General features: G+C 38.4%; 1 protein-coding gene and 1 long non-coding RNA gene across 2 annotated transcripts; one reads left to right on the top strand and one right to left on the bottom strand.

The window, feature by feature from the left end:
* Window positions 1-47,992: 47,992 nt before the first annotated feature.
* Pth2r (parathyroid hormone 2 receptor) lies at window positions 47,993-140,016 on the bottom strand. The gene is made up of 13 exons (XM_063237386.1): window positions 139,873-140,016; window positions 126,788-126,890; window positions 113,132-113,242; window positions 112,914-113,029; window positions 97,082-97,179; window positions 93,427-93,616; window positions 91,945-92,098; window positions 83,081-83,141; window positions 77,175-77,238; window positions 60,269-60,363; window positions 52,972-53,110; window positions 51,605-51,646; window positions 47,993-48,849 (listed from the first exon to the last, which is right to left on the bottom strand). The coding sequence occupies exons 1-13, from the start codon at window positions 139,945-139,947 to the stop codon at window positions 48,460-48,462; spliced, it is 1,638 nt and encodes a 545-aa protein (XP_063093456.1). The 5' UTR covers window positions 139,948-140,016; the 3' UTR covers window positions 47,993-48,459.
* LOC134473305 (uncharacterized) lies at window positions 53,037-54,918 on the top strand. The gene is made up of 3 exons (XR_010043511.1): window positions 53,037-53,173; window positions 54,028-54,147; window positions 54,757-54,918. It is a non-coding gene; the product is annotated as an uncharacterized LOC134473305 (long non-coding RNA).
* Window positions 140,017-144,179: the final 4,163 nt, after the last annotated feature.

The raw sequence follows: 144,179 nt of genomic DNA, 5'->3' as shown, positions 1-144,179 counted from the left end.
CTCCCTGTGGTCTACCAATGCCAGTCTGCATGAGAGATGATTTTTCTATTTTTAATTGCGTTTTGGTCTCAAATTTTTCATATAAAATGCATTTGTACGTAAGTGAATGGTGAAGGGAAGTAATCCACTGAATTTTAATACTCTATCAAATACAGCATGACAGGAAAGAAGACGTTGAAGTTATGATAGTATGAAAGAGGAAGTTGTTTAAAAGAGAAGGGAGCGTCTACCTGTGAAACAAAATAAATCTAAAATTCACGTAAGCTGCTTCCCAATTCTGGGGGAAAAATAGATTTTGAATGCTCTGTCTGGACTATGGAAAGGAAGATCTAGTTAACTCTGAATAAATAATTGATTGGAATTCACTTTTATTTATGCAGAAATTCTCTCTTATACTTTTCATTATTGTACTCAAAAATAAAACTTACTGTTACAAACATTCCACAAACCAGATGTAACAATGACTCCTCTGAAACACTGTACAACCCAGGCAGCTTCACAGTTGGTTCTCAAAGAACATTACACCTTGTATCGGGCTGCAGGAGGAAGGGACAGGAATGTTCTTATTAACTGATGTACAGCTACAAGCACTTTCCTAGGGTTTACAAAACATTTGCAAGTGCATATCACTCTTCTGTCTGAAAGCATAAGAGATTCCTTAAATATTGTGCAATTTTAAAAAGCCTCTATGTAGATAAAGAGTTCATGTACTGTAAAATATATGAATAAATATAGAATGTGGGCAGTGAATTGAACATTATTGTGTTAAATGCACAATTATTTCCTGACAAGTAAAAGCAGAGATTACTTATTTATAGCAAAAGATTTTTTTTAGATGATAGCAAAACTCCATCATTTAATATGAGGGCTTTTATTTCCAAACTGAAAGACACTGCACCTTGCAGAACCATGGAGGAAGAAAAAAATAACTGAATTCTTTCTTAATTCAAATAAAGAAAACTCACCATGGTGACTCAAAATTCCAAAATAGCACTTTAAACGAAACCAGAGTGCCTCTCAGTATTTTAATTATATTTCCAAGTCAAAAAGAATTTATTTTTCACACTTTCTAATCCAACACAAACTTATTGACCACAAATCTATGATTTCTTCCCTTAATTTCTTGCTATCCAAGTTGTTTCTTGAACCTTATTAAAAATAAAAAAAAATCTGCCTTCTGAGCATAGAGCAGAACATGTAAGTGACTGGCACAAGGTCTCCTCAATTAGTAGCAGAGGTGATAAATGAGTATAGATTTTCTGATTCCCTTCCTAGGATCTGGTATCCACCAATACTCTCCATCCTGACATTTCATGAAAAGTCAAGTCCATGTCAAAATAAAATTAACTTTCCAAATAACTCTGTAAACGTAGCATTTCTCCTTCGGTAAATCTATTAGATGTTTTCCTCAGGTGAGAAAGATTCAGAGATAGGTTATGATATTATCCAGATAAAAGGTCTATTAATGACTTTTGCACCCCCACTGGGCAGACAGAATTCTAAAATGATCCTTGTGCCTCCTTGCATATTTTCTTCTCTCTAGTGTAGGAAGAAAATGCAAGCATGGTATGCTCTATTGTGAGCCATGTAATTATGTCATGTTCTAAGGTATAGAGAAGAAAAATAATTGTGCTATGAACATGAGACCTTAAAATACAGACACTATCCCAGTAGCCTTCACATAATCACATGGACCCGCGAACAGTTTTCTCTGGTTGCAGAAAGACTGAAAGCATGAGAAGGATTCACTACATCATCCTTGACCTTAGAGATGTGGGTAGTGACGTGAAACCATCCAAAAGACCTGCGAATGGTCTCTGGGAGCTGAGAGCAACCCCAACCAACATTTAGTAAGCAAGCAGGAAACTTGTTCCAAAAACCACAAGAAACAAAATTCTGACAACAACCTAAATGAGTCTTCTCCAGATCCTCGAAGCAAGAATGAATCTTGGCTGACACCATGATCTCAGTCTTGTCCGAAACTAAGAAAATATGACTGAGCCCACCTGGATGCTGACTGATGGAATTGTGAGGTGGTGGATGTCATCTCAATATTTTTGTTACATGGTACAAAAGTGATTACTGTACTCACTCTTATTCGACATACTGAATTTTAGAATGTATTTTAGAATACATATTTCTGTGGAGATGTGATTCACATAGTTAATTGAGGAACTAAACTCAGAGAAAAAAAAGTACTCAGTGGAAGACAGCCCAGACCCTGCAGATCTTGAAGATTTGTACTTTGCCAATACTTTGTTCTAATTTTTGATAAACATGTTAATACATACGTCTATGGAATGCCTATTCCTAAGGAAGTACTTTAGACATGTTATTAATGATTATCAATACCCCTAATGCAAGTGTTCAATTACATATTTCAGAGCCTTTAAATTTATTTCATTGGCTCTAATATCTACCTATTTAGTCGGTGGCTCCATTCACACAAAGAAGCAGCTAGAGTCATTCACTCGATGATAATAATAACTCAAATTAGCTTTTAAGAGGCAGACTCTCAAATCTCATCATTATCTCATTGGAAAGCCACTATGGAAAATGATTTTTAGAGATCTGAGAGCCAATTCCATTATTTCCCTAAGCCCAGCTGCCACTTCCACTGGCTCGTGGCAAGAAGTTCATTTAAAATGACAAAGCTACATTTCCATTCATCCATTCATTTTCCAGGAAAGCTTTTCAATGGTTCATCAACCCACAAGCATAGTATTAACCATAATTCCACAATCTACCTTCCAGACCCCTCTTGATACCATAAAGATAAGCTTGCGTCATTTGTAAGACAATGGATACATCGTGAGACCATAATGTTAAATGAATAAGGAGACAGACAGTCTTAAAGGGGAAAGGAATCAAGAAATGGGGTAGGGAGGTAAAGAATGAAAGGGATGAAAATTAAATGCACATGTACCAGCTCCACACAAGGAATGCAAATATTAAGCATTGCAGACATTTATTGAAAAGTAAAAATTAAACCCAAAAGGTGTAATTACTATTATAAAAAAGAGAGGAAAAGAAAGTGCCCTAAAGAATATAACTGCGTGTATGTTTAAGTGTGTAAAATAGATGACCATATTATTAAGTTTTTGGTGGATCTTTTGAACAGAACTGTTTGCAGTTTCACTGTTTGAATGTCCACTTTGAATGCTTTAATTTTGTAACTTGAACAACTATTTCTAAGATGCAGTATGTAATTTATCAACTAGTGATTTCTTACTGTTTCTTTTTTTGAAATTCTGTATTATTACTACCCTTTTTTCTGGTTTTTTTCTCTTTAAATAAAATTTTTAAAAAATCAAAAAAATTTAAAAAGGATTAAGAAATGGGTGAAGGAGGTGAGGGAGGAAAGGAAAAGGGGATTTTAAAAAAAGGAATTAAGATGTATTTTGCACATGCATCGATTTCCCACAAGCAATGCAAGCACTGTGTACTACAAGTACTAATAAATTTAAAAAAAAACTATGAGCAGAATACTGAACGGGCACTTAATAACAAACTTATCAGAAATGATAAGCCAGGTAATGGAAGAGAAATTAGGAAGAGGTAATAAGCATAAATGTGTTTCGTATAGGCAAAAAGAAGCAAAAAAGACATTTTTAGACTTCATTAAAATCTAGGAAAGGTAGCCAGAAGGATGTGCTATTAGGAATATTACTTGTGATCCTAGATCTTTATAGAGAATACACTATCATGGTCATAGTTCACTCAACCTAACCTGAAAGGAATAATTATTCACCCTAATTTTTAAGGTAAAAATGACTTGCTCTTTCCTGAAGAAAATAATTTCTTGGAAGTACATAAAGCAATTGGTGATACCTATTTTTCCTCTGGCTTTCCCTCATTGATGTCAAAATATATTTAGACATTAAGTACACACTGGAGTTCCAGAAACACTCGTTATACAGAGAAGAGTGCTTGCAAAATAGCAACACGGGCTCCGTATCAAAAGTATCTTTCCAGAGACATTTTATCCCATTATGATCTTATTTCCATCAGTCTATATTTTTCAACAGCTCAGGAACTCCAAACAAGTTCCTGCATGTTGTAGGAGCAGGGATCTGTGACAATAAAATAAAATAGAGGCCTCCTTAGACCTTTCACCTAAGCCTGACTAGAAGGAATTAAAAATAAATTTTACAAAAGAGAGCATCCTGAGAAGCAAGTCAGAGACAGGGGTAGAAAAAATAAAAGAGAAAAGGAAAATAAAATAAAATAAAGGCATCACATGGTGTTGGAACTCACAACCTCAGAGACCAGAAAAATTGTTGACAGGCAGGACAGAAAACGCCAGGTACACAAACACTAAAATACAGGAGAAAGAAGGAGCTAACTTCAAGACAGTGTGTACTCACACCTCTGCACTGACATACACACATATACACATGTGTGTTCACTCTACAGTTGTGCTATTACTCACTGTAGGGTTATTGTGGATACACTGGGTACCCACACCCCAATCTAACTGTAAACAAACACCCCGTGCTGACTAGCGGCCCACTGCAGAGGCCTTCAAAGGTAGATTAGTGAGAAGCTACACACGGACCACCCAAGAAACGATGTTAGGCAGAGGTGCTCAGAAGCCAGTCTAGCTATGGCAAGTTCTGGGTGGAGGGGAAAGAGTCACTCACCACCCCCCATAAAACCAGCTGAACACCAACGATCCTGGTCCTTCATCTTTCCAGAACTCCTACCTTGTTCCTTCTTATCAAGGGAGCTGCCTCTCTTCCTTCTCTTCCTTCCTTTTCCTCTGTAAGAATAAAGTGTCTTCTTTTCCTTAAACTTTGTCTAATCTATCATCGAGTCTGAGTTTAGGAGCCCAGGAGGCTGCTCAGACAACACAGCAGTGGTGTTTGTCTCCCTGATACAACTCTGTCACCCTTGCTGCAGAGGCAATTAAGTTTTCTCAGGCTAAACAAAGGAAAATGTTCTGTTTACTCCTCACCCACGACTCCCACAGGCTGATTTCTCATCTGGACACCCTCTTTGCTCCTAGTTATGTTTGTTTTATTGCTCCCCAAAGCATGGAATTTTGTTTTAGGTGTTTTTCTTTTCTGCCAATGTCCTCTCTGTACCAGAGACTCAAAAACTCTGTTGTACAAGATGATGGTCTTTGTATCAAGTTCATCTCCTTTTTTTCCTACTTTCCTACCAGCACTGCAATGTTGAAATTTTCCAAGTCTCACATCTTGATCGCTTTGAATTCTCTCCATAGAACTTAGCACTGCTATAGGAAATAAGTTACACTTCAATTGGCAGGCCATAGTTTCATATGTGTTAAAACATGCTACGAAGAAGTACATGATATAGTTTTGCTATTGTTTGCTTTACATGTTACAAGTGATCATGAGAGAAGACAGAAAAACATCAAGCCATCAGCAGAGACGCTAGACATTCAGATCTTAGGGAAAAATATGCTATGAGTCTTCTTATGTTTTTTTCAAAGACTTTTATTTGCCTGTGTAGTCTGTACTCGGAGAACGTGGCAGTAACAGAACGTAGTTTGGGGTATCAGTGGCTTCTGGGGAATAGAAGAAAGAAGAATCTCCATCTCTCCTTTCCCATTAATCTTTCTGCCACATAAAGGTAAAGTAACTGTCAGGGCAATGAGTGATGAATTTACATTTGTTAGTTAGAAGTACAAAGGAGCCATGTAATCTGTTTGTTTATACTCGAACTCTAAAAAATATTCATACGCACTCTAGCAATCCCATTGCAGGAGATCTCCATTCTAAGGCTCACATGATAATATCTTAACAGGTCACCCAATTTATTTGGGGTCAGGCAACAGACAAAATGCAGGAGATACAATACCAAGTGAATTTCTAGACATACAACCCTACATCATAAGTGCTAGTTATAAAAAGATCTTGTTTTGTTATCTTGAAAGGAGTTAGAGCTTCAGAAAGTTAGTTTTCCCTAAATCATAAAGATAGTGACAGAGACTTGATTCTAATTCAAATCTGACTCATAGCAAAGCTTATAAACATTCTTCTAATACCAGATGTTGCAACCCTGAAGACACCGAATTTCTGACTCCTGGACAAATGTATTTGTTTTTTAAATGAGAAAAGTCTAAAAGCACCAAATGTAGTTCAAACAAAACTTACAAAAATAAATTTAAATGACTTGGAGAAATAACAAAAACATTATAGTTAACTAGGGATTTAGTTCAGTGGCACAAGTGCCTGCCGTGCAAGGTTGTAAATTCAATCCCCAGTACCAACAACAAAAAAGTGTATATATATATATATATATATATATATATATATATATTTAATTCAATCAAGATGATTACTTCAATAAATCATATTCACCTGGAAAAAATTGTAGAAGTCAGCGTCTTATAATTTAGCATTCATGTTGCTCAAGAAAGCATCTAAAATTGTCTGACATATGAAGAATCTGATCAATATCTCTGCTGGTGATTTCCACAAAACACTAAAAGAATAAACAATAGCAATTATTTATTCTGAAACCTGATTTAAAAATCTCACAAAAAGTAAGTGTGTAAGAATAGTATATAAACATAAATAGAATCAAAAATGCATAAGAATATATCAGGTCTTAAAATATATCTAAATTTTTTATAATAGTTTATACCTGCAGTGGAGAATTTGGTTAACTTACAAAAATTGTTCATTGTAATTATGAAATTAAAATAATAAAGGAAATACAACATTTAATCAACCTAGTGAGTACTGTAAAATCATATGGAAAAAACTCCACTGTCTTCATAATGGAAGTTGGCAGCTAATTTGGAATAGGATGGATTTTTTTCAACCATTTAAGAGCAAGTAAAAAATAAAACCTACAGATAACGTTTCAATCACTCCTGACATAATACAGCTTTTTATTGAAGACCAGGAACAAGACAAAGCTATCCATTCTTTTATGAATTAATTTAATAAACAAGAGCAACAAAGATTCCCAAGAAAAAATGGAAATGCCAGGCAAATGTCATGTTTTACATAGAAAATCTTTTGTTTTCTTTTTTTATTTTAAAGAGACTAAGATAAAGGAGGACATAATAAAGTAGATCAGAACAATTAAAGCAGCACAGTATTTCACCACAAGGCAAACGGATGTAACACTAGCTACCATAAAGTCTCTTTCCTAGACAGTTGAGCATACCTTCATACACAACAATATCAAACATAACAAAATAGTATAAAACCATTGAAGAGAATGAAAGGATTACAGAGCATTCAGAACCAAATAACAGAAAATAAACAATAGTTACTACAGATGATATCACTGTCCATAAAAAATTTGTTTGTACCACCACTCATAATAAAATCCAGTAAGATACTACATGATTGAACCAATGGAAACAGAAGAACAAAAGCATGGTAGGACTACAAAACAAAATGATATTAATTCAGCACTGGCTATTATAACATCTTGCTTTCTTCAAAATAGCTATTCATACCATCACAGGTAATAAAATCACACAGACCAGGCTAAACCCATTCCAACTAATGATTGCAATCATTATAAGGCTTCAAAGCAAGGTAATGGGGAATCATGATTACCATAAACTCTTATGTACTCTTATCATTTCTTACACTAAGGAGACTATATGGTATTTATACATATGAGTTTGATTTATTTCGCTTATGAGTATGGCCTCAAGTTGCATCCATTTACTTATAATATGTCAATGTGATTATTCTTTATAGCTGAGTAGTACCACACTGTATAAAAATACCACAATTTTTTTTTATCCATTCCTAAGTTGTTGGACACTTAGGTCGTTTCCAAGATCTGGCTATTACAAATTGTGCTGTTATAAACATGGGTGCACATAGATCACTGTGGTATGATGTTTTCAGTTTTTCTGGGAATATGCTTAGAAGTGAAATAGCTAGATCAAATGGGACTTCCAATCCTAGCTTTTCCAATCCCAATCTCCAGACTGACCTCCACATGATTGCACTGATCTACATTCCCACCAACAGCGCAAGAGAGTTCCTTTTACTCCACAGCCTCTCTAGCATTTGTTGTTGGTAGTTTCCTTGATCCTGGCCATTCTTTCGGGAGATGGAGTCTCAGTGTGTTTTAATTTGCATTTCTCTAATGAGTAATGATGATGAACATTTTTTCATGTATTTATTTGCCATTTGTATTTTGTCATCTGAGAAGTGTGTAATAATCTCAGATGCTCATTTTTGGATTGGGTCTTTGAATTTTGGGGTCTGATTTTTCTTAATTCTTTATATATTTTAGGCAGAAGTCCTTTGTCTGAGGGAGAGTTCACTAAGATTTTTTTCCCAGTTTGTGGGTTTACTTTTCACTATGCTGGAGATTTTTATTGACACACAGAAACTTTTTGATAAGAGGTGATCCCAGTTATTGATTCTGGGAAGTATTTCCCATGTGGTTTGATTCCTTTTCATGAATTCTCTACCTACCCCTATGTCTTCAAGATTTTTACCCAATTTGTCTTCCAACAGATTTAGTGTTTCTGTTTTAATATTCAGATCTTTGATCCATTTAGATTTTAATTTAATACATGGTGATAGGCATGGGTCTAGTTTTAGTTTTTGACATACGAGCGCCAGTTTTTCCAGCATCATTTATTAAAGACATTGTTGTTCTTCCTCTTTATCAAAGATAAGGTGGTTGAGTGTGTTTGTAGTTGTGGTTGTATCTTCTAATCTATTCCATTCATCTTCATATCTGTTTTTATTCCAGTATCATGTTGATTTTACTATAGTTGCTTTGTAGTAAAACTTCACGTCCGGGATTGTGATTCCTCCTGCCTTGCCTTTGCTGCTTAGAACTGTCTTTGCTATTATTCTAGGTCTATTCTGGTTCCAGACTTTTAGGAGTGATTTCTCTAGATCTACGAGATATGTTGATGGTATTTTCATTGGGATTGCACTGAATCTATATAACAGTTTTGGGAGAATGGCCATTTTTACAACATTTATTCTTCCTATCCATGAACAAAGGATGTCTTTCCATTTTCTGAGGTCTTCGTTTATTTCTTTTTCAGGGTATTATAATTTACGTTGAATAGATCTACTTCTGTGAGATTTATTCCTAAGTATTTCATTGTTTTTGGATGTTAGTGTGAAGGGTGTGGCTTCTCTTATGTCTCTCTCAGTGATTTTGTTGTTAGTGTATAGAAATGCTATTGATTTTTGAGTATTGATTTTGTGTCCAGCTATATTGCTGAATTTATTAGATCTAGTAGATTTCACTGGAGTTTGGGGGGTCTTCTACGTAGAGTATCATGTCATCAGCAAATAATGATATTTTAACTTCCTCTTTTCCTATCTTTACCCCTTTTATTTCTCTCTCTTGTCTAATTGCTCTGGCTAGTATTTCCAGTACTATGTTGAATAGGAGCAGTGATAAGGGGCATCCTTGTCTTGTGCCTGATTTTAAGGTAAAGATATTCAGTTTTTGGCCATTTAGTATGATGCAGGTTGTTGGTTTGTCATAGATGGCCTTTATCACACTGAGGTAAAGGCCATCTATTCTAATTTTCTGTAAGGTTCTTATCATGAATGAATGTTGGAATTTATCAAAAGCTTTTCCTGCATCTGTAGAAATGATGATGTGATTCTTACTTTTGGCTTTACTGATATGGTGGATTACATTTATTGATTTATGTATGTTGAACCATCCCTGCATGCCTGAGATGAATCCCACATGGTCGTGCTGTATAATCTTCTTGATGATTTGCTGCATCCTGTTTGCCAATATGTTATTGAGGATTTTTGCATCTGTGTTCATTAGAGAGTTTGGCCTGTAGTTCTCTTTTTTAGTTGGGTCTTTCTCAGGTTTTGGTACTAAAGTAATATTTGCTTCCAGGAATAACTTAGGAAGAATTGCTTCTCTTTCAATTTCATTGAATAGTTTGAGGATTGTCAGCATTAAGTCTTCTTTGTATTTCTTGTAGAATTCTGCAGTGAATCCATCTGGGCCTGGGCTCTTCTTTATAGGTAAGGACTTAATTACATTTTCAATTTCATTAACAGAAATTGGGTTATTCAGCAGTTTTACATCTTCTTTACCCAGGTTTGGTACTTCATATGCTTCTTAGAATCTGTCCATTTTTTCTGTGTTATCAAACCTATGAGAGTAGTGGTTTTTGAAATAGGTGTTGATGATTTTCGTATTTCCACAGAGTCTGTGATGACTTCACTATCCATTCCTTATTGCATGATTTGGAGCTTTTTTTTCCCCTTTTTTTACTAAAGTTGTTTAGGAGCTTATGAATTTTATTTATTCTTACAAAGAATGAACTCTTTGATTCATTGATTCTTTGGATTGTTTTCTTAGTCTCTATTGCATTAATTTCTGCTCTGATTTTTATAATTTCCTCCCTTCTTCTGGCTTTGGGCTTGACTTGCTCTTATTTTTCTAGATGTTTGAGGTATAGCGTCAGGTTAATTATTTGTATTCGTTCTGTTTTCCTGATGTGGGAACTCAGTGCAATAAATTTTCCTACGATGATTGCTTTCATTGCATCTCACAGATTCGGGTAAGTTGTGTTTGTATTTTCATTTCCTTGTAGATATTGTTTAACTTCTTCTTTAATTTCCCCTGTGATCTACTGATTGCTCAAGAGAGTATTGTTCAATTTCCATGTGTTTGTGAGGCTTTTGCAGTTGCTTTTACCATTAATTTCTAGTTTCATGGTGCCATGATCTGATAACATGCATGGGATAATTTCAATTCTTTTGCATTTATTTAAATATGTTCTGTGGGCTATTATATGCTCTATTTTAGAGAATGTCCCATGTACTGAGAAGAATGTATCTTCTGATGTTGTTGGATGGAACGTTCTGTATACGTCTTTCAAGTCTATTTGTTCACAAGTATGATTCAGTTCTGTTATTTCTTTGCTGATTTTCTGTCTGGTTGATCTGTCTGATGGTGTCAATGGTGTGTTAAGGTCTCTTGTTATAATTGTGTTATTGCTAATTTGGCTTTTCATTTCTATTAATAGTTGCTTTGTATAACTGGGGTTCTGGAATTTGGTGAATATATACTTAAGATTGTTATCTCTTCCTCTTGAAATTTTCCCCTAACCAGTATGTAGTGACCTTCTTTATCTGTTCTGATCATTCTTGGTTTGAAGTTCACATTGTCTGCTAACATAATAGCTATCCCCACTTTTTTTGTTTGTTTGCTTGTTCCTGTGCATGAAGTATTGTTTTCCATCCTTTTACTTTCACTCTGTGAGTATCCTTTAGGGTTAGATGGGTTTCTTGTAGACAGAATATGGTTGGATGGTGTTTCTTGATCCATTCTGCCAGTCTGTTTCTTTTAACTGGTGAATTGAGACCACTTATATTAATGATTTTAAGTTCTATATTGGTTTATTCTTGATATCTTATCTTTCTGCTGTTGAATCTTTATCTGTCCACTGTGTTTAACTGTCTGCCTTGCTTAATGGTTTTTTCCTATGTGTTTCTAAACTGTCTTTCAGTATTCTTTGCAGGGTTGTCTTGCTGATCGTGAAGTTCTTCACCTGTTCTTTGTCATGGAAGTATCTTATTTCTCCATCCATTCTGAAGGATAGTTTTCAGGGTACATCAGTCTACATTGGAAATCATTTTCCTTTAGGATCTGAAATACTTCACTCCATGTTCTTCTTCACTTCATTGTTTGTGTTGAGAAGTCTGCTGTAATTCTGATAGGTTTTCCTTTATAGGTGATCTGTCTTTTCTGACAGATTTAATATTCTGCTCTTATGTTGTATTTCTGGGATGGTGATTATTGTATGTCTGGGTGTAGTTTTAGTTTGGTAATGGCTATTTGGGGTTCTATATGTTTCACTAACCCATATGTCATTTGCCATTCACATGTGTGGGAAATTATCAGCTATTACTTCTGTAAATAGCCTCTTGATACCATTTGTGTTATCCCCTTCTTTTTCATTTATCCCTATCAATCTCATGTTGTTTTTCTTTGCATCATCTTGCAGCTGTTCAACTGTTATTTCCTGATTCCTTGTTATTTTTAAAAGATCTTTACTTTCCTGTTCACTAGCTATAATCTTGTCTTTGAGGTCTGAAATTCTATCTTCACTTTTGTTGAGGTGGTTTTGACAACTTTCAATGGAATTTTTTATTTTCTGTATATATCTCTGAATCTGTTTCATGTATTCTGTTTGTTTCTTATATTGTTCATCAGGGATTCTTTTTGTTTTGTTCCTCTAACTTTTTAACTGTCTGCTTTAGATGTGTTCAGCATCTCTTTCATTATTTTTATCATTTCTTCTTTTACCTCAGAGATTATTTCTAGTTTAAATTCCTCTAGAGCTTCCTGGAGTTGATTCTTTTTTCAGGTATTTCAGTGTATGGCATATATTTTCTTCCATGTACATGGCTCCTAAGCTTTCTTGGGATTGGCTGGAAGTTAGAGATTGCATTTTGGTCTCTCATTTTGTCATTTTCCTATATTTCTGTGTTTCAAGTGTTCTTCCAAGGCTTCCCCTGGGCCTGCTGGAAATTGTCTGATATGCCCTCAGCTCCTGGGACTGAATGGAGGTTTCTGAGCATGGTCCAGTCAGGCCCATAGGCCCTCCCCTGCCACCCCCAGAGTTCCAGGAAGTTCCATCTGACCACTGTGCATGATGGTCCAGAGCTCTACCTGGGCTAGGACCAATGTGCTGGAACTCACTTCACGTGCCCTCAACTCCCCTGACTGAAAAGGTCACTGAGTGTAATCTAGTCAGACTGCAAAACCTCCCAAGCCTAGTCTAGTGTGTCTAGAAGCTGGGCACATCCTTCACCAATGAGAGCAATGATATTAACTCTCCTGGGGCTCTGGATGGTGAACAGGAACTCACTTCCACCAGCAGCCCAGTTCCATCCTCTGGCAGCACAATTCCCTGGACTAAAAGAAGGTCACTGGGCGTGGCCCAGGCAGGCCTGAAACCTGCAGAGCCTAGTCTAGTGTGACTGGAAGTTGGGCATGTCCTTGACCACTGGGAGTGATGATCCAGAACACAGGTTATATATAGCTATTGTATGATTTAAATTTATACATTAACACTATATTTTGGAATTTACTACGTGAACCACTAAGATGATGACAGGGAAATGGGAAAATAAAATGGCATTGTTATGAAGTTCTGACATTGTCTATAAAACACATTAAACATTTCTTGGAAACATAGCATGATAAGTTAATGATATATATTTTATTATCATACCTACTAAAATATCACTCAATGATTAGAATCTACATTTCATAATGCACAGTTTAGCAATATGACTCAAGCAAAAAAAACACCAGTTAAGATTTAAGTCAGTCTTTGTTCTTGGAATTATATTACACCACATGAAAAAATCTAATTTCCTACTGAAAAGTTACTCTGTCAGGTTCCAACTGAATGCCTAAATATCTCATTTAATTTCCACAGTCCTACAATGAGAGGAATACTGATGTTTACATAGTTAATTCAGATCTCCATACTTAATTTCACCCTACATAACATTTTTTGAATTCTGTATAACAATTTTTTTGTCAAGAGAGAAAAATGAGTTAGCACAAATATGTTTCCTGTGCAAAAACATTCCATACTTGGTAACTTTCATTATCTACCTGATCGAGTACTGAGTAAAGTTTGTTTACTACTCTAAAACTTGTTTCTGAGTATATAACCCCAAATACACATAGACCTCTTCAGCCTGGAGGAAAATATAATCATATTAGTGACAAAAATATCCTGCTTCTTGCTCCCACTCGTTATTTCAAGCCCTCCAGCTCTTTCTGAAGTCTTTTTCAGTGTCTCTAGGGCACAGATTACATGTGCTCACGGATGTGACATTTGCCCCTTTATCCCTTCCCTGATGGGGATTTCCTGAATCATGTTTCCACCAGGGGATGCAACTATCTGGGTTGCCATGTGAGCCATCTCACATGGCCACTGGCCCTGGTACTGATGTCTAGAGCCCAGAAGCCATGCCAAAGACTCTGTCCTTCAATATCTCTATGGCTGTGCAGGCCCTGCATCCCCCAGGACTGCCCAGCTCTGCTGTGGAAGCTGGAAAGCTGTGTGTGTTCCTGTTGTCTTCAGGGCAAGGAGGGCCGCTTGGTCCAAGCCCTTGAGCACAGAATCTAGATCAAGTTACCCCACTCATACGGCAGTACACTTTGTCTAGATGTTTTTCTTCCACAGCTATTATTCATTATTCAGTGCCTGGGTCCTCAACCTGCCTGACATCAGAATTAACCTGGAGGGGCTGGGGATTTAGCTCAGCGGCATAAGCGCCTGCCTTGCAGGCAGGCAGTCGTGAGTTCGATCCCTGGTACCGATAAAAACGAAAAAAGAAAAAAAAAAAAAAAAAAAAGAATTAACCTGGAGTACATGGGAAAATAGCACCATTTCACATGAGCCTGGGAATTCTGATTCAATATTCACAGGTCCCAAGTGAGTCTAATGTGAAGCAGGATTCGAATAACCTCTCGGTTATCAAAACAACAGTCTGTCTTTATGAGATTTCAGTCTGTCCACCATGGGATTTCAGTAAAAGAACATGTAAACTTCACAGCTCAGAAACACAGGCTCTACTTTTCAATAGGAGCCATCACTTGATTAAAGTATCACATATATAGTAAAATATTCTGCTGAATATTAGGCAAAATACACCTGTCAGAGCAAACTGGTGTTCAGCAGCCCTTTACCAGCAATTCTGTGTATCACAGCATTGGTGTGCCATGAGCACAATAGATCCAGCTTCCTACAGGTGTGAGTGTGTCCTGGACAGAGCTCTGTATCACACACACACACACACACACACACACACACACACACACGCATGCCTGTTTACAACAATTTGATATGGGCAAATATGAGCCCATGAGCTGTCTGTGAGTATAAACAATTTAAATGCAATAAAGACAAATAAAAAATGGGAAGGAGTAATGTCTTTGGAGGAGGAGGCAATGTCTCACTGAAACTCATGTCCTTGTAAAAAAAATTTAAAAAGACACTTAAAATATCTGATCTGGCCCTACTGGTAAGACAATTTGGCTAGGTTATGAAATGTTCTGTGTTTTCACCTTTGCAGGACTCAATTTTCATAAATTTATAAAATAAATTTATAAAATAACTTTAATATAAACAAAATGCTTTCTTTTCCACGTTCCTATGTTAATAACAAAATTCACTCAGTGACCAATTAGTAAAATGAACATCTTGTACCATATTCTCCACTACATTTCAACTACTGAAATAGTGAAGTACACTACACTCTCTGTTCAAGACTGGCCGCTCTCTAGAAAAACTGCACAATTTGGAAAGTGGCTTGGTTCTTCCACACCAGCCTTACTTAAGAAGGCCAGATAACAGAATTTTGGGTTAGATTTAAAAGCGTACAGGGTAAGTTATGTCCCTTATTAGGGTAAACCTACAGAGGACTAGCACATCATCATTTATTAAAGAAAACACACAAAGAACTCCACTCAGAATCATCAGATAATTTAAAAAGTCAGAAATTTTCTTTTGTGTTAGTGTTGCATGATGGACATAGCAAGAGAAGGATACAGTAAGAGTGCCTGGTTTCTTTGCTCCACAAGAGACACCCAGAGAAGATTTTCTTAAATCGAATAATTCAAGCTGAGGGGAAAATGACGTGACACCAGTTCAACATTTGATGCCTTGATAAACTGGAACAGTAATGTGACACTGGAGTCAGAAAATTTGCTGTGATTAGTGATACTTGGTGGATTATTCCATCAATCTGAATTTGGTTCTGTGTTTAATTCGAGCAAAAACAGAAATCTTTTAGAATTGGAACTTTGATCATTATTAAACCTTTAGCATCTTATAGGAACAGCAAGAATCTTCAAATAGTTTGGATCATTCCTAAGATAAAGCCTGAATCCAATACAATTGGTTATAAAGTCAGCCAAGTTTCAACTAACTTCTGAAGGTCAAAGATACCCTCTGCTGCCCTCAAGTTCAAGATGTTACCTATAAAATGCAAAAGTGAGGTTGTGTGCTTGTGAGGTTGAACTCAGGAAGGAAGACAAAATGAGAAGTGCAAACACAAGACAAAATTCACTTACTTATATTTAAGACCAGAAGAGACCAAATGGGTCTTGCTGATTAAGAATGGAAAAGAGTTTGTAGGCAGAGTGTTCTGTTAGATAAATGTTTCTATAAAAGTTTTATATTGTATTGTATGTATATTACAATATTCAGAACAAAGAAATGGTCAAAGGAAATTTTAATGTTATGATTTTGCTTGTATTCACATAACTCTTACATGCAGGACTGTAAAGTGTAACAGGACATAAAACTATAGCACCATACAGTACAATCAGCAAAAATCACTGTACTGAACTGCAGAAGAAGCCATCATAAGGACACATGACTGCTCGTGTTCCTGCATCACAAACCCAAATGCAGCTCATCTGAGCAGTGGGTCAATGTGCTACCAGCACACCTTGGTCATAAATCCACAAGTCATTAAATGGGTAGTTTATTAAATGAGTAATATGTGTATTATATTACCTTGGAGCTCTCCAATTTTAGGCTAAAAGCAAGACTTGTGTCTTACTTTCTCACTGCTGGCACAAAACACCTGAAATCCACAAGCGAAAGGAGGAAAGATTTATTTTCACCTTACAGTGTGTAGATGTTTCAGTCCATCACTGACTGGCACCGAGGCAGAGCAGCAGGGCAGAGGGGCATAAAAGAAGAGAAACAGTCCATGGAAGGCCAGGCAGGAGGCAGGAAAGCAGTCAGTGGTAAGCCTGCCTCTCTTTCTCTCTTATCCCATCCAGGCTACATACCTAATGTTTGGTGTCACCCACACCCCGGATGGAGCTTCCTATTACCCATATTCAGAACATAGCTAACCAATCAGTGGGCTGATCCAGTCATCATATTCCTTTTAATCCATATTCACCAGCCTGGATCCAGCCTCTGACATGACCCGCCTATGAGAACATGAGGGTTTGATGAGACACCTAGACACAAACCATACCCAACTGTTTTCCTGAAATGACAAATATCATCTACAACTAAGAGTATCGGTGTGGTAGATGAAATGCCAGCATAATCAGGATCCATCACCCTTTCAGCTCTGTCTCTCAATGATCAAGTACTTTAATTGCAGAGAATTTACAGGGGAAAGTAAATCTTTCCAGGATGAGCCAAATTTAGCCATTTAAAATATTTTAAAAGGCAACTTTCAGACTTTATCCATCTGTGATAAAATGTGAAGATTTCAGAATTTTAAATTTTGTCAAAGATTGCTCCACTAATTAGTTGCTATATTACTTTTAAAATTTCACTGTTAGCCTTTAAGCTTTTAGAAGTATGTATTAAAAAAGAAAGTAATACCTTAGTTTTGCTTTCAGAAGACAATTATTTCATGCCACACTTTTCTCCAACTGTTCATTTCCAAAGAAAGTTTATTTCCAAAGAATGCTGTTATTTCTGAAAGCTTGAAAAATAGACAAATAGCATCATTTTGTGTCTATTTCAGTTTAGGATGGCATTTAATCTTGGTAATTGGTAGAAATTATTACTAATGAAGCTTTAGACATAAGAGAAGTTTAAGTAACCAATCATTAGCTTCTCTTATTGGTGATACCAGTTTTAAAATAATCTTTAATTTTTAGTTACGAATTGTGTATGTTTGTGTTCACCACAGATAGTCTGAATATTTTTCATATGACAAAAAATCTAGCAACTGCTTGAAATCTCAATATTTAGGTCAATAGTCTAACATTTCAACAAATATAGATGCTATTTCCTTTTAGTTATTTTGTCTCTATAAAATATATGTTTATACTGTGTGTTAAATTTTATATGGTAGGATTTAAATTAAGCAGGATAAAATAGATTATGTTACAGAAAAAAAAATCCCAGAAACCTATGACAATAAATCATAATTTCTCCGTCAAGCTAAATGTGTCATACAGGTCAAGAGTGTTCAGGATGCAGGATAAAGGAGGTGCCATCACCCTTGGTGGTGTCATATGAACGAACACATAAACACACAGTTGTCATTGCAGGGAAGGGAAGAATTGATGCTACAGCATATATTCAAGGTAGATCTCATTGTCTTATCCGATTGGAAAGATTTCAGAAACAGCCCTTTCTGACCAATCAGTTCTCTGGAGATTGACAATAGTCTAAATGGACTGATCCCTGTCTCAGTCTGGAAGTTGAAATCACACTTTTGCTTCTGGATGGCTGTCATGGCAGAGTCAGATAGCCTGGGAAGGGGATCAATATTAAGTAAGCAGCATTATATTTTGCCAAAGGCATTTTCTCATGTCACTGAATCATCCATAAATATTTGATTTTCAGTACTGGAGAATGTGTCATTGTCTGTGTTTAATTTGTTACATTCAAATTTATCATATAACATCTACCATTCCCACTTGTAATCACAAACAAAACAAGACAAGAACAAAACTGGCCAGGAACCACTCCACACCTCTTATGAATGAAAAATCAGTGGTTATATTTTGCTGAAAGTCCAGGTATTTTCTGCTGTAATGGTTGATACACTGTGTCAACTTCAGAAGTTAAAAGTTTCATGAAGCAACTCACTAGGTGGCCAGCATCCTCACTTTGTAAAACATCCTTAGCCTGTGCAAGAGGGGGGCAGGGAGATTTTGTGATTGCTACACCTGCCCTGGGAGTAGAAGAGAGCCTGCTTACAATATAAGGGAGGAAAGAGGATTGTTCTTCTTTCTTCCTGCTGTTGCTGCTTTTGATGTCTTCCACTGCCTTGAACCGTTGCCCCTGGGCCATGCCACCCTGCCTTGGAGCCAAGTGATGATGGACTGAAACCTCTACAAAGTGTGAGATAAATAAACCTTTCCTTCCTTAATTTTGAGTGCCAGGTATTTTGTCCCAGCAATGATAGGAAAGTAGCTAAGACATATACTAATGTAAGAATTGAGGTAAGGGTGGAGAAGGAAGAGTTTTCTCTTGATGGGAAACAAATTACACAAACTGAATATCATACCTATCTTACAGTTTCCTTGGGTCAGGATTTTGGGCATCCTAATCTGAGTTCCATGTCTCAGATTCTCACTAAACAGAATCAAGGCATCTCAAAGGATGGCTGTTCATTTGGGTGCTACCCCAAAAAGATCCACTTTCAGGCTTCCTTGGATAGCTGGCAGAATCCACATCTTTACAGCTATAGAACTGAGGTCTCTGACTTATTGCTAGATACAGGACAGAGACTAAGTCAGCCCCCAGAAGCTGTTAGCAGATTCTTGCCATGTGGCTTTCTCTGGAAGTCCTCAGAACCTGGCAGCTTTTTTCTTCAAAGCTAGAAAAGAAACTATCATGCCTGTCTGTGTTAGATGAAGTTTCTAGTAGCCAATTCATGATGTAACCTAAAGAGTAGCATCCTATTATCATGCCATGTTCTATTGTTAACAGCAAGGACATATATTGCTTATGCTCATGCAGATTTAATCACACATGTGGCCCACTGGGGGAGGCTCCTTAGGGTCTGCCATAAGCAGCAACAGATACTCTCTACCAGGAACATATGCCTTGCGCTCCCACAGAAACTACAGCTATGATAATGCTTTCCCAGGTGGAGAACATAATGCAGGCCACGTTTTCTCTAATATTGACTTATCTGATGTGATAGTTAACTGCCCTGTCAACTTGAGAAAGAGATACCCAATTGATTGAATTAGCATAGGTCTGGGTGTGACTGAAGAGATTTACCAAAGACAGAAGCCAAATCCTGTGTGTGGACTTGTCAATAGGTTTGGCACCTGAATGGAATAAAAATGGAAAAGAAGAAAAGTCTCACTTCTGTCTCTTTGGAGGAGCTCTTCACTAGCCTTGGATGTCAATCTCCTGGCTTCCAGTGCACTCTTCAGCTTTCCATCATGGATCATTTGGTCTTCCTGATATGGACCCTCAGAGAACTCTACAATGAGCTCCAGGTCTTCAATCTTTGACTGGATTCCTCAGATCTCCAGCACACAGACAGCCCTTTTGCATTCTTCCATACCTGACTCTGCCAATGGCCATTGTAACCTTACTTTGTAAATCTCTATATACTTACATATTTTATATTAAACTTGTTCCTCTATTGGGCACTGACTGGTACAGACTTTGGTACCAAGAGTTGCTCTAGGGAAACAGAATTGTAAAGGTGAAATTTTTAAACAGCTTTAGTAGTTCCTAAAGTTAGCTTTCTAATTTGATAAGACCTAAAGATGCCTTGGTCTCTCCTTCTGATAATGTGCAGAGCACTGATATTTTGTAATGTGAGTTGTTTAATGTGATATACACAGCGTAGAGGATAGATCCATTTGGTTATCCTAATTCACTACTGGTAACATGCAAGGAATCTAATGACTCCACATATGATACTTTTGAATACTTTTGGCAGAATGGAAAATAAACTGATGCATGCTTCTTGCTATTAGTATCTCTGGACAAGCTAGTAAAAGAAAACAATGTGCTTAAAGCATCATAAAACATCTAAATTCTTCTAAATGTGAAGGCAAATTACTACAGGGAAATATAAAGCTCAACGATTCAAATTTCCAGTTCCAGACACACATAAAAACCTGAAGCTTTCTGAGTGTGTACTGAAAGAGAATCTTCTCTCTCTCTCTCTTAGTTTCAGGGCTGATTTGAAGAAAAACAAATAAAAACCTTTCATAACTCAACCGGCCAGCATTCAGGGTGAGTTTAACACTTTAGTCTCAAAAGTTATCAGAAGGTAAGATAAAAAGAATAGCATCATTATTACCAAATGTAATAATGCTGACACTCCTCAGGTCCCACCCTACCTCCCATTTTTGCCTCTAGGCCCATAACCCAGCTCAAATCACAGAAGGTAAGGAGATAGTCAACTTAGCAATCAACATAATACAACGTGGGGAGCCCCGAACACAAGGAGAGAAATTCTATCATCCCAAGAAGAAACTAAGGTGATAAAAAATTAATCAAACATACAGTCCCAGCCAGCCAAGCCACTGTGCAGCCCTAAGCACCTCCAGGTTGCCGGCTAGGCAGGCCATTCTCACACTGCTGCACTCCAGCCACCACCTCCCTGTGGGCCCGCCAGAGGCTGGGGAAGCAGAGCAACTTGGTGCCCACCAGCTGCCCCTGTCCCCCCCGCTGCAGCCTCCACCACCTCCCCAATCCGGGTGGCGTCCTGGAGGGTGTGTTGTGACATCATGGGTGCGGGACCAGACCTGCTGGGACACATCACCACCTCCACCCTCGCTGCTCATGTAAGGACCTGAGCCCACAGCAATGAGCAGGCCCCCACCCCCAGAGCGCCCAGAGGTCCCCAGGCACATGAGTGTGTCTTCACTGCCACCAGACCCAAATGGCTGGAGTGCCATGGAGCCACCACTGCGAACAGAGCCAAGAGAATCTGCTTCTGAAAACACCCCTTCAGACAATAATCAAAAATACGGAACCAGAACTTTCTGATTTCTTGCTCGGCTAGCTTTGGGGAACTGGACCTGCCTGCCTGTGCCCTGAACTCTGGACTGGGTGGCCTGGGGTGAGTGTCCCTGCACCATCCAGAGCCCCTGGGAGGGAGTTTAAGATACCTCAGATCACAGAAAATTGGGGAGGGCAGCAAAGCCCCAGTCAGCATGCTTCAGAAAGACCCTAAGCATTATGGAGAGGGCCAGAGACCCCACACACACACACCTGTCTGAAAAAAAACAGAAACATGACAAGAGACAGGGAAAAAAAAAACCTCCAGCCACTGACCCTGGGAAAATAAGCCCAGGAGAGGTAAATACAGAAGAGAACCAGTGTAGTAATGATGCAATATTAGACACAGCATCAGCGGACATAAAGAAATACCTTCATGACCTCATAGATGAATTTAAAACTGTACTTCTGATCCAAGTGAGGTAAGATATACAAAGATTGATTAAAGAAATGATAAGCCCCTCCAAAGAGAACACTGATGGAAGAGTGGAGGAATGCAGAAAAGGAAGAGAAACCTTTGATGAAGAATGTAAACAAAATCTAGAATACATGAAACAGATCCAAAGAGATTACCAGGAAACTAAAAACTCCATTGAAGCTGGCAAAATGCCTTGACAGAAACTAAAGTTAGATTTTTGAAACTTGAAGAGAGATTTATGGTGTGTGATCATGAAAAAAAGATCTCTTAAAAATAACAAGGAACCAGGGAGAAACAATTCAAAGGCTAGAAGACGATAAGAGGATTTATGACTTAAGAATAAAAAAGGTGAACAAAGAAGCAGGAGTAACTACAAATGAACTACAAAGAATATTCACAGATATAATTAAGGAAAACTTCCCAAGCATAGAAAAAATAAATGATATCCAGATAAAAGAGGCACACAGAACTCCAGCCACCTACAAGCAAAACAGATCTACACCCAGACATAATCAAGATTCCAGAAATCCACCACAAGAACAGAATATTAAAAGCAGCCAGAGAACAACACACTTATCAACACAAACTCTCAAATAGAGGAGAGCCTGGGGGAAAATAGTCCAAACCCTGAAAGAAAATAACCTCCAACCAAGACTGATGTACCTGGAAAAACTCCCTTCAAAATTAATGGACAAACAAGATATTTCCAAGACAAGGAGGAACTGTGGGAGTTTATGGCCACCAACCCAACCCTACAAAAAATACTGAGAGAGAGAGGAAAAAAATACCAGGATTCCAGCAATAGTGACAGAGAGGCCTGACAGTGGAATGAAGGAGTAAAGTGGACAAATAATAGCAGAAGAATACAATAGCAGAAATGAGGCAGAGACAGTAAGCTATAATCTTTAATATAGATAGCCCTGATACAGTAACAAAAAAAGAAACACAGGCAGAGTAGATTAGGAGGCAGGATCCATCGAGATGCTCTGAATAGGAAATACACTCAACCTGAAAGAAGGTTAATAAACTGAGAGTCAAAGATGAGAAAACAATGCTATATGTGACAGGAAACCAGAGAGAAATAGGGACAACTCATTCAGCAGCCACAGATAGATTGAAAAGCTATGACACTTTTGGGCAGTGTAGAACTACACAGCTGGAAGGAAGGAAAACCTTGTGACTTCAGTAAGTAAAGGAGTACAGCTCAAGATCAAGCTCAGGGGTAAAAAGGTTTTACAACACTCAGATAGATAACAGGTTGGCCCCCTAATCTAAAAACTAAAAGAGCTAGTGGAGCCCAAAATATACAAAGCACCCTGAGCAAGGGAAAAGGGAGGAATTGTCTAAAAAAGGAAGGCAGAGAACATTCTTAATAGTGTACCAGGATTTAAAAGTCACAGTAGTCTTATCACTCTGTTTAGTTTGATTATATTTTGTTCTGGTCTGTCTACTAATATTAGATTTGAGGGCACAGACAGCTAACCGAAAAATAGCAGGTAACTAACCATGGTAACTAAGCTTAATTTTCTATAAACTTACACTGAAACCCTGTATTACTTACATTTGTCTTACTATGACTGATCTTATTTGAAGCTGGTTTGTTAGACCTCTGTTTAGCCTCAACTGATTTTATTTGAATTTGGTATGCTTGATAGTATAATGTCTAAGAGTAAAGGCAACTATTTGAAGATGACAAGATGTAAAAGATATCCATTCTGGTTTTGATTACTAACTGCTTTCAAGTCCTACAATGTCTTCAAAGTTATATTTTTATTAAAATAGCTATGTAATGTTATGTTCAATTATATTATGCCTGATGATGTAGACAATTTTATTGAAAACAAGAGAAAGCATAGTGACTACTGTAGATCACCTAATATTGTGGTCCTATATTCTTTTTCATTTCATGTTTTTCTAGGAATTTATTTTGTTGTCTTGTTTTGATCTGTTTTTCCCTATAATACAGAAAGGACAGATACACATGTAGAGATTCACACATGGGAAGAATTTCTAAACTATTTATGGGAACAGATTATATAACACACGACGTAATGAACAGATACTCTGAAGAAGAGACACTAAGAAACCTAATGCTAATTCTTTAGCATTATGATATAAAATCTAGCAATAGTATTATTCACTGTTCAGAGTATTAGTCTAGTCTCTTATATTCAATTTCAGCATACGTAAAGATAAAGATTGCTACTATGAAAAGACTGAGAAACATTATTGACTTCCCCAAAATCATGTCTTGAAGACCTAAAAAGCCTTCATTATCCTGTAATGATTTCATTAGTTCCACCATGTTCAGTATATATTCAATGTGTGTGAAGATGGGGACAACTATTTGGGAGAAAACTAGAGAAAATAAGATAGTGAAGTTCTCCAATGGACTTGCTTTGAAATCTGTGTTTCTTTAAATTGTTTCTTTATAAACTGTTTTGTTCTGTTTTGTTATGTTTAATCTTACTCTCTTTAAGATAAAAAAAACAAGTGTGTAGGACTGATAACCATATTACTAAGTTCTTGTTGGATCATTGAGCAGAATTGTTTGCAAGGTCATTATTTGAGTATCACTTTGTATACTTTAATTTTGTAACTCGAGCAACTATTTCTAAGATGATGTTATGTAACTTATCGACTGGTGATTTCCTACTGTTTATTTTTCTGTATTGTTTCTACTCTTTTTTCTGTTCTTTTTTTCTTTCTCTTTAAATAAAAAAAATCACAGAAGGCATCTCAGAGTGAAGTAAATAGTGTGATTCATGAGGAGGTCCACTCATTTACCAAAAAACTTCGTGAGTTTTCAAAGTCTTTTAAGCACAAACCTGGTGAACAAGTGCGGGAATGGTTCTTAACGGTGTGAGATAATGGTGGCAAATTACACACGTGGATCAGGACAGGTTTGTCAATATAGGCCCATTAAGTCGAGATGCTGAATTTAATACTGCAGCCCATGGAGTCTAAAAAGATGTTAATAGTTTATTTGCCTGGTTCAAGATGACTTTGTATGGATCAAAAGATGACTCATTGCAAACAAGTTGGAGATGCTCAATAATCCTTGGTTTACTGTTAATGAGGGGATTCAAAGCCTCAGAGAGATGGGAATGATAGAGTGGACTTACTCTAAATTCCAAACTTTAACTCAGAATTCTAAGTGTAGACTGACTGTACCAGATGGTAGGAATTGTCTACCAGCAGTTGTTATAGTGACACCAACTGCCCAACTTTGCTGTGTTACAACATTTAATTGTCCATATGTTAGATATGGTTCATTCATAATTTGAAGAAATTCCCAAACTTCAGTCTATTCACACCTCCATCAAAAGAAACTAAGTATTGTAGAGTCCAACGTATGTAGGAGCTGAAAGTCATAATTTTAAGAGCATAAAAATTCTTAGTTCATCTTATTTGCATGGTATACAAACCATCAAACTTTCTTCTACTCAGCTGTGGCATTAATCTCTGACAATGGGTTAAAATGGTTGTCAATGTTACTTGTGTTGAGAAATTATTTGTATTCATCAGAAAACTGTTCTGTCATCCACTAGTATGGCCTTATCATCTTGAAGATCAATACACATTTCTGTGACCTTATCAATCAGGTTTTCTGCAAAATATCTTTACTTTAGGAGTTTAAAATAATTTTAAAATCAGAGAGAAAGATCTGGAGAAATAATTTTAAATGATATAAAAAGGGGGAATATTTAACACTTACTGCCAAATTATTGAGCTATGCTAGCTTAGAAATAATACTGCCTAAAGCCATTAGAAGTAGCACATAACTTTTCAGGATTGCTCATAAGCCTCACCTTGCAGTACTGTATAATAAGGCAAATAATAAGCCAAAAATCAATTTTTTCTGCTGGCTTGCATCTATAGCATCTTTTTAAAAATTGTCTTATCTCTTTGAAAACCTTTCAGACTCACAAAAATAGAATAAAAACCTTAAGTGCTTGTTATGAAGATTCCCCAAATATTAGCACTTTATGTTACCATAGCACAATTATCAAAATGAGATAATTTATATTGTTATAATAATATTGGCAAATTTGAGGATTTCTTTCAAAGTTTTCCAGATGTACACTAATGTCCTACTTCCAGCCTAGGATCCAGTTTAGGCGATTACCAATTACACTCATGTATATCTCCTATCTCCTTGAATCTGAAACAAGTCCTCGGCCTTTATAAATTTCACACTTATGAAGGCTACTGACCACTTGTTTTATATAGTGTCCCTCAATGTGCATTTGTCAGCCATCTCATCATTATGAAATTCAGGTCATGCATTTTTTAGCAAAAACATAAGCAATGATGTGTCTTTCTTGGTGCATTCTACCAGGATAACACAATGCCCATTTGTTCCATTACTGGCAATACTAACTTGAATCATTCAGTTAAGATTATATATTAATTTTCTAGGGCCACTCTAACAAAATGCCACAGACATTTATTGTCTCATCATTCTGGAAACTAGAAATTAAAGATCAAAGTTATGGCAAGTTTGGTTCCTTCTTAAGACAGGAAAAATCTGTTCAGGGGCTCACCCTGGCTTTTGGTGGCTCACTGGCCACATTTTATGTCCCTTTCTTGCAGAAGCCCTGTCCCAGTTTCTGCTTCATCTTCTCATGCATTCTCTGTGTTTATGTGGGTGTTTGGTTGGAATTTCACTGTTTTCTAGGGACACCAATTGAACTGGGTTAGAGGTGCACTCTCCTATCCCATGTGAAATGACACCATCTCTAAATAAAATCATATTCTGAAGTCCTCGGAGGTAAAATTTCATTTTCAGTGAAAATTTCAATTTCAGAATTTAGGAGAAAGAGAACCAGATGGTGTCTGCCTCATGTGTCCACTACAATGTTACTATTTTCCCCCTTTTTGATTAATATGTATCTTATAGAGAGACAATTTAAGACTACATAATCTCCAGGACTTGTTTTCTACCATCCTTGCAGCCATTAATTTTGGCTTCCACTAATGATTGTTAACTGAAGCTGTTATTATTGTGGTATTCACCAAACAGACATTTTCCATTTTTGCAGTTTTCTATATTGTTTGGCATTCTATCATAAGGAAAATATTTCTCTCCCATTGATTTTTTTAAAAAAAAATCATTGATACCACTTTAGACTCATGGATTTATACTTGTCAATTTGATAGTAATCTTTAACTCTACTATTTATCCTCTTACTGACTTGTCCTTTTCAACTCACTTCAAGTTGACTTTTTTGATGGTCTCTATCAAACTCTTCTCAGAGGTTGCCATCTACCTTAACCTGTTGAGGGTTGGAGAGGGGAATCAATTTGTCCTATAATAGTGAGTCTCTAGGGAGGTTTTCTACTTGGGTGATACCACTAAAAGTTATACCCAATGTTGAACTATATGGCCACTGTGGTTCACTAGCACAACAAGTATTATTATACTTCTCAGAAGGACTCAAAATGTGTCAGATTCTAGACTCATAAAATTTCATTTCCATGGGAAACAGAGCCATCTATCATAAGATATAGCATCAATCATTCATATCAACAAAAGATATAAATTATATTCTATTCAAATATAAGTAAGGAGACACTATCCACTAAGTTTTCCCTATAAAATAATACACAGACAGATAAATTACAGTTTGTTTGCAGAAATAAGATCCAAGTAAGGTGAACATTTCAAATCACTTAATTTCATAAACATCTTTTAATCTATTATCAAGAGCCAGGAATTTTAGGGGCTGAAATGGTATTTGAAGTTGTTCCAGCCACAAGTATTCCACAGAATTCCACAGATTCCACAGAACTCAATAAGCATGATTTAGTTAGGAACCCAGCACTGCAACTGGAGAGATTGCTGAAGCAGAGGGTTCCAGTGGGAAAAGTGATGAGATGATGCCCTTACACCTGTGAAGACAGAGGCAACCCCTGAAAACACACTGTCTCCACCACCCATTGAAGATCCTGCAGAGGCAGAGGCATGGCACAAGTATGAAATGTCAGATGCATTGAAAGAAGAATCACAGACTAGTCATTAGAAGCCAGATAAAGGGTGCCCCAAGTCAGGATGGAGAGGGATATGCAGTCAATGAAGCGGTCAGCCTAGAAGAACCTAAGCAAGAAGATTAAAGAGAAGATTCTCAGATGTGGATAATGAATTCACTGTGAGCAACAGTGCTGATGATTTTAGCACACACAATGCAATGCTGCAGACACGCATACTGGCAGACTTCTACTTCTTCAGTTCTTTCTATAGTAAGGACCCAGAAGCTATTCAGGCCCAGAAAATCTGGAAAAAAGCCATCATCTATGGCAAGCTAAAGCTAATCATAGGTATGCCAATGTCTTAGAGGAATGTCAAACTTTCTGCAGCTTGTTACAGATAGTGTAGCACCTGGTTACCACAGCATAATACAAATTTGTCAACTATTAAGAAAAACACTGCAAGGGGGAGGAGCAAAGATGGCAGATAGATAACAGCTGGCTACAGAAGCTCCCTGAGATAGTCAACTTAGAATTCAACATAATACAGAGTGGGGAACCCCAAACAGAGGGAGATGAATTCTCTCGTCCCAAGAAGTAATTAAGGTGACTTGCTGACCATCTGAAATCCCAACGTAACTGGCCAATGCTGTGACTTGCTGGGGTCCCGCCATGACTTGCCAAGCCATCCAAGGTCCCGCCGCTTCAACTCACTGGAGGCGCAGTTACATTGAATTCAAGGGTTAGTGAGCTGAAGGAGAGCTGAGTTGGTGGGGAGCCTACATCGACCTGTGGTGAGTGATGGGAGGGGAATCATTCCATAAATAGGGGGGCTCCAGCAGATGACATTCTGGGACCAGGCAGGACTGGCAAGTACAAGGGGCAGCAGTGACTTCAGTCAATTGTTCCCTTCCCGAACAAGATTGGTGGAGTGAGCTAGACCTGGGTCATGTGACCCAGCTGAGACCCAATAGGTTATCTAAAATCAAGTCCCTACAGCTGTGGCACACACTAACCACACTGGCCCAGTGGGGCCTTGGAGGTTTGGCTGGTCCAGAGGGGAGGCAGCGCAAAGTAATACAGTAGTACAGGCCACAGCAGCTTGACTGACCCAGAGGGGAGGGGCCAGCATACACTGTCCCTGTCTGCAACTCACTAGTGCCCTGCAGTGTGAAGGGTCATCTAGCCAGCAAACTTCAGAAGAATTGTAACCAATAAAGAAAGAAACTGGGGCCTCCTGGAAGAAGCAAAAAAGATAGGAAGAAGAAACAACAAGAAAAAGTCCCCAGGTCCCAACCCTGAGAACATTGACCCAGGACAGGTAAACACAAAGGAGAATGAGAACAGCAAACATGCAATATCAGACACAGCACCAGTGGACATAAAGAGGTATCTTCAGGACCTCATAGACAAGTTCAAAAGTGAAATATTTAGCCAAATAAAACAAGATATAAGATTAATAAAAGAGATACTAAGCACCCCTCAAGCAGACACGACGGAAGAAGGGAGGAACTCAAACACAGGAGAGATCCATTTGGTGAAGAATATAAAAAAATATAGAATACATGAAGCAGATTCAAAGAGATCACCAAGAAATTAAAAACTCTATGGAAAGATGCCAAATTAGCTTGAAAGAAACTAAGGATAGATTATCCAAACTGGAGGACAATTTTGCAATGTGAGAGTTATGAAAGGGAAAACTTTTGAAAAATAACAAGGAAACAGGCAGTAACAATACAAAGGTTAGAGGATGACACAAGGATCTATAACTTGAGAATAAAGAAAGTGAATGAAGAAGCTGGGATACAAACAAAGGAACTACAAAGGTTATTCACAGAAATAATTAAGGAAAACTTCCCAAACATAGGAAAAGAAAATGATATTCTGATATATGAGACATACAGAACTCCAGCCACCTACAACAAAAAAACAGCTACACCCAGGAAAATAATAATCAAGATCCCAGAAATTCAATATAAGAACAGAATATTAAAAGCTGTTAGAGACAAGAAACAAATAACCTATAGAGGAAGGCCCATCAGAATAAGGGCAGACTTCTCGACACAAACCATCAAGCCAAGAAGAGCCTGGAGTGAAATATTCCAAGCCCTGAAAGAAAATAACCTCCAGCTCAGATTGACATACCCTGCTAAATTGTCTCTAGAAATTAATGGAGAAACAAGATACTTCCAAGACAAAAAGGAACTTGGGAAATTTGCAACTACTAATCCAACTTCACAAAGAATAGTCCAGGGCATTCTAGAGAGAGAGAAAAGTACTAGGACTCCAGGAACATTGGCAGAGAGGGCTTAGTGAATGGAGAAGGAAACAGAATGAAGAAGATAAGCAGACAACTGATGGCAAAAAAAGAGCATAACAGAAATGAGGCAGAGAAGATTTTATTCAAAACATATGATTGATAGTATCACGTCTGAGAATATAGGCAACTATGCTGAAGATGACAAGACTCAACAATACACATTCTGATTTGATAACTGCCGGTCTTTGAAGTTCTATACTATATACAAAGTTGTGTTTTTTATTAATACTGTTATGTAATGACATATTCAATTATACTATGTCTGATGATATAGCCAATTCTATTGGAGATAATAAGAGACAACACAGGAAGCATGGTAGAACTCTTTGTACAATAGTCTTGTATGTTTATTTCATTTCATGGGTTTATAGGAATATGGTTTTTTTTTTTTGCCTTGCTTTGTTTTGTTTCTCCCTCTAATATAGAAAGGATAGAAATACATATTAAGACTTATGCATGTGTAGAATCTATAATGACACATGATGAAATGAACAGATACTCTGAAGAAAAAGAGACACTAAAATACCCAGTGCTGATCCTGGAGTGTCATAATGTGAAACCCAGCAATAGTATTATTCTTTGTTCAGAGTGATATTAGCCTGCTTGAGTTTATTCAATCTCAATTGAAGAGATGGATAACTGCATGTATGTTTAAGTGTATAGGATTGATAACCATATTTCTAAGTTTTGTTGAATAGTTGAACACAACTGGTTACAATCTCACTGTTTGAAGCCCCACTTTGTATGCTCCACTTTAGTATCTTGAATAACTATTTGTAAGAAGACAATTTGCAATCAACTAGTGATTTCTTACTATTTTTTTCTTTGAAATTATGTATTATTTCTACCCATTTTCTGTTTTGTTTAGTCTTTCTTTAAATTAAACTTTAAAAAAAGACACAACAGTACCCAGTGCTTATCATGGAGTGTCATGATGTGAAATCCAGCAATACTATTATTCTTGGTTCAGAATGATTTTAACCTGCTTTATTTTGTTTAATCTAAACATAAATGAAGATATGGATAATTTCATGTATTTTTAAGTGTATAGGATTGACAAACATGTTACTAAGGTTTTGTTGGAGAGTTGAACAGAACTGTTTGCAGTCTCGCTGTTTGAATTCCCACTTTACATGTTCCATTTTTGTATATTGAACAACTATTTGTAAAACGACAATATGTAAACATCAACTAGTGATTTCTTACTGTTTATTTTTTTCTCTGAATGTATGTATTATTTCTACCTATTTTCTGATTGTTTAGTCATTCTTTAAATAAAATTTTAAAAAGCAGGAAAGAGCAATGTGTGTGACAAGAGGTGAACAGTTGCTAAGTTTTTATACTAAGAAATTCATGTGAAAATATATATTGAATGCATTTCTAAGGCCTAATTCTATGAATAGCAACATTACTTCGGGTTCAATAAATTCATAATTCTTCAAAGGATCAAAAAAAAAAAGAAAAACACAGAAAATGGACTGAACCCCCAGCACAGCTGGATTTTGGCATGAGATTATGTTGATGATGCAGAAGGCTGTAGTGTGTAATAGCTCTGACCTGGATATCTATCACATGGCAGCAGACAGGCAGCAAAATATTTTGGAGCAGATCCATAATTCTTGGCCACACAGTTGATTATGAAAACATCTGAGTCTGGGATCAGTGCTAAAAGCCTCCTAGGGACGATTCGACCTGCAAACAGGATGCTCCTGAGAAGGTGAGGAGACCAACAAAGAGCTCTCTGCCAGTGTGTTCCAGGGACAGAAGTCTAATGCAGCCAAAGACTTCATTCTGTCAAGCTTCTACATTCTAGTGCTATATGGACATTTAGATTTTAGAATGGTAGGTTGTTTTTTTTTTTTTTTTTTGATCCCTTCCAAACACTGAAGAAATCTACTGTGATTGAAAGACATACTACAAAGAAGGAATTTTTAGTCATGCAAGTGAACTAAATAATTCCTTCAGGAGAGTGTTCTCAAGGTGGGAGAAATGGCTTCACTTTCAGCAAAGTCTTGGATGGCTAGACTGCTTTTGGATCTCGCTCCTCGTTCTTGAGTTTTAAAATTGTGTCTTTGTGAAAAAATTAATTAATTCAGGACTAAAGGGTCCACCATTCACTTAGATTTTGATATTTTTATATTGCACAGTCTTCTACCCAGGCTTAAAATTCTCAGTCTCCTAATTATTAATTTGATTTATCCAGTAATTCACAAACAATGACTCCAGAATAGAAAGCCAAAAGTATTCTGTTGTAGTCAGGGGGTGTGAGGAGAACAATTACAATCAGGACACAGAATTTATAACATTATTTTATGATGGTCACTTAGAGTTAAACAAAAAAAAGTGCAGGAAATCTGTCCACAATACTAAAGACCCAGAATATTCAGCCAAGGCCCTGGATCCCACAGCAATGTCCTATATGAGTCCAGCTGAAGACCCAGAGCTCGTGCTAATGCCTCTAACAAGTTCAACTGGAGGTCTAGAGCCCATAAGAAGGACTTACACCAGTCTGTTTTATGGATCTGCACTGGGAAGGCCCAAAGATCAGTGGTGGAAGCTAGAAAGTCTATACCAGAAAGGTGAAGGAGCTGTGAGCAGGTTGAGGGTTCTACACTGGAGCTGAGAAGTCACACTCAAAAAAAGGACCAGGGCTGCCCTGAAAAGTACCACAAGCCATCCTCAGTGACACGGAGGTTACAAGCTCTTCCAACGATGAGAACAGTTAAATATACGCCAGAAAGTGAACATGACAAGCTCCTCCTGGAGATTAAACAGCACACATCTTCCCCTCTGAAGCCAGGAAGTGATGCTCAATATAAGGACAAAGCTCCCCCAAAGTGAACCACAGCCACTTTCACTAACAAGGACCTGAGCTCCTCTGATGATAATGGCCAAATTCATACTGGGGAAGCTAGTCACGACAAGCTCTTCCAGGAGAACTAATGGCTCAAAACAGCAACACTTAGGAGAATCCATACCTTGCTCTTCTCCATGCCTCTATTTATGCAGGCAACTTTCCTCAGGTGGAACATCTACATGCAGCACCGCGCTGATTTAATTCAGGTGGTGTTAAGTTGACCACCACTTTTTAATCCATAACATATTCCTAAGTAATATGACTATGGAGAAGAATACAGCAATTTTATAGTACTTTATTACTGGAGTATACCTTACTAGGATAAATAACAAAATGTTGTAAATAACTTGAAGCAATCATACTGTATGGCTTTGCAATTCTGTCAACATTAAAATTATAATTCAATAAGGTGACACAAGAGATAAAAAGCCTTTTCAATAAACAGTATTGGAACAGATGGACATTACATGGAAAAACAAAACAAAAAAATCTAGACATGGACCTTACATTTTTGCACAAAAGTTAACTCAAAACACATCTGGGAAAGGTGGCATATGCCTATAGTCCAAGCACTTGAGGGGCTGGGGCAGGAAGATTGCTGATTTCAATGCCAGCCTGTGCTACACCATTTTCAGACCACACTGAACCACACAGCAGACCGTGTCTCAAACTAAATGAATAAATAAATAAATATCATCAGAGACCTAAATACAAAACTTTAAACTCCTAGACTATAACATAGGAGAAAATTCTACATGAACTTGGATATAGGGATGACTTTTTAGATATGACATCAAAGCCATTGTTGATTTAAAAAAGAACTGGTATGCTAGATTTAACTAAAATTGAAAATGAACTCTGACATATACTTTTTGCACTAAGAAAAAGCAAACTAGAAAGTATGAAAATATTTGCAAAAGATATTTAAAAATTAAAAGAATTGTCATTCAAGACACACTGGACTGTAGCAACATGAGGAAAACGAGGAAGAGAGGAAATCAGTAAGGATCTGAAGCAAGACTTAGAGACCATTGGGAGAGTGAAGAGAGGGACCACAGGGTAGAACAGAGAGGTGGAAAGGGGTGCTTTCTAACTGAGCCCCAGCTTATAGCTTGGGAGGGGCAGCTTGAACCTGCAGAGGCACAATGACTACTGGTAATCACAGAGACCTCCACAGAGAAATTCACCAGTGGACTGGAGCAGTGGATGCACCATACTGCACTGGCCAGTGAGTTATTCAGGTGCAGATGCCCTCCAGGAGAGGGCAATTGGCCAATGACCATTTTGGAAAGGGACTGACTGAAGTCAGAACTCAGAGCAGCTGTAGGTTGGTTCCCTCTACCAGCTCCAAGATCCAGCAGGCAGGATATCAGGGAGCTAAATGCCAGCCAGAAAGGCACTTAGAGTTCAGTGGGCTGAAAAACTAAGGTCTGAACCTCACAACCAGAAACCAGAAGCAGCCTGAACTTCAGTGGAACTACCACCATAATTCTACTGTTGATGTGCTGGGATTATTCAACACACACCTAGGCTCTTTCTGCCCCATTTACCAGCCACTGACAACAGAATTACATCCTGAAATGGACATTTTCTTGTCTGCTTTTCTTCCTTTTTTTTTATTACGTTTTTCCTATATTTTTATTTCTTCATTGTTTATTATTGTTTTCACTGTTTTTAGTTTTGTTATTTTGTTCTGTTCTTTTTTCTGTTTCTTCCTTCATTCTTTCCTTTCTGTCTTCTTCCCGAGTTCCCAAAGCCTCCATAATCTTCCTTTCTCCTCCTGCCTTCCAGGTAATCACTTTCTTCTATTTCTCTATTTTTCCCCAATGCCTTTCAAATTTTCTCCCCTAAAGGTAAAAATTGCCACATTGAAGAGATATTTACCATACACAATGTTATGGTTTGTTTTAGATTTTGTTACATAACCACAAATTTTGTTCATATTGTCAAAGGTTGCAAATTAATACTTACCACAATCATTTTCTGAGTATATTTGATGCTATCATTATTATCAATTTTACTACTATAGTCAAGATGACACAATTGTTCTATGTAGCTGTTCTTCACTGCAGGCCAAGACTGAGATTGCCTAAGAGTCATAAATAATACTATAAGCCACTCCCAAAGAACCATGGGCTACTCTAAATAGGCAGGAATTTCATATTCTCATAAACTGAAGAGGTAAGATCTTTCAATAAACTCAATACCCAAAATCCAGATACACCTGGAAGAAATCTCTAGGAAGTGATCATTTCCTAAGGCTTCTCCACACTATTCTCCATATGAATGAAAAAGATACCTAAAATAATCAATTTATAAGCATCAATGTAGAAATTAAACTAAAAAATAGAAAATGAAAAGACACAGAAGCAAAATGCAACCTCAGATGTCCAGCTCACCAAAAACAAACCTATGAGCTCACTGAGGTGGAACAATCCAAAAGCCACCACCTGATGGGTGTGAAGATGGTGGATCAATAAGAAGCAAAGTAAAAAGCCTCTCTGAGAGAATCAGCTCACACGCTGGAAGACAGCATCCTAGAGAAGACCAAATGGAAGAAGATGGATCCTCTCAACCCAGGAAAAAACTAAAGTGAAAAAAAAAGAATGTGGAAAGAAGGCCATAGCCAGATGTGCTCTCACCAGAGCCAGTCCCACTGTGTGAGAAATGCCACTGGAATCTGAAGATGCACGGTCATGGTGCAGTTGGAGGTTGGTGAGGCCAAGGGCCTCAGTGAGAGGACATGGTCACAGAGGGGAGCAACAGTCCAGAGAACTACCCTGGCTCACGGTGAGTGTGGGGAACTCAGTACTCCTATAGCAGTGGGCAATTGGCTGGGTGCCATTTTGGAATTGGGCAGGATAAGCCCAGAACCAGCACTGCCATGGCTTCAGTCAGTCATTCCTAGCACAGAGTAGATTGGTGAGAATTGCTCAAACTGAGTCCCACCTCTGTGTGCAATCCAGTAGCAAAAGACAAGGTCTCCCTGAAACTATACCTAACCAGGCCCATCCACGTAGTACACACTAACGTGGTGAAGACTCCCAGCAGTCAACCAGCTCAGAAGGGAGGGGCCGTCCTACTCCACTACAGCTTGTACTTCAGTAGCCACCAGCAGACTGGGGAGGGCAGCAATCCCCAGCTATCACACTTCAGAGTAATCGTGGCCAATATGGGAAGCACTGGGGACCTCCACTATCCACTCATCTTGAGGAAACCAGAAACATGATAAGAGGAAAAAACAAAAGGAAATCTCCAGCTCCCAACACAAACACTACTGGACCAGGGGAGGTAAACACAGAAGAGATTAGAGATTGCACACCAGTGGTGTCTGAAAAAGCAGAATCTGACATAAAGAATTGTCTTTGTGATATTATAAAAGAACTAAAAACAGAAATTCTAATACAAGTAAAAGAAGATATAAGAAAAATAATAAAAGAAATACTAAGTATCTCCCAAGAAGACACAGATGGAAGAATAGAAGGGTATAAAAAAAGGAGAGAAATCTTCAATGAAGAATATTTTAAAAGTCTAGAATACATGAAACATCAAAGAGACTACCAGGAAATTAAAAACTCCACTGAAATCTGGTAAAACTGCTTGAAAGAAACTAAAGATAGACTATCAAACCTTGATATCAGGTTTGCAACATGTGATTGCAAAAGGAAAGATCTCTTAAAAATAACAAGGAACCAGGAAATAACAATACAAAGGCTAGAAGATGACAAGAGGATCCATAACTTAAGAATAAAAAATATGAGTGAAGAAGCAGGGGTAAACACAAATAAAATACAAAGGCTATTTACAGAAATAATTAAAGAAAACTTCCCAAGCATAGGAAAAGGAAATGATATTCAAATATATGAGGCATACAGAACTCCAGTCAGCTATAAACAAATAGATCTATACCCAACATATAATAATCAAGATCCCAGAAATTTAATACAAGAACAGAATATTAAAAGTTGTCAGAGAAAAGAAACAGATCACCTATAAAGGAAAACCCATCAGAATCATGACAGACCTCTTGACACAAACCATCAAATCAAGAAGAGTTTGGAGCAAAGTATTTCAAGCCCTGAAAGAAAATAACCTCCAACCTAAACTGATGTACCCTAAAACACTATCTCTCAAAATTAATGGAGAAACAAGATGCTTCCATGACAAAGAGGAACTGGGGGAGTTCATGACCACCAATTCAACCCTACAAAAAGTACTGAAGGACATTTTAGAGAGAGACAAAAAAGACCATAGCCTCAGGAACAGTGGCAGAGGAGGCTCAATGAATGAGGCAGACATTCAATGAAGAGGAAAAGTAGGCAAACAACTACAGAAAAATAGCATGGCAGAGATGAGACAGAGAAGGTTGGCCATAACTGCTAACATGGATGGCCTCAATACACTAATTTAAAAAAACACAGGCAGAGTGGATCAGGAGATAGGGTCCGTCAAGATGCTCTATATAAGAAACATAATTAACCTGAAAGAGGCCTTATGGATTTAGTTCTCAAAGATGAGAAAATAATGTTCTATGTGACAGGGAACCAGAAAAAAGTGGGGGTAGTTCGCCCATCAGCTGCAGATTGGTTGGAAAGACAAAACACTTTTATACAATGGAGAACTACTCAGTGATAAGCAAGGAAAATCTTGAGGCTCTTGTAGATAAATGAATACAACTTGAGACCAAGCTCAGAGATAAAAAGGTTCAGAATCACTTAGGTTAATAGCAGGTTTCCTCCCTAATTTCAAAACTAAAGGAGTTAGTGGGATCTAAAATGTATAGCACATCCTGTGAATGTGAAAGTGGAGGAATTGTCTAAATAGGGAAGGCAGAAGACATTGGTAATGTTGTATTATTATTTGAAACCCATGTTATTATCACTCTGTTTAGTTTGGTTATATTCTGTTCCACTTTGTCTATTGTACTGGATTTGATGGCATGGACAGCTATCTCAAAGATAGCAGGATATACTACAGTAACCATTTTTAATTTCCTATTAACTTAATCTGAAGCCCTGTATTGTTTTCACTGTCTTGTTTTGACTGATTTTATTTGAATCTGTTTTGTTTGATCACTGTCTTGTCTTGACTGATTTTATTCGAATCTGTTATGTGTGACAGTATCAAGTCTGAGAGTACAGGCAACTACTCTGAAGACAATTAGATTCACTATGATACCCTTTCTTGTTTGATTATTACCCTGCTTTGAAGTCCTATAATGTCTCCAATGTTTTGTTTTTATTGATTTTGTTCTATACCACTATGTTCAATTTTATTGTGCCTGATGATATGGGCAATTCTATTGAAGATAACAAGAGACATTATGGTAGCCATTATTGATCTCCTTCTATTTTGGTTTTAAGTCTTCTACTATGTTCATCCTTTTGTTTTGACTGACCTCATTTTGTTTTTTCTCATTTGGTTTTATTCTCTTCAAAATAAAAATAAAATGATGTTCAAAGCCACCACCTGACTCTCTGAAGTGGTAACAGAAGAAGTAACAAAACAAATGAATGAGGCTCTAGAAAAAATCAAATCAAAAATAATTTCTCAGATAACTTCAGCAATGATAACTGTAATGAATGGCATGATTAACAAATCTAGAGAAGATACAGATTTTAAAATAGGAGCTTAGGAAAATAATGAAAACTATGAATTCCCAACATATGAAAGAAATGGAATTGGTGGAACAGATTCAATCAGAGATCCAGAAGATTAAAAAGTCTATTAAAAGCACATGAAGCAGAATGAACCAATGTGAGGATACAACTTCAGATTTAGAAGATAGGGTTGTGGTTAGTGATCATTAACAGTAAGATTTCTTAAAAACAAGGGACCACAATCAATTCAACAGCTGTTAGATGATACAAAGAAGAATGACATAAGACAGATCAGAGTAAATGAAAAAGCAGGCAGTAGCACAAACAACATAGAAAAATTCTTCTCTTAAGTAATAATAGAAAATGTCCTAAGCACAGAAAAAGAATCTAATACACAGATAAGTGAGGCATATAGAACTCCAAAAAGCTATGATCAAAAATATATATACCAAGGCATATAGTAGTCAAGATTCCAGAAATTCAACACAAGAATGGAATATTAAAAATAGTTAGAGAAAAGGTACAAATCACTTATGAAGGAAAGCCCATCAGAATTATAGCAGACTTCTAGAAACAAACCCTTTAATCAGTAAGAGCATAAAGTATTTCAAGCCCTAAAAGAAAACAATCTCCAACCCAGATTAATATACTCTGCAAAACTATCTTTCAAAGTTGATAGAGAAATAAGATACTTAAATGATAAAGAACGCAAGAAAAATTCATCACCATCAAACCAGCACACCAAAATGTTTTGAAGAACATACTAGAAAGAAATAACAAGGAGTAAAACTCCATAAGCCCCAACAGAATGAATTTACCATGACAATAAGTGAACAAAACAAAAAGATATGGATCCAACAACAGAAAAATAGAAAGTATAAGTCAATACATGTCATTTATAACTGTCAATATAAATGGTCTCAATTCCCCAATCAAAAAAAAAACTAGAGCAGCAGAATGTATCAAGAAACAAGAGCAAACAATATTCTGTTTACAATAAACAATTAACTCAAAAAGAAATTCACAGACTAAAAGTCAAAGGATAGAAAGCAATACTCCACACGTGAGAAACCCAGAAAAAAACAGAGGTAGTTTTTCTGTTTGCAGACAAGGTAAATTTCAAGCCAAGACTGATCAAAGTGAGACAAAGAAGGCCACTTTATCCTTGTTATGGGAATAATCCAGGAGGAAAATATAACAATTCTAAATATGTACTACCAGATGCCAGCCCACTCAACTGCATAAAACAAAACTAACAGACCTGAAAAGTCAAATAGCACTAAAGCAACCGCAATGAGAGACCTCGATAACCCCACTGCCACAAGTGGACAAATCAACTGAAAAAAATCAATAAAAATCAGGGCTGAAACAAATTTCTGAACAAATGAATTCACTAAATGTATACGTAGGACTTCACCCCAGAACTTAAGAATACATATTCTCCTTAACTGCATAAAGGACATTCTTTGAAACAAACCACATATTAGCTCATAGAACATGCTTAAGTGAATGCCAAGGAATCGAAATTATTTTATACATATCAGACCACAGTGGAATTAAATTGAAAATGAATGTCAAAAGAAACCACAAAAATTTAATAACCAATGTAAATTAACACCCTCTTAAACAACCAATAGGCAACAGATGAAATTTTAAAGAAATTAGACAGTTTCTACAGTTCTATGATAAAAACTCAAATTTATGAGTTTCCATGAAAGCAATCCTATGAGGGAAATATAAATTCCCACATCAAAAAACAGAATGAGCTCACAACCTAATGTTGAAATTCAGGTTTCCAGAAAAAGACAAGTCAAACCCAAAACTCATACAAAGGAAAAGATTATCAAGATTAGAGCAGCAATTAATGGAACCAGGACTAAGAAAACAACACATGGAATTAATAAATCAAAAAGCTGATTCTTGGGGCTAGGGATTTAGCTCAGCGGCATAAGCGCCTGCCTTGCAAGCAGGCAGTCATGAGTTCAATCCCTGGTACGGATAAGAAACAGACAAAAAAAAAAGCTGCTTCTTTTAAAGATTAAATAAAGTTGACAAACCCCTAGCTAACCTTAAATTTTTTTAATAAAAAAAAAACAGGAAAAAAAAAAGACTTGAATCCAGGCAATTAGGAATGAAAAGGGTAAAAGCACAACAAATCCCAGAGACCCAGAACATTAATACCTACTTTGAGGAACTATATTCTAATAAGATGGAAAACACAGAAAAAACAGATTCTTGAATACAGTTGAGTTACTAAAGCTGAATATAGAGGTTATAAACATTCTAAACAACCCAGTAACAGTCAATGAAATTGAAATAATTAAAAACCTACTGTCTTAGTTACTTTTCTCATTGCTGAGACAAAATATCCAACACCCAAAGTTAAAGGAGGAAAGATTTATTAAGCTCACAGTTTATAGAGGTTTCAGTCCACTAACAGCTGGCTCCAAGTCAGAGTGACATGTGGCAGAGGGGTAATGGTTTGTGGCAGTAAAGATAGCAAAAGCAAGAAAAGACAGTGAGACAAGCCTCTTTCTGTCCCTTATTGTATCCAGTCTACTGGGATTAGGATGGTTCCAATTCAATCAGTAGCCTGATCCAACAATCACCCTTAACCCCAGCACCCTTAATCCCAGCATTGCACTACAAATCTATCACACATTCTAGAGTTGGCCAACTCTGAAAAAATCCTAGGACCACATGAGGTTTTGAGAGGAAATATTGAAATAAACAATAACATTCTGTCCCTAACCCTCCCATCAAAGAGTCATGCACATCCATTTATGAAAAAACTATTTAGCCCATCTCCAAGAGTTGCCAAAGTCATAATTTCAGCATTGCTAAAAAGTCCAAGTCTCCTCTGCGATTTAAGGCAAACTCCTGGCTGGTAACCGATGTACAAATGAAAACAAAGTTAAACTCTTAAACATTCAATGGCACAAGATAAACATTTCCATTCCAAAAGTTACAAAAGGGGACACAAAGGAATGGGACCAAAGCAAGTCCAAAATATAGCAGGGCAAACATTAAGTCCCATAATTGCATTGCAGCAGCTATGGAAAACTGTTGTAAGATATGAACTCCAAAGGACTTTGGTGGCTCCACCCATATTGCTGTGTCCAGTGGTTTTATCTCCCATGGTTTCAATGTTTGCCTGACTCTGTGCTCCCAGGATATTTTCCTCAGATGAGTCACATTTCTGGTTTCACCAAACCTCTAAGTTGTCCACTGGACCTTTGGCTTGACACCACAGCGTCACACATTGCCTTCTCAGGGGTATGATGTTTCATCTCAAAGCCTTCTAAAATATCCCACAACTCGTCCATTCTGCAAGCACCTATAACCAGAGCCATGTGGATGCTGCCACGGTCTTCTACCAACAAAAGCAGTAGTAGCCAGGCTTCCCTCTCTCTTGGGTTGTAGAAGTTGAGAACCTGAATCACTGAGTACTCTGAATCTAATTCTGAGGAACAAATTCTCTAGGTAACCACCACTCTGGAACATGGTTCTCTGTGGCTTTATTCTCAAGGCAAACTTTCTCTTTTGAAATTTTGAGGTCACAAAGGGTGGATTCCTGCTGCTTCTTGTGATGCTATCAAGCCATTTTTCTATTCTTTTATTCCTTCTCAGCAATCAAGATCTCCTCTGCTCTGTCTTTGCAGTCCACAACTCTACCGGAGTTTCCTTTCTGCCCAAACTCACAATGTTTTAAGTCATTCTGCTGGGCTTTTTGTTCCTGATTCCCAACATAAATTGGGCTAACAGCTCCAAACGGTAGGCATGCCACAGCCTCAACATTATATTGCCTTGAAATTTCTTCTGCAAGATAATTACTCTGCCACACTTAATCTTTGTCTCAGGCAGTCTCTGGACATGAACAAAATAGAGACAAACTTTTGTCAAGTCATAACATGCATCACCTGAAGTCCAACAGCCAGTGCAGTCCCCAGAAGAACCTTCCTGAGCCTGGTCTTTACTGGCAGGATTTCTGTCAGCCTTCTGGTTTTCTGAGCTCTGACAAGAATCTCCCACACAGTACAGCCTGGGGAATTCCAGCTCTACTTCTTCAGAAGACATCTCTGAATTATTCCAAAGGCTTGCCCAAGCCATTCTCCAAGATTCCTGAACCACATGGTCAGTAATAACCACAGCAACAACTCTACTTCTCTGGTACCAAATTCTGTCTTAGTTACTTTTATTGTTGCTGAGACAACTCAAAATTAAGGAAGGAAAACTGAACTCACAGTTTGTAGAGGCTTCAGTCCATAATCAGCTGGCCCCAAGGCAAGGTGGCACATGCCAGAGGGTTAACAATTGACAGTGAAAGCAACAAAAGAGAATGAAATGAAACTCTTTCTGTCTCTTATATTGTTTCTAGTTTCCTGGCATTAGGGTGATGCCAATCCAATCAATGGACAGATCCAGAAATCACCCACCCTTAATACCAGTACCCTTAATCCCAGCATTGCACACACTAGATTCATCCACCTCTGAAAATGAGGCCTCTGGGGGACATTTAGACATAAACCATAACTCCTACCAACAAAGAAAGATCTAAGTCTTATAGATTCACTGCTGAATTCTACAAGAACTTTAGAGATCTAATGCTACTTTCTCAAACTTTTTACTGAAATTAAAAGGAAAGCAATATTCTCAAACTCATTCCTATAAGCAAGCAATATCCCAATACCAAAATCAGAGAAGAAGCCAACCAAAAAAGAGCTACATGCCAATCTCCCTAATGAACATACTTGCAAAAATACTCAACAAGATACTGGTAAACAGAATGCAGCAAATCGTCAAGAAAATGATTTTTCATGACCTCGTAGGATTCATCCCAGGGACGCAGACATGGTTCAACATATGCAGATCAATCAAAGTAATACACCATGTTAAAAAAAAACTAAGGACAAAATCACATGATAATCTCAATAGAAGCAGAAAAAGAATTTGACAAAATTCAACACCAATTCATGATAAAAATCCTACAGAAAAATGGAATAGATGATCTTTTTCTCAATCCAGTAAAAGCCATCTCTGGCAAATCAACAGCCAACATCATATTAAATGGACAAAGAAAGAAAACTTCACTTTAAAGTCAGGAACAAGACAAAGATGTGCACTGTCACCACTCTTATTCAAAATTATTCTGGAAATATTAACCAAAACAATTAGACAAAATAAGAACTAAAAGTAGTAAGTATAGGAAAGGAAGATGATAAATGATCATTATTTGCAGATGACATCGTATTCTACATAGAAGACCTCAAAAGTTCCACTAAAAGACTTCTAGATTTAATAAACAAATTCAATAGTGTCACTGGATACAAAGTCAGCACTCAAAAATCAAAAGCATTTCTGTACAGAAATAACACATTTACAGAGAGAAAAGTTAGAGAAACCGTACCTTTCACAATAGCACAAGAAAATGTAATTCTTAGGAATTGGTCTAACAAAAGAAGGAAAAACCTTTAGGTTATGATTGTAGTTGGATATTCCACCCAAAGCCTCATGGGGGAGGCAATATTGATGGGGGTGCTTTTCAGAGGTGGCTGAATCCAGAGTTTGTGATTGATTCATGGTCCAGCACTGTAATTAAGGGTGTGAGTGCTACATCCAACCATGGCCTGGCAGCCTGCATACAAGTCAAGGCACAGAAAAAGTCTTCTTTCTCAGTTGTTGCTTTGCTGTCTTCTATCACCATGAATAGTCTCTGTCATGTGCCATCCTGCTTTGGAGACAGTCAATTAAGAACTGAAACCTCTACAAACTGTGAGCTAAACAAACTTTTCCCCTTCCGTTTTGGATGCCAGGTACTTTCTCTCAGCAATGAGAAAAGTAATCAGGACACTTTGCATTGAAAAGGACAATACTCTGAAAAAGGAGATTGAGTAAGATATCAGAAAATGGAGAGATACTCCTTGTTCTTGGGTAGGAAGAACAATATAGAGAATATAACCATACTCCTAAAATTGTTATACAGATTTCATGCAATATGATCAAAACACCAATTGCATACATCACAGAATTAGAGAAAAATCCTAAAATTTATTTGGAACCAGAAAAGACCTAGCATAGCAAAAGCAATTCTGGGCCACAAAGGTAAGTCAGGAGGCATTTCAATCTATGACCTGAAATTATATTACAAAGCTTCTGTGTTCCCATGATCTTGTTTTGACTGATTAGACTCTGTTCCATTCTGTGCGATAGTATCAAGTCTGAGGGTATAGGCAACTACTTTGAAGGCAATAAGATTCACAAAGATGCCCATTCTGGTTTGACTATTGTCTCCTTTGGAAGTCCTGTAATGTTTACAATGCCTAAGTTTTATTGGTCTTGTTCTCTACTGTTTTGTCCAACTTTATAATATCTAATGAGATAGACAAATCTTTTTAAGGAAACAAAAGACAACGTTGATAACCATTGTCAATAACCTTGTACTCTGTTCTACATCATGTGCTATGTCTATCCTTGGTATTGACTGACAGCTTTGTTTTGCCATACTTGACTTTATTCTCTCCCCCCCCCAAAAAAAAGTAATAAGAACTAAGGAGTAATAAAATCCAAAATGTGTAAATTTTGTTGTAAAAAAGAGAGGGAGGAAAAAAAAAGAGCTCTAACGGATATAACAGCAAGTGTGTTTAGGGGTGTTAAATAGCTGACTATATTAATGTTTTTGGATCATTGAACACAGTTGTTTGCAGTCTCTCTGTTTGAATGTCTACTTTATATTCTTTGATACTGTGATTTGAGCAACTATCTCCAAGATGATATTATGTAATCTATTAACAGGTGATTTCTTACTGTTATGTTTTTTTTTGTAGTTCTGTATTATGTGTAACCTTACACTGCTTTGTTTTGTTTTGTGTTTTTCTCTTTTTCCTCTTAAATAAAAAAAAAAACAAAGCTTCTGTGTTAATAACAGCATAATCCTGGCAAAAAAAAATTTTTAATTCAGACCTTAGGATCAGTGGAACAGACTAGAAGATGCAGAAATAACTCCAAGCTCACTTAACAACCTCATCTTTGACAAAATGGCGAAACACCTTCACTGGAGGAAAGACAGACTCTTTAGTAAGTGGTGCTGAGAAACTGACTTTCCACATTCCACAAACTAAAACTAGACCCATATCTCTCACATGCATGAAACTAAAATCAAAATGGATCAAAAATCTAAATATTAAAACAGAAACACTGACTGTGTTGGGAGATACAATAGGTAGAACTCTTGAAAACTTTGGTGCAGGCAAAAACTTTATGAACAAAACTCCAGTCACACAGGAAATACCACAAAGAATACACAACTTGGGTCTCATCTTACTAAAACACTTTTGCACAGTAAAAGAAAGCTCCAAAAGAGTGAAGAGACAACCCACAAAGTTGGAAAAAATTTTTGCTAACTGTTCTCCAGCAAAGGACTAATATCTATAATATATAAGGAACTCAAAAAATCACACCCCCGATATTAAAAACCCAGTTCTGAAAATGAGCTCCTGAAATGAATAGACACTTCTCAGATGAAGTAGAAACAGCAAATAAATGTATGAAAAAATGTCCAACATCACTGATCACTAGAGAGAGGCAAATTAATACAACACTGAGGTTCTATCTCATTCCAGGAAGAATGGCGATCATCAAATCAACCAATAACATCCATTCTCACAAGTTGAGGTTAAAAAAAATCAACCAATAACAAATGCCGGCAAGGCTGTGGGGGGAAAATATCCTTCTTCACTGTTGCTGGGAGTGTGGACTCATGCACTCAGTGAAATGAATCGAAGAGAACCAATTTTCAGAGGCCCTTTTTGAGGAGTGGTCCCAGAGCTCTCTTTTCCAATGAAAAACTTACATGCACATACACACACCTTGAGCCTCTGATGGATGAGGTTTTGTTGATTTCTGAGATGCCCTCAAAGCATCTTTCTTCTTCTTCCTGTACAAAGTACTAGGTTCCTTTTTAATGATGCTGACCTTTTTTTAACAATCATACCTACTTTGTCCAATTTTACAATGTTCCTTCTGGACCAAAAATTAAGTTTTTCAAATTTTCCTGCTCTTCGTTTTTCTCCCAATTTGCATTATAAATCTGGCTGAGGGAAGCTGGGCTGCCTTTGAATCTCCTGACAGGTCAATTAGTTCACTGCCCCTAATCTCAGTTTCCTCGAGGTCTCAGAACATGAACAAAATTAGAAAATTTTCTGCCAGAGTATAACACACATGGCCTCTACCAATGAAATCCTTCTTCCCAATGAAAAGCTTCTGAGTCTGGCCTTTCCTCTCTGCATTCCTACCAGTATTCTGATCTTCAAACCCCTGACCAGAATCATCCATCTGGCTCTCCTTACAGCATTCTAAGCTGCTCTAGTCCTCATTTCCAAATTTTTCCAAATGCCTCCTACCAACCAGTTCCAAAGGTAGGTAGAGTCACAGAAAAGCCCCCACTTCTCTAGCACTAATTGTATTGGTCAGCTTTCCTTTTGCTGTGACATAATGCCTGACACCTACAACATAGAGGGAAGGTTTAATTTGGCTCATGGTTTCAAGGGATTTAGTCCATAGTTGGCAGTCTCCAAAGCAGAAACATCATGGCAGAAAGGCATAGCAAAACAAAGTCACTCAGTCCATGGTAACTGGGAAGCATAGCACCAGAACAGTACCAGAGAGGTAGGAGCAAGCGACCATGCAGAGACTGCCAAAGCTATGCTTTCATGACCTGCACAGACATATCAGGGGTGTTATACCAGCCTCTCAGGGATCCCAAAGCCAATCAAGTTAACACTGTACTCTAACCACCACATCATGAGAGTGATAAGACTGTCTCCAAAATGTGTAGTGAGAGTTAGACAGGTTAATGCTTATAAAAACCTAGAAGAAATGCCTCTGTACTGGCATGCACTCAATGAATGTTTCCGTATCTGTAATATTTATTACAATTTTCAAGGTATAGTACAGGAGACAGATACTGACAACTCCTGATTTAGAGAAGGCAAGTTCTATTGGTTCCCAAAAATAATGTGGGATACTGAAAATGAATTTTTTAAAGTGACTCAAAATGCATTTTTAAGCCAATTTTTAATTTATCCTATATGCTATCTGAAATAGCACTATGAATGGAACAAAGAAGATACAGATACAATATAATTTACTACTAATATAAATGAGTAAAAACAAAATTAATTTGTAGACACAAGCTCACCAGGAAAACCTTTGACACGTCATGGCAGAGGAGTAAAGACCCAAGGTTTGGGTAGCCATAAAAGGAATATTCAAAAGAAGGGATGTGCAAAAATAGTTTTGGACAATTTTCCTTGTTCCTGAAAGAATTAATCATACTTATCATATATTTATTACTTAATCAATATCCACCCAATTTCTCAGTGCATGCTTGTTCACTGATCTTTATTCTTTCATTATGCATTTTTCAGATACTTACTGCTGCTAAGCACGGGCAAAAGAAACACAGTAACAGACTATATTAAAGAGAGAAAGACAAAAAGTACTGATTTCTTAAAAGGAAAATGATACATGCTAAGTGATCTGTGTTATATTTAGGGTGATATTTAGGAGAATGAACCAAGCCATTGAAACCTTTTCTACTCAGCTGTAGCCTACACAAACACATTAAAAAATAACAACAACACAGCAAGTATTACACATCAATTTAGGAAAAAATTTGATGCGGAGAAGGGTTATTTCACCAATATGTCCTCTTCAGGGTAGAAGGGCAGGAGGCGACTCAGGTAGCCTAAAAACATTTTAGTTAACCCTGAATGTTTCAGCCTTTGCACTCAAGCAGAGGAATGACAGCCAACCAGATCCACCAGTCCTGTGAAAGCCACAAATGCTGGTTCAGATGACATCCTCAGTTTCTCCCCTGCATCCCTCAAGGGTGAAGTCCAAGGGCCTGGAGGACTGCTCCCCTGGAATATCATCTCCCTGCCGCCTGCTGCCTTCCTTGGTCTCCTCATGGATGGAGTCTGGCATGCAATCCTGTTCCGAATTACTCCAGACATAGCCAGGTAAAGTCACGTGGCTGTCGGGCGGCCTTCTGGAGGTCTTGGCGGGTTTCCCAGAGAGAAGTACCATGCGAGTGCTGGCCGCCATGTGCGACTGGCTGCTGGTGCTATGTGTCACAGTGGTGAGCACCGAGCCGTATCTGTGGCTGCCACACGGGGCCGTCCTTTTCCAGTCAATGGACAGATTCCACCTACTCCACGTCTTCTTCACCTCGGCCTGAACCTAAACCACCAGAAACACGATATGTGTCAGAAATAAGAGAGATCCTGCAAACGCTGCTACAGTGATGTTTAAACTAAAGTAGTAACCACTGGTTGAGATTCCTCTATGTGCCTGGATTTGGAGATACACTCCCTCTCAACCTCAAAAAGCCTTTCAGATGAGTGTTATTTCTGGAGATGAGCAAATACAAGCTTAGAGAGAATCAAAGAGACTTGTCCAAGACTCGTATTTAAATAGAAGTTGAAATGTCTGACCTGAGGGGAAAAAAGAGGATTCCAATTGGAGGAGAAATAAGAGATTAACAGAGGCAGTGTGGACCACAGAGCTCTCTGCCCAGGGCAAGTCCATCGGAATCCCTGTACTAGTGAGACCTGACCCAACCCTTAAATACCTACCTGGGAAAGTCCACTATTTGTTCTAGCCTGCTGGGTCCACTAATTTACAATCACTAATTTTGCATACTTCCTGAGGAGATGATTAAATGGAGGCTTGAGATTATCAGTACCTCCTATTTGACATTTCCCATTGATTGTTCTTATCATACGATAACCTACGCCCTCGAGTCATCCTTGGATTACACTCCAGAACTAGATCCTTCTTAGCATATGATCTATGCTTTCTTGAGTCTGAGTCTTCTGCCGAACTGTAATCCTTTACTAGCTCCACCTACCACTGTAAAAACCTAATAGTCACTACTTTGAAGTGGTGGAGGACTCATCTGGAGACACTGATTCCCAGCCACTGATGCAATACTATACTTGTCTCTGTTTCTTATTTTTCTTGCCGTGCTCTTAAGACAGACAATCGGGACTCTTGGCTGGCTCATGATACTAGCCAACACACCTGATAACAGCTCCCTGACTTCCCTTCTTAGAACATTTACCCAAAAGGGCTCACACTGTAAATATGTGCTTCTGGCAACTCCCAGAAGCTTCTCTCTCAAGGGTTGGTGAGCCATTCCTTCATGCTGTAACCCTCAAGACAGGTAAGACATCCGCGAGGACACAAACCTAGCTTTAACAGGTAAGTTACAGACACAGTCTAACTACATCCACATGCATGAGCTCTGTGCTTTTCCACTTTTGTGGGTCTGCTGAGCCCCTAAGTGCCTTCTATCTCTTTCTCCCTTTAAAACACTCCCTTGCCTAAATCAGAATGGACTCCATTCTTTCCCCAACTCTCAACAGTTCCTGAATGAAATCTGTGTCCACCGCTCTAACTAATGGCGAGGTCTTTGACAGCAGCTGAAGCTGAGGAATGGCATGGAAAAAATTAAACTTCGATTTGTTATTATTATAAAAGAAGAAAAAATGAAACAGAATTTCAAAACAATAGGAGAGTAACATCACATTGTCTCACTAGTGAAAGAAACTGAACAAGTAAATAGGACTCAAAATGAACAACAGATATTGTAATTGGGAAGGAACTGTTCAAATTGAAATTTCACGGCCACATAATTTGTACAGGCAAACTGCAGGAGAGGAAATGAGGAAAGAAGGCTGGTAAAACACAAATGCGGGCACTGCAAATGGGCCTTTAGCTGGTGGGCTTTTGTTGCCAATCCTTCCCCCGAAGATTAAGTTCTACGGCTACTGTGCATTTCCAGAAGGAAGCTTTTTTTAAGTTCCAAGAGAGCTGTAGAAGCAAACTCCCACCTGTTCATCTTGGCAAAAACCAGCACCCATACTCCAACCCCTTCTGCAAAATAAGTGAAAACAATGCACAAGCAACGCAAGAAATAACTACGATGCTATTTAATTTTACCACTTTCTGTGGAGACTGGCATAGCATCCCACAACGCCCAAACAATAAATGTGGTCAGAGGCACCAGGTGATTTACAACAATAAGTATTGAGCTGCAGCAAATGAAAATCTGAGAGAAGATGACAAGGCACCCAACAACAGATGTTACACTTCACAAGGTAAACAGTGTCATCCAATGTGGTACTTCTCTTTGTCATCTCCTAAATGAATTAAGATTGTCACATCACCAGCTTATAGTTTAAAAAATATATTCTAATGGATTTGTCCCAGAAAAACATATTTGAGTTTTTAATATAATTTGAAATGGAATATAAGTTTCAGTATTAACTATAATATCAAACTCACTGGTCATCTACATATCAATTTGTATTTCAATGAGTTTTTAGTTTGAACCTATGCAACTGAGTTACATTTAACAGTGATAATGACTTAGCTTATTTACATTAATGCTCACTTACTCAAAATAATTTATGATTAAAATAACTAAAATATCTCCCTTTTCACCACCCACTCTGTTATAAATCCTTGGAGTCCTCTAAATATTCAGTTCACATTATGCTGGCCATTTATAAACTGATATGACTTCAATTTCATACCCCCAAAGTCCCTGTGTTGCAATCTTAATCTCCAATATGACGGCACCAGGAAATGGGGTCCACACAGGTATTTAGATCTTAAGAGCACCACCCACATGAATGGATTAATGCCAAGTAGGAAAATGCTTGAGGTTGTAGGTTTGGTCCGGTGATGTGCTCTCTAGCATTTGTGAGCACGTTTGCCCTTCTGCCTTCTGCCATGGAATGACCCAGTAAGATGCCCTTGCCAGATGTGGGCCCATGAGTGTGCCCTTTCCAGCTTTTAGAACCACAGGAAATAAATTCATTCACTCATTATATATAACCTAGTCTCAGGCATTGTGTTACAAAATGCACTAAAATCCCAGCTTATCTGAACTAGACCTGTCCAGTGTTGGAGGCTCCCGCACACTCACCTCTCCATTGCAGTAGCAGTAGACGATAGACACAAAGAAACCCTGCAGAACAGAAAAGAATGTGAGCCCGCTGACAATTCATGAGGTTCACAGCACTGAAGTATTCGGTGTCAACTGGCTAAGTTTAACAGCTGCTTTTAATTATTCCTTTAGAAAATTACACAAATTATTTTCCTTCCTAATATTTCCAAATTCTTATGTTTATACTGTTTGCTTGAGATTTTTCTTTGATGTCAGCCAAGTCAAACAAATGAATAAAATGCTCTAAGATAAAGAAATGATTTCTATTACTTTGATTTCACTTATATTGTCATTCATCACAAAATACCCATGCCCTGGTGGGTACAATATATTTATACTCCATAAATGCTAGAAATGCAGACATAGAATGTCCCAAGGTAAAAACACAAAGAAGCTTTTCATTCACTCAAAGTCTCCATTGAGGATGCACAGCATTCTAGGAGCTGTTTAGCATGGCAGAGGTAAACAATGCAAACAAAACAGCTCTGGAAGAGAGAAAATATGGATCAAACACAAACAGCCACATGAGAAAGGCAAGGTGACAAGGGTTAAGCTGGCAAAATAACGGGCTGTCAGAACAATGGCGTGGATATATTTATTAGATGAGGAGCTCAATGAGCTTCTCTGACATTTAAGTTCGCTTGAGTGACAAGAATAAGAGATCAGATGTGCTATGTAGTGATTAGGGGAAAACACTGCAAGCAAAGGAGCCCCCGAGAAACAGAGCATGGAAGCAGCTGTGGGTTTGGGTGGCGGGAACGTGCCGGGCTCCGTGGAGTAAGGTGTGGCAGAAATGGAACTTTATTCTGACGGCAACAGGAAACCTTTGTTTATTTCTGGCAAGTAAGCGATAGAGTCAAATGTATATTTTTAAGATTCTTCAGGCACATGTGCATAGACTACATTTAAGAGGCAGGAACAGGCAGGGCGGAGATTCCACCATACGAGAGGTGACAGTTGTTGTTCAAAGAAGATGAAACGTGTGCAGCAGCCTCTTTCTTCTTGCCTTTTCCCATTTTTCCATCTTCCCTTCCTTCATCTCTTATTTTCTTTCTTTTTCCATATGCGAAAGCTGAGGATCCTGCTCTGCAGCGTTGCAGACTTCACAACAGTCTGCTGCTTATCTCAGGCCCAGGCTTACTGGCATGAGAAACAGGTCCAAAGCTGTCCCTGCCGGGGTCAACCTCCTCCTGACCTCTGCAGGAGGGAACGCTGCAAACACCAGAGAACAGCGCCCTCTTGTGGCCCCTGGAAGTCGGCGGAATCAAATCAGGGGGCAGAGAAGAAGATTGCCAGGAAAACAAAAGCCTGCAGCAAGCGTCCAGTGACTGGGCAGGACGGTTTACCTGAAAGGAGTTGAAGAAGAGTTCGCAGTGCATGCGGATCTCCCACCACAGCCCGGTGAAGGAGTGCGGCTGACAGATGAACACGATGTAGTGCACGCCGAAGACCAGGACCAGGACCAGGGTGGACTTGGCAAGTTTCCTGAAAGAGGAGAGCGAGCCTGTTTATTAATCAGTCTAGAGTGCTTTCCTGTGGTAGCTTGAGGTAAAAATTTAAGCGGTGCTAACAAGACTTGACTCTCCCGTCTCGGTGGATCCTGCCACTTTTGCTAGTTGCTGTTTTTTGGTTTGGTGTTTTGTTTTGTTTTGTTTTGTTTTTTGTTGGTCCTTCTTTCTATAGTAGTTGGGTTTGTTTATTTGTCTGTTTTTTTGGAGACAGTTGGAATAAAAGGAAAAGCAGAAAACAGACTGCTGCTTCCTGCCCGCCATGCCCTGGACTGATTCTCCTCTGCAGTGTCCTTCTGTCATTCTGCCTTGCCTACACTGCCCGGGGTAGGCTCAGACTTGTGATTCTCCTGCCTCAGCTTCCTCCAATGCTGGGTCACAGGCATGTGCCAGCATATATATTGGTATAATAGGTGTCCCCTGTCATTTCTAGTCTTCTTGATTATAGGATACTATTTGTATAAAGTTGTTAAACGGCACTTTTTCTGCCATCTGTTTTAGATCCCATGCTTGAAACTGAAATAAGCATTTCCTCTACTCACTTTCAGAGGCAGCATTTGGCTTGTCTTTCAGCTAAAATTCATCTACCCTTAGAAATATTTCACATGTTCATATGTCCTACCTGTGGTCAATTCCTCCTGCTTTTTCATAATATTCTCTGTCAAATTCTATAGTAAACTCTGTAGTTCTATTTTTGTCTAGTTTTGCTTTTCAAAATGGTAAGTTGACTAACACTATTTCCCTTAGCTGGTTTTTCACATACATTTTCATGTGCATTTGGAGAAATTCTGTTTTCCAATAGGATTACTCGATGGATAATTTTAGGTGTCAACTTGCATGAATTAAGGAATATCTAGAAAAATGGAAAAGCATTATTTCTGCCTGTCTGTGAAGGTGAATCCTGGGATGACTGGATTGGAGTTTGTGAACTGAGTGAGACAGTTCTGCCCTGAGTGTGAATGGGCACCATTCCGTCATCTGGGGGACCGGACAAAACAAAAAGGCCAATACAAGGTAAACTTTTTCTCCTTCTCTTTTGGAGCTAGAACACATCTCTTCTCCTGCCTTTGGGTATCAAAACTCCAAGTTCCTGAGCCATTAGGTCCTGGGATTTGTACCAGCAACCCCTTGGGTTTTGGAGCCTTCACTTTGGACTTAAGGTTACACAGTTTGCTTCCTGGTTCTAAGGCTTTGGACTTGACATGAGTTGTGCTATGGAAACCCCTGGTACTCCAGCTTGGTGAAGGCTTGTTGCAGGACTTCTCAGCCTCTATGACTTATGCTCCAATTCCTCTAGAAAGTCCTCTCTCATATATCTATCTATATCTTCTATCTGTCTATCTGTCTGTCTGTCTGTGTATTTATCCTCAGCTATATCTACCTGTCTTAGCAGTTCACTGCAAAACTCTGGATAATATGAATGGGATTACTCTGAATGATCCTTAATGATCTCCACCTCTTATTACTCATGTTCCTGTTCATCCTTCCTTCCTGAGTGTGGGCAGGACCGGGGACTAACTTCTGACAGACTATGACAAAGACAATAGGATGCCACTTCTGTGATTAAATTGCATTGAACTGTAACCTCCATATTCCTAGATGCTCTCTCCTTTGCCTCTTCAGGGAAACAAGCTACCATGCTGTGAACTGCTCTGCAGAGAGGCCAGGGTGATGAGAAAAAGTGGCTCTGGACTATAGCCAGCAAGCAAATGAATCCTACCAACTGTGATTTTATTTTGTGTTGTTAGTGCTTTTTATCCAAAATAAATTGTCCTATGTGACTGCTTTCTTACATCTCAAATTTGCTTTTCCATCTGTGAATTATTTCCTGTCTAGTAATCTCGAGCAATCTAACCTTCCATTCTCATTAGCTTTCCTCCAGCTGATTTATTTATTGTTTTATTTTGCTTTCTGGAAATAAGCTGTGTAGGTGAGTTGAGACCCACTAGACAAAGACCAGAGAGACCTGGATTCATATCCTACACTTGATATTCACTACCTGTATGACAGTGATTGAATTTTCTCTCTGAAATGATGGAATATATCCCAGAAGTCTGTACGAGTTCTGATATTTTAGTTTTACTAGGAAATGTCACTCACATACATATACTTTTTTTTTTTTGTCTTTTTCATTTTTATCGGTACCAGGGATCAAACTCACGACTGCCTACTCACAAGGCAGGTGCTTATGCCGCTGGGCTAAATCCCCAGCCCCCAGACATATACTTTCTTAACAGAACTTTTCTTCCAACTTCTACAGGTGGAGGATCCTGCAAAAATCATATTGCAATGCCTAATTTGAATGGCGACAATCTCACTTGCACATTCTCTCCACCTCGTTCTCCTTTGCCTGTCTCACCTGCACCATCTGCCTCTCCTGGCTCAGTGTCATCCGCCTTCCCTCATTCACAGTTTTGCCTGAAGCCTCTGAAATTTTTCCTCTGCCACTCCTCATCCTCACACCTAATACTTTGCATCACTTACAGAGATTCAATTTGAAAATTCTACATTAAGTCCATTTTGTTCAAGCCAGCATTCCTGAGCAGTAATGGGCTTCTCTGACCCAGCTGATTCCCCCCGCTATCGGACTTCTTTTAAGGTGTTTGTCCTCTGCCTGAATCCTGACCAGTAAGCGCTGTCTTCCCATGATTGTAAAACTGGGCACAACACTTTGAATGTCTTTAAGGCATCTAAATTCAATGTAACTTAATACAAGGAGTCAGCATTAATTATACTTGCAAAACCTTAAAGTCTAATCTCACTTTGAAAGGACAGTTATATTTCCATCTTTAAGATGAACGCTAAATCCCCTTAGAAACTGTTCTCAAACTCAAGCTAATTTTTGATTACAACAGCATCAACAGATCCAATTATACATTGCTTATATAGGGCAGATCAGAACAACATGGTCATGCAAGTAAAAGTCCAGGCACACTTTGTCTCCATGCAGACTAAGAACAGTTGTATTTGGCAATCAAATCTATTTCTAGTGGATATCCTGTTAGCTTAGTCATCTGGGTTGTCTCTCTCTTTGTCTATGATTCAGCTCCTTCACAAACTCATAGAGGTAAAAATTAATATGTACGAAACAATTGAATTCATTTTCTATTGCTGCAGAATGAATCACTTAGGACTGCATTCCTATCTGACATTGGGGTTCTCTTGTAAACTCACTCAGACTTCTGAAAGATTCCATTCTTTGTAGTTGTAGAATTGTTGTTGCTTGTTGGTCAGGGCTCATCCCATTACTATAGGCTGTCATGAGATTCTAACCACAGGCTCTCATGGTGCATCAGATCACCTCTTAAAGCAAGCAAGAGAGTGTCCTGTAGGCTGCCAGAAGGGAGCCCAACAGCATCAAAGGGGAGGCTGATGCACCTCATTTCCTACATCCTATAACCTAATCAAGGGAAAGGCATCTATTTCAACAGAGGTCTCTCCCATACTCACGGTGAATGGTGGTAGAGAAAGGATTATATAAGGCATGTACATCAGGGGCTAGGGATCTTGGAGATCATCTTAGAAATTAGCCTATTACAGCAATGCAAATAATTGCTGTCCAGAGAAACACACATTATATAAAGCAGAATGCCACTGATTGGAATCCTATCAATACTGACAAGTTGTATTCATTTATAAATTATTTTCAGCAGTCATTATCTGACTATACGTTTTCTTTTGAATCAGTTATAATATTCTACCACTTTCTCATTAATTAATGAGTTCCATAAGATACTGGAGGTGCGGTGTTTGTATGAGCTATGATTACATCTTTTTATAGAATTTGGTCTGCAGTGGCAATGAATAAGTTAAAGGGATGTGCCAAGCAAATGTACGCATAGACCACTGCTTGTCCGATCATGTTAGAGTGGGCACACAGCAATTGGAGGCACTGATTTCTTTCAGTGTCCATCTGATCACCAGAGCACACTGTGCAACTTTACAGCTAGGCACAGCTGCCTACTGAAATGACTGAGGGACCTAGAAATGATGGTGGTCTTCTGGCTTGATGGTCTTCTGCAATCAAGATTAAAACCACAAGAGGAATCCAAAGCAGTCAAATGGTTTAGAGACTCAGTGGACTGCTTAAAAAAACAGATGCCCAATTCTTGTAGTTTCCATTCCCAAGTGATCTCTCCACAGGTGAATGGTTCAGGAGATTCTCTGGTTTTCTTTAGAGAATCAGATTTAGCTAGTAAGATAAAATGAAATCCTATTTCTCAAGACTATCTTGACCGCCACTTAATCTTTCTCTCTTTTCTATGCACAAAGCCCTTTGTACATGCATGTTTACTAATACTCTCCCTGCTTTAGCATAGAGATTAAATCAGTCTCCTTCTCTCCCTCAAATTAGATTATGGGTTCAAGGAAGGCACTTAGCAAATACAACAGTTCCCTGTTTAGTATAGGCCCTGCTGCAGGCTCTTCTGATTGCCTGTCTTAACCTGACAATCACCAAGTGAGAAAGTTATTATTATCCCATTTGCAGTGAGAACAAAGGTCTTTAGAAGGAAAACACTCATCCAAAATTACATAGTAAGTATGAGGCAGCCTTAAATTTGTCCTCCTTAATATCACACTGCATAGTAAGTAGTGGTTGGATTTATTCTAAAAATAACAAACATTAAATGTGATTTTGTCTATCACTGAATGTAAAATCAAACTAGCCAAACATTCACAGATTCGTTTTCATTGAATCTTGCCTTTTTCATAGCTCTCATGTCTTCTATCATTGTCAACTCAACTGTATAAAGGAATTGCATTGTAACATAAAAAGGAGAGAAATACATTGTTGTTAAATCTAACAGTTAACATCGATTTTGTTTTTAAATAACTGGCTGTAGGCTGGATATGGAGGCACATGCCTGTAATTTCAGTATTCTGGGAAACTGATCCAAGAAGATCTCAAGTTCCAACCCAGCATGGGCAACTCAATGACTTAGCAAGACTTATCTCAAATTAAAAAAGGCCAGGGGTGTAGCTCAGTGCAAAGATCTTGAGTTCAATTCCTTGTAGCACACCAAAAATTTCACTTTGGAAACATTCTTTTCTACTTTGAACCACAGACTCTACTAAGGTGTTTCATGTACTTTTCAGAAGTCTTTTCTTATTTGTGTATAGGCATTGCTCAGCTGGACAGAATTATCTTAGCTCTGAAAGATGTTTTTAATTTTTCAGAATATAATGTGTGGAAATATATTTAATAACTGCTTCCAATGTCAGCACTTGAAAATTCTGTATATTTTTTCATTGTTTTGTCTTAGCAAGAATGTTTGAACATTTGTTAGTCAGAGCTAATAGTGGAATGAAATATAAGCTTAATGGTACAAAAAGAAGCAGATATAACTTTAATATTCAGCCATCATGGTAGGAATATCAGTGAGACCAGAACATAAGCTTCATATTCTTAAGTCTACTTAAAAAGTAACACTTGAGGGTTGAGACTGTCGCTCAGTGGTAGAACATTTGCTTAGCATGTGCAAAGCCCTGGGTCCGATCCCAGCCCTGCACACCACACAAAAAAGAGGCTTGATAACCTAAGCCTCAGAAACTGTACACTCCTTTGATTTTTCAACTTTCTGCCAATTTTTTTCTCTTAGAAAAGAGTCATTCTCTACTACACTTTTATACATATTTTAACTTTGGAAATACTACGAATATTACAATACTATTAAAATTATTACTAAGCAATTATTAAAAATATTAAATGTATTCCAGCCGCATGAAAAGATGTATTCAGCTGACAATTATTTTCCTTAACTCCTGTTAGCCTAGGGCTGTTCTAATTCTCAGCTTCAAAACTTCTGAATTATTAAAAAATTATTCCAAATTCTGAATAGTAGCTAATTTAAATTTTGGTATAGAATTCTGTTCAATTGTTTTGAGAAGTAATCTCCCAAGAGTGAAATTCTAAATATTTTCTACTCTATCAGTGTTTTAAGATGAGTCACCCTTTGTTACCTCTAAAGTTTTCAAATCCCTTGGTTTACTCTTTCCTCAGTGCAAGGTCACTGCAGAAATAAGCACCTACATTCAGAACTAAAGAAATAAATCGTGTTCAAGCCCCACTGTGCTTTTTCACATCATGAAGAGGAATGAAAGCCTAGTTACATCTCCACTGCTCTGTCTTCACCAATGGGATAAAAGGAGGCAAATTATGTTAGTGTAGCACAGGTCTTTCCTATAAAACTTAGGCATGAGTCATATTACAATGTTACCACTTGTAGCACACTAAAAATAACTGGAGCTGGCAGCTCCTGCTCGTCCACACTGGTCATGTGACAGGGACAGACTCCAGGTCCCACCTGCACTCTCCACTGCTTGGCAGCGACTGATGTCCACAGGGCAAAGAGGAATGAACTACCCAAGGACTTAGGGAACATTTCTTTAAAAAGACCAAAATGAGGACTAAGATTTAGACCTCTCTGTGTCTGAAACAGCACTGCATAACTATCTGGGGCCGAGAGTTACTGATTTAAGGGTAACAGTGACTGAGCCACACCCACCTGGCACTGCTTGTACCGGTGGATTACAGGCCAGTAGCATTCAGCATCTCCAAAATGGCCTTGGTACAAACTGACACAATGGAGCCTGAGAGTTTTGACTGATGATTATTAACACCCAATTTTCCCATTTTCATGAAAGACTAAATAATAGAACTCCTTCAAGCAGTATATTTCAAAGTTCTTAAAAAGTTCTATTTGGTAGACATCAGTTGACAGTAGAACTGGACACAGTGGAATAAATACATTTTCTTAATTTATTTTCAGTCATGACATATTTTTAAATGCACATAAAACTGTCTAAGATCATCCCTAAGAAATTTTCCAGTTTTGATATTTTTAAAAATACCAACTTGCTGATAATAGATTAAAAATACACTGGGATTTTAAAAACACATTTTGGATTATTTATATGTTGAACACATCCATAAATATATATATATATATATCAAAGAAATCATGTAATTAAACCAAACAAAATACACACTGATAAATTTGTTCTCTTAAAAATTTTAGATAATATTTGTTTCTTTACTCTAAATCATTCCAGTACTCAAATAATATACTAGTAATACTTTTTTAACTCAACATACCCAAAATACTTCCTCTCCTGGTACCTGTCCTGGAATTACCTGTATTGCTTTCTCATGTTGTGCCCAACTGCATTGGTCTCCCAAATCTTAGTGGCCAGAACTCTGACAGTATTCAGAAACAGAATGAAATTCAACTGAAAGAGAAGATAACATTACAAATTATTAAATGAATCTTCAAGACGTTTATAGAAATTACACTATTCAAAGACTGAAGATTATCCATTCCATAAATGTGAATGGGGGACTCTTAGATAAGACACTGGAACATGTCTTTATCTGATTCTTCCTTTGCCTATATAAAAACACAAAGAAAGATTAAAAAAAAATTTCAACACCGAAAACCAGAAATACCCAAGAACAATCTGCCAGGATTCAATTTCCAAGCCAGAGTTGAAATGAAACCCTGAGGCAAAACTAGCAGGACAAGAAATAATAGTTATTACATAATTATGATTTTATGATTTTAAATTGAATTGATACCTAGTTTCTGTCTGTAGTTTTGGGGAGAGAAAAAATAAAGTTGCTTGAAGATCTTACCTATGATGTAGGAAAGGTATCTGAAGATGCATATTAAAATTTAAAACTGAACAAACAGAGCAAGATGTTGTACAAGAAAATACCCACTGCAGTGCAGAGGATTAAACTGAATTTGGCATGTTATGGACATGGCACACGAGACACAACCAAGTTCTGTGTTTAAAAAGTAGAGCCAGGGTATTAGGGCAGGAAATCCTTTTATGTCTAACAACCTCAAAGATAAGTGAAGGAATCCACCATGAAGGAGAAAGAAAAGGTTGCTGAGATCACAAGGAGATGGAGTCTGGGTTCCTTCACTCAAGGAAAAGGCTGCTCTCCAGAAAAGTGCTGATACATGGGAATAACAGAAATGCAGTTTGCCAAGAGCAGTCACAGTGTCGGTGTCAATGCCAGAGCAGGACCCAGAAGAAAGGAGCCAGCAGGTTCTGTATTCCAAAAGACAGCCTGTCCTTAGAGACCCCAAGATTCCTGGAGTTTGGACAATTTTTGGTTATTGAGTAATTTATGTAGCTGATTGTTTGCATCAGCTACAAATCCACTGTGAACATATTTTCTACCCTCCTACCATTGACTGCACCCTCAACAATTCCACAATTTGTGAGCTGGTAGAAAAGGGGTATTTCTAAGCTAATCATAGCTGCCATTTCTTGGAATAGTTTCTAAGTCTCACATGAATATGAATTAGGTGTTTTTCATATGTCTATTTATTATGTATTTGAAGAAATCCAGTTCAGTGAGCTTAACTGATTTGTCCTGGCTGTAATCTGAACTAAGTCTTTGTGAGTTCATATTGTGAATTTTTAACCACAATCTTACAAATTCCCTTGACAAAAAGATGCAACACATGAGAGTTGATGATTTCCATCTTCATCCACTACAACATGCTGCTTATAGACACAACCTTTTTCAATAAGAAAATCACGAGTCTACTTTTTGAATGGCCAAATTTGGTTTCTGCCCATGCACCTTTAACCCCAAGACAGGGATGCAGTGTATCTGGGGTGCAGAGTCTGGAAGGCACTGAGTTAACACTCCAGTGTAAGCAACAAAGTGATGTGAACTGAGCTGGAAGGGCTGTGGAAATTTTGGAAAATATAGACTATAGGGCAATTAGAAACTAACTTATTGACTAATATTGTAAATGCTTCAAATGAATTATTCTTCAGTCTTCACAATAGCTGTACAACAGAGTTACATTATCGTCTACATTTTGCAAATGAAGAATCTGGGGCACAGGTTACACAAATTATAGTTGGTAACACAGCTAGCAAGAGGTAGGGTCCCAACACATCCCCTGCAGCCTGCATTCACTCTGTGTGTTCTTGACCACAATTCTGTCCATCAAACAGAATTGCACTGATAGCTCACGGAGGAACAGAACAGAATATTTTTGAGAGCAGGATGGATTAACAACAGATCATAAAAGCCTAAAATATAACCAAGTTTCACAATCAGCATTAGAAATAGCAAGAATTAGATCCAAGAGAGCAAAGAAATGCAACCAACAACTTAGAGGATACTTGAATCCTCCCAGATAGATAGGAAAGAGGAAAGACCTGTGTAAGGAGGGGTAAAATGCTGATAAAGAACACGCGGATTGAGAGTCAACATGCAAATTGTTCTTTTTTTGAAGGAAAGATCCAGACAAATAGGAAAAAAAAAACAATACAGATGGAACAGAAAAAATTCTGCACTAAACATAGATTCTGCAAATGGAAAAGTAAACATGATACATTGGGTGAGAGGAATAAAGAACAAAACCAAAAGGATGTGACTGTTATTTTATTATTATTACACTATAATAGATGTTATTATTCTTATTACTATAAAGGAAAAGCATTAGAGTCCTTGAAATTTCCCCCTTCAAGCTCAGTCTCAAGCAAAGCACAGGGCAAAAGCAGGGAAGGCATGATAGAAAGCACACTGTTGATAAACATTTAAGTCAGTAACAGACTGAATATTATTTTTAAATATCACAAATATAGAAAATGGATTCTTTCTGAACTTAAATAAATTCAAAGATTTGTTCAAAAACGACCACAAAGAATTCAACTAAGAGCTCAAAGTTTCAGCCAGGAGGCTCTGGCTCCAGGGGTCACCCGGCCCTGAAGCTATGCTGTAGCTTCCCTTGTCTCCTCCTCCTCACGACTCCCCACTCACACACCCTCAGTGGGTCAGCTCATTCTCGGGCTTTGGGCTGAACATCATTTTTGATCCACAAGCTCTTCCTGATGCCACCATCCCTGCACAGCACTGGACACACTGAGGGGTTTGCTTCACCCAGTTTGCTTAGGCACCACTGCCTCACTGTGTGCCCACAATATTCACAATTTTCAGATAACACTTGTTAAATGACTGAATGAATAAATGAGAAATGCCTGATCCAAGCACTGCTTACACTGGAGTAAATCAACAGCTCTCCCCTGCACACATTCCTTCTAGGAATCCCTCCCAAAAGATACCATGAGAAAAAGAAATCTAAATTTAGCTATAAGAAAATTGCCAGTTCAAAAGATCTATGAAACTGCCTTTCTACACTTGAAATGCAAGACCGGGCAGGAAGATTAAGGCCTAATTGGCCTCTTCTGCAAGCACTAGGGACAAAGACAGTGTGAGTGCCTGCTGACACGCTGCAGGGAAAGTTAATACTGCGGAGATCCTGTTGTTTACCAGGACACACACCATGGCTGGCAGGAGGCGGACAACTCCTATTTCACTCTAATTGCTTGGACCCGAGTCAATAAAGGTAGAGTGTGCCAGGCACTCAAGGCCCTTAGCAGAAGGGACACAAGAGCCCCTTGCCCCACACACACACATTTTAACCTAATTCTGTGTCGTCCCCTCGGTCAGGTACAAGCCTTCAGGCTGGCTGCTACATTCATCAGCGCCTTTGGACACACAGATAGGAGTGTCTTCTCCCCGGTCCTCATTTTTCTTCTCAAGGAAGGGGTTTCAACTGATACACACTTTTTAATCCTCTCTTCTTTCTAATCTTTTCCCCCATCCTTGGAGGAGACAGACTGGAGTATTTGATACATAAATATGGAAAGAAATACCAAGAGTACTTCAGGCAGCTTATCCTGCTCCTTTCTCCTGGGGACCTGCAGTGAATGTGTCCAGCCCCTCCAGGGAAGGGAGGCTGCCCTTTGGCACCGTGTCCCTGGCTAGAAAAGCCTCCACTAATTATGAACCTCTGCAGCAGGCCCCCTGGCTAACAAGCATAAGGTCACGTCCTCCAGACCAGCCTCTACTAGCAAGGAAGATTTTGTTTTCATTCTCCCTCTACCCACTTTGTCCTAGAACTTGACTTGTTTAAAATCAGGGCAGCAGAGAAAGGTGCCATGATTATTTCCTCTCAAAAACCCTCTGAATACGTCCTGTGCACACATCCAATATATTGGCTTATTTTTCAGTATCCTAAACATAAATATTTTTAGTCTCATGCAAAATGGGACTAAACGTTGAACATGTAGATGGCAGATGAGTACTAAACTTCCTAATCTATACCAAATACTATAATTTGATTAGCTCTATGACAAATATAAAGACAAAAGCTAGTTTGTTATCAGTTGGAATTCAACTTGTAATTTCAGGGCAGGATCTTTGGTAAATGTTAGAACTTCAGTTTCACTTAAGCTTCTTTTTCTGACTGATTTAGGAAAGGAAAAGAGGCCTGGAAGGGAGATTTTTTTTTCCTCTGGTTAAAAAGTCAATTTCGTATTTGCAATTCTGTCACAGATTAGAGATTAACTTTTTCTCCATTTTGCTGAAACTTCTTTCTTTACCAATTGTCTCTCTCACTTCCTCCCTGCCTTCTTTTTGGAGACTGAGCCTCCTCTAACAACTAAGGACAAATGAATCACTGGTCCAACAGCAGAGAGCAACTTGCATTTTTTGTGTCTCCTCTGCATATTTTGAAAAGAGCGCTGAATATGAGATTTTTAAATGTATCACTTAAAAATTTTTCCTAAAGGCTTTTATGAGAAGCGTCATCTTACTCCTTCTGCCAGGATGCTGTGAGACAATTTTTGACAAGTATGTTGAACAAAACATTCATAAGAAAAAACCTGAAGCTGTTTGTTTAACAATGCAGGCCACCTAGGACTCAGCGTCTGGGGGAGTCACTAACGTGGTTAGTCATTCAAACCAGAGCATTACTCACACGATGAGTAAACTCAGGCTAAACATCAAAAACCATTTGTTGGAACCAAAGATTAGTTCTGAGGTTGGTTACACAGTGGCACTAAGAAGTAGGCATCTAAAAACATGTAAATATATGCCAATAAAAAGTGACTCAGGCAAGAAGTAATCACTTCAGATCACTATTCCCTAATATTCACTAACACTATAAACTTTCATGGTTACATCCACTCTCTGTGGAGTTACTCAAAGGTCAACATTCCTTTAATAGTGTTGTTAGACTAACAGGAAATAAAATATTATCAAAATGTTACCCAGCCTGAATACGCTAGTTACTGGAAAATGAACCACTGCCTTGCAGAAAAACAACCTTATGAATTCAGGTGTCCCAATGAGTGACCAACCTCGATTTCCCATTTTAGTTTTAGGCATTTTTTTCCTTTAATGCCACCTGAAAGTTACTCCAAGGCTAAGTTTTAGATTTCCTGTTTCGTTACTCTATTATTAAAAAAAAAAAAGGTGATGCTAGAAAGATTTCCATCCTTCCAGTAGAAAAGATATGTCATTAGTTATCCATTTGTATTGTTACTGATGACAGTTTCTACCTTTTTCTACCTAGTTATTTTTGCACATTTGCATTTTAAGTCAGCTAAGATGAAGAACACCTGGTACCAGAAGGACACCGAGCTTCTCTGCACCCCTAAAGAAATGGATGGGATCTGCAGAATCAACTCCCCTCAAAACAGCAGAACCTAGGGACCCCATCCCCTCTGCTGCGGCGAGGACCTCCTCAGGGTCTGACATGAGCACACTAATTTAAGGCTGCTCACATTTTAATGCAACTCTCTGGAAGGCTGCATCAAAGCAAAGTCTCTCCGAGAAAAGACCCTTGAAATAGCATATCGATGTCAGTGTCTCCCTTCGAAAGACATCAGCACCTCCAAACGAGTTGTCAAATCCATCCACCACGATGCTGCCAGTTTGCTTTTCAAAATTCAAATCTAATCAAACCCTTTACCTGTTTCAATTTCCTCCATGACTCACCACAGTTGTAAGAAAAACACTCCCAGGTATTTCCACACAGAAGAGGAGGCCAACCATGGTTTTACTACTCCCGTGCAGCTTTACAGCCCGATCTCTCTCATCTTCTGTAGAAGCATCCTCCATCCAGACACAGAAAACAACACCCATCCACTGACACCGTGGCATGTGTCCAGGCAAGGAAAATCTCTCTGCTTTTTGCCCATTTGGTGACTTACACCTTTCTTTCATACTTTTAGTTCAAAGCTTACCTTCTTCATGTTTGCTTTTCTAAGCCCTCTAGACAGAGTCTATTACTTTCTTATCCTGATTCTTAGCTTTGCAATGGGCACAGGATAACTTAGACAAGCCTGGGTGAGCAATACATGTACCCCTGTTTCTGTTACTGCCAACTCTACTACTGTTATTCCCATGCCTCTACTAATGGTATTACTATCATAACTCCTGCTACCATAGGCATCTATGTACTGAGTACACTAAGTACTTTACACTACACTAGGTACTCCATGACACTAAATACATCAATTATTGTTTAGTACTATAGTAAGCCTATGAAGCAGATATGAGAACACCCAGTTTCTTTTTTTTTTTTACAAAACTTCATCAAAGAAAGACTAACAAAGTTAGGTCAACAGCTGAGGAGCTTAGCACCAGGCTCCCTGAACTTTCTCCACTGGGAGCTGTGCCTCCTCCACTAACTGTGGTTATGAGATTTATTGCTCATGGATTAACAAGTCAGTGAGAGTCAACAAAATCTAAGAGCCCTGAAGCTGAGCCCTGTGAACCCAAGTTCACTATTTCTTTGGGGGCCAGTATTCCACCACACCTGCAATTGTTAGAATTATCTCAATGTACTCATTTCAGTCAATTGTGGAGGAAATTACATTTTAAATGATGTCAAGGTATTTACCAGTAGAAGGCATTTAAAATTTTTGGCATATTTATCAAATAATCTTCTTTGTGATGTGTTATCAAACATATAAATGTATTTTCTACTCATTCAATATTTTCTGACACCAATATAAGTTGCAGACACTAGGGGGGAAAAAGAGTAGGAATCAGTCCCTCCTCCAAAGCAGTTCACAGAAAAATATGGAGTTATACTTAAAATGCAGTATGTTTCACTTTTTAAAGTGCCTGAGACAGGCATAGCGGTGCCCACCTGTAACCCAGAACTCTGGGAGGCCGGGGCATCACTAGTTTGAGCCCAGCATGAGCAACTTAGGGACTTAGCAAGACCCTCTCTCAAAATTTAAATTAAAAAAAAAGGGTTGGGAATGTAGCTCAGAGCAAAGGTCCTGGGTTAAATCCTCAATACCACAAAATAAATAAACCTTGAGTTCTGGCATCCTTAAGCCATCTCCTAAGTACCTCGAAGCTAGCCTACTGAGGTTCTCAATGTGTATTTCTGTCTGCGATTTTAAAACTTCTCAGCCATTACAGTCCCTACATACAGACACTTGTGTCTCAGGGTACACACACACACACACCCCTATGCATACCCAATGCAGTGATATTAAAATGATGTCACTTTCATATCTCTACACTGCTACACCACAAACATATACACACACATGCCCCTTTATAATCATTAAGTCTAAGCTACCCTCTATAAGGCCCCCACCTCTCCATCACAAAAGGACAAGGAGAAATCAAAAGGCCCAAAGAATGTGGGCAGCCACGCCCAGGTGAGGATCAAAGGCTGAGGAGAGAGCCAGTCAGAAGGCAATGACCCCTAGACTTTGTCCATGTAGGGAATGAAACATCACTCCTTCTAAATGAAAGAAGCCAAGGATGAGAGCTTGGGGACATTCAACTCTGATGTCCCTCACCCTCCCAAGGTGGCTGTCTATCTTCTTTCTTTTTCCATCTTTCATTTTTAAGCTCCGCATCTTTAATTCCTGATGCCCCTGCAAGTTACATTCCAGGCACTTCCATGTTCCAGACAAGGGGCGGTGGGTACATCCTCCCACTACACTGTGTGCCAGGACAGTCTAGCTAGGTCCTACGGTAAAGTTAGGCAGAAACTTAGTCCCCATTCAGGTACAGTACATGTTGTGGACATGATGGACCATCGACAGTCAGAAACGTTACACATCCTGCTGACGCTAAGGAGGAGGATTATAGGAGGTGACCTCATTTTAACTGAGAAGCTTCAAGAGCCACAATGAAGATGTGGAATTCAAAGTGAGGAAGAGAAAGAAGCAAATGCCAGCCTTCCAGATGTGCACTGAGATGAATGAACAGCCCAACTAGGGCAGGGATGGGCAAGTGAAGGGATTAGCAGGAAGACAGGGAAACAACACAGTGGGCAGTATGTGTAGGGGTGTGAGCAAGAGCCACAGGTCTTCTCTGCACCATTGGGGATGTTAGGTTCTTATCATAAGGCACCAGAATACGGATCCTGCCATTAAAATCCCAGATCCTTCACCTCATAGCTGTAGGCCTTGATCAGTTTCCTTGTTTAGAGTTAAAGGTAACTTAAAGTGATACATATAAAATGCTTAAACTAGTGTTCAGCACATGGTAAACACTAGGTCATATTTGACACTATTATTATTATTAATTATTAATCATTATTACTATTATTTCTGGTTTCAGAGTGTTGAGCAGAAAGTGATTAGCAGGCTGGAGACAGGCAGTCAAGGAGCTAATTGAAAAGCAAAGGAGACAATGTTTTTTCTTCACTTTCTTAATCAGATAAAACCACACAAACCTGCAGGTTTAGAATTTATCTCAAGAAAAAGGAACATCCTCTGCACATGCTAACAGGTCCAGAATCTGCACAAGCCCAGACCACAGGGGAGGAGTTAGAAAAACCTCATGGTCTCAAAACGAACTACACAGAGACTCCCAAAAGAGTGTTAGGGACCCATTTTCCTCTGAAGCTGGTAAACACAGCTTGTTTTATTTCAACTAGAACAGTGATCTCTGAGGATGGAAAAGATATTCCTCCAAAGATCCAGTTGATCACGTAAACATAACCAGATACGTCATTCAGAACAGCAGCCACGTTGGCACATGCCCACCTTCACAATTGAAGGTGGATTCCCTCACACACACACTATGAAAAGCTACCATTTTGCAATGAATTCTACCTGTGCTCCATACAATGTCCTATGCATCCTGCCTGAAACCTTTCATCAAAGACACATTGCCAGTTCCTGGAGGTGACAGGACTTCACAGTGTTAGGACCCAGATTCCCAATAACTGTACACAACCAAGAGGAATGGGGGGTCATGTGCTGAGCACTGAGCTGTAGTTCTGGGCTCATTTCTGCCTTTATAGGGCAGCTCCACAATAAACTGTGGGGTACAGACTTCAGGACCCTAAAATCCTGTAAGGTTCTGAACTTCCTGGAGAAAAATACGTATGTGAGAGAAATGCAAGAGTTCCTAGAAGTCATGGCAAGATAATTTCATGATCAAATTAGCACAGAGGCATCAGCTTCTGCTTAAGAGACAATGAAAGGACACATAGGAATTGAAAGTCAGAGGTGCATCCTCCCTGGTGAAAATGGGGAGATTTTCCCCCACAGGCTCCTTTTTCTCACAGCATTTACCATAGAAAATGTGTAAGTACTTTCCCATCTCTCTGAAATGTACATAAATCCTTTTATGGATTAGATAGGCCTTTTGCCAGCCTCAGTAATGTCTTTTATCTTTTTCTCCTCAGAATCTCATAACCATCTCTTTAAAATGCAAATTTCAAGGCAAATGGTGTCCCTGTCAGATCTACCAGTGTTTATGAAGAGGAGCTGAACTTCTGTGGGCAATTTTCTTCAAAATGCAAAGCTACTACAAAGAGATGATAAATTTATTTTTCTTCTACATAACGGTAATTAGGTAACACAGGTAGTCAGTCACCTTATGATAAAAGTAAAGTTAGGATGGATGATGCATGACAAAATCTATCATTAAGTTGTTTTGCTTGAGAACTAGCTACCATTTCTCTTGAAAAGTTGCATATACTGTGTTGTTTTATGGTTACAGTGAGATTTCATTGCCTTTGCAATCTCCTGGCACATTGCCTGTAATGCACACCTTACTGTAGTTTCAGAATTCAATATAAAAATGTTTTATTTGTCTATTTTCTTTGTGGAGAGAATTTCGGGATTGGGAGAACACTATTTTTTAAATTATATTTCCTCAATAGCAGAAAACAAGAAATAACCTTACTTTCATCTTTACAACAAAACAAATAAATGCAAAACAAATTTAGACTTTTAAAATTCATCAGAGATCAAAGTTGCAAGATGACAAATTAATCTGAAATCTAAGAAGAATGGTATCTCCAAGGAGAAATGGAAGGTAATTGCTTCCTTGGAGCAGATGCTGCTAAAATGTTTACCAAACTACACAAACAATAAGGAAAATTTACTCTCTCCAAAACAAAAAAGAAACTAAGACAATGATCAATTTATAATAACAAGATAAGATATGTAGGAAACAACATAATCAAATAGGTAAAAGACATAAACTTAAAATTATAAAATACTAAAAACTGGAGTTAAATATGACACAGATAAGTGAGAAGATATACCATATTTATGAATTGGAAGACTTGATTTGTTAAGATACCCATACTAGCCACTGAGCCTCAACGCAGTCCTTATCAAAAGTTCAAGTGAATTCTTCAAGATGCAGAAAAAATAATGCTAAAATTCACTGCAACCACAAACCTCAAATAGCCAAAACAATCTTGAGCAAGAAGATCAAATGGTAGAAGGTTCTGCCAGTAGCAGGTAAACAGAGGGAAAGAGGGGGCCCACTCCTGCCCATAACCATGGGGCAAGACTTCCCACCACACTCGCTCATGGAGCCCCAGTGGCAGCTATGCAGTGCCCTCAAGCTCCAGCTGCCTGGAATGAAGTTGGGGTCTGACCTGACACATATAGAGCCTGGCCCCCAGCACCACCTGGTTCCCCAAGGAGCCAATTGTCTGTGCATCACCTCTCAAGGGCTGCACAGCAGCAGGTTTCCAGACATACAGGATTACTACACACTAATGGGAAGTGAGGCATAAAAATCTATCTTCTTCCATTATGGAGAACTTGACCAAACCTTGATCTTTCCATATTCAGATACTGCTGAAGTTCAAGAAACACTTCTTCGTGATATAAAAGATATCCTGGGGCCAGCAACTGTTGTAGCAAACAAGCAAATTGAAGCTCCTTCTGACACCAGGAAAGAGGAGTAAGCACTAAGGCAAAGAAGTTTCTCCAACACCAACTAAAGATTTGCATCAGCCATCTCTCAGTCCAGCAAGTCCTCATAGCCAGGATTTCTTCAATCCAGGTTGGTGGCTTTCATTACCAGAAAACTCCTTGTCTTGGCCAACACCCCTGGCACCAGCTTCTACACAGGCCCAATTTGCCATCCCAAGGTTTAAAATAGCCCCCACCATGACATCCCTTGTCAGCAGGAAGCAATCCAAGAGAGTCATCATCTCCTATCAACCAAAAGATGGGAATGATGGGTTCCACCCATATGAAACAGTGTGGTGCCTGCCCAACATGGTGCTGGGCCCTAGAACAACAATATGTCCCTTCAATACTGACTTCTACCTTCCTCTTCCAAGCCCAAATTAAACTTCCTGCTTTTTTCATCTGCACCAGCATTCCCCTAATCAGCTGTCAATACATCATTCTGTCTCTTCAAACTCCACCCTCCATGAAGCCTAATAAAAGTCCACTGCTTCCCTGTCTGCTCCAGAGGGAGCTTGCACTCTTCTGCAACTCTCCCATGGCTGCAGTAAAGGCCTCTTTCTTTTTTTTCCTGCCTTGCCTCTCGACAGCACCAAGAAAAACCTATCATGAAGTTGGAAGTCAAACGCTAGAACATTCTGAAATGATAACGACAGAAGTAAAAAACAAGTAGAAAAAGCTACAGAGAAAATGATCTCTGAGATACAAAAAAGAAATGATGCTTACAATTAAAGATATTAGAGAAGACAAATATTAAAAATAGATGAGTTTAGAAAAAGATGAAAACAAAAAATGCTCAATATAGGAGAGCAATGGAATCCATGAAAGCAATCCAAATACAAATCCAGGTGAAAACATCCATTGAAAGTATATGCAACAAATTGAGTAAAGGAAAGGATAGAATTTCAGATCTTGAAAACAGAATTGCAACTAATGATCATGAAAAGATATCTTAAAAATATCAAGAGACCATGAGAAATCAATCCAACAGCTGCAAGATGAAGCAAAGAATAACACAAGGTGACTGAGATCAATGACAAAGCTGGAGACAGCACAAATGCTATAACAACCATAAAAATATATGTACCTAATGCAGAAGCACTGAACTATATAAGACAGTTAGTGATAGACATGGAAACTCAAATGAGCAATAACACAATTGTAAAGGGAAGCCTCAATACCCCCATTGTCACAGAGAGATGGATCAACTAAACAAAAAATCAGGAAAAAACTATCAGAGCTGAACCAAACCTGTGAATAAATGGACTTGATAGGAAAAAGCCACACCAGGGAGAGATAGGAAAGCCCAGCGCCAGCCCAGAAAAGAAGCCAGGCACTGCAGCCCACTGCCATCAGGGAACCATCAGTGAACCACCACCCCAAGCCTCTCCACCACTCTAGGAACCCCAGCTCTGAGGAACCTAGCTAGATATCTAGTCCAATCCACTATAGTGAAGGTCTAGCAACAAAAGCAGGAAGCACCCAGGATGCAGCAATGGGCTGATTTGGAGGAACACAGGAAAATATCAAGACAAAGAAGCAAAATGCAGTCTCAGGCCTGAGCGCACACAGAACAAGTTCAGGAGACACATTGTAGAAACAAGAGGTCACATACCTGAGGTTTCTGAAAAGATAGCAACTGAAGTAAAGAAGCAGCTCAGCTCCTGAATTGTTTGATTAATTTTATACACCTATGTCTGATGGTCTGAACAGCTATTTTGAAGATAACAAGAGGCACTATGGTAGCCATTATTAATTTCCCATTATCTTGTCTTGAAGTCCTGTATCATTTTCATTGTTTTGTTTTGCTTCCTTTTATTCTGGTTTGCTTTTGTTTGATTTTGTTATGTCTGATGGTAGGGGCAGCTATTTTGAAGATAATAAGATATATTATGGTGGTCATCATTGATTTCCTATTATCTTGTTCTGAAGTCCTGTATTGCTTTCATTGTTTTGTTTTGACTGGCTTTATTGTTTTATTTTGTTTGGTTTTTATCCACTTTAAAGTAAAATTTTAAAAAAGAAAAACGCTCATAGGGAATTTTTTTGAATGAAAGGTGAATAGTGGTTTACTAAAAAATTACAAAAGCTTAACAACTTTTTCAAATCTATTTTCTTGATTACAAAGTAAAGCCTTCTAATATTAAACATGTGTACTACTAACATGCTTACTAACAAGAGTAAAATTAACTCCTAAACATATCAATAAGAGATAATACTTATACCATTTTTGATACATAATAGCTTTTGAAAAATAATCAAACTAATGACATGGTGACCTTTGTGGATAAAGAAAGTTATCTGCACAGCCTGAGAAGTCATCAGGCAGTCCACAAAAGGATAGACCCAGGACTATGCTCTTAACAACTGTGATATGGCACACATCTGTAAGGTGAAGGGAAGACCTGCCTGAAGAAGCACTTTAAACTGGGACTGGAAGGAAGAATGGACGGACACTAGGCAGATGACAGGTAATAGGAAACATAATAGTATAGGCAGAGGTGCTGAGGTGAGAAACAGTGCAGTATTTCACAGAACTAAAAGAAAATCACTGTCTGGAGCTACGGTAGCACAGGGGCAAGGTGACATGACATGGACTTGGGGGAGAAACAATGGACCAGCTCATGGAAATAAGGAACATTGGTCCAAGCCCAAAAGGAAAGTGTCCAGAATCCCAAACCCCAGTTCTTGGTCATCATTGCTTCCTCATGCGTTCAGATCATGTCCTGACCACTCACGGACACTATGACTGAAACTCCCCCATGGCAGACACCCAGTAGTACCACACTGACCTCTGGCCATCTGAACCAAGCCCTGGGACTTTCTGAACAAGAAATCTGATTCCATCCTTCTCCAAAGGAAAACCTCTGGTTGTCAACACTCAATGGATGAGTTCTTAATTCTTTAATGAGAAGCATGAGTTCCTTCAAGGTTTGGTCTCTGCCCTTTCTTCAGCTCCAGTTTTTGATACTGTTGCACAGCTTTGAGGCACATCCGTCACGAGTCTTTCCCACACACTCCCCATCTATGGTAACAAATGAGTGAATCTGCTCACCAGCTACTACTTTCCTCCAAAGTAGACATTAAATGACCTTAATTCTTCTGAATGCCAGTCTTGCCTACAACATTGGTCTTTGGAATTCCAAGGAAAATCATCACTGCCCTTGGAATTCAGGATTGAAAACATGTCTTCTTGAGTTTACTGCATGTCATCTGATGCCAGTGTCTCTAGGACTTCTGCATGTGCTTTCAAGGTGATCATCTGAACCTCCACTGGCAATTTTACTACCAATACAGCTGTCCACACTGGGATTTCCACATTTGGAGTGCTCCACACTTGAGGTTTATCTTCTTATGTCTCAAGATATTTCTTTTTGTAATTCAATTTTTTTCTTTCCTTTAGATAACTTGCTTTTCCCTTCTTAATTTTTCTCTTTCATAAATCAACCTTCGCTAAGTTACTGATAAAAACAGGAGGTTTCATGTCTAATTTTTAACGTTTTATGAGAACGTTCAGATGCACTAGCAGGTAATGAACTTTTCAAGGAAATTCTGATACTATTGTTGTGATAATAAAACAAAAAATAACTTGTTTGACAGAAAGATGTTATTGATTCTTCTCTATAATGTCTCAGGTTATGTATTTAAGGATTCTTGTTTCAGAGCTGTGATAATTGTAATTCAAGTTGTAAATAACCTTCCACCTATATTTTCTTCAAATTTATTAAGTACATCATTTCTAGTTGTCTTTTGTAAAAGGTGACTCTTTTAAACACTCTTTAGTCACCTAATTTTACTGTTTTATATTGTAACAGAAATCTCAGCAAAAAAATACTTCCATTCATGTTGACGGTGAGGAAATCAAATCTATACACAAACAACAAGATTTCAGTAAGAATCAATTCTATTGATGGGAAATGCTCTGTGACTTATCTTCCTGCATTGCCCTTAGTTCCTAATAATTTTGAAAGAATATCTTGAATTTCAATAGGTTCTTCCTTTTTCATAGGATAAAAATTCAAACAATCATTATAAATATAGGTCAAGAACAGTGAGTACCTCTCATACAGATACCCTGGAAAGAGTACTAAAGATACACACAAAAAATAGATTGTCTCTCTGAAAAGATAAAAACAAGGATGAAGGAGCAGCAGGTAGAAGAGAAACCTGAAAAATAAAAGGCTTGGAAATAAAGATGATGAGACAGTTCTAGTGGATAAAAGAGGTATCAAAGGAGTAACCATCAGCTCCTATTTTATAAAGTTATTTCTCATCTTTAAGTTCATTAATGCTCTTTCATAGATACAGATGCAGGTCCTATATTTCATTTACATTAAAAAAACATTTAATTTAAACTAATAACTTAAATTATAATAGTTTATAAGTTTAAACCATTTACTTCATCTCCACCTCACTGTCTTATCCTAAGACATACAGGTTTGAATCTAGCTTGACAACCAAATATTTTAGCAAAAATACAACTGGGTTTTCTAAAAATGTTCTAAATGTTTTTCTCCTTCTCAACATTCATGTAATAGGCCTCTAACATGAAGATTTTTAAAAATCTCCTCCATTTTCTTTTGGCAACTTTCCTAGGAATCAAGTTTCTAACTGACTATAGGGATGATTCTACAAAACTTCAACCATATCAATAGCTGTCCATCTGGATCCAGCCTGCAAATATGCTGGCCAAATGAGCAACACATTATCCAAAAAAAGACAAAACAAGAAAAAGCAAGAAACTGGAGAAAAAGGAAAAACAAACAAATTAACAGGCTACCTGAGTTAAATTACTTCCTAATGATTTAGCATTCAGCATTGGGACATTAGTCCTATTTTTAAGAAGCTTATAATCTTGTATTTCATGACCAGCAGGAAAACACAAGATAGTAATAACTCCTTCACAGAACCTCAGAAAAGCTGATGCTGTAAAGTTTTCATGAAAGGTCAGGAGTAAACACTTTGGTGAGTCTGTCAGATACAATGTACAATCGTGTTTTCTTTTTTAACACCAGGGCAACATACAATAGAAATACAGTAGACACATAAAGTCCTATGTAATACTCACTTCCAACTCTAGTTTTTCTCTCCACTGCCTATTAAACAGGATCCTACAGGATATTTCTTGATCTGGGATTCACTTAACTCTTTGGGGGAAAGTGCACCAAATAAAAGCTTTAGGCAATACTTTACAATGGATCACACTTGTTATGGCTTCTATCTAGATGTTCCCCCAAAGCTTTGTGCGGTCATAGGCGGAGCTTTGTAGAGCTGGCTGGACCTATAATGTGTGGTGCTGGAATTAAGGACAAGATGCTGGGATTGATTCACAGTGCAGTGCTAGCATTATGGCTGCCTCACTCTGGGTGTGAGCGTTACCCTCCCGGTAACCTGGATGGACTATAAGCAACAGAAAAGGTGCCGTCAGGTGCTATTTCTTGGCTAGCTGCTTGTCTGCTGCCACCTTGCTCTATGATGCCCCTCTGCCCTCCACCCTGTCCTGGAGCCAGCTGACTATAAACTGAAACCTCTAAACTGTGAACTACAAGAAACCTTTCCTCCTGTAACTTTGGGTGTGGAGTATTTTGTCTCAGTAAGGAGAAAAAAAGTAAGACAACACTGTTAGTGTCTCTCAGTAATTTCTCTGTTCTGCCATTCTATCTTTCTCCATCCACCACTTACCTTACTATTAGATGATCAGACTGTTAAAGTGGAGTTATAGCGGATGAAAAAAGGAGAAGATGATTCAGGACCTTCTGACTCCCTGCACATATAAATATTTGTGACATCTTAGAGTTTCAGAACTGTCCCCAGTGTGATCTGATTAAAGGAAGGGTATTTGCATTCTACACGGGTCTCAGTATCAAGTATAAGTAAGAGTCTATTCCCAATCTTGACTTTCCCAGTAGTGATCACTGTACTTGCAAATTTCCTACACGTATTGTCAAGACATGTTTCCTCTGAGTTGTAGCAGTAGTTTAATTTTTCATTTTTCTAACTGTGTAAGCTTTTAAACTTACGCCAATAGCTGCTAAGATTGGAGCCTGATAAATCCACCTGTCTCCAGCACTAAGTTCCCAGCACCTGAAACATGAAAGAGAACTTTCATGAATATATTTGGCAAAGCAAATTAACGATGAGAAGCAATATTTCACATTTTACCAAAAACCTAGTCCCATTCTGTTGATTAAAAAACAAATGGATGAAAAGTTTTATTTTAAAATATCTAAATCTGTGAAACTACATGTAATAGATCTTGAGTTCCACACTGTCAGATTTCCCTTATGTAAGCACAGTATTGTGAATATAGTGAATTAAGTTTTACAGTGACCAGAGTTAAAACCTTATTTCCAGAATACCACCAACAAAATAGTCTTCTAAATGGTGCAGTTGACACTTCGCTTTAATAAACCATGAAAACAAGACATAATAGTCTAAGCTCATTGATAAAGTTCTCTTCCTTTCAGAAGACAAAGCAATTTTATTTTGCAAGTCCATAAATAGTAGCATATTAACAACAACAATATAAATCATTCTTATCCATAGAAGTATAATTTTTAAAAATGAACTCAAGTGATTCTTGCCATAGAAAGAAAAATTAGCTCTGTTCAATGAGATATAATTGTTCTATAGAATGTAACTAGTATTTCTATTTACTTGTAAATTTTCAGTATTCACTTTCCTGAATATAAATATGTGGTTCTTTGATATCTCTTTTGAGCCAGTTATATATTACTTGTTCCCTCATTCAATAGCATTTTTAAAACCCACGACAGGCATTCATTTTGTATTTTGTATTAAAATAATCCATTATTTTATCTTAATTATTTAAAGTTTGTTTTGCCATCAATTATTTTCTGATTCTCAACTAAAATTTAAGCTCTACCTGGTCAAGGATCATTATTTGTGCACGTGTGTTGTGAAGTATTACAAGTGCCTACAACAGTATGGAGTAGATAGTCAATAGATATTTGTGGGAATGAATTGACAAAAATTAAATCAAAAGTAATTTTGACTCAACTTCATGCAATCTGGTTTATACTGTTAAAGGTCTTACACTAGAATACCACAGCAGTATTTAAAAATAAAACTAGCATCTTTTGAAACTTTAGCTTAACAATTTAAAGATTTTTTTAAAGACATAAATAAGACCCTTCAATTTCTTTCTCAGACAAAACAGCATTGAGGCAATAGTAAATGACATCATTTATAAAAACTTAGGAGATATAATGATAACTTTTAAACTCTATGAAGAAATTAACAAGTTGTTTTATTAGTGAAAATCTTATGGATAATGAAATGCTATTTCAACTATTCCTTAAAGGTAAAACATCTTCAGTAGATATTTATCAACTCCGTATTTTTAAAATTTAACATGTATGTATACAGATAATGTATTCTCATCTCAAAAATCAAAATATATAAAAAGATATTTCAACCTTCCTCCATGTTCCTGTCTACCCTTGCCGCTCCCTGCTCTGTACAGAGAACATCTTTTGTTACCTTATGGTATCAGGTCCAGTGGTTCTTTACACACACAAAATACAAATGGTACATTCTTATTTTCCCCATTACTACAGTTTAGATCTGAAACCTTCGCCGAGGGTCTAGGTGTAGAAATTTGACCCCGGCCTGTGCTACTGTTAGGGAGCTGTAAATCCTTTAGGGTGGAAGACTCCAGTGGAAGAAAGTTGGGTGGCTGGGGCTGTGTCCTCAAGGGACATACTGGGACCTGGAACACACTGTCTTTCTGCTTTCAGTTGACATGAGGGAAGCTGCCCCCTCTGACATCCTCCCCATGATGTCCTGTGCTCCCACAGAGCTAACGCAACAGGGCCAACCAACTATAAACTAAAAACTGACTCAAAACAAACTCTTTCCTCTTTTTAACTCATTATTTTAGGTATTTTGTCACAGTCACAGAAAGTGAACATATCTGTCTCTAAAAGAAAATGAATGTATCCTCTGTCTTCCTATGCATTTAAAGTGTATTTTTAAATTTTTTCCATATCCGTGCCAAGAGAGCTACATCTCACAGCTGTACCATAGGAGCCAACCAGACTCCAAAGTCTAATTCCAGCGTAGCCCTTGTAAAACGGACTCAGCCCTCTGAGACATGGGTCACACCAACCTGATCTAAGGTCACACTTAGATCATTTCCTAATTTTTGGTAAAGGTGTCTATCTGTCACATAACTCAACCAGACGAGAAATACAAGAGACATGAAAACTGGGCTGTCCAGAGCATGCATCATACTGCCATAAAAAGTTTTCTTTGATAAGGAAAGTGGCAAATGTATTGTGGAACTCAAAATATACACTGATTCACCAGCTACAATGCTTTTGGATTTCACAGATTTTCCGTTTCAATTTTTGACACTGGATGATATTTTCACAGTCTTCTTTCTTTTTCTCAACGACATTTCATCATGATATCTCCTAACATGCTGGGACTCAATCATATAATTCTACAAAATCCTTGTACTTGGAAGTAGGTCAAAAGCAGCTACATCTAAAATCATGAAAAACTTGATTTTGACAATTTTTGTCATCACGTTTCAATTTGCCCTGTCCTATAAGAGATACAACTGAGATTTCAGACATTTTTTAAAATGCTATGAGAGGCTGGGGATTTAGCTCATTGGCATAAGCGCCTGCCTTGCAAGCCTGTGGTCGTCGATCCGTGGTACCGGTAAAAATACAAAAAATAAATTAATTAATTTTAAAAAATAAAATGCTATGAATCCATGAAGCATCATTTTAATTTTTTAATAACTCAGTTCACATTGTGTTTATGAACATGACTTTTTAAATAGTTTTTCAGCATTCTAGAAAATACAGCTCTGAATGCTAAGCCGTAGGTAAGGCACGAAGATCTGGCTGGAAAACACAACTTCCTGAGTCTTAGAAACACGCTGTGTGGCAGGGTATAAACTGCACTGAGCGAACACTGCACTCTCCACAGCTCTGTCAGCAGAGGAAGCGAGAGGCCGGGCCTGAGAATCCACCAGAGTCCTGGGAACCTCAGAGAGTTTCTTTCCATGGCCCCACCTGTCCTGCTGAACAGTAAAACAAGAACACAGCAAAGAAGCCACAGGCACACCCAGTTGTGGGCGTTCTTTGAAAGAGCTAAAGAGGAGGCAGTAAGGTATTTGAAAGATGTTGCTTTTGTAAGTAAAAGGAAAGGCAAAATCACTCACTTCAAAATCTTATTTTTTCATCCTAGTATATTAAATTATCTTAACATCCCTCCGTTGAATAACGCTTGATACAATTTTAGAACTGGAAGAGGCTTTCTTTGTAATGCCAATAGCTTCCCATAGAGTATTTCTAACATAGTTGGACCACACGCCATCCTTCCCTTTGCTCTCCTTCTCCTCTTCCCCACACTTGCACATGGAGTGGGAGCCTCAATACTTATTAGTATACTTTGTTCATATCCACCCTCCATTCATAAAGCACTTTTAAAATTCAGTCTACTCTGTATATCTCCAAATGGCCAATATCCAGAAAACTATCAGAGCTCTAGCTTTGAAGGACCAAAACAGGAGTGGAATCTCAAATGTAAGTCATGACTATGAACCCTGTCTTTCTTTTGGAGATACATAAAGGCTTTTACCTCTTTGCCTAACTTTGTGACATGGCTCTTTACACATGCCAAGGTCTATCCAAGAAAACCACAAAAACATTCTCTGAGTCTCATGAAAAATTCAATCAGGCAGTTTTTAAATCATGCCAAATAAATAGTAATGCAGCTTAGTTTTACATGCAAAGTGAAGTCTAAAATGACTTTCTAGTTTTCCAATAAGACAGTGTAGAATTCAAAATTTTATTGTGAGAAAGGGAAGAGAAAAAGTAAAATGTTTTACAATGCAAAATCACACAATATCATTTATATTTAATTTTTTACATCAGTTCAACTGTTTCAGAACAGCATTTAGCATCAGTTATAATATACTATCCAGTGGGTGTTTTGTCTCAAAAATTAAAAAAATCTATTTTTATTTTTTGCAGTGTAAAGACATGATTATTACTATTTTAAGATCTAGTTTATAATCTTTAAGAAAGCAAAATAACTAAGAAAACCATCAAATTCAATTTAAAGTATACTCTGAATGTATTTACTTTCTTTCTGGCTCAAGACCTAGAATGTGTTCGAAGGATGAAAAAGAGTCAAAATTTTGCTCCGGGCTGGCTTGAGAATATTTCCTGCTGTCTCTGGGTATCATTTTATCTATCTCTAAAATGAAGACATTGGACCAAAAAACACCTGATATCGTACCGTATCTAAAACTGAATCTATGTTACATAGTTATGCATCTCAGAATGTGATTCTTGCAACATTAATTAGTTCTTATTTACCAACTCGACCTCCTGCCTCTGGGAATCAGACAGCAGATTCTACAAATTTCCTCTGAGGTCTTCAACATCACTGTGTAAATTTAACAACAATGAAAATAATGTAGATAACAATAATCCTACTTGTCAAATTTTAATGAATCCAAATAGCACAAAGGGATATAAACAAGTGGAAATGTGAAGCCAGTAAGTTTCTGATTCCAAGAGAAACTGATGCAAGTAACTGCAGGAAGGCTGCTCCTAGACAGGGACTTGGAGAGTTCAGATTTTCTGAAACAGTGAGTGGCGGGTTCTTTACAGAGTTCAGGTGCTCATGGAGTATGGCCTTTTAAAAATTAAGTGCATAGCAGATCAACTAATTTCTAAAGGAAATACCTACTAATTCAAAAAAGGATATTGATGGCATTTAAGAGATGTTCCTGTGACAGTTGCACTGGATTGTCAACTTGACTGGCTTGAGACGCACCCACAGGATTAGTACAGGACACTTCTACCCTTGGAGCCTATATCTGGCCCCTGACCTCTTGCAGTCTCTCTTGTTCTGCTTCCTCGCTGCCATGGTTTAAGGAGTTTCCCTCTGCCAGGACCGTCTACCATGCCATTTGTGCCTTGAAGCCCACTGAGCATGGGTTGAACTCTCTGAAAGCATGAGCTGAATGAGTATCTCCTCCTTTAAATTGCAGGTATCAGATATTTTGTTCCAACAATGGCAATGGTAACTAACACAGCTTCCAAGAAGCTAACTAAATATATACAACATAGGTAACCAGTGGATAGTAAAGTATATTATGCTACCTTTCTGCTCTTAGAAGAAAGCAAATGGAATGAATGAAACACATAGCTTGCATTAAATAAAAACAAGTGATAATATCTAGAGCACATGTGTTAGGTGTAGGAAATAAAGATACGTGAGACAACTACAAGCTAAACATTTATGACATACTAAACAGATAAAATGAAATAAAGTACTCCCAATATTTTATTTCAGGAGTGCTCAATATTCTTGAAGTCTTAATTCAGCTACTTAGTGGTAAAATTCATTCTTGTACTTCCTTTGCAAGGATGAAAATAAAGCACAGAGCTCATCAGGCGGAGAATGTACAGCTATGACAAATGGACCTGCTCCTGTGTCTCTAAATCAGCCAGCACGTGTCACTGGCCCTGCAAGAATCTGACTAGTGGCCCCCATAGTGCAACCTCCTACCTCTGACCCTCGCATCCACACTAAAATTGGGAAGGTTGTTATGCAGGAAAAAGACAGGAAGTAGGAATATTGCTGTGCCTGTTCACACCATGTCCCAGCATGCTCATTCTCACCGCATGTTAGACTGGTTTCATACACCGGGGAGCTCAGGTATCTCAACCTAGTCTGTGAGTCTTTCTGTCTGAGGGCCTTTGGGATAGAAATCTGCTGCTAATGTCTTGGAGGTTACTGTTGCCACTTCCCACATGATGTCCCTCCCCACAGGACAGTGGCATCAGGAAGAGCAGCCAGCGTAGACTCCAAGCAGGAAATCTGAGTCTGAGAAACCTGTGTTCACTCTCCATCTCTTCTGGGTTTTACTCACCTGGTGTCAGCCAGAGTTGCTCGTGCCACTGCCCAGGCCACAACAAACACTGCTGGAAACCCTGTCATCAGAAAAAATTCAGAGACCATATTGAATTTAAGCCTAAGAATTTTTTCCCATATTCGTTACACATTGTAGTACTAACAATTAGCAGCTGATGCTGGAGACTGCAGTGGCTGGTGAATGATTTGGGTTCAGACACCCCAGCCAGGAGAGGACAATTGGCCAGCAGCCATTTTGGAAGGGGGCCAACTGAACTCAGGACTCAGAGCAGCTGTGGACTGACTCTATCTAGTGGCTCCAAGAGTCAGAGTGAGGCACTATCCAGTTCAAGCTGGCAGGAGGTCAGGGAGCTGAGTTCAAACTGGCAGGCAGTCAAATTCAAGACAGCAGGAGGCATTTGGAGTGTTGTGGGCTCAAAAACTCAGGTCTCTGCCTCACAGCCAGGACCCAAAAGCATCACCTGCTCTGTTCCACTGGTGCATTCTCCATGGAGTCCTCTGGGTTTGGCAGCATCACTGTGCTCCTTCAGTTTGAGATGCCCCTCCCACATCACGAGCTGAGTGTCAGGGAAAAACCATCTCTTGCTCCCTCTGCTTTCTGGATTTTGGTCCCTCTCTTCACCCACCCTGTGAGCTTTAATTTTTCCTTCAGATCTGTGCTAAGTCCTGGGGACCCACTCCCTCCTCCTTCTCTTCCTTGTGTTGCTGTATTTGGAATTAGACATCCAAAACTAGGGGGACTACTGACCATCAGAAATCTACTGCTGGTTTACTGGGATCATTCAACCTGGATCTGGGCTCTGTCTGTCTGCTCTGTTAACCAGTGACAGCAGAGACAAGCTGAAGTGTACTTATTTTTTTTTTTGCTTTGCTTTCTTTACTCTTTTATTTTTTAATATATTTTTGTCTTTTTAATTCATTGATTGCTCTTGTTTTTTATATGAGTGAGAACATCATTTCTAGATTTTTTTTCTGTTCTCATTTCTGCTCCTCCCTTCTTTCTTTCCCTCCTGTCTTCTTCACCAGTTCCCAAAACTTGTAGAAGCTTCCTTTCTCTATTTGCATTCCTGCTAAAACTTTCTCCTTTTCCAGTGCTCTATTTTTTACCTAACCTATTTTAAATTTTCTCTGTGAAGGTAAAATTGCCACATTGTGGGAATATTTGATTGTAAAAATGTGGTTTGCATTTTACATTTTGTTATATAACTATGAATCATCTTCATACAGTTGAAGGTTGAAAATTAATAGTTATCACAGTTTCTCATGCTCTTGGGTGTGTTTGATGATATTTTTATTACTTATTATACTACTATAGCCAAGGTGACATACTTGTTCTAATCAGTTGTTTCTCTTTGTACGCCAAGATTAAAATTGCCTGGGAGTTACAAACAATGCTATAGGCCAGTGCCAAAAAACAAAGGGCTAGACCAAATAAGCAGTAATTTCACATCCTCAATAAATTGAACAGATAGGATTTTGCCACAGATGCAAAACCCAAAGGCCAGCAAGATCTGGAAGGCATCTGAGAAGTCATTTCCTAAGGCATCTTAATGCTAGCAATAAAAATGATAAACAACTTACAAGCATCAACACAGGAGTTACACTGAAAAAACAAAATGAAAAGACACAGATTCAAGACTTTGCACAGACTTCAGGCTTGCAAAAGACAAACCCAGTGAGCAATGAGGTGGCACAATTCCAAAGTCACCCACCTGGGCTCTCTGAAGTAGTAACAGTGGAAGTAGCAAGCAAATGAAAGAATCAAATCAGAAATAACTTCTTAGATAACTTCAGAGATGGTGACCACAATGAGGGACATAATTAGTGACGCTAAAGAAGATACAGATTTAAAACAACAACAACAGAGAAGTTTAGAAAAATGCTGGAAACCATGAATGCACAACATAGGAAAGAAATGGAATCCATAAAACAACTTCAATCAGGGGCTGGGGATTTAGCTCAGCAGCATAAGTGCCTGCCTGGCAAGCACAAGGTCATGAGTTCAATCCCCAGTGCCAGAAAAAAAATTATAAACCAACTTCAATCAGATATCCAGGAAATTGAAAATACATAACGTAGAATGAATCAATATGAAGACAAAAATTAGATCTAGAAGACAAGACTATGATTAGCGATCATGAAAAGAAAAATTTCTTAAAAATAACAAGGAACCACAAAATATCAATCCCAAGTATACAAAGAAAAATAATATAAGATTGATCAGAATCAATGAAAAAGCAGAAGATAGAGCAAATGACATTAACAAAAACTGTTTATGTAAGTAATGGTATAAAAAGCCAAGCATGGAAGAAGAATTTGACATTCAGATAAGTGAATTATATACAATTCCAAACTAACTAGGATCAAAAAAAATATACCTCAAGCCACACAATAGTTAGGATTCCAGAAATTTAACACAAGTACAGAATATTAAAAGCTATTAGAGAGGGGCTGGGGATTTAGCTCAGTGACATAAGCGCCTGCCTTGCAAGCAGGCAGTCGTGAGTTTGATCCCTGGTACTGATAAAAAGACCAAAAAAAAGCTATTAGAGAAAAGAAACAAATCACTTATAAAGAAAAGCCCATCAGAATTACAGAAAACTTCTCGACACAAACCCTCAAGTCTAGGGCAGTTTGGAATGAAGTATTTCAGCTCCTAAAAGAAAACAACTTTAACACAGATTGATTTACCCTGCAAAATGATCTTTCAAAATTGATGGAGAATAAGATATTTCCATGGCAAAGAACACCCGAAGAAATTCATGACCAACTAACCAGCACTTCAAAATGTTCTGAAGTTATTCCAGAAAGAGATAACAAAGCCTAAAAAACTTCATGAACCCTAACAAAACTAACCCACCATGTAAATCAAGTAAAACAAGAGAAAGAAAGAGAAGCAACAACAGGAACTAACATGACAAGTATAAGTCAATACATATTAGTTATAGCCATCAATGTAAATGGTCTCAATTCATCAATCAAAGCAAACAGACCAGCAGAAGAGATCTGAAAACAAGATCCAGCAATATGCTACATTCAAGAAACACAACTAACTCAACAAGAAATTGATAGACTGAAAATCAAAGTATGAAAAATAACATTCTAATGACCAGAACCAAGAAAATACAGCCATCACTGTACTATCTGCAGACAAAGTAGATTTCAAGACAAGTCTTATCAAGAGATAAAGAAGATCACTACATCCTTGCTTTGAGAACAATTCAAGAGGAAAACATAATAATCATAAATATACATAAAACAAATGCTAATGGGCATGAAAGATCAAATAAGCACTAAAACAATCATAATGGAGGAATTCAACACTCTACTGTCAACAAAAAGACAAATGAACTAGATCAAAATATCAAATTTTTGAACAAATGGACTTAGTAGATCTCCATAGACTGTCCCACGCCAGAAGTTCAGAATACACATTCTTCTCAGCTGCACATAGGATTATCTTCAAAATATATCACATATTAGCTCACAGAACATGCTTAAGTAAATGCAAAAGAACCGAAATTACCTGATGTACACTATCAGACCATGGGGCAATAGAACTGGAAATCAATGGCAAAAGAAATCACAAAACTTCAAAACACATAAAAATTAAATAATACCCTCCTGAACAATGAATTGGTCACAGATGAAATTAAAGAAGAAATTAAACAATAATAACCAGAACATGAGATGCAACAAAAACAGTCCAATGCGGGAAATATATCATGGAAAATTCTCACATGAGGAAAACCTAATGCTGAACATCAAGCTTTTCTAAAAAGAGAAGAGCAAGTTGAGCACAGAGCTCTTACGTGGGAGGAAGTGGTGAAGATCAGAGCAGAAACTGAACTGAAACTAAGAGAACAATGAGTCAAGGAGTTGGTTCTTTGAAGCATAAAATTAAATTAAGAAATTCTTGGCCAGTTTTATGAAAAAAGGAAAGAAAAGAATCAAACCCATACAACTAGAATAAAAAGAGTGAAATCATAGTGAACTCTTCACTATAAATACAGAAGATCATCAATACCTCTTTCAAGAACTTATTCCCTAATAAGATGGAAAACACAGAAGAAATACAGATTCCTACATACAAATGAATTACCAAAGCTGAATCAAGAAGATATAAAGATTCTAAATAGGCCAATATCAGGTAATGAAACTGAAAAATTAACTAAAAACAACTATAAACAAAGAAAGGCCTTGGGACTGATGGATATACTGCTGAATTCTGCAAGAAATTTACAGAACTAATGCTACTACCCTCAAACTCTAATGAAATTGAAAGGGAAAGAATACTCCCAAACTCATTCCCGGAAGAAAGCATAATACTAATACCAACCAAAAAAGAGAGCTATAGGCCAATCTCTCTAATAAAAACATAGATGCAAAAAAATCTCTACAAGATGCTGGCAAACAGAATTCAGTAAATTACACCAGAATATACACCAAGCAGGATACACCACAGAGATTCAGAGATGGTTCAACATATGCAAATCAATAAGCTAATACACCATATTAAAAGAGCTAAGAACAAAAACACATGATGATCTTAACAAATACAGAAAAAGCAGTTGACAAAGTTCCACACCCATATATGATAAAAAAAAACCCTACATAAAATTGGAATTGATGGTTTTTATCTCAATCTGATGTCATCAGTAACAAACCAATAGCCAGCATCATAAATGTCAAAAGCTGAAAGTTTTCACTCTAAAATAAAGAATAAGACAAGAATGTCCACTATCATCACTTTTACTCAGTATAGTTCTGGAAATATTAACCAGACCAATTACACAAGAGAAAGTATCAAACTAATAAGGATTGGAAAGGAAGAAGATAAAGTATCATTATTTGCAGATGATATCGTACTCCACATAGAAGACTCCAAAACTCTACCAAAAGATTTCTAGGTTTAACAAGCAAATTCAGTAGTGTCACTGGACACAAAGTCAGCACTCAAAAATCAATAACATTTCTGTACACAAACAACAAATTCAATAAGAGAAAACTTAAGGAAACTGCATCTTTCACAATAGCATTGAAAAAAAACAAAATACTTAGGAATCAATCTAACAGAGGAATTCAAAAAAACTCTACATTGAAAGCTACAGTACTCTGAAAAAGGAGACTGAAGAGGACTTGGAAAATGGAAAGACATCCCTTGCTCTTGAGTAGGAAAAACCAATAAAGTGAAAATAGCTCCTAAAATTTGTATGCAGCCTTGATACAATCCTGGTCAAAATAGCAACTGCATACATCACAGAATTAGATAAAACAGTCCTAAAATTCATTGACCTAGCATTGTGAAAGAAATTCAGGGCAACAGAGACAAAGCAGGAGTCATAAAAATTGCCGATTTTAAATTATACCTACAAAGTTACTGTGATGAAAACAGCATTGTAGTAATGAAAAAAAGCAGGCCCAAGGAGCAGTGGAACAGATTACAAGCACCGTTCCAACTCCAAGCACATCCAGCTACCTTATCTGTGACAAAGGGTCCAAACACCTTCACTGGAAAGAACATAGCCTGTTTAATAAATGATGCTGGGAACTGGCTTTGCACATGCCAAAGACTAAAACTAGACACATCTCTCTCACCAAGCACTAAACTAATGTTGAAATAGATCAAAGATCTAAATATTAAAAGAGAAATACTAAAACTGCTGGATTACAGAATAGGTAGAATCTTGAAGTCATAAATGTAGCCAAAAGATTTTATGAATAAAATCCCAATTGCAGAGAAAATATCAACTGAGATTACACCAAATTGAAAAGCTTTTGCACAGCAAAACAAACCAACAAAATAAAGAAACAATCCACAAAGTGGGGAAAAAATTTCCAGGTATTCCTCAGCCCAAGTACTAATATCTAAAATATATAAAGAACTATAAATATCATATCCCCCAAATTTAAAAACCCAGTGCAAAAGTGGGGCATCTGAAATGAACAGACACTTGTCAGATGAAGAAGTAAAAATGGCAATAAATAAATGAAAAAATGTTTAACATCACTGGCCATTAGAGAGATGCAAAGTAAAACAACACTGAAAATATTGTTATTAAAATATTCTGTTATCCAGAAAAAATGGCTATTATCAAGAAACCAACAAGTAGCAAATGCTGATGGTGCTTTGGGGAAAAGGAACCCTTCTCCACTGTTGATGTTAGTGTAGACTGGTGCAACCATTGTGGAAATCAGTGTGAAGATTCCTCAATAAAAGCTACTTGTTCCATTTGATCCAGCTATCCCCCTTCTGGGTACCTACCTAAAACATATTAAAAGCATCATACTACAGCAGTATATGCAAATCTGTGTTTATAGCAGCATAATTTGTAATAGCTAAATCCTGGAAACACCAAATACTTGAGACACCAAATACTTGTCTCAAGTAAATGGATGCATGCACTTTGAGATCATTCTAGTAAGTGAAATAAATCAGACACATATGTTCAAACATTGCATGGTTTCTCTGGTGTGAGAAACAAAAAGGGTAAATAAGAACCAAAGTGTATAACAGATATTGGGAAACGGGAAAACAATGTTCAAATGGGAAGGGGAACTAAGGATGAGTAAAGGAAGGAAGAGAAAAAGAAAAAAGAATAGAAGAAAAAGTGGAAACAAACCTTTTATAAATAAGGAGGGGTAGAGGAGTTGAAGAGAGGAGAGGTAAAGTGGGAAAAAAAGGATGAAGATACATCACATACAGGTGCAAATTCCATATGATGACTGTTTTCATTATGTATCTCTGAAATGTACCAATGAAATTAATTAAAAGTAAAAGTAAATCATCCAGCTCCAAGGATTTTGTGGTGGAAACATAAAATAGACTAAGACATGGACTTCAACACATATGTCTGTATTTAAATCATATCAACTGCGAAATGGATGATTGAAGTATATCTGCTGGATTAAGATCATTTTATACAGAGATAATAAAATTGGAAGCAGAAATAACAGAATATTTTCTGCATGAATATGCTTAGCCACAAGGACAAGACTACACAAAATTATCACGATAGGCTCATTTATGTAGTATGTTTCATATACTGGCCTTTCACTTGACAGCTGCAGATGACAGATGATTTTGTATACAGGTCAATCACCACATTCAATAATGATAAAAACAAGACAGAAATCTTTAAAATACAGAAATAAAATACAAAACAAAATATATAGATGAAGCATAAAATGGATGATGAGAATAAAGTGCCTTATCTAGGCAAAACTGAGGCAAAGATAAGGTGGTGTTTGAAAGAAAAAAAAGAAAGAAACAATTCTCATTGCTAGTAACTTTACCTCCAGTTTGTTGAAAAAAATAAAGTAAAACAGTCATTTGATATATATTTGCCTTCAGCCTAGAAAACATCGAATATGCCATATATTCCTCTTTGGACTATTAATTTTCCTTTCCTTCCAGTTTGTTGTTAAAAATCATTAAAATCAATGTAAATAATGTATCTATTTCTAAGTATTTATCTAGCTGAAGAGAGCTTAAAGATATGACAACTCAGACCAAATGAGCAATAAAGGACTCAAAACAAGTTCCCTTCTTCAATGAAATCAATAAATAATGTCATTGGGGAAAAGTATGAAATTGAATTACCATGGACTACGTTATCAAAAGGGCCTGCAAATCAGGAAGCAGAAGACAGAGGTTTCTCACGTGGGAAGATCAAGAGATGGAGGGAGGGGGGAGGGAGAGGAGGACAAGACAACCAAAAAGAATTAAGACGAGTTATGGCCAACACCAACTTCCCACAAGGAATGTAATCACTGTGTGCTGCAAACAGGGGTTAACAAATAAACTCAACAAACAAGATAAAATTTTGTGCTTTCTGTTCATTTCTTTTTTTGTAAGAATTTGTTTATATCTTGCACTCTGAGTAACTGCTTTGAAGACAACAATACACAGTGTGATAACTATTGTTACTGTCTTATTTGGTTATGAAAATCTGTTTTTTCAGAGAATAAAAAAGAAAATTCTGATTTTATGTTATCTGAAAACAATCAGAGAGCCTTAAACAAGATAAGCTGCTTTCAGAAATAAAGCTTTATTCACAACACTTATTATTTTATAGTAAATAAAGTTTTACAGTAATTTGACTCTCTTTTAAAGGTTATTAGCTAGTTATCAGGAAAGGCCCTACAACTTACTTCCCATTGTCACTCATTAAAACAATGTTAAGGCAAAACAGGAAAAGTACTGTGATTTAAAGGGAAGGAAACAATATCTTCAAATTGAGTCTTGAGCCAATTTAGTGATTCTTCTTCCTACACTGAACACCTCATAATTAGAATATGAAGAGCAACTTAGATCTGTAACTGCTACTTTCAAGATTAGTCTGTATCTAAAGTATACACTATATGAGTTTTAATTTCTCCTAAATTTTAACAAACAATATGTTTTTCTCCATGTCATGCTGAGTTAGTGTCTAATCCAGTAATTATTCCAATACTGTCATTTTTTCAAATGTAAGCTGAATGTCCTTTTTTTAAAAAGTAACTTGCGAAAAGTAATTTGAATGATCTTCTAAAAGACATAGTAAATCTCCATAATTAGTTTGTGCTTTGAATTTACTAAATGCAGTCAATATCATCCTACACATTTCCTGCGAGAACTCACAGTATACAACCTAGAAATCCCAATTGAAGATACATTATTATAGTTTAGAAATTCAAAATCCAGAATTTTTAGGAAGAAATTATCGATCAAGCAGAATACTGACAAAAAGTGTAAGCCTAGCAGTTATACAGATAGCAGACTAAAAATAAGAAGCCTTAAATTTCCTTCAAAGCATCCTCCTAAGCATCTGGCCTAAGAACATGACCAGTTTAAAAGGAAAGAAGACTTAAGTGTCTTACCCCAGCCAATCCAGATGAAGCCCCACAGGTATTTAGTGTCCGAAAAGAAAGACACAAAGATTAAATTATGCAGGTAGAGACCTTCCACCAGGATCCAATAGTAGTTTGTAGCCAGGAAGTAAATAAACATCACAACAGCAATCTTACACCCAATCTGTTATAAATGAACCAAAATTACATCATATTAGAACCCACTGTTATTTGGGGTGCCAATTTTAAAAAGTATTTGTTTCTTTTTCCATAAATCAGTGCATCTCCTCTAAAAAAAAAGGAGGTTGAGGAAGTAAAAGACAAGAATGAAATCATTTTAATGTAGCTTTTTAAGAGTACAGATTTAATTCTAATGTTAACATAGTACTTTTTATTTTAAAAGTTACAAAAATGTCACCTTTTCATAAATTTTCCCTTTATAAAAATAATACATGATTTTCAGAGAACATGGGACGTATAAGGAATCCCAAAGAAGAAAATATTATCTATTTCACTACCATGAATTTCATTCCAGACTTCTTATGCTGCTATTGCAGCAAACACACTGCCCCCAAAGTTAATGACTTAAAACGGTGAATTCCTCCTGTCTCGTGGATCTATGAATGGGCTGAGTAGTTCTGTGGACCTGGGCTCACTCATGGAGGCCCCCCCTCCTGGCTCCCTCTCTCACCTCATGTGAAACTATTATAGACTCCTAAACACCAAATCACTAGTTTCACTGACGAGTTGGGGGTTTTTTGTTTGCTTGCTGGCTTGCTTGTTTTTGCTTTTTTACTTTCAAAAGCAGTGACCCATGAGAGTTGCTATGGTCTATACATCAAATGTTAGTCCAATTATAAGTTTTTTATAGTACATTCTAGAATGTTCTGGAGGAAATAGCCCAAGGACATTTTTCAGACTCTAAAATGAATGGTGAGACTTGATGGTTTCAATAGGAAGTGTCCCTTAAAGATTTTGTATTGATCATCTCCAGTGCACCAATGCTCAGAGGTGAGACCTAGGGAGGTCACTGGATTATGGCACTGAACTCACCAGTTAACTAACTCATTGATGAGTTTGAGTTGAACGGACTATTAGGAGATGTGGCTCCCTTTGAAGGAGGCATATGCTCCCCAGTCCTGCCCTCTCTTTCTGGATCTTTCCTTCCCTCTGTACTTCCTGGTTCCGGTGAGGTAAGCAGCTTCCCACCACCATCCCTGTCTGCCATGATATTTCTGTGTTGCAGCCAGCCAACCACAGGCTGACCATGAGTCAAGAGAAATCTTTTCTCCTTGAAGCTTTTTAGCTCAGATATTTGATCATGGCTACCAAAAGTTGACTAACAAAATAAGAGAGGGCAAATTGAGGAAGAAAGCATCAATCACTTAATTTAGGTAATTCAGAGACCAAAAAAAGCCAAAACATGGCAACAAATGCTTAGTGGACAGTGAAATTTCACTTACTTGTCATGTGCTGAAAATCATACTGAAAGAAAATGGTGAAAACACTTACATACTGTGACTTGTCCAGAGAAGGCACTCCGATGGAATTCTGTAGGTCATCCTGCACCATCAGGGACTGCAACTCCCCTATTCGCAGGTGAGCCTGGGCCGCCTTGTCCTTGACAAAGATGCTTATAGCTCTCAGCATGAAAGACATGAATAAGTGCAGGTGGATGTAATTCCTAGTGCAGTGCAATCGCCTGTGGGGAGAAACAGCCAGGATTCACGTCTGGATAAAATTGGAAAAAGGAGAAAAAAATAAAACGAACCCGAATTCTCTTCCCAAAAGAGGAAAATATGGTAAAATCAAAGACAGAAACCCATTACTGTGGGCTGGGAGTTTAGCTCAGTGGTAAGTGCTTGCCTTGCAAACACGCAGTTGTGAGTTCAATCCCAGCTACCCCAAAAAAAAAGAAATCCATTATTATGTTTTCAATAACAACTGGGGTTTAAAACTAAAATGCAACTTTTTAATGATTAATTTCAAATGTATCTTGATTTGTTATTATATTTATTCAGAGTTTGAAGCGTTAAATATTATAGTACATTGTAAGTAGCCACAGTGCTATTCACTGGGAGTATAGAAAGTTATTCCCCATAAGATATATTTTTAATTTTCATGGAAAAAGAGACTAAGGAAAAGGTTAGAGAATCTGATCAAAAGGACTGTTAGAAAGCTAAAACTTAAATATACAATGTCTCTGCCACATATATACTACTTTCCTTCCAAAACTGGTAAAGCATTCATGTATAAGGGAGTAGGATATTTTAAACTGATAATATATTTTTATAATTATGTTATTAATATACTCTCATTTAAAAATCCCTGTTTCAAATGATACTAAACTGCATGTGTGCTGTGACTGATATGGAATACTTTTTAAAATTTATAACATCTATAGAAGAAAGTGGACATAGCATAAAAGTGGACAAATCCACACACGAGTTTCACAAAGCTATCATATCCATGTTATCAGGAGCCAGACCAAGAACAGAACATTATCCAGATGTCAGAATCCATCTTTCCAATCAGTGGCTGACCGAAAGTAACATCAGGGATTAATTCCCCATGCTTGACTTCTATAAAAACAGCATCAAACAGTATGTATTCTTGTGTCGGGTTTACATTTCTTTACATAGAAAACAATATTCAAATGAGAATGAGCCAAACAGATTTTTGGAGTGTGAGCATTAATATGTTATGAACATGTATTTATGACCACTAGGCTTAGATGGAATCCCTCACTCATTCATTCCTCCTAGAAAGTGTCCTCTGTGCAATAAAAAAAATTAACTCATATGGTATTTGGCTAGATAAGGTGTCAGGTAAAGTCATAATTGTTACATATTTCTGTATAATATAGATTTTGACTTTCAATGGACTCAACATTATTTACTATCCTACTAAAGGAATATTTTGTTTATAAAATGTTTCTGAAATTTTTATGTAATGTTTTTGCAAAGTACAGTAGACTCATTTTACAGAAAGTAATTGTGCCCCAATTATAAATAATCTACAGTTAAATACGTGATGATTATGTAAACTGAAGAATGGTCATTTAGCCATTTGTATCCTCCTGAAATAGCTGCTTTTTTGTCTTATCAAGACTCATAAGCCAGTATGGTGGTACATGTGTGGAATCCTCCTTAGAAGGCTGAGGCAGGAAATCAGAAGTTCAAGCCCAGTCTAGGCAACTTGGTGAGACTTAGTCTCAAAATATAATTTGAAAAGGGTGGTTGAGCACGTAGCTCAGTATTCTCTGGTACTGATGAATAAACCCCCAGTACTGGTGAATAAATAAATACTTGTCTATTATGCTGAACAACCAGAGCTAAGCTGCTGTAATAGAAGACAAGGGTTCCATTTACAGCTTTACCCTCTATGACCTTCTGACCCTGGACACAGTGCCTCAGTTTCTAGAAGATAGAAAGATAAATGCCATCTCAATTTGTCAAGACTGTTAGCGAGAAGCTGTCTATAATCCCACAAATCTGATCGTGTTATACCCTTCTATTCAAAAAGCTTAATGTGGTTTTTGACCTTCATCCTGTGGATGTGGTTGGTGTATCTCTCCACTGATTCGTATATGTTGAACCATTCTTGCATCCCTATGATGAATTCCACTTGATCATGACGGTAATCTTTTTAATGTGCTGTTTGGTTCACTTCACTGGTATTTTGTTGAGGGTTTTTGCAATGATGCTCATCAAAGATATTAGTCTTTCTTGTTGCCTATTTGTCTCATTTTAGTACCAGAATAATGCTGATCTCATAGAATGAATCTGAAAGACTTCCTTGCTCTATAATTTTTGGGAATAGTTTACAAAGAAACAGGATTAGTTCTTTAAATATGCTATCACCCAGCAATGAAACCATCAGGTTTTAAGCTTTTCTTTGACGGTAGACTTTTTATTACTATGCCAATCTTATTACTCATTCTTTGTCAAGATTTTTTGTTTCTTCATGATGCAATCTTGGTAAGCTGCATGCTTACCAAGCATGAAGTCAATATATGCCTTGTGGGTGACTAAATTTGCTGGTGCACAGTTTTCGTGATAGACTCTAATGATTCTTTGTATTTCTGCAGCTTTGGTCACAATAGCTTCCTTTTTGACTTTGGATTTATTTATTCAAGTCTCTTTTTTTCTCAGTCTAGCTAAGCGTTTTTAAGTGTGTTCAGAATTGTCCTTCCCATGAGCTTGCAGAAACCATGCAGGCCCAGGAGGAGAAACAAGGAGCCAACTCACCCTTTTCATGAGCCGACAGAAACCATGCAGGGCCAGGAGGAGAAACAAGAATCCAGTTCTCTTACAAGGTCTCATATTTTGGTTAAATGTTACTCCCAGGTATTGTTTCAGATTTCTTTTCCTCTAAAGGTGCACAACTTCACTGCCCTCTCTCCTTTCCAAATTACTGCACGCTCCCAAACATTAAAGCAAACTTCTGGGCAGCCCCTCACAGCACTTCTCACCTTGTATACTACTTGTTTTGACAAATACTGACATCACAAATCAACTGTGAGCATCACAACTATATGCATCCTCTAAAGAATCTCTTTTATATCTCTTTTTGGATGCTCAAGCATTTGTGTTGATTTATATTAAGCTGAATTCAATTTCACACACATTTACAACAAAATCTAAAAACCCTGTACTTTTATGTGATAATATCAAACAATTTGGAATTTGTCCAGTGACACAAAAATTATTTGGGAAACATAAACTATTATTATCATAACTCACTGGACTCTTTACTACATTACTTTGCAGGAAAATATAATGAAATACAGGTCTATTGTTAGATATTATAGCTCTGATGTTTTAGGTTTACCCCAAAACCCTTGAACTAGTAATGAAAAATGGATTGTCAAATAATATAATAACATTAGGTTTAACTTCAAATATTTTGGGGGGCCAGATATGGTGGCACACACCTATAATCCTAGCAAGAGGGAGGCTGAGACAGGAAGATTATCAATGAGTTCAAGGCCAGCCTAGGCTACGTGGTGAGTTCAAGGCTAACCTGAAATAGAGAGACTCTGTGTCCAAAAAAAAATGTTTTGGGGGGGAAAATTTTAGGGGCACAGATTTGTGAGATCTTTGTCTTCTATGAATAGGAATCAGAACATGTCCGTTTATGGAAAAAGTGATTAAGAATCACTCACCTAAAGTAGCCGATGATGAGAATTGCCACAGTCAAGGAACCAAAGGAGATGGAATAACCAATCGTGTATAAGGTATAAAGGCTTTCGAAGAACTCTTGCTGTGGGGGAAGAGACAGTCACATATGTAATAGGACCACTTCACCAGGAAACTGCTAAAAATACCGTGTCATTTTTGAAATGCAGGTTTTCTTGGCTGTAACTCATGGGCAGTAAAATGTGTATACCTAAAAAGAACACTTTACAGGGCTGATAATGTACATTCATTCGTGGCCCTTGCTAGACCAAGTGTCCCACTATCCACACCATTAGGGAACTACTATTCCAATTTATGTCGCCATGAATTAGCTTTCCCTGTTTCCAGACTTTATATACTGTACTCTAAGTTGTACTTAGACTTTTTAGAAATACACAGTATATTTCTATCAACATACTGCTTTGATAATCATCATTTATATATGTGTTTTATATATATATATATATATATCAATACTTTATTCCTTTGTAATTTTTTAAATTTTAAAATTATGGTCTCTCGTAAATGGAAAAATATAGTTAAGAAAGGTTCAATGCATACCTCCTCCTGCACTCTCCAATGGTTACATCATGCATAATTATACTAAAATATCAAAGCCTGAAAGTTGACATTGATGTAATGTCCTTATTTCTAGGTCTGTGGCACTTTATCACATATGTACATTTTTGCAACCATCACTTAGACCAAGATCCAGAACTGTTACACAAGCTCCAAGATCAGTTTTGCTCAATCCCCATATACCTTCGGGGTCACTCCTGCCCCTCTGCCTCCCATCACTCTAAACATCTGACAGCCATTAATGTTTCAAATCTCTATGATTCTGTCTTTCATCCTCTGTATAAAAGTCATATAGTCTGAGACCTTTGGAGATTGATTAGCTGTTACGGCCTTGAGATACTGTCCAAGTTATTACACGTATCGATGGTTTGTTCTTTGTTAATGCTGAATAATATCTATTCCATGTGTATAACCAATGTCTATAATTACATTTATATAAATGTTTTATAAGTAGCATACATTTGGGCCATTTTTTAATAGATTCAAAGTCTCTGTTATTGGTATAGAGTATTTGTTTTAAATAAATACTGATAGGTTAAAGCTTAATCTAACAAATTTTATTCTCTGTTGTTCCATTTTTTATTTGTTTTGTTTTCCCATCATCCTATGTTACTTGAAAATTTTTAGAAATATGCATTAGAAACACATTTATATATTTACAAATATACATGTGTATCTATGTGTGTGTGTGTGTGTGTGTGTGTGTGTGTGTGTGTGTACAATAAGCTACATGCCCAGCCCTGTTCAAAAAAAAATTTGAGACAAGACCTTGCTACGTTATCCAGGCTGAGTTTGAACTTGCATTCCTACTGCCTCAGCCTCCCAGAGTTGTAGGATTCCAGACGTGAACCAGAAGGATGGGCTTGAGGTTTTTTTTTTTTAAATTTATTCCACACATAAGTATTAGATAGCTTCATGTGATCGTCATGTTTTCTCCTTTCTTTTCTAGCAAAGCCCTTGAAAGTCACCAGTTTCCTTCTAAGCTCCACTTCAGTTATTTCCCACAATTTTTGATATTTGAGTTTTTTTATTTGATCTGGATGATATAATTTCCAACTTTTTGTGAACAGTTCCCATACTTGAATTGATTTTTAATTAATCCATTTGTAGTCAGAGAGCTTTAAAGACCAACATGTTTTATCCTGATGAAACTCTGATGGATACTTTTAAAGAATATGAATTTTTGGGTAATTACCCTAAATGTCAACTTCGTCACACTGTTTGAAAGATATCCTGAAGAAAATCTGTGCAATTTTTCTATGAGTAAGATATTTTAAAATTCCAACATAATGGAGTTTAGCAATTTGCCTTTCAGCTTTGGCAACTTCTGTCTCTGGGAACACTAAGGTTGTTTCTCTATCTCCACAGTGAACACAGGGTGCACCTAGCTGTCTCTTCCACATGCCATTTCCTTTGGGTACAGACTCAGGAGTGGTGTTGCTGTATAATATGGTACTTCAGTCTCCATACTGATTTCCACGACTGTACCAGTTCACATTCCCACTCAACAGTAGAGGAGGATCTCTTTTCTTCCTTCCAAGCTCCTCTGTGTTTTTCAATAACCTTCTAACAGGCATAAAGTAATCTGTCATTGTAGTGTGAATTCACATTTTTCTAATGATTAGTGATGTTAAGCATGTTGTCTTTTGAGAAATGTTTATTTACATTTTTGCCCATTTTATAAGTGGGTTATTTTTTCTTACTACTGAGTTATTTGCATTCCTTACATATCTTGGATATTAATACTTTATCAGCCAGGCATAGTAGCACATGCCTGTAATCCCAGCACCAGGGAGACAGAGACAGAAGGATCACTAGGAGTTCAAGGCCAGCCAGGGCTATGCTCAAGGTCAGCCTGCACTGCATAGTGAAACCCTGTCTCAAAAAATATATATGTACACAAACAAAAACACCACTTTATTAGATATACAGATTGCCTAGTCTTTTGTCTCATTCCTTCGGCTCTCTCTCTACTTGGGTCACTCTCCTCCATGAATTGTTCCCATGCTTGTGCCTCTGCTATAATCTCATTCATCTGTTTTGATTTTACTGTCTGTGCTTTTCAGATCATAGCCGAAAACTTACTGTCCAGATGAATTCCATGGACATTTTCCCGTCTTGTTTTCTTCTAGTTGTTTTAATGTCAGGTCTTGCACTGAAGTCTTCAATCCAATTCTAGTTAACTTTTGCGCGTGGTGTGAGACGAGGGTCTAACTGCAGTCCTCTGAATGTGTGTATACAGTTCTCCCATATGATTTATCACAAAGACTTTCTCCATTATGTGCTCTTGATTGCTTTCAGTGATAATTCTTACACTTCCTTAGGTAACTTTCTAATTATTTTATTTTATTTAGCTAATATAAATGAGATTATTTTCTTGATTTTATTTTTTCTGTAAGTTTTTTATAAACTTAACTATGTAAATTTAATGTCTAGTATGTGGTCAAAAATATGAGGCAGACAAAGGAAAAGGAAGATATAATCCATAACCAGGAAAAATAGTCTATAGATGCCAAAAATGACAGAAATGAAATTAGCAGTGAAGAATCACAAAACTACTAATAGAAACCCTTTAGCTGAGGCAGGAGAACATGGCGGACAGACAACAGCAACTACTGAAGGCTCTCTGAAAGGCTCGGCTCAGAGGCCAGGAATGATGCGGACTAAGGAGATACGAACCAGTAGAGATATGCTCTGCTGACTCAGGAACGAACTGGGCTGAGAGAATCCAACTTAGAATACAGTCCTGGCGCTAAAATAGGAACAGAAAAGTCTCGGTGTGGAGGCTCGACCCCGCGCCATTGGAAACCGCGATTTGAGTTTCCCGCCGCCCGGCGGCTGGCTGCCTCCACAGCGGCTCGGCAAGGAGAGACGCGCCGAGCTCTGGGAACGGGAGTCTGCGAACGGAGTCGGAAACAGGACGGCCAGGGAGGCGTACACGAAAACTGACTGGTGGCGAGGTGAGCGAGAAACTGACCCCCTACCACAGTTTGACTCCAGCGGAGGTTTTTCTGGGCTCAGGCAGTCCTGTAAGAGCAGGGCGCGGTGGCAACTCCAGCCACACATTCCCCTCTCGGAAGGGATTGGTGAAAAGTGCCTGGCCTGCGTGACGCTGCTGGCGGACTCCCTAGGCTGGCCTAACCCAGATCCCAGAGCCTGACGGTGGCCCGGAGGAGCGACCGACTCCTGCGTAGGCTGCCTCCTCCGCAACTCCCTGGGGCACAGCGGTGGGCGGGAACAACTAGCCAGCGCAATTTGATCAGGCTGTGGCTGACAGGCAGGGAAGCCGGGCCTCCTATGTAAGATTGCATTTTATAAGGAACAGAAAATATGGGGAAGGGAAGCAACAAAAAAGGCTCCTCGGCCCCCAATCCTGAGAATCAGGCAATAGTGGACACCGCACCAATATACATTAAGCGCCATATAGAGAGCCTCATAGACCAATTCAGGAATGAAGTTATCAATGACCTGAAGCTAGAAGTATGCAGAATAGTTAGAGAAATGCTAAGCACCACCCAGGAAAAAGCAGATGGTGGAATGGAAGAACAGAAAAAGAGGGGAGAATTGCTTGATGGAGAAAACAGAGAAAGCATTGAGTATGTGAAGCAGGTTCAAAGGGACTATCAAGAAATTAAGAAGTCTATCCAAGACTGGCATAACAGCTTGAAAGAAACTAAGGACAGACTATCTGAATTGGAGGGCAGACTTGAAACATGGGAGAATGAAATGAAAAACTTCTTAAAAATAACAAAGAAACACACAGCAATAATACAAAGACAAGAAGATGATAAGAGGAGCCATAACTTAAGGATTAAGAACATAAAAGAAGAAGTAGGGACACAAACAAGTGAACTACAAAAGCTACTTACAGAAATAATCCAGGAGAATTTTCCTAATTTAGCAAAAGGTAAAGATACTCAGATGTATGAGGCATACAGGACCCCAGCTACCTACAACCCTAACAGAGAAACACCCAGGCATATAATAATAAAAATTCCAGAAATTCAATACAAGAACAGAATATTAAAAGCTGTAAGAGACAAGAAACAGATCACTTACAAGGGAATACCCATCAGAATTACAGCAGATTTCTCTTCACAAACCATCAAATCACGAAGAGCATGGGGAGAAATAATTCAAGCTTTGAAAGATAATAATCTCCAGCCAAGATTGAGATATCCTGCACAACTGTCCCTGGAAATTGATGGAAAAACGAGGTGCTTCCAGGATAAAGAGGAACTGGGGGAATTTGCAACCACCAATTCAACCCTACAGAAAGTATTGCAGGATATTCTAAAAAAAGAAAAATACAAAGAACCCAGAAATAGTGGCGGGGAGGCGACAACGAATGGAGCAGAGAACAAAATGAAGAAGACAAACTGACAGCTACTGACAGAAAAAGAGCTCAACAGAAATGAGACAGAGAAGATTGGATGATAGGAACAGCTTTTTTTGGAGAAAATGACATCTTAATAGGTAATGCTGATTTAGTACCATCTTGTTTTGAAGTCTCATCTAGCTTTTGTTCTTCTGTCTCCAATGGTCTAAACAGGTTGTATCTTATTGGATTTTGTTATGTACGATAGTATAAGCAAAAACATTTTAAAGACAAGGAGATTATACAGAGACCATTGTTCATTTTCTGTTAGTCGAATCTAAATACTCTATAATGCTGTCATTCTCTTAAATGGTTTTACATTGTTTTGATATACTTAATGCTACAGTATATGAAGTTGTACTCAAGGACTTCAGGGAGGGAGTCAATATGGTAACTATCTTTGGGTCAGGATTATCTGGTGGTGAAACACTATTCTGCTTAAATGGTTATGTTTTGATCTGCCCTGTTTCGCTGTTACACCCTCTTTTTTCTCAATCTCCACTCCATTATTTACTTTTTTATTTTTATCCATTTAATTAAAGGGAAAAATATAGCAGGATATAATATAGTAACCCACTTTGACTTTCTATTATCTCAATTTGAAGCCCTGTATTACTCTCACCATCTTGTTTTTGACTGAGGTTCCTCTATTCTGTTTTGCTGGATAGTATCAGGTTCGAAAGTTTAGGCATCAGCTGAGAAGATAATGAGATTCATTATAACGCCCATTCTCGTTGACTTTTATCTACTTTTGAAGACCTACAATATCTCCAATGTTTTGGTTTTGTCGGTTTTATTCTTTACAGTTTTGTTCAATTGTATTACAACTAATGATATAGGCAATTCTATTAGAACTAGCGGGAGGCATTATGGTAACCATTGTTGATCACCTTGTATTATGTTTTTATATTATCTATTATGTCCACCCTTTTGACTTGACCGATTCTGTTCTGTTATGTCACATTTGGTTTTACTCTCTTCCAAAAAAGCAATAAGAACCGTGGGAGCAATGAAACCCAAAATGTGTAATAGTCACTGTACAAAAGAGAGGAAAAGAAAGTGCTCTAAACTATATAACTGCATGTATATTTTAATGTATAAGATAGAAAATGATATCACAGAGTTTTATTGGATCATTGAACAGAAATGTTTGCAGTATCATTGTTGGAATGTCCACTCTACAAGCTTTAATTTTGTGACTTGAACAATTATTTCTAAGATGGCAATATGTAATCCATTAACTAGTGATTTCCTACTGCGCATTTTTTTCTTCTGTAAATCTGTATAACTTGTACCCCTTCACTGTTTTTTTTTCTTTCTTTTCTTTTCTCCTTAAATTAAAAAAAAAAAAAGAAACCCTTTAGCTGGGATCACGATATAATAAAAGAAGCATAGAGAAAACAACACCAACACCATAATAATGAAATTGCTCCAAATAAAAAAACATAATAATGAAATTGCTCCAAACAAAAATAAGATCCAAAGAGAGGATCTTAAAAGTAGGAGAAAAATACACATGGACTAGAGGAATGCGGATTAAAAAGGCACACTTCTTGCTGGAAACAAAACAAATCATGAGAGAGTAGAACCACATCTTTAAAGTACTATAAAAAAAAAACCTGTCTCTCTGGATTTCTATATGCAGAGAAGGTATCTTTCAAAACTGAGGGGAAAAAACCCTGAGACATTGTCACTTACTTACAAAATGTTAAAGAAATTTCTTCAGGCAGAGGAAAGAATGATACAAAAGGAAATTTGTATTTATACTAAAAATAGTAAATAGTATTAAAAAACAAATTTTCCTCAATTTTGACATATTTAGAAAATGACTTAAATCAAAAGTAACCACAATGATTATCAAAAATCATGATGCCAGAAAGGTAGAGCTAAATTAGCACTAAATGAAGGTCACTGCTGGTCACCGTAACAAGCCTGGAAGAAAAATCTTGAAAAAATGAAATTGACCCCAAAGCAACTCAAATATGTAGAAAAATAACTATAAAATAGAATGCAGTACAATGAGCACTGAAGAACAGAACTTCACATTGCTGGACACCCATTCAAATTCCCTAAGCATGTAAGCATGCAGAAAGACAAGAATAAAACCAAGGGAAAGTACAGTCAATAGGAACAGACCCAGAAATAGCAGAGAAAATGGAGCTGGCAAACAAGGGCGTTAAAAAATTTAGGCCATAAAGATTAAGATTTTAAAGTCATAAATATATATATATATATATATATATATATATATATATATTCAAAGCTATGAATGAAAACTGCACATAATAATAAAAAGAAATGTGTGTTTTTAAAAAAATAACATTTGATGTGAAAAACATAACTGATATTAACAGATTGGGCTTGGCATTGCACAATACAGGATCAATTGCCATGAGGAATATGAGGATTTTAAAAGGAGACCATCGAAATGCCCAATGTCTCATCCTGAATATAGCAACGATTACCTAATTAGGCACAGGTTTCTTAACTTTATATTTTTTACTTGTACATACTTACCATACATATTAATCACATTCATCATAAGGATCTGGAGCCTATATATAATATATCTGAATTCTTTTTGTTGACAATTCCTTTCCCCTTCCAGCATTTTTTTTGGCCCTCCCAATTTATAAGAACTTTATTTCAAATTTTTCCTTCTATTCTTTTTTTTTTCTTTTCCCATTCCTTCCTTTCCCTCTCCATCCTCTCTTTGTTACTCTTTCCCTTTGAGCATTTTCTTCCTATTTCTCAGAATCCATCTTCCATTCTGTTCCTTGTCTACCCTTCGGGATTCTCATACATGACAAATAATGTGATATTTAAAGTTGTGGACCTGATTTATTTCATTTAAGATTATGGTCTTGGGGTGCATTCACTTTTCTTCAAATGACTCAAGTTTACCCTTCTTTATGGCAGAAAAGAACTCCATTGTATATAAATATCACATTTTCTTTACCCATGTGCCAGTTGATGGACATATGGGCTGTTTCTAAGATTTAGCTATTATAAATTGTGCTGCTATTAACAAGGGCAAGCATATATCAGTATGTATGATACTTTTAAATCTTCTGGAAAAATATCTAGGAGGGAAACAGCTAGGTCAAATGGAACCTCTACTTTTACTTTTTGGAAGAATCCCCATACTGATTTCCCATAGTGCCTGTATCAGCTTACACTCCCACAGCAGTGGGGAAGGGTTCCTTTTTCCTCAGAGCCTCATCAGCATTTGTTATTGGTTGATTTCTTGATGGTGGTCATTCACTCTGAAATGAGACAGAATCTCAGTGTTGTTTTAATTTGCATTTCTTGAATCACCAATGATAGTGATCATATTTTCATATATTTATCTGCTGTTTGCAGTTCTTCACCTGAGAAGCACCTATTCATTTCAGATGCCCATTTTTGAATTGAGTTTTTAAACCTGGGGGATCTCATTTTTTGAGTTCTTTATATATGCTAGATGCTAGTCCTTTGTTTGAAGAATAACTGACAAAATTTTTTTCCATTCTGGGGTTGTATCTTCACTCTGTTGATCATTTCTTTTGCTGTGCAAAAGTTTTTTAATATGGTGTGATCCAAGTTGTTGATTCTTTGTATTTTCTGTGTAATTAGAATTATGTTCGTAAAGCCAGTGTTTCTGTTTTAATACTTAGAATTTGTTCCATTTCAATTTTAGCTTAGTTTATGGTGAGAAATATGGGTCTAGTTTCAGTTTTCTGGATATGGGGAGTCATTTTGACTAGCACCATTTATTAAAGAGTCTGTCTTTCTTCCAATGAAGGTATTTGGCCGCTTTGTCAAACATAAGGAAATTGAGTGTCTTTGGAGTTGTTTCTGCATCTTCTAGTCTGTTCCATTGACCTTCTTGTCTGGTTTGTATTTGATTGTTTGTTTGTTTGTTCATTTGCATGTTTGTTTTTTCCCACATGCTGTTTTTAACTATGTAACTGTATAGTATAACTTTCTTGGGGCTTGTGAAGCCCACCACCTTACCTTGGTTGCCTAGAACTGTTTTTGCTACTCTAGGTCTCTTCTGGTTCCATATAAATTTTAGGATTGTTTTTCTATTTCTGTGAGGTATGCAATTGATATTTTAACTAGGATTGCATTAAATCTGTACAACAGATTTGGAAGTATTGCCAGTTTTTCTATACATGTTCTGCCTATCCAATAATAGATATCTTTCCATTTTCTGATATCGTCTTCGATCTCCTTTTGCAGAACACAATTTTCAAAGTATTTTCATTTCCCTTATTAGACTGATTTCTAAGTATTTCATTTTTCTTGTTGGTACTGTGAAAGGTATTGTTTCTCTCTTGGGGAGTTTGTTACTCAGGTACAGGAATGCCACCGATTTGGGGTATTGACTTTGTATCTGGCTACACTCTCAAATTAGTCATTAATTCTAGAAGACATTGGTGAAGTTTTTGAAGTCTTCTCTGTAGAATATGATGTCATTAGCAAATAACAATTTAACTTTTTTCCCATTCTTATCCTTTTTATTTCTTTCTCTTGTCTAACTGCTCAGGCTAATGTTTCCAGAACTATACTGAGCAGAAGTGGTAGTAGTGGGCATCCTTGTCTTGTTTCTGATATCAGAGTGGAAGCTTTCCATTATTTGATCATTTAATTTAATGTTGATTGTTGATTTGTCATAGATGGCTTTTAAGAGATTGAGGCTCTTCTATTCCAATTTTCTATGATGCTTTTATCTTGAATGGGTGTTGGACTTTCCCACATCTATTTAAATGCTCATGTAGTTTTTGTCCTTGGTTCTGCTAATACGGTGCACTACATGTGTTAATTTGCATTTACTGAATCACACCCACATCCCTGGGATAAGTCCTACTTAGTCATGATGTACATAATCTTCTTGATGAATTGCTGCATTCTGTTTGTCACTATCTTATTGAGGATTTTTGCATCCGTGTTCATTTAGATTAGCTGTAATTCTCTCTTTTGATTGATTCTTTCTCTGACTTTAATATCAGAGTAATGCTTACTTCCAGGAATGAGTTTGGGAGTATTACTTCCCATTCAATTTCATTAAAGAGTTTTAGTAGTCACATCAGGTCTTCTTTAAAGTTCTTGTAGAAATCAGCATTGCATCTATTAGGACCAGGGCATTTCTGTGTTAGTAGTCTGTTTATTACTCCTTCAGTTTCATTGCCTAATATTGGGGTTACTTAGAATCTTTGTAGCTCCTTGATTCAGGTTTGGTAATTCATATGTACCTAGGAATCTGTCCGTTTCTTTTGCATTTTCCATCTTGTTGGAGTACAGGCTTTCCAAGTAGGTACCGATGTCTTCTGGGTTTCTGCAAGATCCATTGTGATTTTACCCTTTCCACTCCTAATTACATGGATTTAGTTCTTTCCTTTGCTTTCCTAATAGAGTAAGGGATTGTCTATTTTACTCAATCTTTCAAAGAAACAGCTCAATTTATTGATACTTTGTGCTATTTTCTTAGTCTCAACAGCATTAATTTCTACTGATATTTATACTTTAGAAGTTAGGACGTCAACATTAGGTTGTTTACTTGAGCTTTCTGTTTTTTCTGATATAGGAATTCACAGCTTTAAATTTCCCTCATAGGACTGCTTTCATCATGTCCTATAAGTTCTGATATGTTGTACTGGCATTATCATTTAATTGTAGAACCTGTCTGACTTCATCTGTGACCTCTTGGTTGTTCAGGAGGATGTTATTTAATTTATATGTGTCTATGCAGTTTTGCGGGTTTGTTGTTTTTGCCATTCACTTCCAATTTCATTGCACTATGCTCTGATAATATCCTTGGGATAATTTTGATTCCTTTGCATTTACTTAAGCATGTTCTATGAATCAGTATGAGGCCTATTTTAAAGAATATCCCTTGTGCATCTGAGAAGACTATGTATTCTATTGTTGTTGGATGGAACATTCTGTAAATATCTTCTAAGTCCATTTGCTCAAAGGTTTGGTTCAGCCCTGATATTCTCTTGTTGATTTTTTTCTCTAGTTGATCTGTGTATTTGTGACAATGGGTACTGAGTTCATTTGATTTTTCATACCCATTAATGTTTGTTTCATATAGTTGAGCGTGCCAGTACTTGATGCATGTATATTTATGATTATCATCTCTTCCTCTTGGATTGTCCCTTTCACAAGAATGCAGTTTGTCTCTCTTCATCTGTCTGGGCTTGAAGTCCACTTGGTCTGTTAATTAGTTAACCTTGCTTTTTGTTCACATTTCTGCTGCATAGAGTATTACTTTTCATTCTTTGACCTTACTCTATGAATTTCATTTTGAGTTAAATGTGCTTCTTGTATGCAGCATGTCACTGGATCTTGGTTTTTGATTCATTGTGCAATTTGTTCCTTTGATTGGTGAACTGAGACCATTCACACTGATGGTTATAACTGATTCCATATGAATTTAACCATTGTCTTTTCTACTTCTATGAAAGATGTTTCTGATATTCCAATAGAGATTGCATTAAATCTACAAGTCTCTTTTTATAATATTACCACTTTCATAGCATGAATTTTTCCCTTACAAGAACAAGGGATGTCTTTGGTTTTTGTAATGTCCTCTTCGATTTTCTTGAGAGTTCTGAATTTTCTCTACAGAGATTTTACACCTCCTTGGTTAGGTTGATTCCTAGGTATTTAATATTTTTAAGCTATTCTAAATGGAATTTCTTTCCTGATTTTCTGCTTTCTGGGTCATTAATGGTATACATAAGTAATATTTATTTTGCATTATGACTTTGTATACTGCCACTTTGCCAAATTTACCAGAGCAATATTGACTTTGTATTTTTGATTTTGTACCCTACCACATTACTGAATTTGTTTATCAGATTTAAAAGTGTTCTGATAAAGTCTTTTGGGTCTTTTACATAAAGAATCAAATCATTTGTAAATAGGGATAGTCTGACTTCCTCCTTTTCAACTCATATCCTTGTTAGTTCTTTCATCTATATATATTCTGAAAAGAATTAAAGACATCATACTATAAGTTATACCTGCATATTCATATTTATAGTGGCACAATTCACAGTAGCAAAGCACTGTACACAACCTAGATGCCTATCAGCAAATGAATGGATTAAAAATATGCTACATATACACAATGAAATATTATTTAGCCATAAAGAAGACTGAAATTATGCCATCTGCAGGAAAATGGATGAGACTTGAGACTATCATACTAAATAAATAATCCAGTTAAATAAGTTAAACATCATTATTTTCTCTTATATGAAAAACCTAAAATATAAGTTAAAATGAATAAAACAAAGAAGAGTTGACAGAAAACTATAAGGTAGACTCTTGAGGTACAGAAGGTGATTAGGAAGGAAGAAAGGAAGAGGAGATGAATAAAATGTAAATGACTAAGACATGTTATGTGCATGACTCAGTTACCCAAAATAAGCACCACTATTCCATATCACCAATATGCAGTCATAAGAAGAAAAAAGAAAAGTAAAGCAGATGAGAAAGGAGGAAGAGGAAAAACAGGAGAAAAAGGAGGAAGAATGTGAGGAGTTGGAAAAGGAGAAGGAGAAGAAGGAGGAGGAGGAAGAAAAAGAGGAGGAGAAGGGAAATGGAGAAGAGGAGAAAGAGAAGGAGGAGGAGGAGGAAGATGAACAGGGGAACAACATTAGCAAGAGTGAACTTCCTTGTAGTCTTTCTGCGTCTCAGGAGATCTGGCTCCACTTTGTTGCTTGTGCAGTCTTTACCGGGTCACTTTCTGATGACCCTCCGTCCCTAGGAGAGAGCCTGCTCAGATTTTTTGTCAGGCTGCTACCTTGCATTCAGAGATCTGTGCTTTTTTTCCTGTCCCATGGCTTCAGCTAACTGCTGCCTTTCACTCTGTAAAAGCTTCACGTGCATCTGAGTATTTCCCTCACTCTCCTGCACTGCCCCCAGCCCTTAGAACAGTGTGGCCTGTCACCGAGGCTTTCCTTGCAATTCCAAGCCCTCATGCCTTTCCTCTTTCCTTTCCATCCCTTCTATGGTCTGGTTGGTCCCACTCTGCCACAAATCCAAAGATAAACAGAGCCATGGGTCTCTTCTCTTGAAGGAAAGGTTGACCCACATCTGGAATTGAGTTCACATACCTTGACATCCGCAGCTTATTGATGGATTTCTATAACTTATTGATTTTGCATATTCTCTAACGTGCTTTTGTAACTGTCTCCAACTGAAAACAAAGGCCTCTTATTCCTTTTTTAAATATTATTTATTGTTTTGGTAATGCTCTGTCAATAAAATACTTCGTAATGCATATAAAATATTTAAACAACATGTAAATTATACAATGGGGGAAGAAAAGTCTCCCAAATTCTTACCAACCTAAAGGAAGGCTGTTAGTATGACATGTATTCTTCCCATTGTTCCTATGTATCATTATCTATTGTTTTAAAAATCATTCTCAACTTTTATGCAAGTTTATTACCTGAATTTTTTTCAGTTAACTGATAACAGAATTTTCTAAAGCTGCAAAAATTCTTTATATATGCCTTGAATATATATATATTCAAGCTTAGTTAACCAGGTCTCCACTGTAACTTTAAACTTTTCAAAATATTCATCATCATAATTAATTGTTCAGTAAAGATTTTTCCATTCATTTTCCCCACTCCAAATCCTTATGCTCAATCTTAGAAGTAAAATTACAAAATCAAGAAATATGAATGACCATTTTGAAATTTTTTAAATATAATTTTAAATGCATATTGCTAAACTGCATTCCAAAATGTACAGAGCTATAAGATATGAAGTATGTTATATGATAATTTATATGGCATGCTACTATTTTATTATCATAGTCTAAAAGCATCATTCACCTTGTGTTCTATTATTAGCTTTTCTCTGCTTTTTATTAGAAATAATCACCTCATTGGTCCAGTTCAATGATATTGAAATTATTAAGAGAAAAGAATCATAGGTTCTTTAAAATCTTAGTCTTAGTTCCACTAGATATGGTGTTTATCCTTTTTTTCTAATTATGTAGCATTTATCCTGAATACACACTTGCTTAACTTTTCATTTTTCCTGTCTTACAAAAAATTTCATTTAACCATTAATAATTTATATCTCATAAATAAGCAATTTTACTTTGCCCTGCAGTGTATCAAGCCTTCTAATTCTCTTACTAGGGGATATTTACACTTTTGAATCTTCTCAAATTATCCCTTAAGGATTACAAACCATAGAAAATCATCTTTGTATTCTAATTAAGAAGGTAAAATTAGTTTATGCTAGCAAAATTCTTCAATTTAGTTAACTTCTAATTCATTTTTAAGTGAAACAATGTATACCTTGGATTTATTAATCACCCTTAATTCTATTAACCCTTGGAATACACAATAGACACAAACAATGGTTGTAAGTTTAAAATTCTGCACAAATAAAACTACAATTTGATTTAATATAATGGCCATTTAAAAGCTGTGAAAAACTTGCATTTGACATCATTTAATTTACAACTGATATTAAATAACAGGGAGTGTTTATTTTGTAAAGAAGACTGATATTTTTGCAGTATTCTGCCCTTTTCCAGTGTTGGTACTAGTTGCTTCATAGAGCATAAAACACCGTTCACAATGACAACTTTATCCACGAGCTTTCAATCCCAATTATAAAGAACAAAATAAAAGACATGCAATAGGAAGCAGGAAGATAGATCTTTCTTAAATGGGAAGGGGATTAAGGGTGGAGGGAGGGGAGAGGATGGAAGAAGGAACAAAGATGTGCTCTGCACTGGTACCAGCTCTACATAGGATGGAAATGCTAATAAAAATTAAAAATTTTTAAATGGAAAATTTTTCAGAAAATTACTAAAGCCCTCACTGAGGTGGCACAGTAGCAGTTTGTGTTAGAGAAGAGGACAGTTCTAACCCTGTGAAATTGAACAAAGACCTTCAACTCGCTTGTCTTCTTATTCTTCTCTCTCCTACTCACTCCAAAAAGCAATAGGCATAAAAACATATCTGATGTCAAGAGAGCTTATGCATGATAGGCTGTTTCCAGCATCCACGTAAAAATGATTTACACAGCAACATATTCATCCCTAGTATCAGAAGCCTATATCTCCAAGCGTCTTTCCCCATAAGGTCAAAACAATAGGAATCTAAGCATAACTTTTAAACTACTAACTGTAACTTAAAAGTAACTCTCTAGAAGTTCGCAAGGTTTATATAGGATTGTTGCACTTCAAAGAGTACCAAAGAGAACTCAAGACTGCAAGGCTCTGCTGTAGACCTTGCCATCAGCAAGCCCTGTCCTCTGACTAACAATCTAATCTCTGTTGACTCATCTTTGCGAAACAGAGCTATTGTGATGCCCTTTTTTCCTCCCCAGTTCCACAAATGTAATATTTCACATACTAATACAGTCACCTCCTGGCAGATGTAATGAAATAAAAAAAAAATTTCTAAAATGAAAATGTTTTTCAGGCATATAGAGTCCGATGAGATGTAACCATCCACTGGTAAATAAGAGTGAGTCAAAAATCATGTTGCTGATGTATATATATAATGTAAACAGAATAGAATGTAAACGTAACACACTATAACAAGGTACACATACACACACATGTATATGCACATACATTTAGAAGTATACGTGTGTGTATTTTGACCAGGTAACCCTAAGGAAAACATCAGAATGGTTCAAATGCATCTGAAAGTACTCCGACCTTGTTTTTAACTTTTATGATCTTTGTGTCACAGGAGGTTTTAACATATTATGGCTGACAATCAAGGAATGCAGAAAAATGCAAAAAAAAAAAAAAAAAAACCCAGAAATGCATAAAACCATTGTTCTGCTTTCCTTAGTAATTCAAAAATACAAACAAATGCTATTACCTTTCCTGTGCTGATATCTGGCTGCAAAAAACAGTCCGAATAATTAGCCCATGTTTTATTGGAGCTGTGAATAACACCCCACGTTCCATTGTCAGTGCAGTGTCGGAAAGCAACTCCTGTAAAGACATGAAGATGATGAGACTGCTCGGTCCCTTTTGCGTCTATTACCCAAAAAGAGACAAATTTCTGTTCAAATTAATCATCAGAAAATCCAATACCTTTATGATTGAAGTCATAGATGTAAGGAGGGCACGGGACAGCTAAAATTTTCCCCAGTGTTCCTCTGGGCCAACAGATAAGTCCATCCCATTCTGGAAAACAACTGCCCTCTGATGAGAAAAATATTAAAAAGCAAATAAAGAAAAATGAGCAGACAATAGCGAACAATTGAGAAAAACAGAACAAAATGTTTTCAACATTTCAAGTCACGGCCTGTAGCAAAGTTAACACAAACTGGTAGTTTGTGAAACTAAAATGGCGAGAATGGGCTGCAAATGTCCCAAAATTCACTTGCTTTGCCTCTTCAAAGGCCAACCGCAGGAGCCTTTGATTAGCAAAATTAGAAAATTCCAATTATCTCAGGGGTCAGTGACAGCAGGGAATATATAAGCCACACGGCTTGGGAAGCCGCTGTGGACAGCTATAGCCCAGTCCTCCCACTGTCACAGGAGTAGCTATGTCTTCAGCTCAGTGGCATAACTGCCTGCTTGGCAAATGCAAAGTTGTGAGTTTGATCCCTGGCACACACAAGAAAAAAACATGATGCACAAAACAGATTCCAGGTCCTGAATTTTTTTTTAACCACTACTTTCAGTAACATCTTGGAGTCTAACATTCATCTCAAACAGAAATCTCACAAGTCTTTATTCTTCTCCAGGTGAACCCAGGACCCACAATTCTTAACCCCACCCCACTGCCCCTGCTGCAGCCCATCCATCATGTGTCCAAGCAGAATCACGCTCTCTCTCTGCAGGACAGTTCTGTAGGTGACACAGGGGCCACCCAACTCTCCCAGCTCCACTTGCTTGTAGTCCTCAAGGTTAACTGTAAGACCTACTGGAATTACGCACAACAACCTGAGACTGCTCTGTGCCAGTCCCTCCTATCAACGAGAGAGCTGTAGCACCGTAGCCCTACAGGTCATGGGCTCCCAGGGGTTCACAGAACAGGGTGGACAGCCTTCTGTCAGTCTCCTGAAGAATAGATGGGGCATGTGCAATGGGCTCCATCGACCCTAGCAGCTTTCTTGGGTCCAGGGGATCAGCTCACAGTGAAGCTTAGCTTCCATTGTTTCTGCAGCCTATCTATAATTAATAAACTCCCTGCATGTAATTTGTTGTGTACCTGGACACTCTGCTTCCCCCAGTTCAAACTGGTTAGCAATACTGCAGTCTCGTTTCTTCTTAATGTTAACAGTCCCCAGTCCACCATCAGCTTCCAACAATCTCTGAAAAAAAAGCCCAAGTCTGGCAGTGTGAAGGTGAGGAGGACCTGCCCATTACTCACTGGCCTGAGCTTCCTGCTGGCTGTCACAGCTGCAATGCCATCCGTGCTTCCTAGATCTCAGGCTCGGTCTCCCTCGCCTCCACACTTCCTCCTTTACCTGCCCCTTATTCTTACTCAAATGTCAGCTTCTGAGTACTCTACTGAACACTGCACCTCAAAACACTCCCTACCACTTTTTCCTACTATTTATTTCTCCTAAACTCTCATCACCTTGCAATACTGTACATTGTTTTAAGTTACAAGGTTTAAGAACCCAGGGGCAGAGCTTTTCGTCTATTCTTGTCTAGTGTGTCAGCTGTGTTCCTGGAACTGCCCTTGGCATGTAGGGTGGCTTAACAAATATTCACGGCTGACGGTCTGTGCCCTTCAGACCTCTTTCCATTAATTACAGATTAAACTTCCAAGAAAATTCAGATCCCAGCTGACAGCCTTGTTCCATCTCAAGTTTCCAAGGACAGGTATCTTTAAACGCATGCTGTACTGATTTTCTATTACTATGAGATTATCACAGATTTGTCAATTTAACATAACACAAATTTATTTTTCTCCATTTCTGTAGGTCAGAAGTCTAGCACTCTCAGCTAAACTTTTGCTTATTAACTCCCAAGACCAAAATCCAGCGCTGGGCAGCACTTATTTCCTTCTGAAAACTCTGGAGAAGAACCCATTTCCTCGCTTGTCTGCAGACTTCTGTTCCGTACAAGTGCAGCCCAGAGAAGCTCTTGTGGACTGAAAGCAGAGGGCCATTTCCAGTTTTAAAAAGCTGTTTGCAGTTTTTGCTCATGGTCCCCTTGCTCTGTCTTCAAAGCCAGCAAAGCAAACTGAATGCTTCTCACATTTTAAATGTTCCTCTGCCACACATCTGGCAGATGCTTTTGTCTTCCTCTTCTAGTTTTACTGATAAGTCTGTTCACACGGGGCCACCCAGACGCTCCACTGTAATCTCCCCATCTCCACTTTCATAACTTGTTGCAGTGTAAAGCAGAACACAAAGGTATCATGTCACATGTTGGGGGTGGAAGACTCTGAAGATTCATTATTCTGGTACCACAGGGACTCTCCATTGTAACACTCTCTAAGGTTTGGGTACCAATTATGCTGACTAGAGTTGAGGATTTTTGCCCTAGCTAACGTTCACTGTGACAAGTTATTTGCTCCTGTTTGAAGTCATCATAATAGAATCTCACACAAACACTGAACTCTACCAAAAATATTTCACCATAAACCTGAAATTAACTTCTCAGCATCCACCTATCACATACAAACAAGTTCTTGGCTCGCTTTATGGGTTGCTGAAGGAATGAGAAAAAGAAAGTCTTCCCTCGCCCACCTTGTTCTCTCTTCCTTGGAAACAGCTGTGCTTTGTCACATAACGAAAGCCTGGCTTCACATATTACAGGGAACCCAGGAGCTCATCTCTGGCTCCTGCTTCAGGTGGAGAGGTCCACCTGCTGCTCTTTCCACCTCTGTCTGATTTGCTTATGCGGTGTAATGAGTCCATCTCACGTAGGTCAGAAGTTTGCCCGTCTAATCTTCTTTGCACAAGATACTCTCCTACATCTTGGGATAATCCCATATAATGTCCTCCGATGTATTTGTCTTTCACAAATCATACATCTTTATGCATTTGAACTGTTGCTACACTGTGCATCATAAACGACCCTCTAAGGTCCATACGACAACGGCTTAGGTCTCGGCTTGACACTTTTGGGAAATGGCAAGAATTGTCAGTGGTAGAGTCCAGTGGAGGTCTTCTGCTAACTGGAAATGGGTGTTTAAAGCTGACCATGGGACCCTGGCTCTTTCCTCTTTCTTCCTTTCTGTCTTCCATATCCCATCTATGAGCTAAACATTTTTGCTGTTGTTGTTTTTGCTGTGCCACATGCTCCTGCCAGGATGTGCCTTCATGGGTCCTAAGCAGTAGGGTCAATCCTTCAGGGACTAAGATCTACAACACTGTAAGCCAAATTGAACCTCTTCTCTATAAGTTAATTTCCTTTGAGGTAGGGACTTGTTATAGTAGTGGAAATCTAACACAACTCTCCAGTAGACAAATACTCAATGTCTACTGTTTTAATCTTCATGAGTAAATCTACTTCTGATGCGGAAGGGTCTTAAAATAGAGGTAATACCTGTAACCAGTTTTTAAACTGCTATGGAAAAGATTTCTTTCTCATGTTCTGAAATAGACACTTTTCTTGTTCCCTGCAAAATACTACACTACACATATAAACACACAGATACAACCCCAAAAATTCAGAACGTAACACTCCTCCAACACAATGTCTGTGTATTTCATAATTATTTGTCTGGTGGTTCTTTGACAAATGGGACAGTGAATAATTACAGAAGGTTGAAAAGACTGGTGAAGCTTTGACCTCATACAGAAAATACCAAGATATTAATTAGCATCGTCTCCTGGATTATCATGTGAGTAAATTCTTTCATTATCTGGCAAGAAACTAATTAATTGCCTAATGACTCACTGCTTTCTTTTTATACAATAATACTATTAATGACAGCACTTAAATTTTTTGTGTATGCCAGGAAAAACTAATTATTCCTGAAGCTTGCTGAACCATGATATCTACAGAGAATAATCTAGAATTTGGAGAATCTAGCTTCTATTTTTTAATCTCCTCAATTACACATAGCAAAATATGACTATGCTCAGAAGTGGATCCAAAATGAATAGTATTCTACTTTTTGTTTTCAAAAATGTCCATAGTTTTTTAACTAGGCATTTCTGTTTACATTTCCTTTTCTTTCTTTCATAAGTATCAGGAAATTTTTATGTCATTTTATTATGAAAATGTTTAAGAAATAAAGCAGAATACTGTATGACCACAGCCTAGAATTAGTAATTATTTATGTTACAATATTCATTTCATCTATTTTCTGCTCCAATTTAAAAATAAATTATAGGCAGTATAGCAGCTCAATCCTAAATATTTTGAAATGTCTCTCAATTTTAGAGCTTTTAAAAATGACAGTTTCTTAAATTAGCCAGTAAACTCAGTGTCGTTTTAATATTTCACAATTTTAAGTGAAGTGCTTTTGAGTCCATTTACACATAATTACACATTTTCATGGAAAGGTAGGCCAAAGTATGAACATATTGAATTCTATCCCATCTGTATGCAGGAGGATATCAAAAGCAATCCTTTCTCTTTTAGTATTTATTTGTCTACATCTTTCATGTTATTTACATATTCACAAATTTTGGATGTTACACAAGTTTACCCACCCAGTTAGCTCATTCTTTTATGTGCAATTATCATGGCGTATGTCTGGTTAACAATATCCACCTGTCCACTCTATTCCCCCTTCCTAGAATGTCTTTTCCACTTACTTCTCCACACATCTAATTCCCACTCCTTTATCTATAGCTATGAATATATCTGTTGGTAGAATTACACATCACTCCAAAAGATATTTACCACCCTTGTGGAACTATCAAGGCCAGGATCAAGGACAAAATCTTATTTATGCTCTTCACTGCGAACGACAGAGCCAACACACTACAGACACAGAATAGAATTTGTTGCACTAGGTAATTTCCAAGATATTTACAGCCTATAATGTTCATGTGACATCACAGAGAACGGTTCCTCGGCCCTCATAGGTAACAACGCCTCTGTGGTGATGCCTGAAATGGAGATAACAAGAGACCTGAAAAGAATGAACAGGAGCCCTCCACTTGGGCTTGGGCTCCATTTTCTAAGGTCAGGATATCATTTTCCTCACCTAACAGGAGGCACCCTCCAGTAAGCTAAACAACAGTCTCTGTGAAATGAACAAGGACCTGAGGAAAGGCAAAAAGATTTCCCAAGAGGATGACACTGGCCTGTGAGGGAAGAAGACTATGGACAGACAGGACAGCCAGCCAGAGAAGATTCAATGGAGGACTCCATGGCCAAGGCCAGGGCACTGGCGGTTCAACAAATAAAGGATGCATTGGACTGTGGAATTTTCTTGCCCAGGAATAGGATATTATTCACACCTCTCTGAAGGATGTCTTTATTCTGCTTAAAGTTACAATGATAGTGCATCTGAGTTCCCACAGCCCACTTCTAAGTCACACTTTCCTAATGTAACCGCAGAGGCTGACCTCACCTTGGCTGAGATGTAGTCACTTTTGGTATAAAAACCCTCAGAGAGTTCCTCTGGCAACCCATTCAGGTACCCACCCAGGTGCATTTACTTGGGGGCTTTTTGCTCTGGCTCTGCTTTAAATCTTGTTTCCTGCTTTCATTCTATAATAAATACTTTCGCCCAGACCTCTTTTGACTCTACCTTGTAATTCTGTCTGGGTTGAGAGCTGGACAGTCACAATGCCGATCCTCGCTAGCAGGTCTGCATGGCTGGGATACCAAGGTCAGTGTTACTTCAAGGAGCCTGAGACATCCTCTTTCTGGATACTGCTAGTCTGATCTCTCATCAAATGACCCCGAGGACAAGACATCTACAAAGGCTAAGTTAATATAAAACCTCCCTCTTTAAGACGCCTTAGAAGGCTATAAAAGAATAAAGGTGCCGTCTGAGTTTTTCCATGAAGATCATATTTAGACCTCAATCTTATCCTATTAACCAACTGGCTAAGAACTTGGGTTTTGAGTAACAAGATAAGCCTAAGGCCTAAGAAGTTTGGAAAATTAGATACTAGATCCCTCAATAAAGTTGGTGTCCCCAAAAATGACCCGCTCCTTGATTGCTGAATAAAAAGCAAAACCACCCTTCAAAAAGAGATTCATTCATTCCTCTCTTGGCTGCTGTGAGAATTAAAGAGGATGTTATGTCCTCTTTTATCTCAATCTCTTCCTTATTCATTAAAAAAATTATTTAGTTATTCTTTATGATTTTTTTAATTAAGGGGGAAAATCAAAAAAATTAGCAGGATATATTATAGTAACTTATTTGATTTCCTATTAACTTGATTTGAAGTCCTGTAATACTCCCACTATCTTGTTTTGACTGATTAGATTCTGTTCCGTTCTGTATGATAGTATCAAGTTTGAGGGTATAGGCAACTACTTTGAAGGCAATAAGATTCACTATGATGCCCATTCTGGTTTGACTATTATCTTCTTTGGAAGTCCTGTAATGTTTACAAGGTTTAGGTTTTATTGGTCTTGTTCTCTACTGTTTTGTTCAACTTTATAATACCTAATGAGATAGACAATTCTTTTTAAGGAAGCAAGAGGCATTATGGTAACCACTGTCGATAACCTTGTACTCTGTTTTTACATCATGTGCTATATCTATCCTTGGTTTTGACTGACAACTTTGTTTCGCCATATTTGACTTTATTCTCTTCCAAAAAAAACAGTAGTAAGAACTAAGGAGTAATAAAACCCAAAATGTGTAAATTTTGTTGTAAAAAAGAGAGGGAAAAAAAGCACTCTAAAGTATACAACTGCAAGTGTGTTTAGGGGTGTTAAATAGATGTCCATATTAATGTTTTGGTTGGATCATTGAACACAACTGTTTACAGTCTCACTGTTTGAATGTCCATTTTGTATGCTTTGATACTGTGACTTGAGCAACTATCTCTAAGATGATAATGTGTAATCTATTAACTGGTGATTTCTTACTGTTTTTTTTTTTTTTGTAGTTCTGTATTAATTGTACCCTTACACTGCTTTGTTTTGTTTTGTTTTTTCTTTTTCCTTTTAAATAAAAATTTTTTTAAAAAGAGAAAACAATGGGGAGGCGAGTCCTTCTGTAAAACTTCGTAACTCAGTCCCCACTCGAGCTTCAGTTCCTCTGGACTGAAGGACTTTAGTTGCTCCAGAAACCTGAAAAAGCACACAGTATCTCAGGAGGTTTGAAACCATTTTAACCAAAGACCTCAAGTACCTCATCGGAAATCAAACTCAAAGGATATAAGCTACCAGCCACAGTCATCAGCATTGGCCAGCAAAGCCTGTGGACATGAGAGTTACCAAAGGCAGAATAGGAAATACAAGTCTGGGAAAGCAAGAAGACCTTGAATGATTCATTAAAGTACAAGGGACTATCAAAATGAAATATGAAGATTTCAGAAAATAAAAATGTAATCAGAATAAGTAATGAATGCATTAGATACCTTTTAAAGCTGAACAGAGTGGTCAAACCAGAAAATAAATTTGAAGAAATCACAAATCACACCAGTAAAAAAACAAAGAAAACAAAATATATGACCTGGACCCACGAAGGACCCAAGATCTCACATTTGTTTACTTAAAGCTACAGAGGGACAGTCTTCCAGGAGAACATGGCGGACAGATAACAGCAACTACCGGCGGCTTTCTGAAAGACTCGGCTCAGAAGCCAGGAATGGTGCAGACTAAGGAGACATAAGCAGGTGGAGATATGCTCTGCTGACTCAGGAACGAACTGGGCTGAGAGAAGCCAACTTGGAATGCAGTCCTGGTGCTAAAACAGGAACAGAAAAGACTCGGTGTGGAGGCTGGAACCGCGCCATTGTAAGCCGCGATTTGGGTTTCCCGCCGCGCAGCGGCTGGCTGCCTCTACAGCGGCTCGGCAAGGGGAGAGACGTGCAGAAGCTCTGAGAACGGCAATCTGCGAACGGCAGGGAGGCGTGCACTGACTTATGGTGAGGTGAGTGAGAGAAACTGACACTCTACCACAGTTTGACTCCAGCAGAGGACTTTCTGGGCCCGAGCAGTCCTGCAGGGAGCAGGGCGCGGTGGCGACTCCAGCCACACATCCCCCTCTCGGGCGGGATTGGTGAAAAGTGCCTGGCCTGCGTGACGCTGCCGGCGGACCTGGTAGACTGTCCCAACCCAGATCCCAGAGCCTGACGGTGGCCGGGAGGGGAGACGCGTAGGCTGCCTGGTCTGTAACTCCCTGGTGCGCAGCGGTGAGCGGGAACACCTAACTGCCGCAATTCGATCAGGCTGTGGCTGACTGGGAGAGAAGCTGGGCCTCTTATATAAGCTTGCATATATAAGGAACAGAGAAGAAGAGGCAGCATGGGAAGAGGCAGCAACAAGAAAGGCTCCTCGGCCCCCAATTCTGAGAAACAGGCAATAGCAGACACCGCACCAATACACATAAGGCACCATATAGAGAGCCTCATAGACCAATTCAGGAATGAAGTTATCAACGACCTGAAGCTAGAAGTATGCAGAATAGTTAGAGAAATGCTAAGCACCACCCAAGAAAAAACAGGTGGTGGAATGGAAGAACAGAAAAAAAGGGGAGAATTGTTTGATGGAGAAAACAGAGAAAGCATAGAATACGTGAAGCAGGTTCAAAGGGACTACCAAGATACTAAGAAGTCTATAGAAGACTGGCATAACAGCTTGAAAGAAACTAAGGACAGACTATCTGAACTGGAGGGCAGACTTGTAATATGGGAGAATGAAATGAAAAACTTCTTAAAAATAACAAAGAAACAAACAGCAATAATACAAAGACAAGAAGATGATAAGAGGATCCATAACTTAAGGATTAAGAACATAAAAGAAGAAGTAGGGATGCAAACAAGTGAACTACAAAAGCTACTCACAGAAATAATCCAGGAAAATTTTCCTAATTTAGCAAAAGGTAAAGATACTCAGATGTATGAGGCATACAGGACCCCAGCTACCTACAACCCAAACAGAGCAACACCCAGGCATATAATAATAAAAATTCCAGAAATTCAATACAAGAACAGAATATTAAAAGCTGTAAGAGACAAGAAACAGACCACTTACAAGGGAACACCCATCAGAATTACAGCAGATTTCTCTGCACAAACCATCAAATCACGAAGAGCGTGGGGGGAAATAATTCAAGCATTGAAAGATAATAATCTCCAGCCAAGATTGAGATATCCTGCACAACTGTCCCTGGAAATTGATGGAAAAACAAGGTGCTTCCAGGATAAAGAGGAACTGGGGGAATTTGCAACCACCAATTCAACCCTACAGAAAGTATTGCAGGATATTCTAAAAAAAGAAAAATACAAAGAACCCAGAAATAGTGGCGGGGAGGCCACAACAAATGGAGCAGAGAACAAAATGAAGAAGACAAACTGACAGCTACTGACAGAAAAAGAGCTTAACAGAAATGAGGCAGGGAAGATTGGATGATAGGAACAGCTATTTTGGAGAAAATGACATCTTAATAGGTAATACTGATTTAGTATCATCTTGTTTTGAAGTCTCATCTAGCTTTTGTCCTTCTGTCTCCAATGGTCTAAATAGGCTGTATCTTATTGGATTTTATTATGTACGATAGTATAAGCAAAAACCTTTTAAAGACAAGGAGATTATACAGAAACCATTGTTCATTTTCTGTTAGTCGATTCTAAATACTCTGTAATGCTGTCATTCTCTTGAATGGTTTTACATTGTTTTGATATACTTAATGCTACAGTATACGAAGTTGTACTCAAGGATTTCAAAGAAAGAAACAATATGGTAACTACTTTTAGGTTAGGATTATCTGGTGGTGAAACACTGTTCTGCTTAAATGGTTATGTTTTGATCTGCGCTGTTTCATTGTTATGCCCTCTTTTATCTCAATCTCCACTCCATTATTTACTTTTTTATCTTTATCCGTTTAATTAAAGGAAAAAAATAGCAGGATATATTATAGTAACCCATTTTGACTTTTCATTACCTTGATTTAAAGCCCTGTATTACTCTCACCATCTGGTTTTTAACTGATGTTCCCCTATTCTGTTTTGCTGGATAGTACCAGGTTCGAAAGTTTAGGCATCAGCTATGAAGATAATGAGATTCATTATGACGCCCATTCTTGTTGACTTTTAGCTACTTTTGAAGACATACAATGTCTCCAATGTTTTGGTTTTGTCGGTTTTATTCTTTACTGTTTTGTTCAATTGTATTATAACTAATGATATAGGCAATTCTATTAGAGATAGCGGGAGACATTATGGTAACCATCGTTGATCACCTGTATTATGTTTTTACATTATCTATTATGTCCACCCTTTTGACTTGACCGATTCTGTTCTGTTATGTCACATTTGGTTTTACTCTCTTCCAAAAAAGTAATAAGAACCATGGGAGCAATGAAACCCAAAATGTGTAATAGTCATGGTACAAAAGAGAGGAAAAGAAAGTGCTCTAAACTATATAACTGCATGTATATTTAAGTGTATAAGATAGAAAATGATATCACAGAGTTTTATTGGATCAATGAACAGAACTGTTTGCAGTATCATTGATGGAATGTCCACTTTACAAGCTTTAATTTTGTGACTTGAACAATTATTTCTAAGATGACAATATGTAATCCATTAACTAGTGATTTCCTACTGTTCATTTTTTTCTGTAAATCTGTATAACTTGTACCCTTTCCCTGCTTTTTTTTTCTTTTCTCCTTAAATAAAATTAAAAAAAAAAAAAAAAAAGCTACAGAGGGACAAATGAGAGAGACTGCAAGTGAACAGATTTTCAAGGAGAGATAACCAGAACATTCCTGTCAACAAACAAAGACACAGATCCTCAGATTCAGAAAATCCAGTGAGCCTAGACCTGTATGCACACAGATAAAACCACCGAACATCAAAGTCAAAGCACAATGGTTAAAAGCCAAAGAGAAACAGCCAATCACCAACAAAGACTGAGAACTAATTTGCCAACAGCAGCCATGGAAGCTAGAGAAGGAGTGAAATAACACCTGCAGGGCCAACTGCGCAAATGAAACAAAAGTATTTGCAAACAAACAAAAACTGTGAGCAGTAGATTCTTATATAAAGAAAATAGATACATAATATTTCTGGAGGAAGAAAAATTAAAATGACACAAAACTAAGACACAACTACAATCTTGAGTAACAACAGTATATAATTTGGGAAGCAATTTTAAGCGTGCCACATTATTACATTATCTGAAAAGCAGAAGATTATTGGCAATCTCTAAAATTTCTTGAAAAGATGTTTTAAAAAATCCTCTGGTGCAATGATGAGGAATCACGGCACAAAAGCCACAGCAGGCTGTTTATATCATTAAAACCTCTAAAAGGTTCACCATCATCACTCTAGAGAGTAACCAGTGCTATAAATAAATGCAAAGCATCTCTTCCAAACTAGCTGTGGGTGAGAGAGAAGCAACATACAATGGAATAAGCAGAAAGAAGGAATGAAAAGAACACTTAGTGAAACCTAGTGAGTTAGAAAGTCTAAGTAAGAGACGTCAGAGTTAAATTCATTTATATATGCAGATAGATAGATAGATAGATAGATAGATAGATAGATAATCACAACTTATGTAGTTGGGCTGGACTAGCTTCTTCATTTAACAGACAAAAGTTATCAGAATGAATAACAAGAAGTCCACATGTGTCCTGTTTTCAAAAGATACTCCAAAAAGTTAAATACAGTGACACCTCTGTTCACAATTGCTTTTATTTGAGAACAGTGTGGTTGGCAAACAGAAGTATTTGGCAAAACTTTGTTTTAGTTTGTGAACTCTGTATGGGAAGATGAACACACCTGCAGCCATCCTTCCCGCACAAACATGGATGTGGCCATGTTTTCCAGAATCATAGAATGGATTGAGTTTTGGACCAAGGTACCACAGTGTATGGGAAGGTCAATGAAAGGACAGGGAGGTGTGAGGAGCAGCTGTAGAATGAACATAGAAAGTTAGCAAGTTGAAAACACTGAGCAGCGTGAATATAGTACGTTACAGAATAGTACATGTAAAATGGTGAACAGGGAAAATTTAGTTTTATATGTATTTTATCACAGTTAAAGCACTTAAAAGGATTGGAAAGGTTATCCCAGACAAATACTTACCATGAAAGAAACAAACTAGTGTTATTAAGTATTGCTTTGTAATGCAGAAATTTAAGTATACATATTTTGATACTTGAAACAAACTACTCCTAGGGATAAAGAAGACCACTTTATGTTGGTAAAAGATTTAACTCACGAGAAAACGTAACATTTCTAAACTGCTATATACGTTATAACATATTCTCAACGTATATGAGATAAAGGCATCTCTGCTGGCTCTCACCACCTGCAGCTGGCTACCAGTATCCTATGACTGACAGCTGACAGTCACACAACTGCCTACAACACTGGTGAGAATGTAAACAAGAACAACCACTGTGGAAATCAGTGTAGAGAGCTCTCAAAACACTAAAACTACAAGTTCCATTTGACCCGGCTATTCTCCTCGTAGATATCTTCCCAAAAGAGTGAAACCATGGGGCTGGGGATTTAGCTCAGCGGCATAAGTGCCTGCCTTGGAAGCAGGCAGTCATGAATTCGATCCCTGGTACTGATAAAAAAAATGAAAAAGACAAAAAAAAAAGAGTGAAACCATATTAAAGTGATAGAGGAATGCCCATGTTTATAGCAACACAATTCACAATAGCTAAATCTTAGAAGCAGTCTATAGGTCCATCAACAGATGAACAAATAAAGAAAATGTGGTATTTACACACAATGGAGTATACTCTGCCATAAAGAAGAACAAACTAATCATCTGTAGGAAAACGGATGTACACTAAGACCATAAAGTCAAGTAAAATAAATCAGACACACAAGCTTAAATATTGCATAGTTTCTCTTATATAAGGAACTCAAAATATAAATTAAGATTAAAGTAAAAGACAATAGGGGAAAAAAGAGATGAAAGAAGGGGAAACAGCTCACAGGAATGGCACTTCTTGATTCTCCTCCAAGCCCACAGCTACCACCAAGCTCATGGGAAGGGCAAATTGGCTTCCTGTTTCTCCTTCCAACCCACAGCTGCCACTGGCTCCTGGGCAGGACTCGTCTGGTTTCTTCTCCATCCCACAGTTACTGCTGGCTCATGGGAAGGGTGAATTGGCTTCCTGTTTCTCCTCCCAGCCCATGGCTGCCACTGGCTCACAGGAAGAGTGCTTCTTGTTACTCCTCCCATCCCACAGTTATTGCTGGCTCACAGGAAGGGTGGATTGGCTTCATATTTCTCCTCCCTGCCCATGGCTGCTGCTCTAATGAAACATTTTTGCAGAACATAGCTTAGTTGCATATTAATGATCTTGCTTATTTGCTTCTCTGAATTGAGTCTACTACCTAAAACTACAGGTGATCTCCATGAGAACACAGCCTCCACCTCCAAGCTCACTGCATGGTGAAGGACTAAACTGTATGCATGGTCCTACAGGTAGACAGATTCCCAAGGCAGGCTGATGTGCACTTGCCTGCCACTATTTCCAGTCACTAATTGGACAGGTCAGTTCTTGACATTAGGAGAAAGAAAATGTGGTACAGAAAAAAAAAAAACTTTCCAATGAAAATATGGAATAACTGCTGAGGATCACTTGAACAATAAATATGGAGGGAAGCTCAGTTCTAGTAAGGACTGGGGTGAAGAAGCACAGAGGAGCAGCTTTCCAACCATCCTTACCTTCCTCCTGGGGCTGGGCTGTGATATTCCGTTCACACTGCACTTTAGCTTTCATAATAAGGACAATCTGCTCCTCTATAGTAACAACGCCATCAGAATCCAGCTGCAAAAATGAACAAAATGCAAATATTCCCATCCTCTTTCTTGCAAAGCCATTATACATACTTTCATTATTTTTATCTTCTAGTACAATTGATGTTGTTTTAATATCAAAATACCAGGAATTGGGGCTGGAGATTTAGCTCAGCGGCATAAGCACTTGCCTTGCAAGCAGGCAGTCGTGAGTTTGATCCCTGGTACCGATAAAAAGGACAAAGACCAAAAAAAAAAAAAAAAAAAAATCAGGAATCATCTACCTTTAATTAAATCACCAACCACGAAAGTATTTCCCTGCTTCTCCTTTCTAATTCAACACAAAACAAGTAAAAATAGATAAAATACACATCATAAGTACGGACACAAACACACACAAGCAAACATATAGATAACAGAAAAAAGTCTGGGCTTCTTGCATTTTTTAATCTTTTCACAAAATACACTGAACTCTTTAGTTAAACCTGAAGACTAGTTTGTTTAGCACACTTCGCTGTAGCTTATGAAAATTCTAGCACTATACTCATGTAAGAAGCAAACTGAAAATGAGTTAAGGAAAAAATCTGTCTCTAGTGTGGCTCAGAGGCACTCAAATGCCATTAGGAATGTGATCACACTGAACTGTCATCCTTCAAACCTATTATTCATCTTTTCCTCTTTGATTCTAACTACATGTGAATTTCCTGTAGGCATTTGCAGTGCTCCAATTACCATTTAGAAACTAAACTTTTCTGAGTCAGATGATGATTGTAGAGTTGCAGAATACATTAGCAGCCACCGGATGATGGAGAGTGAAAAAGAAGAAAGAAGTTATGGCCACAAAAGGATAGGACAAGGGACCCTGTTGCTGGGATGGCTGTGTCTTGGCTGGTGCACCTGCACATGCTATAAAACTGCACAGAACTCATGTGTTTGGTTATTTTGCTCATGAACATGATCTTGAGGGGGGTTCATTTACCTGAAGATGCCTCAAGTTTATCTTTCTTTATAGCAAAGGCAGTCCTGCTCCATTATATACAAATACCACATGTTCTTCATCCATTCATCTATTGATGGACATACAGGCCATTGCCAAGATTTAGCTATTATAAATATGCTGCTATAATCATGGGTATGCATGTATCCCTGTAATATGACTTTAACTCAAGAAGATACCTAGAAAGTAAATAGCTGGGTCATCAAATTATTTCTCTTGTGTGAGAAATCCTAAGCATAAATAAGGAGGGACGTAGAGTGCAAACATTAGAGAGGAGGAAGAACTTTTTCAAGTGGAAAGAGGAGCAAAAGATGGGGAGGAGAAATGGAAGGAAGTGAAAAGGGATTTTTAAAAAAGAATGAAAAGCAGAAATAGAGCTTCTGCAAACGGAGAGGGGATAAGGGTTGGAGGGTGACAAGGGAAGAAAAAGAATTAAGATGTGTTACACACGTGTGTAAACTCACCATGGTGAATGTGCTCATTATGCACTGCCAACATGTAGTAATAAAAAATGCATAGAACCAACACTCACACATGCACACACACACAAATTAGTCTATGCAAACCTGTAGAATCTGGGTTAGGCAGGTGGATTATATCAATGCTGATTTCCTGGCTGTGATAGCACACCACAGTTATGAAAGACATTACCACTGGACCCAACTGACTGAGCGGTATCCAGGATCTCTGTGTTACCTCTTCCACTGTGCACATCTATACTGACCTCAAAATAGAGTTCTTCCATTCTTTATGATAAAGTTTTTAATGAAATGCTTAGTCTAACAAACATGAACCAGGAAAATATCAACCATATGTCTGCTTGCTTGTGAGTTTGTTTGTTTTGAGACAGGGTCTCACTATGTAGTGCAGGCTGGCCTTGAACTTGGTTGTGCAGCCTAGGATGGCCTCAAACTCACAGCAGTCCTCCTGCCTCAGCTTCTCAAGTGCTAAGATTATAGGCATGAACCACCACACCTGGTTTAAACCATACTTTAAATTAAGCACAATATAATCTATTAATTTGAGCTACAGTAAGGTCAAATATATCAAGACTACTTGGTAAAACACTGAGGGCAAAAGAAATCACATATTAGTAGTGACTCTAATAATCTATAGACGTCTGTAAATTTGACAGATTTTGGTAAGTACATGCTATGTTTCTTTATTTAGTTACTACTTCTCTTACAGATCTTGGTAACTTTTCATATTTCTTATATAAGGCTTAGACAATTCTTATGCTTATTTCTAGTTACTGTTAAGCTGCTATTAGTAATAGAGTATTTTACTATGCTAAGTAGCCATTTTATACATAAAGAACCTATGGTACTTTTCTTTTTATATCCTTCCTAATCACATCACCTAAATTATTTTAGTATTAATAGTTTCTAGTCAATTCTAACTAGCTTTCTCATAAAAGTACTACAGGAATCTACAAGTAACAAATCATCAGAATAAACCCCAAAGGAGTCATAAGGTGCCTCTATTACCAAAAAGCTAGAACTGACGTTTCATGCTTTGCAGTGTAGGTAAGATGGGTTTACTTCTGTGATAGTTTGCCTTCCTCCCCCTAAGGTACAGCTGACCTGCAGTTACGCCTTGCTATGGTTTGTGTTTAAAGCAACGCTGGGTCTTAGGGTTTTTCCAGAGGTGGCTGAATCTAGAGTCCATGATTGATTTATAGTGCAATTCTGGGGTTAAGGATGCTGGATGAAGGGCAATTGCTGGATCAATCCATGGATTGGACTGGCACCACCCTAATCCCAGCAGACTGGGTATAACATAAGGGACAGAAAGAGGTATGCCTCACTCTCTCTCTCTTGCTGCTTTGGTGTCTTCTGCCGCCATGAATAATTGCCCCTCTGCCATGTACCACCCTGCCTTGGAGCCAACTGATTACAGACTGAAACCTCTACAAACTGTGAGCTAAATAAACCTTTCTCCTTTTAACTTTGAGTGTTGAATATTTTGTCTCAGCAATGAGAAGAGCAACATAAAACACTCCTCCCCTTCACAATCCAATATAATTGGCAAATGACTTTCCCTATTTGGCTAATAAATGAGAACCCTGCCTTGAATCTTATGTTACTTAAAGCTTCACTTTTAAAAATACCCCATTTTAAGTCCCATAATAATAATATGTAAAGAAATATCCCATTTTAAGTCTTCTATTTTCTCCCTCTTCACTTTCCTGTTAGTTGGGAGTACTGGAATGACTGCTCAGTCTGGGGATGTCAACCTGCATTGTTCTCTCAGCACAGCTTTGGAGCTGCTGAATAACAGACAATGTTTTCTCATTTCCTTTGGTAATAAAGAATCTGCATTACTCTGTGCCTCCAATGCAGATGTCTAGCCTATTTTCCTCTAATATTAACATGATAAATTTGCATTGGTAACTTTATAAAAAATAAAATCAAAATGTTAAGTAACACAAGTAGCGGCCGGGGTCTGTGCTGTGCCCCTTTGTAACTAGTGCCACGCCCCACACACACCTTGGCAACACATCTGCCATCCCAGGGGAAGGAGGGCAAGGAGCAGGGCTGATGTCCATCAGCAAGGAGAAAGACAAACGTGAGCCAAAGCAACTTGGCAAAAACACCATTAACAATAGAACCAACAAAATATAACGTAAATGTGTAGAAACTTGGTGAATTTGTTAACTGTAAATCTGCGAATACAGACTAAGAACATATAGGAAGATTATGACAGCTATAATTATAATTATAACAGCTATAACAAGTTTCTAGGGCATTTCACAGAAAAAAGGTAAATACCAGAACTATCTTGGTTTCCCTAATTTCTGATATAAAGATATGTCCATCTGACAGAAACTGGCTTCATGGGTAACAGGGAGGAGACCAAGGAGAAACTATTCTTTGCTAAATGAATAGAAGAAAGAAAAATACAAAGTGGTTAAGATGTCCTCAGCAATTTAGTCAACTGCTCTGAGAGTAATCAAGGGCTTCTAAAAAATCATCTTCTAAAAGAATACGCCACATACAGTCCCAGTGAGGGCTCAGAAAAGTCACATTTGACAAGACTGTGAAGTATAACTTGGGACAAAGCTTTTGAATAGGTGAGGAGAGCCATAAGAGGAAGCAACTCAAAAATAAGGAGCTTGTGAGGTTGATTTCTTTCCTATAGGAATCATCATCGCTTAGAGATTGCTGTCACTACTGGGAAAAACTGAGAAATAATTCAAAGATTCTGAACATGATGTTGTTTTTAAATGAAGGCATATGTCTTAGTGTATTGGACTTTCCAAGTCCCATCAGAGAAGAAAATCCGGACTGGAAAGGTCCTCAGAGTACCAGCTGAGCTGAATTGCCAGGAGTTATGTGTGTTTGTATCTTTGGTAGGTAAGTTAGCCTGTTTTCTAAGATCTAGATAATCAAAAAGAAAACTTATTTATTTCTTATGTAAAATTGTGCCCAATACACGTTTCACCAGATAACATGAAGAGATTTATTGGCCCATGTATCAGAACCCACAGAGAGGACGGGTTTCCAGACAATGAGAAAAGGAAAACTTCAGACGGGTTTTCCATGTATTCTCCCTTCTCTCTTTTCATTAAGTAATAATGGATAAGGAATGGAAGGACGTGGAAGAGGCAGTCGAGTTATCCATTTACTTTCCACAAAAGGCTGTTGCGAAGATCACAGAAAATAACACATCTAGAAGCCTCATGATCAGTACATACGGTGAACATGGTATAGGAGGAACGAAACGCTCAACTTTCTTTTTTTTTTTTTTTTTTGTCTTTTTGAGACAGGGTCTCGCTGTGCAGTTCAGGCTGGCCTTGAGCTCACTTTGTAGCCTTGGCTGGTCTTGAACTTGCAATGATCATCCTGCCTCAGCCTCCCAAGTGCTGGGATTACAGGCGTGAGCCACCACGCCCAGCTCTACTCCCAACTTTCTGGATGTCAGATATGCTGAATTCATGTCCCTCAAAATTGAAGACTGAATTTCAAGGAACAACAGAGGTTAAGAATCGGAAAGATTTATCAAGAGAGCTCCTGAGAGACAGGAGGTTGTCAAAAGTGGGTGGCCACAGAGGTCACTTCTCTAAGAATGTTACATAAAGCAAAATCAGGAGGTGGGGACAAAACCACAAGGTGGGTACAACATGGGCCAAACTATTATCAGCGAAGAAGGTCACATATATAACCACTTAGTTAATAGGGGAGCGGGTCACCTAGCAACAGTACAGGGAAAAAACAAAGTCATTTTTAGGAAGGGCTGAGTCTCGATGCTCTGGTCACCCACAAGGGACTCATATCTATCTGGACTTCCGTGGGCCAGGTGATACCAGCTGTAGTTTGATCTCAAGTTATTGCTTATCCCTCCTCCGGAAGGCACACAGGCCTGGTCATTCTGGATTTATCTTGAGGCCTGGCTCTCCGACGATGTACCTCCAGCCCCAGGTGTGATACGTTCTCATCTTCCTCCCTGACATCCTCGAGGGCCCAGCCCTGTCTGACTTCCTGTTAATTTCTACCTAACTCAGCTGCCTGTAATAAACACTGTATAAAAGTGGCCTGTTGTTACTGCTATCATCATCAAATCTGCATTTTTATCACAAACGTATTTAATCAAAACACAGTGGAGGTGCAAGAGGGAGAAAAAGTAGTGAATGTGACAAACCTTTGGCAGAATTTCTCTCCCCTGGGTGAGGATGTTCCATCCACACTGCACAGACATGCGAGCCAGTGACAGAAAAACACAGCAGGAAAACCTTCCCCGACTGCAGGAAAGGAGATGAAGGTTTGCAGCAGAAGCCGAGAGCTCATTTTTGCATGGTTAGCTGTCCATCTCCTCTGGAGGGGAAGCTCCCTGAGGGCCGGTCTGTAGCTTGGCCACTCTGAGAGTCTGCACAAGAATATACTAATGTGTCTTTATTGAATTGAAAGGGACTGAAGCATTTTAATTGGAGAGCCCTTATTTAAAAAAAAAAAAAAAAAAAAAGGCTCTACTGGTCATTTCCCTTGTTTTACCTTGACTGTGCTGGTTTGGCAGTGAGGGATGTCGAGCATATTTACCCTTTAAATATTTATTGAGACAATGTAGGCAAGACACTACAGGCAGTACGTTAGAAGATAGGAATAAAAGATAGTCACAGATCCATCCCATACGTAGGCCAGGAAATGCAATACAAGCAGCAGGATCTTGTAACAGTTTCTGTGAGTGATTAGAAAAAGGAAAAGAAAAAACCCAGCTAGCCAGGTGTGATTGTACACACCATAATCCCAGCACTCCAGGGAGCCCAGGGTGTAGGATCAAAATGCCAGCCCAGCCTGAAGGACTGAGCAAGACCCCGTCTCAGAACAAAAATAAAAACCAAAACAGGTATGAGGATGTAGTTCAGTGCAAAGACCCCAGATTCAGTCAACATTCTCCACAAATGAAATGTCATTAGTTATATACAACTGCAACGGTGGGAAAGAGAGGCAACTGCCCATAAGACTGTTATTAAAAGACATTTTTGAGGTTGCAGGAAATCCTCCATGAGTCTACTCGAGCTTTCTTGCAGCTTTTAGAGAACCCTAAACTTCATCAACTAATGTGAAAATTGTACTTAAGTTTTGCTTACACGATCACCAAAAGCTTAGAAATAATGTTAAGAGACTCTACTCATCTAGAAAACAAGACACCAGGAAGCACAGAGAGAGGTTTCGTTTTGGCATTCATTACATACATGGGCGCTTTCCTGAAAGTGTTTTTCCCAGCAGAGTAGGCAGGATATGCAAGCTTAGACACAGCTCCTGCCCACCAAGCTCCTTCAAATTCATTTTTAAACAAACTTTCCTCTCAGAGGAAAAAAAAAGCATTTATTTTAAATAGTAAAAAGACCTTTGTCTCTAAAAGACTGAGCCGGCATCATCGTATAACAAAGTGATACATATCAACTATTCTCATATAGGAAATTTCAGCAAATTTACAACTGGATGTAAATGATCTCACAAAAGGAAGACAAAAGCTTACCCTTGGGAAAGTTGCACACTGAGGTCTATGCCAGTGTTGTCGCCTACATAGTGGGCTAGAAAGTACTAAGAGACTTTTTTAATTGAATATTATTATTTGCATTCAAATTGTATCTTATTACTTACGTGCTAATTCAAGTAGGAATATACAGTAGCCTTTCTATGTATGATCATGCAAATACTTAGCAATAGTTACTGAATATTTTCTGGGTATCAAACACTACAATAAAATGATTAAGATCAGTTTTTGCCCTCAGGTACCTCCATATCTGTGACACATACACAATATAACTATTATAACCTGTTTTTTAAAGAAGTAACATATCGTGACATTAAAAGTAAAAATCAAGCATTTTGCAATGCAAAACTTCTACATTAGCCTAACATTTAACAATTTAACAAAATTAGCAATGGTGTTACATCTATTAAAAAAAACTAGAGTCCACATTAGTTTAGTGATAAGCATCTAGAAGCAATCTCACCAAAACAAAAACTGTACAATCTCCACAATAACTGCACCATTCAGTATCATACTGGGAGTCCCAGCTAATGCAATGTAAGACAAATGGTTAAAAAATATATATAACAATTTCAGATATTGGAAACAATTGTTACTGCTCAGTGATAAACCTTGTAGTTATAAATCACTTGATAAAAGTAATATTTTCCATTCCAGCAATCACCAATCAGCAAGAGATTAGTTGTTCCCAGTCTTCCCCAGGAGCAGAAGCAACAGAGTGGGTCATGCCACCCCCCCCCCTCCAACCATCACCAGGACAAAAGAGGGAAAAGGTAAGCACCATTCAACTGCTGCACATAACAGAAATTACGTAAGAAGGTCTTGAGACTTTCTTATGGTCCACGCACCAGTGCAATGAGCTTGGCATTACCCAAAAAAGAAACCCTGTGTTTTTGAAATGTCAATAACAGCTAGAATGCAGGAAACATGGCATCTAGAAACAGTTCTGATACCCAAATCCTAATTTTTACTGTTTTGTATAGTTCTTTAACCCTAGAGAGATATGATTTTCTTTGAGAGCCTATAAAATTCCATCAGCCCAGGGAAGAGCTACTGTGTGGGAGACTTAGCCAATATGTGTTGATTACTAAAACAAAAGAACTTGGGAAACATCAAACTGCCCAAGAGACTTGTGTGACCAGCAAGCAGGTGCCACCTCTCTGTGCAGCCCTGTGATGCCGTCACAGGAGTGCCAGGTGGTTTGTCAGGTGGTCCTCTTCCCTTGAAAACCTGTAAGGACTTAAGGGGAAAAAAAAACCTGATTGCGCCTTTAAAACACTTTGAGCAACTCTTTTAATTCCATTATATTCTCATTAAGAGCATAAGTCATCATCAGGGATTCTCTATACATATGTCTTGGTTACTTTTCTCTCATTGCTGAGACAAAATACCTGATGCCCAAAATGAAAGAAAAAAAGGTTTAGTTAGCTTACAGTTCTTGGAGGTTTCAATTTATACTCAGCTGGCTCCAAGGAGGCAGGGTGGCGTGGCTTAGGGGAAGTGGTTCATGGCAGTGGCTGGCACCAGAGGTGAAAAACAAAAAAGGGCAAAAGGGGGAAGCAAGTTGCTTTCTTTCAGTTATACGTATGTCAGCTACCTGCCCCTGGGTGGGTGCAGTATTCACACCACCAAGCCCAATGCTAGACAAAGAGCCAATCACAAACACTGGACTCAGCTGCCTTCAAAAGGCCTGCCCACCCCCCACGACCACATGAGGCTTTGGAGGGGACATCGAGATGCAAACTATAACACTCCACCCCTGGCCCCCCAAAGACTCATGCAAATCCTTTATGGGAAAGGCATTTGCCCCATCTCCAAGGTTGCCAAAGTCCTAATTGCTGAAAAGTCCAAGTCCCAAGTCTCCTCCAAGATCTAAGGCAAACTCTTAGCTATAACCCCCTGGGCAAATGAAAACAAAGTTAAACACTTCCAACATTCAATGGCACAAGATAAACATTACCATTCCAAAAGGTACACATAGGGTAATACAAAAGAATGGGATCAAAGCAAGTCCAAAATCCAGCAGGGTAAACATTAAGTCCTGGAGTTCCACATTCAGCATGTGAAGCAATCCTGTTTGAGCTCCAGAAGGCTTGGTGACTCCACCCCAATCATATTTCCAGTGGCTGTAGCTCCCACAGCTTCTCTCTTAGGCTGACTTTGCTTCCTCCTGGAAGCTTTCCTTAGATGATCCACACTCCTGGCTTTTCCAAACTTCTAGAGTTTCCACAGTACCTCTGGCTTCACACTCACAGGTTCACATACTGCCCTCTCAGGAGTGCACTGCCTGGCCTCCCAGCCTTCACTTGTGCATTTTGTGTGCACCTAAAATCAGTGCCATGTGGATGATGCCAAGGTCTGCGGTCAGGTGGAGCAGTAGGCAGGCTTTCATCCCACTGGCTTCTTGTGTCTTAGCTGTAGGGGTCCAGTACCTGGATTGCTGAGTGCTCTGAACCTGATTATGAGGAATAGCTTCTCTATGCCACCACCATTCTGGAATGTGGTGCTCTGTGGCTCTCTCCTCAAAACAAAGTCTTTCTCTTCTGCGCTTTTGAGGCTGCAAAGGGTAGAGACCCATAGCTTCCCATGACGCCCTCAGGCTATCTTCTGTATTCTTCTGTTCCTTCTCAGCAATTGAGATCTCAGCTCTATCTTTGCAGTCCATGGCTTTATTGGAGTTTTTTTCCTGGCCAAACTCACAATATTTTAAATCACTCTGCTGTTCTCTTTGCTCTTGATTCACAACATAAGTCTGGCTAAAAGCCCCAAACAATAGCTATGTCACTACCTCAACATTTGACTGCCTTGAAATTTCTTCTGCCAGATTAATTAGTCCACCACCCTTAATCTCTCAGGCAAAGTCTCTGGACATGAGCAAAATGCGGACAAACTTTCTGCCACACCATAGCACACATCATCTGGAGTCCAACAACCAACGCAGTCCTTCCTTCCAGCAGAAACCTCCCAAGCCTGGTCCTTACCAGGAGGTTTTCTATCAGCCGTCTGGTTTCCTAGGCTCTGACTAGAATCTCCCATACAAAACAGCTTAAGATGATTCAGTGCAAATCTTTCAGACAACATCTCCAGACCTTTCCAAACTCTTCCCACAAGCCATTCCCAAAGGCTCTTGAACCACATGGTCAGGTACAGTCACAGCAATGACCCCACTCCTCTGGTAACAAATTCTGTCTTGATTACTTTTCTCTCATTGCTAGGATAAAACACTCGACACCCAAAATGAAAGAAGGAAAGGTTTATTTAGCTTAAAGTGTTTTGGAGATATCAGTCCATGCTCAGCTGGCTCCAAGGCAGGGTGGCATGGCACAGGGGCAACACTTCAAGGCGGCAACAGGTACCAAGGGTGACTAGAGCAAGAAAGGGCAAAAGGGGGAAGCAAGTCACTTTCCTTCTGTTATACTGTGTGCCAGCTACCTGCCCCGGGGTGGGTGTAGCACACACACCACCAATCCCAGTGCTGGACAAAGAGCCAATCACAAATGCTAGACTCAGTCATCTCCAAAAGGCCTGCCCAGCCCCCTGCCATGACCTCCTGAGGCTTTGGGGAAAAATCTAGACACAAACCATAACAACACTGATAAACGTTTAAGACACTGAAGAAGTTTTAAGACCTTTTCTTTGGACCCACTCAGCTCTATAATCAGCTACCAAAATAGAACTTATCAAACCTGCCACAACCCACTTTCCCTTCAGCTGAATGTCCCTGCTAACTATCTCTTGATTTGTCTTCTTCTTTTCATCTCCATTTCTGTGAGGTCACCCTACCATGATTATCAGGGCGGCTGCAAGTACACCCTGATTAATCGCCCTGTCTTCAGAATGAAAGAGGAGAGGCAACGCGGCAGCCTCCCTCTGACTTCCTGGGAGCAGCCGGGGACCAGTGCTGGAGCTATAGCCTCAGAGGCTGAGGCTCCAGTGTGCCTGTCTCCCCTTCAACTGGAGCCAAGGGAGGCCTGGAGGTCCAGGAGGCTGGAGGGAATTCTCTTCACCAGGACATAGAGACTGTTCAGTCACCAAAGTTTCCACTGTTGGTTTGGATAATGCAGGGGAAACTACCATTCTTTACTGAAGCTGTACATACATCCCCTACAGTAGGAAGTAATGTAGGAGAACTAGTGATTAACAAAGAATACACAGTTCCCGATGCAGGCTATTGGTAGCCCAGAATCTCTTCGCTCTTCCTGGAACACTTACTACACTAATACAGTTTGTAATAGTTGCCGTGGACAGTTCAGACAGACAGAGGATTTCCGTAACGAGAGAAGAACTCTGCCAATGTTAGTGCATGAGGTTATGCCAGGGGCGTGAATGGATGATGACATGACTTAATATGAATGATCTCTGCGGACCTCTTCTCACAAGTTTTGGATAAACAAAGTGCTGGATTTTACCTGAAAACTGCAGAAATTGACGGTTTAGATATACTATAGTAAATAAAGTTTTCCTAAAGCAAACAGATTAAAACCACTTACTTGAAAGCAAGGATAAAGTTTCACCATCCAATTTGCCTTCTCATTCATCCCTTCCAAAGTGTGTTATTAAAGCTGTGATTGATACTTTTCTCATAATACATCCTCCTGGGACCCTGTGGGGCCTGAGGGATGCACAGAGGGAGTGGAGGGCATTCCCCTCTTTAAAGAGCTTTGTGGTCAGTTTAACCCTCCCTGGTTGAATGTTATTCTTCTTGTTCCCTTAAGTCAGCACACAAATCAGCACATACTGTTCCCAATATTTTGAAATGTAACGTTTAGTACAAAAAGTATATTGCTTAAGGCTGTGTATGTTTAAGCTAATGGCTTGGATTTCTGTTCTAAGAAAAGCAACGCGAAAAATTAATATTCTTAGTTATTACCATAATAAGATACGAATTGGCACAGGTGTAAGGTGCTAGTCTGTACTTTTTCCCTCTGTTATCTGTATTGCCCCCTCCAACCTCCTAAATCACTGAGCTGCAACGTGGTGACTCTCTTCCGATTTGAGCTCACCCTATTTTTAAGCATCCACTACTGATATTATGGGTTAATACATGACACACGATTATTTGATTTTTTAGCAAAAATATAAGTCTACATGAAGCACCCTGGGCACGTTACACCCCTATTTCCTAGCAATTTTAACTCACGTGGTTACAACCATGACACACTGATTTTTTTTTAAGTTGTACTTTTAGAATGATTAAAATTTAACCTAATCATTTTTAAAGCCAAACACATCTTCGCATAGGGGTCCCTATCAGTGCCTAAATCAAGGCTGTGACTTGGTCTCAGTCCAAGAGGTCTAAAGCACCAAGAGCTGGACCTCGAGCAGCGGTCACGGCGCGCCCCCCAGCGGCCGGCAGAGTGATCACCCGGCCCCGCGGAAACGCGCAGCTTTCAAACTCAGGACACAACCCCCACGCTGCCCTTCCAGCTCACTGCAAATCCTGACTGCGAATCCTACATTTAATTTCAGTCCAAAAGAATAAAAGTGCAGATAAAGGCATCTCGCACCTTCCTGGGAGGTGAAAAGTCACGGGAGAGGACAGACAGCCGCTCCTCCCCGGAACGCGGGTCTCCCCCTCTGCTCTCCCAGCTTTGGGGTCCGCGACACCCCATTACCCTCTCGGAGCCTGGGCCCAGGGCGCCGGGGTTCTCGGCTTTCAACGCGGTGATGAACCGCAGGCAGAGGAAAGGAGAAACCCGAGTGCCGAGCGGGAGCAAAGTTCTCACTCTGTGCATGGGTGGCCCTGCTAGCGAAGGTGCGGTCCCGGGTCCGCCGGCCAGCAGCGCGGGGTGCAAGAGTCTCAGGGTGCGGGGCGTCTCAGGGTGCGGGGTGTCAGGGTACTGAGTGTCTCCGGGTGCCGGTGTCTCGAGGTGCGGGGTATCTCGGAGTACGGTGAATCTCGGGGTGTGGGGTGTCTCCGGGTGCGGAAGTCTCGGGGTGCGCGGTGCCTAGGGATTAGGGTGCGGGGAGTCTCGGGTCGCGGGGCGCAGGGCGTCTGGAGGCGCGGACTCCAACTCACCTGGGCTCCAGCGAGCATGCAGCCGCGGAGGAGCAGCCAGCTCCACAAGCAGGACGCGGCGCGCGGCCCGCCCATGCCCGGCTGCGGGATGGAGAGCGCGGGAGCGGGGGGCGCGCGGTGCTGCGGCCGGAAGGGGGCGCGGGAAGGGGCGGCCCTGCTCCAAGCCGCTGCCGCCGCGCCGCGGCCGGTCCCGCTCCCCCGGGGCCCCGTGCGCTCGCCCCGGCGCTCGGCGCAGCCCCGTCCGGGCTCCCAGCCGCGCGGAGAAGCAGGAGGTGCACGAGCCGGGGACGCGCGCTGCGCAGAGTCGCCGCCGTCCCAGGGACACTGCGGCCGGCCTGGGAAGGTTCGCCTCCGGCGTTGTCCGGGCCCTCTCGGGTCCGCCGCGTCCGTCCGCTGTGACCGCGGGCGCCGGGATCGGTCGTGCGCGCTGGAAGGCGCGTTCCTGGCGGTCACTCCGACCCGCCGCGCCCCGCGCGCACTGTGCTTGCCGGGGCGCCCTGGTAAACCGCTGAGTAGTCAGTGTTTAAAAATTGAAATGTTAAAAAGTATTCTCGTATTGAATGCTTATTATATTTAAAAAGTGGGCTCCTTATAGTCTCGTTGAAATAGGTCCCTATAGTGTAGCCTGCTTTGGCAGTATTTTTCAGAAACTTCGCAAAAATTACATCTCATTATAGCGTTCACTTTTAGTGTATTAGATTCACTATACATGTATACATGTGTTAGGTAGTTGTGTTACATCTTTCTTTCCTTTATTTCTGTATTTTTAATTTTATTTTAAAGACGGTAAAATTAAACGTAACAAAACAGATCAGAAGAAAACAATGTAAGAGACACAGATTTCAAAGCAAGACAACAGATCTTCAGTATCACACTGTCCCTTGTTTTCTTCCAAATAGTTGTCCATATCTTCACATGCAGAGAATTCATACAAAACAAAATAGTATAAAACTGATCAGAACAGGAGGCATTTTAGGTTGAAGGCATTTTAGGTCTTCAAGACCAGACAATAAGGAAGTCAACAGTGGCTGCCATAGTGTCTCTCATTCTCTTCAAAATAGCTGTCCATACCTTCACATATGTTGAAATTAAAACAAAACAGACCAAAATCACTCTGAACAAAAAACAATAGTATTGCTGGATTTTACATCATGGTGCTGTGGAATCAGCACTGGGTGCCTTAGTGTCTCTTTTTCTTCAAAGTAACTGTTCATTTCACCGTGCGTTATATAACTGATTCTCATAAACTGTTCAAGAGAAGTTCTACGTATGCATGAGTCCCTACATGTATACCTATCCTTTCTGTATTAGAGGGAAAAACAAGACAAAACAAATTCCTAGAAAAACACGAAACAAAAAAGACATATAAAACCACAATACAAGATGATCTACAATGGTTACTATGATGTCTCTTGTTATTGTCAACAGAATTATCTATATCATCAGGCATAGTATAATTGAACATAGCAGTACATAACAATATTAACAAAAAACAAAACATTGGAGACACTATTAGACCTCAAAAGCAGGTAATAGTCAAACCAGACTTGGTATCCTAGTGAATCTTATAGTCTTCAGAGTATTTGCCTATACTCTCACACTTGATACTATCATACATAATAGATTCGAATAAAATCAGTCAAGACAAAATAGCAATCTAACAAGCCAGATTCAAATAATATCAGTTATAATAAGACAGTATAAGTAATACAGGGCTTCAGATTAAGTAAATCTAGTACAAGTAGACAAACTGGAACAGAATAAAATCAAACTAAACAGAGCGATGAGAATAATGTGGATTTTAAATCCTGATACACCATTAACAATGGCCTCTGCCTTCCTTTTTTAGACAGTTCCTCCCCTTTCACTTTCACGGGGTGCATTGTACATTGTGGGTCCCACTAACTTTCTGTATTTTTATTCTGCTGTTCTTGCCTCTTCAGGGAACAAATGAAGAAATGAAGCTCCTGTAGCCCGGGTTTAAATTCCAGCTCCTCCGCTTCCTACTTGTATAATCCTAGCTCTTTTTGTCTTAATACTCTCACTTGTAAAATCAGGAAAGCGGAGTCCCTGGGCCTGAGTTCTAGATGCTTTTAACAAAATACCATAAACTGGGTGGCTCATAAACTGACAAAACTTGTTTATTACAGTTCCGAGAAGTCCAAGGCCAGGTCAGGACAGGCGCCCCGCTGGGGAGGGCCAACTTCCACACTCACTGCTTCTACCCTGGACTTCACAAGGTAGCAGGGCTGAGCGAGCTTGCTGGGGTCCCCCACTTACGAGATCTCCTTCATGACCAAAGCACCTCCCAAACGCCCACCTCTTACCATCACCTTAGAGGTTAGAATTGCAACTTAAGAAATATAAACACACAGTTCATTGTTTTATTCTCTCTCTCTCTCTCTCTCCCTCTATCTCTCTCTCTATCTCTCTCTCCCTCCCCCTCCTCTCCCCTCCACCTTCCTGGAGACATTAGGAAGCAGGTAGGACAAAGCTCACACAGGTGAAATGCTCAGAAGTGTGAGCTGGTAGGGTTCGGACTGCTCACTCCTCCTGCTACTGCTGCTGGAGATGATGACAGTGACAATGTCAATGTCAATGCAGATGAGGACTTGGACCTCTGGCTGTCATCTCTGAAGGAGTGAAGGTCCGAAGGCTTCCTGTCCCTGTAGAAAAGCGTTGTTTCTCTTATTAAAACTGTTTCTGACATAAATGCTGAAATGTTTTTCCAACTTGATTTTTTACCTAATGTTTAATATCATTGTCAGTGGTTTATAAAAATAATCTTTATATATCTAAGCTGATCAATCTTTTTCATGGTTTCTTCTTATCAGTTGTTGGCAAGTTCCCTGGGAGTATCAGACCATTAGATTTGGCCTCTCCTCCGGGTCCTCAGGGTTTTCTTGGTGGGAAAGAAGGCAGCTAAGGCAGGGAAAGTCCTGACCATTTAAGGGGGATTGTTATGGCTAGTATCTAGATGACCCCAGAAGCCTCATGTGCTCACAGAGGGTGCTTTTTGGAGGTGGCCGGTCTGGGTGTGTGATGCTGGGCATTTGGTGCTCGCAGCACACAGGAAGGACCCGAAGGGAGAACTGGAGCTGGCGGAGAGAGTGAAGAGAAAGAGCTCCATGCAGGAAGAGGAGGGCCATCTCCACTCTCTCCTGCCTCCTGCCTCCTGGCAAGAGAAAGGAAGGTGGAATCCACAGAGACACAGTGAAAGCGGGCGACTCCAGAGGCCTCCGAGGAGAAATGCCTCAGTGGACAGAGCACAGGATGCTGTGTGCTGTGACAGCTGATGGCCCAGTCTCAGAGACTGCAGTGTGCCCTGCAGAGGGGGCTTGGGCAGACACTATTTTGGGGAGGAGACGTCTGAACTCAAGACTCAGAAAGCTGTAGATTGGCTTCATCTGAGGGCTCCCAATGCTAAGAACTCACAGTGAATGGGTGAGGCGCAACCACAATAGACTTGATCCAAGGCCAGGGAACTGCAGTCAGGCAGGCAGAAGACACCCAGAGTTTTATAAATTAAATGTCTCAGGTCCCAATCCCACAACCAGAGCCCAGGATCAGACTGAACTTCTGTGGACTCAAAAGCACCAGAACTGGCACCTGGCCCTCACCCAGTAGTGGGCTGGCTGGGATCTTCTAGCAAGGATCTGGGCTCCGGCCGCTTCCTCTGCCTCCAGAGAGAGAAGAGCCATGCCCTGACCTGGACACTTGCACAAAACTATAGACCCCAGATGATAACTGTGGACTTGAAATCATAGGTGAGCTCTTTCTTCCATCACTTGTGGGGTTTTGGCTGCTGTTGTTGATTCGGTTTTTGTTGTTGTGGTTGTTGTATTCCTGTGAAAGTTGTTTTCAGGTTTTTGTTTTGTTTTGTTCTTGATTTTGTTTTTTCCTTCTTTCCCTCCTGTCTTCTCTTTCACTCATTTTTCTTTTGTTTCCTCTTATCCTATTAAATTTTCTCTCCTGAGGGTAAAATCACTCTATCGGGTGGATATTTACTGGATATAAATTTAGGATTTATCTTAGATTTTGTTTTGGAACTATAAATCTTGCACCTGTGGTTAAAGGCAGCAAATTAGTAGTTACCAGAGTTTGTCATCTTCCAGTCTGTGCTTAAGACTGCTGTTATTACTGATTGTACTATGTAAAGGAGATGCATAGCTGTTTTTCTTCGTATGCCAATACCTGGATTGTCTGGGGGTCCTAAAAAATACGATAGTCCAGTACCAAAGAAATGGGTGCTGGGACAAAATCCTTTCTGGCACATGTGCTAATTATCAGAGTTCCTAGTAAACATA

The sequence above is a fragment of the Cavia porcellus genome, unplaced genomic scaffold, assembly GCF_034190915.1.
Source record: "Cavia porcellus strain 051 isolate PalLab524CR breed Dunkin Hartley unplaced genomic scaffold, mCavPor4.1 scaffold_26, whole genome shotgun sequence".
NCBI lineage: Eukaryota > Metazoa > Chordata > Mammalia > Rodentia > Caviidae > Cavia > Cavia porcellus.
The sequence above is the reverse complement of the archived record's forward strand: the minus strand, read 5'-3'. Positions and strand labels throughout refer to the sequence as shown.

What these genes read in the sequence shown, in the direction of transcription:
- Pth2r (XM_063237386.1), bottom strand. Translation starts at nt 139,947, where the DNA reads ATGGGCGGGCCGCGCGCCGCGTCCTGCTTGTGGAGCTGGCTGCTCCTC. An exon ending in CAGATATCAGCACAGGAAAG is followed by an intron (nt 97,180 to 112,913) that starts GTAATAGCATTT and finishes CTTCCCCCACAG; the next exon opens with CAAGAGTTCTTCGAAAGCCT. An exon ending in CTCTGGACAAGTCACAGTAT is followed by an intron (nt 92,099 to 93,426) that starts GTAAGTGTTTTC and finishes CATTTATAACAG; the next exon opens with ATTGGGTGTAAGATTGCTGT.